The sequence below is a fragment of the Phyllobates terribilis genome, unplaced genomic scaffold (genome assembly GCF_046119375.1).
Source record: "Phyllobates terribilis strain yellow unplaced genomic scaffold, ASM4611937v1 Scaffold_3__8_contigs__length_932513732, whole genome shotgun sequence".
Taxonomy (NCBI): domain Eukaryota; kingdom Metazoa; phylum Chordata; class Amphibia; order Anura; family Dendrobatidae; genus Phyllobates; species Phyllobates terribilis.
The window spans coordinates 460128102-460272280 of NW_027362763.1; the positions used below are offsets into that span (position 1 = coordinate 460128102).

At 45.4% G+C, this 144179-nt stretch overlaps 1 long non-coding RNA gene across 1 annotated transcript; it reads right to left on the minus strand.

The window, feature by feature from the left end:
* Positions 1–14368: 14368 nt before the first annotated feature.
* On the minus strand, positions 14369–99074 carry LOC141258172 (uncharacterized). Its single transcript, XR_012318221.1, has 3 exons — positions 98828–99074; positions 20380–20472; positions 14369–14526 (listed from the first exon to the last, which is right to left on the minus strand). It is a non-coding gene; the product is annotated as an uncharacterized lncRNA (long non-coding RNA).
* Between the last annotated feature and the right edge of the window lie 45105 nt (positions 99075–144179).

A 144179-nucleotide genomic window follows, 5' to 3' on the forward strand; every position in this document is an offset into this window, starting at 1 on the left:
TCCTAATTGCGAGTACAATGTAAGTCAATGGGAAATGTGAGTAATTTTCTGCTGGACCCTACAAAGGAGTCTGGGGGCCTGAAGAAAAGGCTGAAATGGATGGGAAAGTGATGAAACAGAATGGAAAGAGCCTGGAGAATATGCCTGCATGCAATTCTGACTCACGTATGGTTTCAGGGAATAAGTTTGTCGCAGTGTTACCTCATTTTACAGACACACAAGAACAACTACCAAACCTAACCTAAATTGCATTTAACAGGCCAAAAAGGTTAAGAGACAATTTTTCCTGCAAAATCTCTTGTATATAAGACTAAATAAACCAGAGACACCAAAAAAATATTCCTTTTAGCCTTTGTTCACACAAACTGTTGTGGCTTTTTTTTGCCTTTTACAATTGGGAGTGCCCTATCTTATACATTTTGTAGGTCCCTCTGTCATACATCATTTTTAGTTCGCTATTCCCCAGCACTTTACAAGCACAGCTAGAACATAACAGTAGGTATGTTGATCTTTGACCTGAGAGGCCTCAGGTGCCTCTGTAACATGCGTTTTGGAGGGACAGCTGTTACTTAGACATTTGGGTGGTCCCTCCATCATTGATACTCAGAAAGAGGAATACATATTATATAGCAGTTTACAATGTACCCATTGTAGCATTGGGTTTGACCCTCCTCCTCATCCTTCTCCACCTCCTCCACCACCATGTGATACTGCGGCCCTAAATTCAAATGTTCAGAGGCCCTGCAGTAGGCAGGAAAGCTGAGTTTTGTGAGAGCCCTCATGTGGCCCTGTAACATACATTTTGAAGTGCCCTCCTCTAGAAATTTTGTAGGTCCCTCTTGTGTACATTTGAGAGTGCCCTCACTTATTCATATTGTAGGGCCATCACTCTATTGTTTTACTCATTTAAGGGCAGAGACTACAGAAAAAAAGGCCAAGAGGCATGGAGTACTAGAAGGTAGCAGTGAGTATTTTACTTAGAAAAACAGAGTAATTACACATGCAGCAATTTTTGTAAAAAAGTATAAATTCATTTATTTTACATATATGCTGACAAACAATTAAAAACAACAGTTATTTTACAGACAGTGAGACGTAGTAGATGATGAACCGATCAATTGGGGTGGTTTGCAGGTCTACAAGTGTGTATCCTGTGTGGCATTAACATCAGTTACCCTGTGCTGAAATCTCAAACCCGAGTTAGTGTCTAGAGATGAGCGTTGTTCGACTCGAACTGTTCGCCAATCTCAAATTCGAGCTGTTTTGGGTGGTGTTCGAGCCGTTCGGCGAACACGAGCGATTTGAGAAAAATTCGGCTGTTTGAGGTTATGCTCGATAACTGTTCGTGCACCAAAATCATAACTGGATTTTTTCTCAGTAATGATGAAAATTAATGTTAACATGCAGTTTGAGTGTACAGCGGGGCGGGGGGAGGGGCAGGGGATGGATCTCTGCAGGAATAATGAAGATCTCCATTTTTTTTTTTCTTTCCCGCATTTACAGTGGGGAGGTGCAATCTCTCAGCCTATCAGCAGCGCACACACGGAGCGAAGTGCTTTTTTTCACACAAGCAAGGGCATGTGTCATTGGCAGTGTATGTCACATGTCCTTGCCCTATAAGACCCAGCCATTTTCCCAGTCGCCACCATTTTCTCACTGCTGCAGCTGCGTGTTAGATGGCACCGCTGTTGCTGTGTGCGCTATACCTTGTTAATTTCAAGCCAATTTTCGCACAAATCTACAGATAGCTTGGGAGTAGGGAATAGTTGTGATTGCAGTCCTTTTAAGGACTAGGTTACAGCATTTCCTGTGACTTTTATCAGGCTGGTCTGTGCTCTTAAATAGATAGGTTGTGGGAGTAAAGACTAATTGTAATTGCAGTCCTTTTCAGGACTAAGTTACATCAGTTCCTATCAGTTTTTGCCAGGCAGGTCTGTGCCAGTGCTGTGCAAGTTTTTTTCTAGCAAATCTAATCCTTTTTGGCCTATTGCAGAGTGTGTTAGTCAGTGGAGTAGCCTATCTGTGTTGCAAGTTACACCACCTGTGTATAGAATACCAATTTTTTTACTGCACCTAGTGAAGTAAAACCTTTTGGGCATAGCATCATTCTATTAGTCCATCTATACTGACCTCCATAAGGTTGCAAATTAAATATAATTTTTTTCTGCATCTAGCTCTGAAAAAATATTTGTCCTTCTAGCAGTGTGTGGGACTTGTTCTACTAGTCCATCTATACTGACCTCCATCAGGTTGCAAATTCAAAATAATTTTTTGTCTGCATCTAGCTCTGAAAAAATATTTGGGCTTCTAGCAGTGTGTGGGACTTGCTCTATTAGTCCATCTATACTGACCTCCATCAGGTTGCAAATTAAAAATATTTTTTTGTCTTCATCTAGCTCTGAAAAAATATTTGGCCTTCTAGCAGTGTGTGGGACTTGTTCTATTAGTCCATCTATACTGACCTCCATCAGGTTGCAAATTAAAAATAATTTTTATCTGTTTCCAGCTCTGAAAAAATATTTGGGCTTCTAGCAGTGTGTGCGACTTGTTCTAATAGTCCATCTATACTGACCTCCATCAGGTTGCAAATTAAAAATAATTTTTATCTACATCTAGCTCTGAAAAAATATTTGGCCTTCTAGCAGTGTGTGGGACTTGTTCTATTAGTCCATCTATACTGACCTCCATCAGGTTGCAAATTAAAAATAATTTTTTGTCTGCATCTAGCGCTGAAAAAATATTTGGCCTTCTAGCAGTGTGTGGGACTTGTTCTATTAGTCCATCTATACTGACCTCCATCATGTTGCAAATTGAATATAATTTTTTTCTGCATCTAGCTCTGATAAAATATTTGTCCTTCTAGCAGTGTGTGGGACTTGTTCTACTAGTCCATCTATACTGACCTCCATCAGGTTGCAAATTGAATATAATTTTTTTCTGCATCTAACCCAGCCAATAGTTTTGGCCTAATACCACAGCTTGGCCACTCAGCTCTGCTCGGTTCCCATCCATTGTTTTTTTGTGCAAACAACTCCAGAGTTGTGAATTAGATAACCACCAAAATGAGTGGAAAAAGGCCTTCTGCTGGTGGAAAGGGGAATAGGCATGTTGGGAAGGGGAAAAAAGGTTGTGTCCGTGGGGTAGGTGTTAAAGCAACAGTAACATCTGCAGAAGAAAGACCATCTTCCAGCCAAACTAAAATGTCTACTACTTTTAGCGGACAATGTGATAAGATCCCTTTCTTACGGCCACGCCAATCGCTACAAATTCCAGATGAGGCACAAAAACAGCAGGTGCTTCATCGGATATCAAGTGTTCCTTTAAGTGGGCTCTCCTCCACATCAACTTCAACATCACAAATACTCCATTCCTCAAAGGTGTCACCCCAATCGCACTTGCTTCCTCACAGCTCCCAATTCTCCAGCTGCCCGTCTGAGTATGAGGTAGAACAGATGGTTGAGTCTGCAGAGCTGTTTACTCATACTATAGCCTTGGAATCAGAGGTCGGCTCCAGCGCTTCAGTGAATCCAGACGAGGAAATGATCTGCACTGATGCCCAGAATCTTTATGAGTCGGATCCAGGACCAGACGCTGAAGGTTCTGACCATAATGTAGACCCTCATTCCCAAACTGTAACTCCTGTTGGTGGAGACAATGAGGAAGACAATGATCAGACTCAAATACCTGATTGGAGCCACAACTTTAGTTTTTTGTCAGGGCAGGAACAGGTTGGCTCTGAGGACGACGGGTGTGATAACGCACAGGGTGATGATGATGAGGTTGGAGATCCCACTTACTGTCAACCCACAGTCAGCCAAGAGATGAGGTCAGCAGAGGAGGTGGAGGAGAATGCTAGTGACGACGAGGTCAGGTTGCGCCTTCCTGGACAGAGACGTAGTACTGGAAGCACGTCAACAACTGCATCCTCAAACACAACTCTGCCTCTCACCACAAGTCGTGGTGGCTCTTCAGGTCGCATGGGTGCTATGCCTTGCATAGCCTGGGCATTTTTTCAGATCGATGAAGATGACCCAAATCGTGTTATCTGTAACATTTGTCAGCAAAAGCTAAGTAGAGGCCAAAATATACATAGTTTGAGTACTTCATGCATGAACTGGCACATGGACATGAAGCATAAGTTGCAGTGGGAAGCTCACTGTGCTACAATGCGGCCTAGCCGGCCGGGCAAACCACCGTCTGCCATATCTTGTGCATCCGCGGCCTCTTCATCCTCTGTGACTGGGGGGACAGCAGTCACACCTGTTTTGGGGTGCAGACCTGCCACCTCTTTACCCGCAACAGCCAGCGTGATTGGCAGGTCACCATTTTCTTTGGAGGTGGAAACACCAGCTGGTGTTCAGCGCTGTCCGACATCGATAGCACCACCTTTGGATCAAGGCAACCTAACATGTCCGCCTGCATCTTCCTCACAGACCGGCAGTTTGCCGGGGACACCCTTATCAACACCTTCTAAGCACAACAGCCAGCCCTCGGTCCCTCAGATGTGGACAAGTAAAAGACCATTTCCTCCTAGCCATGAGAAAGCTAAGAGGTTGAATTTCACCATCTGCAAGCTCTTGGCTACAGAAATGCTGCCTTTCCGCCTGGTGGACATAGAGGATTTTCTAGACCTTATGTCCGTCGCAGTGCCCCAGTACCAGATGCCCAGTCGTCACTACTTCTCAAAGAAAGGTGTGCCTGCTCTCCACCAGCATGTCGCACACAACATCACCGCTTCTTTGAGAAACTCTGTGTGTGACAGGGTGCATTTCACCACAGACACTTGGACGAGTAGGCATGGACAGGGGCGTTACATGTCGCTGACTGGGCACTGGGTAACTATGGTGACAGCAGGACAAGGGGCTGCTGTCCAAGTCTTGCCATCCCCACGAGTTGTGCGTCAATCCTCTTTATCTCAAAGTTCCTCCACTGCTTCTGCCTCCTTAACCTCCTCTCGGTCCTCCACCTGCACCCAAAGCCAGTCTGGTCATGCCACAAGCTTTCTAACTGCGTAGAAGGGATCCTGCACACCTCCTTACTATGCTGGCAGTAGGGCTCAACGTCATCAGGCGGTTTTTACTTTGAAATGTCTGGGAAATGTGAGTCACACAGCTGAGGAGTTGTGGTCAGCTCTGGAGAACCAATTTCATGAATGGTTGTCTCCACTGGACCTGAAACCAGGGAAGGCCGTGTGCGACAATGCTGCAAACCTGGGTGTGACCCTTCGCCGGGGCAATGTCACACACGTGCCTTGTATGGCTCACGTGTTGAACCTGGTTGTCCAGCAATTTTTAGCCCACTATCCCGGACTAGATGGCCTTCTGCAGAGGGCACGGTCGCTGTGTGCTCACTTCCGCCGTTCGAATCCCGCAGCTCAGCGACATACATCTCTACAGAAGTCGTTGGGCCTGCCACTTCACCAGCTAAAATGCGATGTGCCTACCCGGTGGAATTCAACTCTGCACATGTTGCAGCGACTGTGGCAGCACCGACAAGCCCTGGTGCAATAAGTTCTGACGTATAGCCTGGGCCAACGAGATCCAGAAGTGGGGCAAATCACGCTGGAGGAGTGGTCTCAGATCAGGGACCTATGCACCCTTCTGCACAGTTTTGAAATGGCGACGAAGATGTTTAGTGCTGACGATGCCATTATCAGCATGAATATTCCGGTGATTTACATGCTGGAGCACATGTTAAACAGAATTCGGAGTCAGGTGGTGGCACAAGAGGAGGTGGAGGAAGTAGAGGAGGAGGAGTTGTATGCGGAAGGGCTAACATCTGCAAGGTCCAGACGGTCGGCAGCACCAAGGCGGCAGGCATGTGAGGATGGGGGAGATGGTTTTACCAGGGCGCATGGTAGCAGCCAAACTAGTGAGGAAGGTGCAGGAGCCCAGGAAGAAGTGGAGGACGAACTGATGGAAGACTCATCAGATGAGGGAAACCTTGATCACATTTCTGTTGTGCGAGGTTGGGGGGAGAAGACAGAGGAAGGAAGCATGATTGTTACCTTGCCACCAACACAACAGGGACTTGGTGCTCCTGGATGCGCAACACACATGAGTGCCTTCTTGCTGCACTACCTGCAACATGACCCTCGAATTGTGAGAATTAGAAATAATCCTGACTACTGGGTTGCCACACTGTTAGATCCCCGGTACAAAAGTAAATTTGCAGAAATTATTCCTGCCATAGAAAGGGATGCACGCATGCAGGAGTATCAGCAGAGACTGTTGCAGAATCTTACATGTGCTTTTCCACAAAACACCAGTGGTGCACGTTCTGAATCTCACAGTTCCAACTTGCCAACCGTGGGACCGTCGAGTGTTCAGCACTCAAACCGTAACAGAAACACAGTATCTGCTGGTAACATCAATTTTGCGGAATCATTTCACCACTTTTTTAGCCCATCCTTTGCAAGGCCACAGGAGACAAGAAGTCTGACACATAGTCAACGCCTAGAGACGATGGTACAGGAGTATCTCCAAGTAAACATTGAAGCCATGACTGTGTCACTGGACCCTTGCTCTTTTTGGGCTTCCAATCTGGATAAATGGCCGGAGCTAGCCACTTATGCCTTGGAGATCTTGTCATGCCCCGCAGCCAGCGTTCTGTCTGAACGTGTGTTCAGTGCTGCTGGTGGTGTGCTGACAGATAAGCGCACGCGGCTCTCCACTGATAATGTAGACAGACTCACGTTTATAAAGATGAACAAATGATGGATCCGAAACGACTTTTCTACCCCTGTGTCATCCTGGGGAGAGTAAAAGCTTGATGATTGGTTACAATCACCTCACCAACCATTTTAAGCTTTCAAATTACTAATCATGTTTATCTGTATCTTGGCTGGAAAATAATTTGGGCTTTGTAGCAGTGTGCAGTACTGATTCTATTAGGCCATCTATACTAAGCTCCACCAGATTTAAAATTACTAATCATGTTTATCTGTATCTTGGCTGGAAAATAATTTGGGCTTTGTAGCAGTGGGCAGTACTGATTCTATTATGCCATCTATACTAAGCTCCACCAGATTTAAAATTAATAATAATTTTTAGCTGCATCTAGCCCGAAAATAATTTTGGGGCTCCGAGATGCGCAAGACACATAAGTGCCTTCTTGCTGCACTACCTGCAACATGACCCTCAGATTGTCAGAATTCGAAGTAATCCTGACTACTGGGTTGCCACACTCTTAGATCCCCCACACTCTTCGATCAACCTTTTCATTTTAATAAAGACCAAAAAAATGGTCATTTTTGAAATTATAAGCATTAGCAAGTTATTAGAAACTGAAATCAAACAGTTTTCAACTCAAAACTTTATTCTAGGTGATGTTACATTTTCACATTGGACCCCTTGTTCGAAAGGAGCTTCTGAAGTCTCTCGTCCATTGAATTTGTCAGGTTTTGGATGGTTTCTGCTTCAATTGTTTTGCATGAGGACAGAATACCCTCCCAGAGCTGTTGCTTAGATGTGAACTGCCTCCCGCCATCATAGCCACTCCTTTTGATGATGCTCCAGAGGTTCTGAATGGTGTAGAGGTCAGGGCAGCCTGGGGGTCACACCATAAGTTTGTCCCCTTTTATGCCCATATCAGCCAGAGATGCAGATGTGTTATGTACAGCATGAGACGGTGCATTATCATGCATAAAAATGATCTTGGAATACACGGTTCTTCTTCTTGAACCATGGCAGGAAGTGCTGTTTGAGAAACTCCACATACATTATGGAGTTCATCTTTACCCCTTCAGGGATCCTAAAGGGGCCGACAATCTCTCTCCCCATGATTCCAGCCCAAAACATTACTCCACCTCCTCCTTGTTGGCGCTGTAGCCGTGTTTGCCTGGGGTGTCCATCAACCAGCCATCCTCCACTCCATCCATCTGGACCATCGAGCATTGCACGGCACTCATCCATGAACAAAACAGTTTTGACATCAGTCTTCATGTAATGTTTGGCCCACTGGAGCCGTTTCTGCTTGTGTGAAGTGGATAGAGGAGGTCGACAGGATGGCGTATGCACAGCTGCAAACCTCTGAAGGACCCTGCATCTTGTTGTTCTGGGGACGTTGGAGGTACCAGCAGCTTCAAAAACTTGTCTGCTGCTATGACAAGGCTTTTTTGCCGCTGCTATTTTAACCTGACGTAATTGCCTGTAGGAAAGAGTCCTCAATTTTCCCTTATAAGCACGCACACGTGTGTACTGTGAATCAGCTACATACTTCTTGATTGCCAAGACACTTCATCCTGATCATCGCACAATGTTGATTGTAGTCATGCCTTGACCTAAGCACTCCACAATTTGTTGCTTCTCAGCAGCCGACACATTCTTTTTCTTTCCCATTTTGGCTGCTTAATAATGTGGGACAGCCTTCTTAAGTAGTCTTGCCTTTCATTGGACACACCTGCCAAACTAATTAGCACAGGTGTCTGCAATTGCTTACAGTGATATAAAGAGCCTTGACACACATCACCATCAATGAGTTTAACTGACAAACAAACAAATTCTTCCCTTATCACTCCTAAACACTTTTTGCATAATAATTTCTAACACAGTGTACATGTGCTTTTCCACAAAACACCAGTGGTTCACATAGTGAATCTTACAGTTCTAACTTGCCAACCGTGGTCTGTATGGAGTTGTTCAATAAAGGGCCCAAAATTAAGATAACATAGATGGGAGAGGTCTCTATGAATACGAATTCCTAAGTATTTGATACCCTGTGAGGGCCAGGCAAAGGGAAAGTTGGACTGGATGGAATCCTGTATGGATTTGGGGAGGGAGACATCGAGGGCCTCAGACTTCGCTGCATTGATTTTAAAATTTGACCATGTAACAAAGTGATCTATTTCAGCCATAACAGCAGGGATGGATATATGTGATTGAGTGATATATACTAGGACATCATCAGCAAATAGAGAGCATTTGTACTCGGTGCCTCCCACCTCAATCCACCTAATATTGGGGTTATGACGAATTGATGAGAGCAGGTGCTCCGTCACTAGGATGTATAAGAGAGGGGACAGAGGACATCCCTGCCTTGTCCCATTGGTGATTATGAAAGGTGATGAAAATGTTCTGACGCGCCCCCTGGGCCTTGGGATACCCGGAGCCGGACCCTTTTTGGTGGATGCTGGTGGTTGTAGTCTCCGTGGCGGCGACCAAGTTCCGTGGCTCAGGGCGGTCAAACCAGTGGCGGAACTATTTATGTGGTTTTGATGTTTAAATGTCCGACTATGCCACCCGTGAATTGCGGTCAGAGTGAACCACCGCTGCAGGGCAGACCGCTGAGGCTGGTGTTGTGGGTGCAGCAGAGCATAGCATAACTCCCCACGGGAGGAGTATAGCCTCAGGGAAGTGTATGCAGAGGATGGGAGTGATGGTGCAGGGCAGCAGCAGTAACGACACGGAGTCAGTGATGCAGTCCAGGGCCTTTAATCACAGTTCTTATTATCCAGACCACGTCTGCAGGTAACGGCTGCCCACGTCGTACTGTGCTCACCAGGTGAGGGGCTCATACAACTCCCAGATAACTTCGGAGCGCTTCACAGGACCCCCTTTGTGTGTCCTTTGTCTGGCCTTTCTTACCAACCCTTCTGTCCGGCTGCCTCGGGCCTCCTCTTGGTAAACTTGGCGCCAGTTTCCCTGACCCTATGTGGTGCCTTCCTAGCGGGTGTAGCGAGGGGCTGCGCCACATAAAATGTCTCAGCCTCCGGTTTCTAGCTGAGAGTCGTTTCCCGCCTCCACTTGTTTCGGGGACCGGTCTCCCCCTTTGGCCTGACCCCTCCACGCAGGTGGATTCGGGCGTGCGGTGGCGACTCGCCGGTCCGCACCCCTGGGATCCCTTCGTTCCTCTTTCCTGGAGCCTTCTCCGCTCCTCTTCCTTCCTTCTCCCTCTTCCAGGCCTGGGCCTCTGTTAATAGGCCCGCCTCCGGAGCAGAGCTCATGCAGAGCCCCTGCTCCCTGTCACTTCTGCTCAGACTTCTCTGCACTGAACTAAGATGGTGCCCACCTTTTATACTCCCTTCTCAATGCACCCAGGAACTGCTTCCTCCCTGCTCCTGCACTACAGGGTTCCCCTTCCTCAGTGTTCCCTCCCCCCACTCCAGCCAGGGACAGGGACTGTCGTGCCCATCTCAGGGGCATATTGGTCGCCCTGCCCCATGGCAATGTGGTGTAATGCATGCAGGTGTCGGGTCCTGATCCACACTCCATCCTTACCTGAGAGTGAGATATCACACCTCTGGGTGAGGTGCAATACCTCTGTAGCAACCGAGCCCTCAGGGTGCTACAGTTCCATTTATCTTCAGCCTAGGTGACGTATTGCGATACAGGGCTGTGATTTTGGCTATAAAAGGGTCCCCTATACCCCTACCCCAAGCTTTTTAAGAGAATCATATATGGCGTGCTAGGAGACTCTATGGAATGCTTTCTCAGCATCCAACGAGAGTATCTAATTACAAATTTTTAACTGCATCTAGCCCAGGAAATACTTTGTGCCTAGTAGCCGTGTCTGCTAGTCAGCAGATTATCCCGGCTGTTAAGCAAGCTACACCACCTGTAGTTTGGACACTTAATTTTTTCAAAGGAAATGCTTCGGGACCACGGGATACTCAGTGAAGAGCATCTGGAGGCACCCCAAGGCATAGGGGCTGGGACTGGCAGTAGGATGCCTTGCGGTGGACAGCCGAGCTCGATCCTTATAAAAGCTTTTTAACTGCAGCAGCTTTAGTGGACGCTACTGGAGCTGGAATTACGCGGCTGCTGGCATGAGACTTGCCCTCCAATAGATCCTTGTAAATGGATTTAAAGTGTATTCATTCAAATTAGAGAGACAATTTAAATTAAAAAGCTTAGAGCTGCCTCCACCACAGGGGGGCTCGCTCGACCCACCAGTGGATAGGCACCAGTATTGGGAGAGGGGGGCTGGCCGTCAGGGTTCACCGTGGCTCTGGCACAAACCCGGCGACACGGAGGTGGCACGGGCAGGAGCGGACTGGCCGTGTCGGCTTCTCACTTTTTGGATTTTAGAAGGGCATGATATGCCTATATCTGTGTCTCCCCCTCCTTTTACTCCTCCACCTCTTTTCTTTTCGCATGACTATATGTACTTGTCACTTTTCCATGTGTTAGTTATGTCTTCTGAGCAGTTTGTCAGCTTTTGGACACCTTTGAAGGTGTTTTCTATGTGTTTCTATGTGTTTTTGTTTGCCTGGCATTGGTTTTAATGGTGTTCGAAGGTGTTCGACGAACAGTTCGACGAACAGTTCGGCGAACACACGGGTGTTCGACGAACCGAACCGAACTCGAACCCTACGGGGGGTGGCTCAACACTATTAGTGTCACCTCACTGAATCAAGCAAGAATATCTCATTTTGCTGTGTTAAATCATGTATTACATGCTATTACCAGTCAGGAAGGCTGTTAGGACCCACTTACCACGTGACTCCTGGCCCCAATGTGCATTTCGCACTAGCTTCCTCAAGGGGGCGTGGCTACAGGCTCAGCCAATCACTCTTTTATGTCCGGCTAAGAAATCACGTGCTTCAATCTGTCCAATGCCGATCAGAAGGTGGCGCATGCATTTGGCCCCTCCTACCCTCCTCCCACCGTCCCTCGCTCGTCAACCACGCATGTCTGGACACCAGGATTACATCACCTGGGTCCAGCCTGGATACTGACACCGATGGACTGTGGAGAGGGAGGGGGACGCAAGTCATGGGCACCTAATCAGGAACAGGAGAGATTGAGCACTGTAAACAAAGATTAACCCTATAGGGTCTGTTTTGGGGCCGAGTGCCAGAGAATCAGATCTTAAGGGAGAACACACAGAGAATCTCTACAGAAGACTGGCATGACATAAATCATGCAGAACCCAAAACCTTATAAATTAACCACTTTTTTAGTAAACTTCATTGTTACATTACCTACTGGGCTTCTGTAAAACAATGTCTGCCAGTCCACACTCACATAATTCCTTCAAATAGAAGACATGCAGACTTTATATGAGATTTCAGCTTCTTTAATGTTCTGTCTTTCATATTCAAAATGTGGAATCAATAGAATCAATCGACATTTTGCCTAAAAATAATAAGGGCAATTTGATTAGAGCCCGAATATACATAAAAGGAGAGAATGTGCTCAGAAAAGACAAACAGGTTAAAAAATATATATTTTTTAATAAAATGGTTTTGTTAAAAACCAAGGCAATTTTCATAAGTTTCAATTGACCAAAGGGTGCTGCCGATGCGGAGCGTTTTAGTAGAACATGGGCCCAGGGGAAACTATTATAGAAAAGGGGAGAAGCCGAAAGCTTCATTCAAACCCATGGTGGCTCTAGTTCCCAGAACATAGATCCATTTACATTCCCGTTGTGCCAGGATTTTTCTAATATTGCCCCCTCTAATACCCAACTGGACATGTTCTATACCTCTTACTTTCAAACCTTTGGGGTTACTACTGTGTTCCAGTTTGAAGTGTCGCGGGATAGTTTTTAATTCTTCAATATTATCCTGTGTCTTAGAGGCTATTATATCAAGCACGTGTTCACGGGTTCTGATTTTAAGTTGGCGTGATGTTAAGCCTATGTAAATTTTGTTGCAGTTACAGGTGGCGTAGTATATCACTTGTGACGTATTGTAGGTTATCCTCTGTCTAATAAAAAATTCTCTACTGCCATCAGATGTTGAGAAAGTCTTTGTTCTTACGATATTGCAGCAGGCCACGCAGGCGCCGCATGGGTAACAACCATTACTCGGTGGTCCTAAATTAAACAGACTGCATTTTGCGGGAGTATAGTTACTCTTTACCAGGATATCTCTCAAATTTTTACTCCTCCTGGAGGTCATCTGTGGATTTTTAGACAACACTCCGGAAAAAGATGGTTCAGTCTGTAGAACTGGCCAATGTTTTTCCAGGACAGATCTCATGGTCTGCCATTCGGAGTTATAAATTGAAATAAATCTTATGGTGCCACCCCTACCAGCTCTCACTTGGGTCGGTCGCAACAACGCATCACGTGACACCCCTTTTGCTCTATTATAGCCGTGTTTTATTGATCTTTTACTATACCCACGTTCTGAAAATCTCACCCTCAGATCCTGAGCCTGCCTCTCAAATCTCTCTTTAGTTGAGCAGATCCACTTAATCCTCAGAAATTGACCAACTGGGATGGCTTTTACCGTTGAATATTGATGACCTGACCCCGCATGCAGCAGGGAGTTGACCGCAGTCTCTTTTCTATAGATATCTGTTTGTATTTGTAGTTTCTCATCCACTTCTATCAGAATGTCCAAGAATTCGATCTTCTCCCTGCTGCATTTGTAGGTCAGTTTAATGTTGAATGAATTCATGTTGAGAGAGGTCATGAACTGCCGGAGCACATCCTCATCACCCTGCCAAATAAACAAAATGTCGTCTATATAGCGGAGCCACATGAGGACGGATGACATCATCTGCGTGCCCTCGTCGCCAAAAATTGTTCTTTCCCAATAACCCATAAAAAGGTTTGCGTACGAGGGCGCGCAGGCCGCCCCCATTGCTGTGCCCCGCTTCTGCACATAGAACTGATCTTTAAAAACAAAAAAATTATGTGTGAAGATGTACTCCAGCAGCTCGACCACCAACTCACATGTTCGGCCATCCCTGTTGCTCATTCCGAGGAAGAAGCGGACCACTTCTATACCCTGCCCATGATCTATACAAGTTTAAAGAGCCTCTACATCTGAGGTTACAAGTATCATATCTGTTTCTAGGGTAATGTTATTAATCTGGGTGAGGACCTCAGTTCAGTCCCTCACATATGAGGGTAAGGTCTGAGCTAAAGGTTTTAGATAATAATCTATGAAGATACAAATGGGTTGACAAACACCCTCCAGGCCCGACACAATAGGGCGTCCTGGGGGCTCCAGAGGGTTCTTATGTACTTTTGGAATGAAGTATATTGTAGGGATCTTGGTAGATTTCACCAATAATCCCTCATATACTTTCTTCGGTATTACACCTTGTGAAAAGGCTTCATAGAGGATCATTTCCAGTTCCGCTGAGAAGCTAGGGAGTGGATTATTTTGAACTTTTAAATATGTATCCCAGTCTTTTAGCTGTTTATATGCTTCTCTTTCATACTTTTCTTTCGGCCACAGTACTACATTTCCCCCCTTGTCCGCCGGTTTGATAACAATGTCATCATATGATTTTAAATCATCCAGAGCTTGACGTTCTGCTCTGGACAGGTTGTCTAACCATTTTCTTGTGGTGATCTTTTGGAAATCATTGGTGACCAAGTTCGCAAAGATCTCCACTGCCGGACAGGCAGACAAGGGGGGAAATGCTGCGGATCTAGGCAGAATATTTGTAGGGAACTTACTTGGTCCTGCCTCTGTTTGTTCTTCACTCAGCCTTTCTAAAGACATCAGGTCATCATCTTCTATTTGGTTGGGGGTCCTGTCTTCCAGATCGTTACTATCCATCCCTTGATTATGTACTTTGTGAAGAACCAATTTTCTCGCAAACAAATTTAGATCTTTTACAGCTGAAAATAAATCAAAAGTATTAGTAGGTGAGAACGTCAGCCCCTTCTCCAACACTTGAATTTGTGCTGGGGAGAGAACATGAGTAGACAAGTTTATTACCTCCATCCTACTTATATTTTTGTTGCTCCATTGGGGGGAGGGTTGTTTTTTCCTTTTGGTACTTTTACTGCAGATCTTAGTACCCTTTGACCTGATGTTTCGCCCTCATCTTCTGTTTGGTCTTCCCCTGAGGTCTGTGATATTATAGAATTTGACCTGGGTTTTGGATCAGGGTTTTTCGGTTTTTTGCCCCCTCGAGATCTTCTTCGCCACCTATAGATGTTATTCTGGCTGAAATCCCTGATGTCCCTCTGAAATTTCTTTGTCTTACTCTCATAGATTTCTGTCTCCCATTTTTTGAAGCTAGTTTCCAATTCCTGATTTAGCTTGCTTAAGGCATCCTTATCAAGAGTCTCCTGCAGATTTTTCTGTAGTTCCTCAATTTCCCCATCCATCTCTGTAATACACTCTGAGTTGAGTTGAGATAGTAAGCCTAAGAAGGTCAAGGAGCAAGATGTAGCTGCCTCCTCCCATTTTTGCCTAAAGCATTCATCTCGAATTTCAAAAGATGGGAACACCTGCGATCCTCAGGTATGGCTGAACTCTGCAAACAGGAAAAATAAAGCTCCACTAGTCAAGTGGATGAAGAGCTCAAATATATCACTTGTGCAAGTCAATGGACAAAGGATACTGTATATGGTGCCCCCCCTCTAGGATGGGATGGAGATGCTTCTCAAAATGGCTTAGTGATTTTGATTGTCAATATTTCCCAGATTATATAGCAAGAGAAGACTTATTGATAATGTACTACTTGGTGCAGTGCAGAATGTGCATCGTATTTCCAAAAATTACTTCTGGGGGCTGAGTCATAGGTGCAGGAAGATTCCATAACAAGGGCCTCCCTTGACAAACATTATCTACGATGGAGTACTATAGTAGTTGTGGCCCTCAGTTGAAGTTTTTAGAAGGCCATCAGTCGGTTATCAACAGTCAGTGTAAATTTTTATTGAATATGTATCCCTTATCTCAGTCACAATGTGGCAAATGCCAAGCGTGTTTTTTTTCCAAATATGGTGACTGACAGTACATTTCTATTGAATATGTATCCACTATCTATCCTGTGACAAGGGCCTCCAATGACAAATATTAGTTTGGTAGGACCACTGTTTATTCCAGATTTGTCCACTGCACAATGTGCATAGGGTTTGTAAAAATTAGCCCTATGGGCTGGGTCATGGTGGACGCAGGAAGCCACCATCCAAAGGGCCTCCAATCACAAATAGTAGTTAGGCTGGAGTAGGAATACTGTCCTGGTTTGTCCACTGCACAATGTGATAGGGTTTGTAAAAATAGCCCTATGGGCTGAGTCATGGTTGATGAAGAAGAAAACAGTTTTTTATGGGAAAGGTGTGATGTTAACAACAGTAGCATGAATCTGCATTTTTGGTGAATTTAGGTTGGCTTGCTGTTATCTGGAGGAATTACAAACAGTGGAGATATCCAGTCCTTGTTGAATTTAATCAGAGTAATGATGTGGTGATTGCCCCAGCGGAACTAAAAACACGCTCTGACACCACACTATCTACCGGGCAGGCCAGCACCTCTAAGATATATAAGAAGAGGTCGGGCCAAGAGTTCAGCTTAGACACCCAATAATTAAAGGGAACTGAAGCGCCAAAAAGGACGCATGTATGGTCACTTAAGTACCCCTTGACCATATTCTGGTACTTATCCCTCCTTGGCATTGTTACAGGCACAGATAGCCCTTCCTGTTGTGCTGGTTTATTGAAAATTTCCCAATTTGTGCACATTTTCCCCCCACCTCTGTTGGAGCTGGTGTTCATGTCTCTCCCGATTATCCCTTGGTGTTGAAAAGAGCCGGTACCTCTGCCACCAGCATTGTCTGAGGGTGATGTTTTCAGCAACTGACCTACAACGGCCCTCTTGAATGATTCCATTGTAAACCTCTTTGGTGACTCCAAAAGGAGAGAAGGAAATTTCTCCTTGTACCGTGGATCGAGAAAGGTGGCCAACCAGTATAGGTTGTTGGATAAAATGTTTATCATGTGAGGGTCTTGCCACAGACACTCACACATGAACTGGGCCCTGTGGACCAAGCTGCAAAAAGGCAAATAATCTGTGTCCCCAACAGTAGAAACAGTACCCATCCTCTCCTCATGCTGACTCGCCACCTACTCCTCCTCAATCTCCTTCTCTCCAGCCCATCCAGGCTGGACAGACATGAAACTTGGGTTGGGTGTCCCCTCTGTAGCTTTACGAGTCCTCTCAGTAGCACAGAAAAACAAGTCCTCTCCCTTCTCATCCTGCTCATCTTCCTCCTCATCACCCAATGTTGCCTCAGAATATTGGCTAGGCTGGGTAATATCACCCTTTGAGAAATCTGGCTCTATACCAACTTGCTGGGCACTCAAAGCTTACTCTTTGAGATTATATAGTGATTGTTTTAAAAGACACAGCAGCGGGATGGTTACGCTGATAACAGCCTGATCACCGCTCACGAGGTTGGTGCAGTACTCAAAGTTCTCAAGAACCTCACAAATGTCAGCGATCCACACCCACTAGACAGTTGTTATGTGTGGTGGCTGACTCTCAGTCTGACAGGCATGTTGAAGCTGGTATTCAGCTACTGCCCTCTGCTGTTCACTAATCCTCACCAACATATGATATGTTGAGTTCCACCGCATGGGCAGTACACAAATGAGTCGGTGACTTGGCAAATTCAAGTACTTTTCCAGCGCGTATGAGCAGCAAAAGCGGTAGAGGAATAGCGAAAATTGGCACTAATACTGCGCACCTTCTCAAGTAGGTACAGCAAGTCACGCTTAGTTTTCAGAAATTTCTGAACAGCTAGATTCAGCACATGAGCCATGCATGGCACGTGTACCAGCTTGTCAATCTTTAAAGCCACCACCAGGTTACGCCCATTATTGCAGACGACCAGACCGGGTTGGAGGTGCAGCGGAGAGGGGAGAGCCGCTGCTCGGTCTGTTGTTTTAAAGCTTGCCACAGTTCTGTTGCAGTGTGTGCTTTCTGACCTAAATAGATCAGCTTCAGCAGAGCGTCTTGCCACTTTGCCGATGCGCTGCTGCACAGGTCCCAGCTTGGAAGTGATGGGGAGGGTAATTCAGTAGAGGATAAGGAGAAGGAGAAAGGGAGAGAGGAAGTGGAATATGAAGAGGCGGAAACCCTGACAGAAGTTGGGCTCGCTATTCTGGCAGGGAACAGGAGGAAAATGGGCTGGTGTGTGCTTGGCAAGCAGTAGAAAATGTTTGGACTACTGCTTTGTGTAGGCACTAAATGCTTTTTTAAGTGGACAGAAGGCAGGCCGTCACCTCAAGAACAACGGGAAAAATGGACTGGTGCATGCTTTGTTGCAGGCAGAAAAAAATGTTTAGACTACTGCTTTGTGTAGCGCACTAAAGACTTTTTAAGTGGACTAAAGTGGACAGAAGGCAGGCTGTCACCCCAAAAACAGCGGGGAAAATGATCTGGTGCGTGCTTTGTAGCAGACAGTAGGAAATGTTTGGACTACTGCTTTGCGTTGGGCACTAACCGCCATTTTAAGTGGACTAATGTGGACAGCAGAAGCCAGGCTCTGACCCCTAAAACAGCAGGGAAAATAGACCGGTGCTTTTTAAAAAAAAAAGCAGCACAAAATGCTACTACTCTGTGTGCTTGAAAAATATTGCTTTACCTCTGACAAGAGCAGTTTTAAGATGGACACTGGAAGAACACTTAAACCTCTCACTACCTAATACACAATCTCTCCCTCCCTGTAATCTGACTTTGTTGTGTGGTATTACGGAGCTAGTGAGTGGCTCCTTTACACACTAAACTAGTATACACTGCAGGTAGCCCTTAAAAGGGCTATTGTTTTACCAAGAGGCCTAAACACTCTCCCTAGCAGCTCAGCGATCTCTCCCTATGCTTGTAGAACGCAGGCTCCAGACGCAATGTGCACAAAATCGTGGTGGCAAGGTTTAAATAGACCCTATGACGCTGGGCGGCCAACCAATCAAAGTAATGCCACCACCAATATGTCTGCGGCATTACTGTGATTGGTTAAGAAGCCCAGCATGTTTAGTGGCTGCAAATGAGGCGCCAAAACTGCAGGGCGGAACATCCGAATATAGCGAGGCGAGTACACAAATACTTGCAATATAACGAGTAACCAGAATACCGTTCTATCCATGCGAATAGTAACGAATATACTCATTCATCACTAATATCAACCTAAATTTACAATAATTATAAAGTATCATGTGTCACAAAACAAATGTCTCAAAATCAATGGGATATGTTGAAGCATTCCAGAGTTATTACTACATAAAGTGACACTGGTCAGATTTTAAAAAATTGGTCCGTTCAATAAGGTGTTAAAACATTTTAAAGCAAAATCCACATGTAATACATGCAAAATTTGCTGTGTATTCACCACAGAAAAACAGCAAGTTCCATGACTTAATATTTCAAATGGGTGCAGGGTGCGGACAGAACCTAAGTAGACTTAGTAGTTCTGCATCAGCAATGAAAATAGAAATTATAGATAAATACAAATAATAAAACTTAACACAAAAGCAAAAAAGAATTCTGGATGGAACCTGTTCTATATGGCATTTTTCATTTTTAATTATTTTATAATTTAATCCATAGTGTAAAAGCATTTCTTGTATTTAAAAATGAACCTTAAAATTTAAAATAATGCAGGCTAACAAGTGGACACTGGTCATTTGCATTTAATTTGCATCTAATATTGGAATGTACTTGGACATCTGTTGATGAGTGATATCCTCAAGTGGAAAATGAGCAATTTGTGAAGACAAGAGTTTGCTGCCAATGGAAATAGTGAGTCTGTGATTTGCCATTGGCATTTAACATTTAAGCAGCTACCGCAAAGTATATTTAGGAAAAAAGTGCATTTAATTTGCATTAATCATAAAATACAGTGGACATTAACCAACAATGAGAATTGTTAGAATTCCGATATTCTGCCACAGCACATGTATACATGAAGCATTAGTCATGCGTTATGTTAATTTAACATAATATGGGACATAATTTATCAGGACATCAAAATAATAGCTTTTGCTGCATTTCCCCATCAGAATGAGGATATGCACAATGGACACCACTGCTATGTATGCACTCCATTAAAGCTAATTGAATATAGATGATACAATTAACCTGCTTCTCAGAGTAGAGCTTTAACACTTAATGCAAAATTCTAATAACAATAAAATTGCAAAATTAGGAGTAAATGTGCTGTATAATTTAAATTCACTCTACTTCTTGCTCACAATGCAATTATAAAAGTTACAAATATGCTAATCATGCCATAATAGGTATCATTTAAACAAATATGCTCATGTTTTTTTCTTTAAACTCTTGTATTTTAGGATATCAGAGAACATATCACTTGGTATTTTATTTAATTATACTTGTTTTGCTGTTTGGTAGTTGTAAAGTTTAAAAGGTAGCCTCACAGCATAAAAGTCTTTAGAAGTAAAAATAAACCATATAATTCCATTATATTTATGTAGATTAGAAAAAAGAATTTGTCACATTTTTTCCTGCTCACATAAGCTGACATAATGGGATGCTATTGCCATTATATGAAAGGGAGACAGCTAGAGATGAGTGAATCAGGCAAAATTCTGATTTGCCTGTTCGCGCAAATTTTCCAGGGAAATTTGGTTTGCAGATAAGTTATTCCTCTTGAGTTGAATGTTCCTTATTATACATAATAAATGTAAAAGCAAACTAAAGATATATAAAAAAATACTTATATTTACCTTACCGCTCACCTCTCAAGTCTCTCTGCTCCTCGTTATCCCTGACCAATTGTCTTGATCGAAGGCTGGATTGGGGCGTCTCTGAATGTGAACCTGTGTACACATGCAACAAATATCTCAGGCCTTATCAAAGCCAGAAGTCCCAGCCTAGCACGAAGAAGCACAGGGATTCAGAGCTCAGCGTCAGGGATAAGAAGATGTGCCAAGGACCTGACAAGTGGCAGTGCAAAGCAGTATGTCCAGAGAAGTGAGACATCAGATGAGCATTTTTTGTTTTACCCTTTGATGGCCATTTATAATTTAACACAATGGCTGCCAGTGTGGAATCCGTGCCGAAGCACATTACAAAAAATTAGCATTTTGGCAAATGCAAAAATGTATAATAATTTTGTAGAATTTAATTCCACTCGAATATATCCCTTGCTCTCTAGTTACCACAGATGAGACCTCATGTTCAACATACGTATTTAATAAGCATTAAAGTGTTTTTTATTATTTTATTATGTATCTATTATTGTTTGCTAAGCAGGTGTGGACACATACACTGACGAGCAAAGAGGTTACAATGTTTAAACTTTTGACTTTCATGCTCCATATCTCACCTTCCACTACTGCTTTAAAAATGAGACTACCATCGTTTTATAGACAATCAACTTGGCTATCTCATACATAAATTTGACTTGCAACTACTTAGCATATGATTAGTTATGCAGATTTTTCTCATGTCACTGCATTTTTACTGTTTTGCTCCTTGTGGTGGAAAAAACTTTTGCTTCCTGTATACCATAAATTACAATCTGTTCTCACATTCCTTAACAGCTCAGCGTGTTATTACGTCTATTCATAAAAGAGAAACAGCATCATCCAGCTCTTCAAAAGCAGTCTTTCAGCCAAGAAAATTGCCAAACTGCATCATGTGAGTGCCATGACATTTTGAAGAATACAAAATGAAGTTCGTACATTCAAAAGCCATGAGGTGGACATCCAGGCAAAATATCGGAGTCAACAAGTCGGCTTATCACAAGTTCTATCAGTTCTTGCATGACAAACTCGGCAGTGGAGGTGGCTCATATGCTTCATAATAGTAAGATCACAGACATCCATGCAAGCACTGTGCAAACACTAATGCAAAATACTGACCAAATACTGAAAGTGTGAACATGGCCTCACTCTGAGATCAGTTTATAGATGCTGCATATGGAAGTGTTTGGGGAAGAGGAAGGGAGACGGAGGAAGTACTAGTCGCTCATTACTGCAAGCTGGAACTATTTGAAACCAATGCTACTTTCTCCAGCTCTTTTCAAAAGAATATTTCCCATTTGCATTTCAAAGAGATGAGTGAACCTTTCAAGATTTGGTTTGGACCGGCGAACATCCCGATGTTCGTCGAACAGTTCGCCGAACTATCCGAATCCCACTGAATTCAATGGGAGGAAAAACCAAAAGCTTAGACCTTCAAGGGGGCCCAAAAGCTGCTAAAACAGCTCAAATTAGGGGCAGACACCGGGAAAAGTGGCATAAATTGACCCAGAGTACAAATAGTATAATTGTGCAGCATGGATGCATGGGACAGGGCCTAGGACAAGGCTTGCTCCAGCATTTCTAGCTTAAACATTGATTAGTAACAGGTGGAAGTCCATTTTTCCATTTTAGAGAAATTTACTGTAGAAATTGTATGTTACTGAGTCGCAAGTGCAGTAGAACAATGCGCTTGTTTCTCTCCTTATTGCCCGCCTACCGCTGACTCATGTATCTGACTGACTGGTGACTCATCTCAAGGACCTGCCCTCCCTGACTGAGATCTCTCTCAAGCACCATCAGTGTCTGGGGTGGCACATGCACAGATAAATACACTTGGTCAATCATGAGCCGCCCAAGACACTGATGGCGCTTACGATGTCACTGACACAGCAGTTATTTGTCAGAGACATGCAGTGGGTGAGGAATTTTCCTGTCTTCCTGTGCTTGTGACTAATTAGCATACGATTTCCACAAAATATTTCACTAAAATTGGAAAATGGATTACTACAAGCAAGGTACGTATTTACCGGTAATCAGAATTAAAGTTACATATATGCCTTTAGTTTACAATCCTGGAGACAGATTCCTTTTGTACAGATTATTATCTTGCATTATAATAATTATATGATATCAAAATAAAATTAACCATGAAGTTCAAAAGAATGACAAGGTGCAACAATGTTTACCAATAGAAACAAACACTTATGTACAACGCATAAGTAAAAAATTATTTGCTCCTTAGAAACTGTTCCCCTGAAAGTGTATTGTTTTATTTCCAAAATTGGATTGTATTGATGTAATCACTATCCTACACCCTTTTGTGAGTATGCTGATTGCATTTTAGAATACAAAAAATTATGACTAGTTTCATACTACATCTTGATTACTGTGTTGTATACAAAAACACCTTTTATTTGGAGAGGATCCTGTTAGGAGACTATCATTTTTATGGCATATACTCTATGCCCCATGGAATTTTTGGTCAGCAGATTAGACAAGAGGCAAGAACCGTCCCAGTTTGCCATAGGCATACTGTTTTGTCTACTCTCCAGTGTACCAATAGAGGGGGTTATTTAGTACAGTAGGTGGGTCTGTAATGCCCGAGCAGACCAAATTGTTTACAAACACTGGCATGACAGTCAGACAGTCATATGCCCACCAAAATGAATGAACAAGGAGGAAACTAGGGAGCAAAAAAGCACAAAAGGTTTTTTTTTTCGGTGGTAAACGAATAATAGATGTAGAATACTTGCTCACCTAATGGGGTTGTGAGACACAACACTTTTTAAGCAACTAAACCAGCTGCTGCACGCCTCGGATCCAAAAACCAAAATGATTTTCAAAGAGGAGGTATAAGTGGTTTTTCTGCAGTGCTGGTAAAGCTCCATGGATGAAACCAGGACATACAGGATGAAGAAATCTGTGGTTTTAATATCCACACATTTCAAAGTTTTCCAACTTCTACCTCAGCATACAACCACAGTGAAAATCTACAGACAAAAAAATCTGTTTATATGGGCCGCTAGTATTTGAATAAAAGCCTAAAAAGACACATGATGTGTCAAAGTTCAAATTCAACCTATTTCTACTTGACCAGAAACAATCATACATAGGATTAAAATAAAGACATGTAACACTAAATTAAATGAACTATAAGAAGCATAATTAAAAAGAACATGCAAAAAATGTATAAATAAAGAGAATTCTTTTTAAAACAATGATAATAAAAACAAGAAGAAAGAAAAAAGTTTTTTTTTAAATATATATATGAGAATACATACAAACCCATGGGATTCAAACCAGTTCCCATTCTTCTAATGCCTGTGGGAATGAGCTTCTACACAAGTGAATGTGTGCGTGAATAGAGGAATGAGAGCAGATAGAAGGAATTGTGTATCTGAAAGAATTATTTGATGCAAAAAGGAATAAGTGACACTGCAAACATTTCTTTAATGTAGCTAATGTGTATTCAATTATTCGTATTGCTTTCTGTTATTATGTTTTTATGTGGAATAGAAGGTAACATCATCATGAAGTCAATAGTCGGCAGACAATACCGATCAGTGAATAACTGGATGCGGTGATCTTTAGGTTGTCCCACCAAGATATGTCAGTGAAAAGAAGAGCATTCTAACAGTGTGGTGATGGAAAAATAAGCCATTTAACAAATATTAAATATTGATAAAAAATATATACAATGATTAAAATGAATAAAAGTTGAAAAGTGCTGAAAAATGTGTAGCTGTTTTTATTTATGAAAACTGGAATGAACAAAAACTGATGAATAAATAAATATACAGTACAGTTGAATGAATACATAGTACAGTATTGTGATTGGGTAGCAGTAATTATTTTATTTATAATATTACTATGTAGTGAATAAGATGTAGAAAATAGCACCATTTGAAAAGCGCTGGAGTAGAGCGGTGAAGTAGGTGTAGAACTTTGAAAAGAAAGAGATACAGAGAATAGCATCACTTGAAAGTAGAGCAGTGACATAGGCATGGGAGTTAAGTCAATGGGAAACCAGCTCACAGTAGATACATTTGTTGTATTCGAAAAGTCTCTGCTGCTGCGTGCGATAGTAGATCAACGATGACATGAGTGTGGGAACTGGGTCAATGATAATGTGAGTGTGGGAACTGGGTCAGAAAAACTTGAGCTACAGAAAAAAAGGTAATAAGATTAGGAGCTTCATTACCTCTAACTAGCATTATTAAACTGAATGGATTAAATGTCGCTACATAGTCCTACCATACGATTATCAATGGCATAGAGCACTGATTACAATCTGTTCATTAAGCAATTGTTACCCTAGTATTATCAAGCTTAGTATTTTCATAAAAGGTTAAAAATTACACATAGAAATATAATAAACACACATATTGAAATGTACATGTGGATCTCACTAAATTAAAATATCATCAAAATATTAATTTATTTCAGTCTTTCAATACAAAAAGTGAAACTCCTATATTATATAGAGTCATTACAAACAGAGTGATCTATTTCAAGTGTTTATTTCTGTTAATGTTGATGATTATGGCTTGCAGCCAATGAAAACACAAAAGTCATTATCTCAGTAAATTAGAATACTTTATAACAACAGCTTTAAAAAATGTTTTTAATATCAGAAATGTTGGCCTACTGAAATGTATTTTCAGGAAATGCACTAAATACTTGGTCAGGGCTCCTTTAGCATCAATTACTGCATCAATGTGGTGTGGCATGGAGGCGATCAGCCTGTGGCACTGCTGAGGTCTTATGGAAGCCCAGGTTGCTTTGATAGCAGCCTTCAGCTTGTCTGCATTGTTGGGCCTGGTGTCTCTCCTCCGCCTCATGACAATACCCCATAGATTCTCTATGAGGTTAAGGTCAGGCGAGTTTTCAGGTCAATCAAGCACAGTGAGAGTGTTGTTTTTAAACCAGGTATTGGTACTTTTGGCAGTGTGGACCGGTGCCAAGACCTGCTTGAGAAAGAAATGTCCATCTCCAAAAAGCTTGTCGGCAGAGGGAAGCATGAAATGCTCTAAAATTTCCTGGTTGACGGCTGCGCTGACTTTGGTATTGATAAAACACAGTGGACTTACACCAGAAGATGACATGGCTCCCCAAACCATCACTGATTGTGGAAATTTCACACTAGACCTTAAGCAGCTTGGATTGTGTGCCTCTCCACTCTTCCTCTAGACTCTGGGACCTTGATTTCCAAATAAAAATTGGAAATGAGGGACCTTGTGGAGTGTGTCAATGACTTCCTTCTGGAAATCTGTCAAGTCAGCAACCTTCCCCATGACTGTGGAGCCTACTGAAACAGACTAAGGGACCTTTTTCAAACCTTAGGAATGCTTTGCAGGTGTTTTTTGTTAATTATTTTAATTTACTGAGATAACGACTTTTGTGTTTTCATTGGCTATAAGCCATAATTATCAACATTAACAGAAATAAACACTTGAAATAGATCACTCTGTTTGTAATGATTCTATATAATATATGACTTAAACTTTTTGCATTGAAGAACTGAAATAAATTAACTTTTTGATGATATTCTAATTTAGTGAGATGCACCTGTATATCAAATAAAAGCATTCATGACTTTATTGAGCTCATTGAATCTACGTGTATTAAGTTTATATATCCAGTATATTTATTTTCTATTTAATTGTTCTATGCAATTTTGCGTATCTTGAGATATGCTTTCAATGGGAAAAATATGCAGTTTGTAATCTAGTGACTAGAGATGAGCGGTGTTCGACTCGAACTGTTCGCTAATCTCAAATTCGAGCTGTTTTGAACGGCATTCGAGCCGTTCGGCGAACACGAACGATTTGAAAAAAATCCGGCTGTTCGAGGTTATGTTCGATAACTGTTCGTGCACCAAAATCATAACTGGATTTTTTCACAGTAATGCTGATAATCAATGTTAATACGCAGTTTGAGCGTACAGCGGGGCGGGGGGAGGGGCAGGGGATGGATCTCTGCAGAAATAATGAAGATCTCCATTTTTTTTTCTCTTTCCCGCATTTACAGTGGGGAGGTGCAATTTGTCAGCCTATCAGCAGCGCACACACGGAGCGAACTGCTGTGTAGGTCACATGTCCTTGTCCTCTAAGACCCAGCCATTTTCCCCGTCGCCACCATTTTCTCACTGCTGCAGCTGCATGTTAGACGGCACCGCTGTTGCTGTGTGCGCTATACTTTCAGTGTTAACTACAAGCCAGTTTTCTCTGAAATCTACAGATAGCTTGGGAGTAGGGAATAGTTGTGATTGCAGTCCTTTTGATGACTAGGTTACAGCATTTCCTACGACTTTTAGCAGGCAGGTCTGTGCTCTTAAATAGATAGGTTGGGAGTAGGGACTAATTGTAATTGCAGTCCTTTTGAGGACTATTTTACAGCATTTCCTAGGACTTTTTGCCAGGCAGGTCTGTGCCAGTGCTGTGCAAGTGTTTTTCACAGCATTTGGCTAAATCTAGCTAAGCAAATCCTTTTTGGCCTCTTGCAGTGTGTGTTAGTCAGTGGAGTAGCGTATCTGTGTTGCAAGTTACACCACATGTGTATAGAATACAATTTTTTTTACTGCACCTAGTGAAGTAAAACCTTTGGGCATAGCATCATTCTATTAGGCCATCTAAACTAAGCTCCACCAGCTTGCAAATTAGTAATAATTTTTATCTGCATCTAGCTTGGAAAATAATTTTGGGCTTGTAGCAGTGTGTGGGACTTATTCTTAGTCCATCTATACTAAGCTCCTCCAGCTTGCAAATTACAAATAATTTTTATCTGCATCTAGCTCGGAAAATAATTTTGGGCTTGTAGCAGTGTGTGGGACTTATTCTTAGTCCATCTATACTAAGCTCCTCCAGCTTGAAAATTACAAATAATTTTTATCTGCATCTAGCTCGAAAAATAATTTTGGGTTTGTAGCAGTGTGTGGGACTTATTCTTAGTCCATCTATACTAAGCTCCTCCAGCTTGCAAATTACAAATAATTTTTATCTGCATCTAGCTTGGAAACTAATTTTGGGCTTGTAGCAGTGTGTGGGACTTATTCTTAGTCCATCTATACTAAGCTCCTCCAGCTTGCAAATTACAAATAATTTTTATCTGCATCTAGCTCGAAAAATAATTTTGGGATTGTAGCAGTGTGTGGGACTTATTCTTGGTCCATCTATACTAAGCTTCTCCAGCTTGCAAATTACAAATAATTTTTATCTGCATCTAGTTCGGAAACTAATTTTGGGCTTGTAGCAGTGTGTGGGACTTATTCTTAGTCCATCTATACTAATCTGCTCCAGCTTGCAAATTACAAATAATTTTTATCTGCATCTAGCTCGGAAAATAATTTTGGGCTTGTAGCAGTGTGTGGGACTCATTCTATTAGTCCATCTATACTAAGCTCCACCATCTGTGTTTGTAATAAAATTGTTTACTGCATCTAACCCAGTGTAATGCACACGCCCGGACAGACTGGCGTGTGCGTGTTTAGTAGTGATTCCACTGGACCGTGCCGGAGAGTGAATGCCTGGAGGGGCGTAGCTAAGTATCCACCCGATCCGACCAGGGTCGCATGACGGCATACGACGCCAGTGCACCAAGGAGGAACCGAGCAGAGAGACCAGGTGCTACTCCAGGACAGACCCCGGACACGGCTGTTGACCCACACAGGGGAATACAGGAACAGGCAGGTTAGACTGGCACACAGACTGCTGGGTTTAGGCAGACATGGCTGGTATGCAGACTGGCGGATGCTGGTAAGCACGACTGGTATGCAGGCAGGGAGGTACTGGCAGGTACAACAGGTTGGATCACTGAGTGGATAGTACCCAGTACAGACTGGGACTCAGGAACAGAACCGCAGATGCGGTGGACAAACACAGCAGAGTGAGGCCACCCAGAGCGGCGAGCAAGAGCAGAACAAGACGAGACCGCCTGGAGCGGTGAGCAAGAGAAGAGCAGGACAAAACCACCTGGAGCGGTGAGCAAGACGAGACTGCTGAAGCAGTGAGCAAAGGGTCAGAGCAGAGCGAGACTGCCGGAGCAGCGAGCAAAGGGTCAGAGCAGAGCGAGACTGCCGGAGCAGCGAGCAAAGGGTCAGAGCAGAGCGAGACTGCCGGAGCAGCGAGCAAAGGGTCAGAGCAGAGCGAGACAGCAGGAGCAGCGAGCAAAGGGTCAGAGCAGAGCGAGACTGCCGGAGCAGCGAGCAAAGGGTCAGAGCAGAGTGAGACTGCCGGAGCAGCGAGCAAAGGGTCAGAGCAGAGCGGAAACCGCAGGAGCGGTGAGCAAGGCAGAGCAGAGGGGACAGGGCTCTGTTCAAATGGAACAGACAGGAAGGGAAAGGCAGAACCAGGTACACACAAGATACTTGCAATGAAGTAGCGAGTGGACTCTAAACTCACAAACGGGAGTACAGGGACAACGAGTAGGAGTTAGGTATAGGATCAGATTCTGCAGGAAAAGGGAAGGTACGGACATAGAGAAAAACAGGTAACAGGCAGTATTCAGACAAGAACAGACACAGCAACAATATACAGGAGCGGGTCTAGGTATGCGGCCCCTAGAAGGCGGAAAGAACAGGCTAGGAGCGAGGTCAGACTGGCCTGGAAATACAGCCTCCAGGATAGGCAGAAGACAACAGGCTAGAAGATAGTTCAGACAGGACACAGTTCAGACACGGTAACTGATACCGCAAGGCAGGAAACATAGACAGGACCTGGCACATCAGTGACTAGAAGCCAAGTGACAGAACACAATGCTCAGGCATGGATTCCAGGGAGGAGCTGGGTTAAATACCAGGTGACAGACAGCAATAGGCTGAGGACGCACAAGGGGTGTGCCTGCAGCAGCTACAAGAAGCAGGAAGTGATCGGGCACCGCCCTTAAGCAGCAGAAACAGAGGCAAGCAGACAGCATGGAGGAAAGCCAGAGAGATAGTCTGGACTGGAAATCAAGTACGCGCTCTTGCACAGTGGGAGATGGACCACTATGCAAGGATGCCGCCAGGTATGTTACACCCAGCCAATCCTTTTGGGCTAATACCACAGTTTGGCCACTCAGCTCTGCTCGGTTCCCATCCATCGTTTTTTGTGCAAACAATTCCAGAGTTGTCAATTAGTTATCCACCAAAATGAGAGGAAAAAGGCCTGCTGCTGGTGGAAAGGGTAATAGGCGAGTTGGGAAGGGAAAAAAAGGTTGTGTCCGTGGTGTAGGTGTTAAAGCAACAGTAACATCTGCAGAAGAAAGACCATCTTCCAGCCAAACTAAGATGTCTACTTCTTTTAGCGGACAATGTGATACGATCCCTTTCTTACGGCCACGCCAATCGCTACAAATTCCAGATGAGGCGCAAAAACAGCAGGTGCTTCAACGGATATCAAGTGCTCCTTTAAGTGGGCTCTCCTCCACTTCAACTTCAACATCACAAATACTCCAGTCCTCAGAGGTGTCACACCAATCGCACTTGCTTCCTCAAAGCTCCCAAGTCTCCAGCTGCCCGTCTGAGTATGGGGTAGAACATGTGGTTGAGTCTGCAGAGCTGTTTACTCATTCTACAGCCTAAGAATCAGAGGTCGGCTCCAGAGCTTCTGTGAATCCAGACGAGGAAATGATCTGCACTGATGCTCAGAATCTTTATGAGTCGGATCCAGGACCAGAAGCAGAAGGTTCTGACCATAATGTAGACCCTCGTTCCCAAACTGTAACTCCTGTTGGTGGAGACAATGAGGAAGACGATGATGAGACTCAAATACCTGATTGGAGCGACAACTTGAGTGTTTTGTCAGGGCAGGAAGAGGTTGGCTCTGAGGACGACGGGTGTGAGAACACACAGGGTGATGATGACGAGGTTGCAGATCCCACTTACTGTCAACCCACAGTCAGCCAGTCGATGAGGTCAGCAGAGGAGGTGGAGGAGGATGCTAGTGACGACGAGGTCAGGTTGCGCCTTCCTGGACAGAGACGTAGTACTGTAAGCACATCAACAACTGCATCCTCAAACACAACTCTGCCTCTGACCACAAGTCGTGGTGGCTCTTCAGGTCGCATGGGTGCTAAGCCTTGCATAGCCTGGGCATTTTTTCAGATCGATAAGGATGACCCAACTTGTGTTATCTGTAACATTTGTCACCAAAAGCTAAGTAGAGGCCAAAAAATACATAGTTTGAGTACTTCATGCATGAACCGTCACATGGATATAAAGCATAAGTTGCAGTGGGAAGCTCACCGTGCTACAATGCGGCCTAGCGGGCCGGGCCAACCACTGTCTGCCCCATCTTGTGCATCCGCGGCCTCTTCATCCTCTGTGACTGGGAGGACAGCAGTCACACCTGTTTTGGGACGCAGACCTGCCACCTCTTTACCCGCAACAGCCAGCGTGATTGGCAGGTCATCATTTTCTTTGGAGGTGGAAACACCAGCTGGTGTTGAGCACTCTCCGACATAGAGAGCACCACCTTTGGATCAAGGCAACCTAACATGTCCGCCTGCATCTTCCTCACAGACTGGCAGTTTGCCTGGGACACCCTTCTCAACCCCGTCTAAGCACAACAGCCTGCCCTCGGTCCCTCAGATGTGGACAAGTAAAAGACCATTTCCTCCTGGCCATGAGAAAGCTAAGAGCTTGACTTTCTCCATATGCAAGCTATTGGCTACAGAAATGCTGCCTTTCCGCCTGGTGGACACACAGGATTTTCGAGACCTTATGTCCGTCGCAGTGCCCCACTACCAGATGCCCAGTCGGCACTACTTCTCAAAGAAAGGTGTGCCTGCACTCCACCAGCATGTCACACACAACATCACCGCTTCTTTGAGAAACTCTGTGTGTGACAGGGTGCATTTCACCACAGACACTTGGACGAGTAGGCATGAACAGGGGCGTTACATGTCGCTGACTGGGCACTGGGTAACTATGATGACAGCAGGACAAGGGGCTGCTGTCCAAGTCTTGCCGTCCCCACGAGTTGTGCATCAATCCTCTTTATCTCGAAGTTCCTCCACTGCTTCTGCCTCCTCAACCTCCTCTTGGTCCTCCACCTGCACCCAAAGCCTGTCTGGTCATGCCACACGCTTTCCAACTGCGCAGAAGGGATCCTGCAGACCTCCTTACTATGCTGGCAGCAGGGCTCAACGTCATCAGGCGGTTTTTACTTTGAAATGTCTGGGAAATGTGAGTCACACAGCTGAGGAGTTGTGGTCTGCTCTGGAGAACCAGTTTCATGAATGTCTGTCTCCACTGGACCTGAAACCAGTGAAGGCCGTGTGCGACAATGCTGCAAACCTGCGTGCGGCCCTTCGCCGGGGCAATGTCACACACGTGCCTTGTATGGCTCACGTGTTGAACCTGGTTGTCCAGCAATTTTTAGCCCACTATCCCGGACTAGATGGCCTTCTGCAGAGGGCACGGTCGCTGTGTGCTCACTTCCGCCGTTCGCATGCCGCAGCTCAGCGACTTACATCTCTACAGAAGTCGTTGGGCCTGCCACTTCACCGGCTAAAATGTGATGTGCCTACCCGGTGGAATTCAACTCTGCACATGTTTCAGCGACTGTGGCAGCACTGACAAGCCCTGGTGCAATACGTTCTGACATATAGCCTGGGCCAACGGGATCCAGAGGTGGGGCAAATCACGCTGGAGGAGTGGTCTCTGATCAGGGACCTATGCACCCTTCTGCACAGTTTTGAAATGGCGACGAAGATGTTTAGTAATGACAATGCCATTATCAGCATGACTATTCCGGTGATTTACATGCTGGAGCACATGTTAAACAGAATTCGGAGTCAGGTGGTGCGACAAGAGGAGGTGGAGGAGGTAGAGGAGGAGGAGTTGTATGCGGAAGGGCTAACATCTGCAAGGTCCAGACGGTCGGCAGCACCAAGGCGGCAGGCATGTGAGGGTGGGGGAGATGGATTTACCGGGGCGCATGGCAGCAGCCAAACTAGTGAGGAAGGTGCAGGAGCCCAGGAAGGAGTGGAGGACGAACTGATGGAAGACTCATCAGATGAGGGAGACCTTGATCACATTTCTGTTGTGCGAGGTTGGGGGGAGAGGGCAGAGGAAGGAAGCATGGTTGTTACCTCGCCACCAACACAACAGGGACTTCGTGCTCCTGGATGCGCCAGACACATGAGTGCCTTCTTGCTACACTACCTGCAACCTGACCCTCGAATTGTCAGAATTCGAAATAATCCTGACTACTGGGTTGCCACACTCTTAGATCCCCGGTACAAAAGTAAATTTGCCGAAATAATTCCTGCCATAGAAAGGGATTCTCGCATGCAGGAGTATCAGCAGAGACTGTTGCAGAATCTTACATGTGCTTTTCCACAAAACACCAGTGGTGCATGTAGTGAATTTCATAGTTCTAACTTGCCAACCGTGGGACTGTCGAGTGTTCAGCACTCAAACCGTAACAGAAACACAGTATCTGCTGGTAACAGCAATTTGGCGGAATCATTTCACAGCTTTTTTAGCCCATCCTTTGCAAGGCCACAGGAGACAAGAAGTCTGACACATAGTCAATGCCTAGAGACGATGGTACAGGAGTATCTCCAAGTAAACATCGAAGCCATGACTGTGTCACTGGACCCTTGTTCTTTTTGGGCTTCCAATCTGGATAAATGGCCGGAGCTCACCACTTACGCCTTGGAGATCTTGTCATGCCCCGCAGCCAGCATTCTCTCTGAACGTGTGTTCAGCGCTGCTGGTGGTGTGCTGACAGATAAGCGCACGCAGCTGTCCACTGAGAATGTAGACAGACTCACGTTCATAAAGATGAACAAATCATGGATCCGCAAGGACTTTTCTACCTCTGTGTCATCCTGGGGAGAGTAAAAGCTTGAGGATTTCGTAAAATCACCTCACCAACCGTTTTAAGCTTTCAAATTACTCATAATTTTTAGCTGCATCTTGTCTGGAAAATAATTTTGGGCCTGTAGCAGTGTGCCGTACTCATTCTATTATGCCATCTATACTACGCTCCACCAGCTTGCAAATTACTAATAATTTTTAGCTGCATCTTGTCTGGAAAATAATTTTGGGCATAGTAGCAGTGCGTGGTACTCATTCTAACCAACCGTTTTAAGCAACTCTGGGGCAATTGATGCCACTTAAGTTGTGTCTGTGCTACAAATTTTTGGAAAAAATGGAGACTCTTTTAGGAGTCCCCTTGCTTTGTTTTACGTGACGTTGCCATCGTCAATTCGAGGTGGGTTGGGTCTCCCAACCCCCATATTAACTGTAAGAAAATACATACCATACACTATGGCTTGGGGTAACACAGATGGTTGAGTCTGAAGAGCTGTTTACTCAGAGGTCTGCTCCAAAGCTTCAGTGTCTGCTAGTCAGCGTAGTAACCCAGCTGCGAAGCAAGCTGCACCGCCTGTGTATCTAATAATGATTTTTAAATGCATCTATCCTAGGCAGACTGTGGGGACCCCTAACCAAACCCAGACGCTCAGCTCCCTAACACCCCCTTTCATTGACAATACAATAATGTTCTCTTACAACTGGATGGGTGAGGATTGGTCACAGCTTTATTAACTGTTTATACTCATTCCATTAGAAATGCATTTTATTTCTAAAATAATTCAGCTTGTTGCAGCATGCTGTAACATTTGTCACCAAAAGCTAAGTAGAGGCCAAAAAATCCATAGTTTGAGCACTTCATGCATGAACTGTCGCATGGATATGAAGCATAAGTTGCAGTGCGAAGCTCACTGTGCTACAATGCGGCCTAGCGGGCCTGGACAACCACCATCTGCCCCACCTGTGTCATCCAGGGGAGACTAAATGCTGCTGCGTATTCTTTTCCAAAAATTTGAGGGAATTACCACGGGAATGGTTTGGAAGAGGTATAAGAGTTTAGGTAGGACGTTCATTTTTAGTATACTTATTCTGCCGAACCAGGAAAAATCCTTCACTGTCCAAGAAGTAAGATCTTTATGGAGTTGTTCAATAAAGAGCCCAAAATTAAGATAAAATAGACGGGAGAGGTCTCTATGAATACGAATTCCTAAGTATTTGATACCCTGTGAGGGCCCGGCAAAGGGAAAGTTGGACTGGATGGAATCCTGTATGGATTTGGGGAGGGAGACATCGAGGGCCTCAGACTTTGCTGCATTGATTTTAAAATTTGACCATGTAACAAAGTGATCTATTTCAGCCACAAGAGCAGGGGTGGATATATGTGATTGAGTGATATATACTAGGACATCATCAGCAAATGCAGAGCACTTGTACTCGGTGCCTCCCCCCTCAATCCACCTAATATTGGGGTTATCACGAATTGATGAGAGCAGGTGCTCCATCACTAGGATGTATAAGAGAGGGTACAGAGGACATCCCTGCCTTGTCCCATTGGTGATTATGAAAGGTGATGAAAATGTTTCATTTATCTTCAGCTTAGCTGACGGATTGCGATACAGGGCCATGATTTTGGCTATAAAAGGGTCCCCTAGACCCCTACCCCAAGCTTTTTAAGAGAATAATATATGGCGTGCCAGGAGACTCTATGGAATGCTTTCTCAGCATCCAACGAGAGTATCTAATTACAAATTTTTAACTGCATCTTGCCCAGGCAATACTTTGGGCCTAGAAGCAGTGTCTGCTAGTCAGCGGATTATCCCACCTGTTAAGCAAGCTACACCACCTGTAGTTTGGACACTTAATTTTTTCAAAGGAAATGCTTCGGGCCCCCGAGACACTCAGTGAAGAGCATCGGGGAGGCACCCCAAGGCACAGGGGCTGGGACTGGCTGTAGGACGCCTTGCGGTGGACCGCCAAGCTCGATCCTTACAAAAGCTTTTTAACTGCAGCAGCTTTAGTGGACGCTACTGGAGCTGGAATTCCCATGGCTGCTGGCATCAGACTTGCCCTCCAATTACAGAGACAATTTAAATTAAAAAGCTTAGACCTGCCTCCACCGCAGGGGGGCTCGCTCGACCCACCAGCGGACAGGCACCAGTATTGGGAGAGGGGGGCTGGCCGTCAGGGTCCACCGCAGCTCTGGCACAAACCGGGCGACACGGAGGTTGCACGGGCAGGAACGGATTGGCCGTGTCAGCTTCGCACCTTTTTGGTTTTAGAAGGGCATGACATGCCTATATCTGTGTCTCCCCCTCCTTTTACTCCTCCACCTCTTTTCTTTTCACATGACTATATGTACTTGTCACTTTTCCATGTGTTAGTTGTGTCTTCTGAGCAGTTTGTCAGCTTTTGGACACCTTTGAAGGTGTTTTCTATGTGTTTCTATGTGTTTTTGTTTGCCTGCCATTGGTTTTAACGGTGTTCAAAGGTGTTCAACGAACAGGTCGATGAACAGTTTGACGAACATACGGGTGTTCGACGAACCAAACCGAACTCGAACACCACGGGGGTGGCTCAACTTTACTAGTGACATGATAGTTAGTAGTACAGTGACGTGATCATTCATGTTTAAGGAATCCTTAAATCCTTGAAACTTTTAACCAATATTCAAAAATAATTCCTTAAACATTCATGTTCACTTGTGTGGCTCATTTCCAATAAGCATTAGGAGAAAGGGAATTGGTTTAAATCCCATGAGTTTGTATGTATACTCATATACAGGGTTGTCCAAAAGTAGGTGGACAGAAAGTGTAATAAGGTTATGAAGGGGGAGATTTATCAAACATGGTGTAAAGTGAAACTGGCTCAGTTGCCCTTAGCAACAAATCAGATTCCATTTTTCATTCCTTACAGACTCTTTGGAAAATGAATGGTGGAAGCTGATTGGTTGCTAAGGGCAGCTGAGCCAGTTTCACAGATCTAGTTTTCACAGATAGATCTCCCCCAAATCTGTTTTTTTTTCAGATAATTCAGATAACACATAATGGCAAATAATTTAAATACAGATCAAAGAAAATGGATTTTAACAGAGTATTGGAAATCTCAAAATGCTGAAACCGTTAGAGCAAATTGGGTTGAAACATTTGGTACTCAAGCCCCAAAGAGACAAACCATTTACCGCATTCATGACAAATGCAATGCCACTGGCTCAATCCTTAATGCTCCAAAAAATGGTCGACCAAAAACTGTCTGTACAGAAGATAATAAACAACTTGTTGCAGAAACATTTGTTCAAAGTCCAAAAAAGTCCACCAGAAGAGCCTCTTTGGAATTGGGAATTTCACAAGCTTCTATCATGCGAATCCGGAAATCTATTGGGTGGAAAGCTTATCGTCCATGTCTAATTCATGGTTTATTGGAGGATGATTCAGACAGGCGGCTGCAATTTAGTGAGATTATGCTTAACGAAATTGAAGAAAATCCAGTAATTTTAGATAACATTATGTGGAGTGATGAAGCTTCTTTCAAATTATCCGGCCATATTAATAGACATAATTGTATTTACTGGTATAATGAGAACATGCATTTAACATTAGAGCAACAACTAAATGAGCCTGGTGTCAATGTTTGGGGTGGTATTTCAAGTTTTGGTGTTTTAGGACCAATATTTTTTGATGGAACAGTCACAGGAAATAAGTATCTCGAAATTCTAATGAATCAAATTGTTCCCCAGTTACAGCAACAGCCTAATTCAAATGACCTTCATTTCCAACAAGATGGGGCCTCTCCACATTATTAAAGAGTAGTCCGCGAGTATCTTGATGAAACATTTGCTAATAAATGGATTGGCCGAAGAGGCCCACTTGATTGGCCGGCACGTTCACCAGACTTGACCCCAATGGATTTTTTCTTTTGGGGAGTACTCAAGGACAAAGTTTATAGTCGAAAACCAAAAAGTGTCAGTGATTTGAAAAATGACATAAGAGATGCATTTCAAGAAATTAATACCCAAAGAGACTTGTGCAAAAAAGTATGTCGAAGCTTAAGAGGCAGACTTCAAAGCTGTGCAAATGGTAATGGAAAACAGTTTGAGCACCTGCGTTGATAAAATTTAAGGGCTTTTGTATTATTGTTCAAGATAAAATTTAATTGTCAATGTTATGCTTGTGTTAGTAAATATAATTTTATATATAAATCAAAATAAACGTTATTATTTTCTGGACACCTACTTTTGGACCACCCTGTATACAGTATATTAAACCTTTTCTTTTTTTCATGTTTTTATTATTATTGTTTTTAAAATAATTCTCTTTATTTATACAAATTTTTACATGTTGTTTTTAATTATGCTTCTTATAGTTCCTTTATTTTGTGTTGCATGCTGTGATGAGCGAGCAGAAAAATGCTTGGGTACTCATTGCTCGGGTCGAGCACATTGGAATACTCGGGTGCTCGACCCGAGCAACGAGCCCAATGTAAGTCTCTGGGAAACTCAAGCATTTTTCAGGCGGCTCCCCCCGGCGGTCTGCAGAGGGCCTAAAAATTGCCCAAATCGATGGGAACAGTGCTCAACTGACATGGGAACAGCATGAGGAAGACCCCTGGATGCATCTCTGACTCCCAGATCACTGCTGTCAACAACGTTGTCAGAGTATTACGCCACTTTTACGGAATTACAATAAAACATACAAAAACGAAACCAAAATGGATTTTCCTGGGAAATATGTTAAGGAACATCCTCTCCAGGGTAATGAATATAAGGCAAAATAAATAACCAAAAGAAAAATACTCCTCCACACATTGGGATATGTTCACACGTAGCGTTTTTGATGCGTTTTTGCACTTTTCCATTGCTTTCAACCAAGACAAATGAATTAAACAAGAAATGTCATTTTAACATTTTACAACCTTATCTGGCCATGTGGTGTGTGACACATCATTAGACACATGCATACACTGCTGAAAAGACATGAGAACAGCATTGGGAAGACCTCAGGAAGCATCTCTGGCTCCCAGGTCACTGCCTAAAAGTGTGCCCATCATAAGTGATCCTTGGCGCATGCAAAGATGCCTCCCGCCATGCATCTGTCGTTGCAGACTTGCAACAATCACCGTCCACGTCCTTGTTCCAGTGCAGCGTTCAGTTGTTCCTACCCCATTCCTTGGAATGCAAGCGCAAGTATGCAGCCAGCCACCCACGAACCCACAGGCTGCAATACTATACTGCCAAATTTTTGACAGCTGCTTGCTCTTGAAATGTGGCCTTTTAGGCTCGTGGAGGCGGAAGCTTTTCATAACCTCATGCCGGCGGTGGCTGGGTGTCCATACTCGGTCCCCAGCCGCTACTGTTTCTCCCGCTGTCGTCTCTGCATTCCACAAGCATGGGTCCCACAACATTACCCATGCCCTCCCCAGTGCACTTACTGGGAAGAACCGCCTAACCACAAACACATGGACAGGTGAATGTGGCCAGGGATGGTACGGAGCCAGTCCACAGCTTTTTTTGCTGAGAGTTGTATTTCACCACAGCCATATTCTTTAGCTCGGTGAAAGGACTGGCATAGAGGGAAACCGTGTCTACTCTGGGTGTCATTTCTACCAGGAAGTCCTCTAAAGCAGCTTTTGCAGAAGCAATAGCAGCCTGTCCAACATCAACTTGCACTTCTCGGTGGTTTGAGACACAAACATCTTTCTTTGCACATTTAATTTCATGACTACAGAGTTGGGCAATGGCCTGATCTGCAATCCGGTTTGAGAACTAACATGCATAAGCACGTCTGATCCACATAAAAAAACAGCCATAGAGTGTTCCGGAACCTTCCCCCACACTTTTCTTAGCCAGGGCTTCTTTTCGGCAGGGTTGGACGGGCCCACCAGAGAAACGGAGACACCTCCGGAGGGCCCTGGCTTCTCCTTCAGGAGAGTTCATAGTGCCTAGTGTTACGGGTCAGGGTGGTGGAACCTCTGTGCCTTGGAACAAGGAGGGACCCCGAGGGGCAGGTGTTTGTCTGGGGACGACCTTGTAATTGAGCAGGTAGCTCCCACGGGTCAAATAGCGGGGACTGACCAGTGTAGCGGGTGGACACAACAGAAGGGTAGCAGTCTCTGGGTGAGCAGGCGGGTGGTCACGGCAAGTGACGGCAGAACGGGTAAAAGTCTCTGGGCAGGCAGGCAGATGGTCACGGCAAGTGATGGCAGAATGGGTAAGAGTCTCTTGGCAGGCAGGCAGGTGGTCATGGAAAGTGACGGCAGAGAAGGTAAGAGTCTCTTGGCAGGCAGGCAGGTGGTCACGGCAAGTGACGGCTGAACGGGTAAGAATCTCTTGGCAGGCAGGCAGGTGGTCACGGAAAGTGACAGCAGAGCCTCCAGGTAGGCTAGCAGGTGGGTATCAGGTGAGCGCTCCCAGGTGAGTGGGCTAGCAAGTACGGCAGGTAGCAGGCAGGTAACTGGCAGGTGCTTCCTGGTCCGTAGGTGAACTTGCCCATAGACAAACTGGTGGATGCTTGATACCGACTGTCGGGCTGAAGAGCAGACAAGCAGGCAGACTGGACTGGGAGTCAGGCTGGCAATGGGACCTGAGGGCTGAAGCAGAGGTGAGTATTCTTTGCAACAACTTTGCTCAGGCACCTCCATTTTGGAGGAGGTGCCTTATATATGGGAGGTCCTCCGGCTATTGGCCGGGGACTCCTTAGAACGCCGCGCGCGGTCCCTTTAAGACCAGCAGCAGTGAGGGAAGGAGAGCTGGAGGACGCCGCGCCCGGAACGTCACTGCCTAGCAGGGGGGAGAGACGCCGATGCTACACCGAGGTGAGGCCATGATGATGATAGAGGCCACCATCTGCTTAGTTTTCTGTTCCTTAAAATGCAAGCGCAAGTATGCAGCCAGCCACCCACCCACAGGCTGCAATACTAAACGGACAGATTTCTGGGCAGCTGCTTGCACTAGAAATGTGACCTTTTAGGCTCGTGGAGGCGGAAGCATTTCACAACCTCATGCCTCATGCCTCGTATCTATACTCGGTCCCCAGCCATCACTATTTCTCCCGGTGTTGTCTCCGCCTTCTACAAGCGCGGGTCCCTGAACATTACTGCTGGTACTTTACTGTGGGAATTTGCTTGCCTCCTAGCAGCCTGGAATGTTTCCAGTAAACTATGGTTTGACACCATGGTATTAGCACTGCCCCCAGTAACAGTAGCGAAGCCATCCCCAATTTCCTTCTCACAAATTTTGTTTGGTAGACTGAGTGGCTGCCCAAATACATTAGTTTCTCACAAAGGAGCTGAAGATAGAGTGGAAGTAGGTGCAAGTTTCTCCAGCATGTTAGATATTAGCGGGTGAACGGCAGCACATTGGATCAGTGGTTAGCACTGAAGCCGTGCAGCGCTGGGATCCTGGGTACAAATCCCAGCAAGGAAAACATTTGCAAGGACTTTGTATGTTCTCCCCATGTTTGCATGGGTTTCCACCTCAGGTAAAAAGCAGCCATAGAGTGTCGGTTGGACGGTCCCACCAGAGAATCCTCTGGTGTGCCCTGGTTTGTACGTCAGGAGAGTTCATGATAGTGCAGCTAACTTTGCAGCTGCTATGGGGCTCTTGAGTGGGGGAGAAAGGTGAGCCCTCAGAATCAAATCCTCTGGTGGGCACAATGTTTTTCAATCTGAAACAGCATCTCAGTGGGAGTTGTATTTCACCACAGCCATATTTTTTAGCTAGGTGAAAGGACTGGCATAGAGGGAAACTGGATCTACTCTGGCTGTCATATTTCCGTCATCAGGTTCCGCCCATTGTCACACACGACCATGCCTGGCTGTATGTTCAGCGGTGAGAGCCACAGATCAAGCTGCTGTGCTATAGCTTTCAAAAACTCGGCAGCGCTGGGTGGTTTGTCACCTAAGCACTAAGCATGTTATCTTCTGCACAGCCTGTTGCCGCTTAGCCAAGGCAGTGCTGCAGTGCTTTCAGCTTGTGACTGATGTGGTCATTTCGGAGATGGAGGAGGAGGTGCATAAGCAGAGCAATGTGAATGCATTGAGGTTACATTGGTGACACTGTTTTTATACTAAAGAAAGATCCTACTTTTTTGTTTTTTTTACATTATTTTTTAAGACAAATGCAATCACCAAGAAATGTCATTTAAACATTTTACAACCTTATCTGGCAATGTGGTGTGTGACACATCATAAGACACATCCTGTTTCATTGAAGATGGAGGGACTATGAAAGACACATAGCGCAGGGCTACAGCAATGAGTATGACATGTTCCCATTAGAAAGGAGAGAGTCTGCTATGCAGTTATAGGGCATGCAGTGAGTCCAACGGCTGACCAAATTTAGGAAAAACCCCACTAAGAATTTAAAGACACATAGAGCAGGGCCACAGTAACAACAAATTCCTATTAGAAAGGAGAGAGTCTGCTATACAGTTATAGGGTATGCAGTGAGTCCAACGGCTGACCAAATTTAGGAAAAACCCACTAAGAATTTAAAAACACATAGAGCAGGGCCACAAAAATGACAAATTCCCATTAGAAAGGAGAGAGTCTGCTATACAATTTTAGGGTATGCAGTGAGTCCAATGGCTGAACAAATTTAGGAAAAACCCCACTAAGAATTTAAAGACACATAGAGCAGGGCCACAGTAATGACAAATTCCCATTAGAAAGGAGAGAGTCTGCTTTACAGTTATAGCGTGTGCAGTTAGTCTAACGGCTGGCCAAATTTAGGAAAAACCCCACTAAGAATTTAAAGACACATAGAGCAGGGCCACAGTAACAAGTACGACATGTTCCCATTAGAAAGGAGAGGGTCTGCTATACAGATACAGGGTATGCAGTGAGTCCAACGGTTGACCAAATTTATTAAATACCCCACTAAGAATTTAAAGACATATGGAGCAGGGCCACAATACCAAGTGCGACATGTTCCCATTAGAAAGGAGAGGGTCTGCTATACAGTTACAGGGTATGCAGTGAGTCCAACGGTTGACCAAATTTATTAAATACCCCACTAAGAATTTAAAGACACATGGAGCAGGGCCACAATATCAAGTAGGACATGTTCCCATTAGAAAGGAGAGGGTCTGCTATACAGTTATAGGGTATGAAGTGAGTCTAATGGCTTACCAAATTTAAGAAAAACCCAACTAAAAATTTAAAGACACATAGAGCAGGGCCACAGTAACAAGTATGACATGTTCCCATTAGAAAGGAGAGTGTCTGCTATACAGTTATAGGACATGCAGTGAGTCCAACGGCTGACCAAATTTAGGATAAACCCCACTAAGAAGTTAAAGACACATAGAGCAGGGCCCCAGGAATAACAAATTTGCATTAGAAAGGAGAGAGTCTACTATACAGTTATAGGATATGCAGTGAGTCTAGCAGCTGACCAAATTTATGAAAAACCCCACTAAGAATTTAAAGACACATAGAGCAGGGCCGCAGTAACAAGTACGACATGTTCCAATTATAAAGGAGAGGGTCTGCTATACAGTTATAGAGTATGCAGTAAGTCCAACGGCTAACCAAATTTAGGAAAAACCCCACTAAGAATTTAAAGACACATAGAGCAGGGCCACAGTAACAACAAATTCCCATTAGAAAGGAGAGAGTCTGCTGTACAGTTATAGGGTATGCAGTGAGTCTAACGGCTGACCAAATTTAGGAAAAACACCACTAAGAATTTAAAGACATATAGATCAGGGCGACAGTAACAAGTACGACATGTTTCCATTAGAAAGGAGAGGGTCTGCTATACAGTTATAGGGTATGCAGTGAGTCCAAAGTCTAACCAAATTTAGGAAAAACCCCACTAAGAATTTAATGACACATAGAGGAGGGCCACAGTAACAAGTACGACATGATCCCATTAGAAAGGAGAGGGTCTGCTCTACAGTTAGAGGGTATGCAGTGAGTTCAACGGCTGACCAAATTTAGGAAAAAGCCCACTAAGTAATTAAAGACACATGGAGCAGGGTCACAGTAACAACAAATTACCATTAGAAAGGAGAGAGTCTGCTATACAGTTATATGGTATGCAGTGAGTCTAACGGCTGACCAAATTTAGGAAAACCTCACTAAGAATTTTAAGACAAATAGAGCAGGGCCACAGTAACAAGTTCGACATATTCCCATTAGAAAGGAAAGGGTCTGCTATACATTTATAGGGTATGCAGTGAGTCCAACGGCTGACCAAATTTAGGAAAAACCCCACTAAGAATTTAAAGACACAAAGAGCAGGGCCACAGTAGCAAGTACAACATGTTCCCATTAGAAAGAAGAGGGTCTGCTATACACTTATAGGGTATGCAGGTAGTCTAACGGCTGACCAAATTTAGGAAAGCGTCACTAAGAATTTTAAGACAAATATAGCAGGGCCACAGTAACAAGTACGACATATTCCCATTAGAAAGGATAGGGTCTACTATACACTTATAGGGTATGCAGTGAGTCCAACGGCTGACCAAATTTAGGAAAAACCCCAGTAAGAATTTAAAGACACATAGAGCAGAGCCACAGTAGCAAGTACAACATGTTCCCATTAGAAAGGAGAGGGTCTGCTATACAGTTCTAGAGTATGCAGTGAGTCAAACGGCTGACCAAATTTAGGAAAAACCACAGTAAGAATTTAAAGACACATAGAGCAGGGCCACAATAACCAGTGCGTAAAGAGAGGAGAGAACAAGGCGCAATGGGTGACTCAGTATTGCAATTGTTAGAAGGGTGTGGGGATGGCTACTAACCTTATGAAGTTGTGCACCTCTGCACAACCCCAGTGTAAAGCTCCACAAGCTCCGCTCTGTTGGTGGCTGTCATCTATTTCCAGCGGCGTTCACAGATCCTGATCTCTCGGTGATGGATCACGTGGTCAGGTAAGTAGCAGGTAACGCCGAGATGGAGGCCCAGCTTCACCAACACCCCCGGCAGCGTTCCGGAGGGGTTAGGGCAGCGCAGCTTGGAAAACCAGGGTAGTAATTCTAATTAAATTGCTCCCACATGTGAAAGAACAATAGATTAAAGGCAGCTCTACCGCACCCCAACAGGTGGAAAGGGACAATCAGTGAATATAAATAGCGGTACCAGAGCGCCAATAACAGGGCAAAAATATTAAAAGGACTGGTTTATTAATACACACAACGCGTTTCGGTGGACACAGCCACCTTCATCAGGTGTGACAAGCAGCAAACAATTGATCCTTATATACATTTGACTAGGTATACAATTACTTAAAAGGGGCGGGGCCAGATACAGAGTAATACCTCTATATTAACCACTTCAGTTAATATATGCTCAATAGAGTAAAAAGGATTGTTATAAATTAATACCTAATGAAGCATATAGGGTTCTTATAAAAAGGATTCGCTGTATAAAAACTTGTGAATCCTATAATCATAATACTTAATAGGATATATTGTTATCTACCACCCAATATTTTATATTATAAAAAAAATAATAATTTTTACATACAACATAAAACAATGTATAAATATAAAGTTATAAAATTACAATCAGTTTCTATCATTATAATTAGGGAAAAGTAGACGAAGAAAGGAAAGAGAAAAAAAAAAAAAATTCCCCCAAAAAAATCCCCCAAAAATTCCAAAAAAAAAATTTTTTTTTTTTATTTTTTCTCTTTTCTTTCTCTCCTCCCCTCCCTCTCTCATTTCCCCTCTTCCCTCCTTCTCTCTCTCCTCCCCCATATAAAAGATATATATAATAAATTTGCTAGAATATAAAAACAATTATTTAAAAAGTTGTCTTCTCTATATTAAGGTTCAAACCTTCAGGAGACAAGGTTCCCATTTTGAAAATCCAATAATTTTCACGTGTAATGAGACGATTTAGTCTATCATGGTGTGTATCAACTATATGATCAATGATAGTTAGTTTTAGGTTATTAGGATTTTTTTGATGTTCTTTTAAGAAATGATTAGAAACACTATGTAGGGGAAAGCCGTTTCTAATATTTTGGCGATGTTTATTTAATCTGGAGTGCATTTCCTGGATAGTGCGGCCAATGTATTGCAGGCCGTAGGTGCACTGGAGCAGATATATCACATATGAGGACTGACATGTAAGTCTAAAGCGAATGGGATATATCTCTCCAGTGACCGCAGAGACGAATGTTTTAGCTCCGTTATCAATGGATTGACAGCATAAGCATTTAGGGACATTACATTTATAACATCCATTATTGCTAATTGGAGCTGAATTTAAATGGTTCGGTCTTCTACCAATTGTTGTATTGTTAGGGGCTATATAGTTTCCTAGATTTTTACTCCTCCGATATACGACATGAGGAAATTCCGGTAAATGACCAGTTAATATTGGATCATTACTTAAAATGAACCAGTATTTTTTTAATAAACTGGATAACACTTGCATAGGTTTACCATAAGTAGTAATCAGATTTAAACTGAAATCGTTGTATGGCTCTTGGCTGGTATTCTTGGATTTGTTGATACACAAGTTCTGTGATAGGGATCTAGTTTTGAAGAAAGCATCCTTTAATAATTTCCGGGGGTATCCCTTAGATCTAAAACTTTTTTGTAAAACCTTAGATTCCAGGAAAAAATCCGAATCATGTGTACAATTTTTTCTGACACGCCAATATTAACCGTATGGAATATTTCTAATCCAGCAGGGTAGATGGCCACTGTCAAATTCAAGATAGCTATTTACATCCACTTCCTTAAAGTGGGTAGATTTGGATATTTTACCCAAATTGTCTATATTTATCTGAAGGTCAAGATATTGAATATTACTCTCAGATATGGTAGAGGTAAAGGAAAGACCCCAGTCGTTAGAGTTTAATTCATCAATAAATTTGGCAGCCTCCACAGTATTTCCCCTCCATATGATAAACAGATCATCTATAAAGCGGCGGTACATAACGATGGATTTATCGGCGCCGAGGAATTGCGCGATGTGGATAGACTCGAATGCCCCCATATATAGATTTGCATAACTGGGGGCAAACCTCGTCCCCATCGCGCAGCCCCTCAGCTGCCGATACATCACCCCCTCAAAAGAAAATACATTGTTCTCAAGAATGAAAGTTATACCCCTCAATAAAAAGTTTTTTTGAGGATCTTGTAAGTTAGGGTCCTCATCTAGGAATTTTTTAATTGCCTGTAAACCCAATACATGTGTGATATTGGAATAAAGAGAGCTTATATCGAGTGTAATAAGAAGACAGCCTGGAAGAGGGGGTAATTCTCTCAATAGTCTAATTAAATGTGTGGAATCCTTTAAATGAGAATCTAGGGATAAAACGTACTTCTGTAAAAAAAGATCAATATAGTGGGATAAGTTGGATGTGATAGAATTAATACCAGAAATATTAGGACGTCCAGGGGGATTAAATTTATCTTTATGAATTTTGGGTAAAAAATAAAAATAAGGGACTTTGAATTTTTTAATGTCTTAAAAGGATGATGTACCAGCCTCTGTTCATTATCACAGTCCCCCATCCCTTATCTGCTCTCTTTATAATTATTTCTTTATTATCCTGAAAGGTTTTTAATGCACATTTCTCCTGGTAGCTCAAGTTATTAACTTTTTTAGAAATTGGGGGGAATGTCCTAAGGTCCCTCAAAATTAATTGTTGGAAAGTTTCAAGGTGTGAACCTTTATGATGTAATGGATAAAAAATATTTTTCCCATTCACATTTACATGAGTGAAATGGTCCACTAATGGGGGGCCTGGTATATTAGATTCTTGAATGGAGGGGGATACTGTTGAGCATGAACTAATAGGATGTGATTTTCTCTTATCTTCCAATAGAAAATGTATTTTTAGTGTCAATTTCCTTATAAATTCATTTAAATCACAGAACAAAGTGAAATTATTAAATGGGACAGCTGGACAGAAAGATAATCCTCGACCTAACAAGGATCGTTCAGCTTCAGATAGCACATAGCTAGAAATATTAAAAATAGCACCACAACCGAAAGGGTTTCTCTATCTGCAGGGAATTTGTATTCTGCTTCATTGGCAAGATTTCATTTTCTTTATATTTGGATTGTGTCTCAATTTCGGCATTTGGACTATTTTTGTTGTTGAGGCCTCGGGTTTTTCCACTCCCTCTACATCCCCTAAATTTCTTTTTCGTTTTGGACAACGTCCGGGGACCACGTGAAAATGCAACTGCATTCTGTGTTTGAGGATTTATCAAGATACTATTTTCATTCAAAATCGGAGATAATTCCAAGGATGTCATTCTGTTTATAGGGGGTTTTATGTGTTTTATACCACTTATTTTATCAGAAGGTCTCCCTTGATTTAAAATATTCAGTGTATCCGCTATCGGGATCTGTCCAGATGACTCCCCAGCAATAGGAATCTGTATTGCACTAGAAAGCTCTGAGATATTAGATCCACTATGGGATATCTCCTGTGTATTAATATGTAATGTGAAGTTCAGTTCATCAATATCTGCTACTTGTGTGGAAATAGTAGGCGGATTAGCAATAAATTCTACATCTGCTGCTTGTGTGGATAAAATAGGTGGATCAGTAATCAATATGGAGGGAGGAGTAATTTCCATACACATTCCCTCTATTATAAGGTCATTATTTTTTTCCAAATTAGAATTAAATGCAGTATTTTTCTTGTAATTATTGTTAATGGATAACTTCTTTTTATGAGTCTCATATATTGCTTGTTGTTTTTTATTAATAAAAAACTGTTTTTGAAAACTATTCACTTGTTTTGTATGGTTATCAGTATCATTGCTTAGAATAGGGGATGATGGATTATCCCTAGTTGTTCTCTGCATAGAGATGATGGGAACAGGTGAAATGGTGATTGGATTTTTTCTTTTTTAGAGTCTTTTATATCTCTTTCCAATTTTTTTGCTTTTTTATTTATTAAATCATTTTTAAACTTAGCCAGTCTTAGTTTTACCTCATTATCTGTGGCAAAATATTCCGCAGATGAAGAAAAGAACTCCAAATCCCTTTAATTTTAGCTAATGTTTCTAAAGCATGCATAGTGTAGCGTCGGCGTCCCTGCCTCCTGCTAGGCAGGGACGCCGTTTCCCTCACCTCTCCGCTCCGTGCCCGGCGGCTTCCTCCTGCTCTGCTGGCAGCGCGCGCTGCTTCTCGGCCTCTGTGCTTAGGGCGCACGCGCGCGCGCGCTCCCCCTCTCTTAAAGGGGCCGCGCGCGCCGTCCTAAGGAGTCCCCGTCCAATGGCCGGAGGACCTCGCCATATATAAGGCACCTCCTCCAAAATGGAGGTGCCTGAGCAATGTTGTTGCAAAGCCTTTCAACTCTGCTTCAGCCCTCAGGTCCCGTTACCAGATACCTGCCAGTTACCTGCCAGATCTCTGCTTGATACCTGCCTGACTCCTGTCTATCTGCTTGCATTCCTGCGGTCCAACAGTCTGCCTACCAACACCTGTCAGTCTGTCTATGGACCTGCCTGCCCGCTCACCTGGGAGCGCTCACCTGCTACCTGCCTGCTAGCCTACCTGGAGGCTCAGCCATCACTTGCCGTGACCACCTGCCTGTCCAGAGACTCTTGCCCGCTCACCTGGGAGCGCTCACCTGCTACCTGCCTGCTAGCCTACCTGGAGGCTCAGCCGTCACTTGCCGTGACCACCTGCCTGTCCAGAGACTCTTGCCCGCTCACCTGGGAGCGCTCACCTGCTACCTGCCTGCTAGCCTACCTGGAGGCTCTGCCGTCACTTGCCGTGACCACCTGCCTGTCCAGAGACTCTTGCCCGCTCAACTTGGAGTGCTCACCTGCTACCTGCCTGCAAGCCTACCTGGAGGCTCAGCCGTCACTTGCCGTGACCACCTGCCTGTCCAGAGACTCTTACCCTGCTGTCACTTGCCGTGACCATCCACCTGTCAAGAGACTGTCCCCGTCACTTGCCGTGACCTCCTTCCCTTCTACCCAGAGACTGTCCCTGTCGCTTGCTGTGACTACCTGCCCGCCTTCCCTGGGAGCCACCCACTTCCTTACAACGACTTCCCCTTTGTATAGTTGCTCAGAGGTTCCACCTCCCAGACCCGTTACAGTTTGCTCGGGCCATGGAACCCGGTGGCACCCAAGCTCCCTCGCTCTCGGACCTATGTCATGAACTTTCCCGTCAGAGGTCCCAACAGGACTCCATCCTGAGTCACCTTCTTAGTGTTAACTCCCGCCTGGACACATTGACTGCCTCATCGGGAGCGGCCTCCACTCGCACACTTACTATCCCGGCGCCGCCGCTGCCCATCAATACCATGGCATCTCTTCCCGGTCCCCGCCTCTCCGCCCTACCTCGTTTTGGCGGAGATCCCGGCCAGGCGCGGGGCTTTATTAACCAGTGCACTCTGCACTTCGAACTGTTGGCACCCCAGTTTTCCACCGACCGAGCCAAAGTAGCCTTCATCATGTCCCATCTCACCGGGGAGGCGCTGGCTTGGCTAAATCCTCTATGGGAGAGAGGAGACCCCCTGGTGTCCAACCTGCCATACTTTCTCACGGCTTTCCGGAAAGTCTTCGAAGAACCGGGATGGAAGACCTCATCCGCCTCATCCCTGCTTTGCCTCCGTCAAGGAAGTCTCACCGTGGGCCAATATGCCATACGGTTCCGTACCCTTGCCTCGGAGCTTGCCTGGGATAACGACGCCCTGGTGTCCGTCTTCTGGGAAGGTCTGTCCGGCCGTATTAAAGATGAACTCGCCGGTCGGGACATTCCTACAACTCTCGACGACTTAATAACACTTGCTACCCAGATTGACATCCGGTTCCAGGAGTGCACCAAAGAGGTCACCCGTGAGAGGAGGTTTCCACGCCTTGCCCCTACCTTCCAGAAACCCGTCACTTCCTCCTTTACTCCCCAGGCGCACTCACCCGAGCCTATGCAGGTCGACCAGACCAAGATGGTCAAAGCCCGTCAAGAATTACGCCGTGCCGAGGGGAGCTACTTCTACTGTGGCAGTAAGGAACACCGGATCCGTTCCTGCCCGGAGAGGTCGGGAAACGCTAGTGTCTAGGATCGCTCAGAGAGGTCGTCCTAGACAAGAGTAAACCCTCTCCATCTCTGATGCTGTCGGTCTCTATCATCTGCGGGGAGAACCGTTATTTTGAACTGGCTCAACTTGACTCTGGAGCTGCCGGAAATCTCATTTCTCAGTCCCTGGTAGAGAAATACCGCATTCCCACCAAACCTCTGGCTGTACCCTTATCTGTCGCCGCCGTGGATGGGGGCCTCTTACCAAATCCCATCCAACTCATCACCGAATCCATAACTCTGCAGGTGGGAATGCTGCACTCTGAGAGCATCTTCTTTCATGTTCTGCCTGGACTCTCTCACGCCCTCTTGCTAGGCCTACCTTGGCTTCAGAAACATGCACCCATGCTTGATTGGCAGACCGGAGAAGTCCTTCGCTGGTGACAGGACTGCCATAAGACTTGTTTAGTTCCCGTTCATCCTGCCCGTCCTTCTCCTACCCCAGCCAATCTACCCGGCCTACCGGTTCCCTATAGGTCTTATGCGGATGTCTTTAATAAAAAAGAAGCAGAAACATTACCCCCTCATAGACCATACGACTGCCCAATCGACCTGATACCCGGCGCTACTCCTCCCCGTGGGCGTATTTACCCTTTGTCCGCTGCTGAGACCCGGTCCATGTCTGAATATATTGAGGAGAATCTGGCCCGGGGATTTATCCGGAAATCTACCTCCCCGGCGGGAGCAGGCTTCTTCTTCGTCAAAAAGAAGGACGGCTCACTCCGTCCCTATATAGACTATAGAGGCCTTAACCAGATCACGGTGAAAAATAAATACCCCCTTCCGCTCATTCCTGAATTATTTGACCGTCTAAGGGGGGCTAGAATCTTCACCAAGCTGGACCTCCGTGGGGCATATAACCTGGTCCGTATCCGTCAGGGGGATGAATGGAAGACGACATTCAACACCCGGGATGGCGCCTATGAATACCTTGTAATGCCCTTCAGTCTCTGTAACGCTCCCGCCGTCTTTCAAGAGTTGGTCAATAACATCTTCCGTGACCTTCTCTACTCCTGCGTGGTGGTGTACCTGGACAACATCTCGGTCTTCTCTCCGGATCTCCTCACTCACTGGAAGGACGTTCGTCAGGTCCTACTCAGGCTCAGGCAGAACCACCTCTACGCTAAATATGAGAAGTGCCTCTTTGAGCAGACCTCGCTTCCGTTTCTGGGCTACATAATCTCTCAGACCGGCCTACGAATGGATCCTGAGAAACTGTCTGCCATCCAGAAATGGCCCCGACCAGAGGGGTTGAAAGCTATTCAGCGGTTCCTGGGCTTCGCCAACTACTACCGCCTCCTCATTCTGCTCTTCTCTTCCCGGACTGCCCCTATCTCGGCGCTCACCCGTAAGGGCGCTAATTCCAGAGAATGGCCGCCTGAAGCAGAGGAAGCCTTCCTTTCCTTAAAACAAGCTTTTTCCTCCGCCCCTGTGCTGCATCGTCCGGACTGCAACAAACAATTCTTCCTTGAAGTCGACGCTTCCTCCTCCGGAGCCGGAGCGGTACTTACCCAAAAGTTGTCTTCCGGAAGAATGGTAACCTGCGGCTTCTTCTCCAAACTCTTCTCCTCTTCTGAGCGCAATTATTCTATAGGAGACCGAGAATTGTTGGCCATTAAGCTGGCACTGGAGGAGTGGCGTTACCTGCTCGAGGGGGCTCTTCACCCGGTAATAATTTACACGGACCACAAGAACTTGGCTTGCCTCCAGAGTGCCCAGAGACTTAACCTGCGCCAAGCCCGGTGGTCCTTGCTCTTCGCCCGCTTTAATTTCATTCTTCATTTTCGCCCGGCTGACAAAAACATCAAAGCTGATGCCTTGTCCCGATCCTTTTTGGTCTCTGATCTTGAGGAGGAGGCTAAACACATCATCGACCCCGCCAAAGTAATGCAGGTGGCCCCCGTGAATCTAAATCGTCTTTCACCCGGTAGGATGTTCGTAACTGTACCTGATCGTGAGAAGGTTCTACACTGGGGACACTCGTCCAAGCTAGCTGGCCACGCTGGTCAGAAAAAGACCCTCCAGCTTATTACCCGGCATTACTGGTGGCCTACCCTGCACAAGGACGTAATAGACTTTGTTTCAGCCTGTGTGTCCTGCGCCCGCAACAAGGTTCCGAGACATCTGCCAGCCGGTCAACTCCTTCCTCTTCCTGTACCTGCTGCCCAGTGGCAGCATACAGCTATGGACTTTAGAACGGACCTCCCTGTATCTGCCGGTTGTACGGTCATTTGGGTGGTCGCTGACCGCTTTTCCAAAATGGCTCACTTTTTTCCCCTGCCGGGTCTCCCGTCTGCATAAGAGTTAACTAAAGACTTTATCCATCATGTCTTCAGTCTTCATGGTCTTCCTCTCCACATCGTATCCGACCGAGGGGTTCAGTTCACCTCTCGCTTTTGGCGAGCCATGTGTAAACTGCAGGGGGTCACCTTGGACTTTTCTTCTGCTTATCACCCACACTCCAATGGCCAAGTAGAACGGATCAACCAAATTTTAAACAGTTTCCTCCGGCACTGTTAATGCTCACCATTCCAACTGGGTGGATCTTTTACCCTGGGTCGAATTTTCCTACAATAATCACGAGAGCGAATCTTCCTCCAAATCCCCGTTTTTTGTCGTCTTCGGTCAGCATCCTCGGATCCCGTTTCCCGTCTCCACCTCGGTGGACAATCTGGCTGCGTAATCTCTCGTTAACTAATTTTCCTCCATTTGGGAAAGTACCAGATCCGCACTTCTTCAGTCTTCCGAGCGGATGAAAAAACAGGCTGACAAAAGACGTCTGGATCCACCACAATTCCGTCCTGGAGATAAGGTCTGGCTCACGTCCAAATATGTCCGCCTCAAGATTCCTTCCTACAATTTAGGGCCTCGGTTCATCGGTCCACTGGAAGTTATCAAACAAATCAACCCGGTGGCCTATAAATTGAAACTCCCGGCCAATTTGCGGATTCCTAACTCCTTCCATGTATCTCTACTCAAACCCGTGGTACTTAACTCTTTTTCCAAGTCTACAGGTACGCCTCCTGCTCCGGTTTCCACGAAAATGAGTTTGCGGTAGAGAACATTCTGGCCACCAAAAGGGTAAGAGGAAAGTCCTTTTTTCTAGTGGATTGGAAGGGGTTTGGTCCTGAGGAGAGAACATGGGAGCCCCGGGAGAACATCCATGCCCCTCTCATCCTTGATAAATTTCTCTCTGGCCTAAAAAAGGGGGGGCCTAAAGGGGGGGTACTGTAGCGTCGGCGTCCCTGCCTCCTGCTAGGCAGGGACGCCGTTTCCCTCACCTCTCCGCTCCGTGCCCGGCGGCTTCCTCCCGCTCTGCTGGCAGCGCGCGCTGCTTCCCGGCCTCTGTGCTTAGGGCGCACGCGCGCGCGTGCTCCCCCTATCTCAAAGGGGCCGCGTGCGCCGTCCTAAGGAGTCCCCGGCCAATGGCCGGAGGACCTCACCATATATAAGGCACCTCCTTCAAAATGGAGGTGCCCGAGCAATGTTGATGCAAAGCCTTTCAACTCTGCTTCAGCCCTCAGGTCCCGTTAACAGATACCTGCCAGTTACCTGCCAGATCTCTGCTTGATACCTACCTGATTCCTGTCTATCTGCTTGCATTCCTGCGGTCCGACAGTCTGCCTACCAGTCTGTCTATGGATCTGCCTGCCCGTTCACCTGGGAGCGCTCACCTGCTACCTGTCTGCTAGCCTACCTGGAGGCTCAGCCGTCACTTGCCGTGACCACCTGCCTGTCCAGAGACTCTTGCCCGCTCACCTGGGAGCGCTCACCTGCTACCTGCCTGCTATCCTACCTGGAGGCTCAGCCGTCACTTGCCGTGACCACCTGCCAGTCCAGAGACTCTTGCCCGCTCACCTGGGAGCGCTCACCTGCTACCTGCCTGCTAGCCTACCTGGAGGCTCTGCCGTCACTTGCCGTGACCACCTGCCTGTCCAGAGACTCTTGCCCGCTCACCTGGGAGCGCTCACCTGCTACCTGTTAGAACCTTGCTGTTAGGTTTTTTTTCCTTTGCTGGTCACATGACCTTGTTGGCCTATTTAATCCTGCTCCGCCCTTCTGGCTTTGCTGGACTTCATTGTATATCTACTTTCTAGCTAGCCTGTGCTCTGTATCTAACTCTGTTAGTTTGCTTGGTCTACGGACCTCTATGTTCTATCTATTTTGTTTGTTCGTCTGTCTGCTACTATTTCTGTTAGGAGGTGTCCCATATTCCTCCCAGTCCTTAGTACTTGTAGGGATTCCCTCCCCAAATCTATAGGTCTCCGTACAGACTAGATTAGGACTTTAGCAGGTCTGATCGCAGGATCAGGTTCCCTGTTACATCGTAGGGATTCAGCTGAGTCTTATAGTAGGGACAGATCTCCTCTCTTTCCTTAGCTTTGGTAGCAGAACATAACAGTAAGTCCAGCCTGTAAATTCTCTAAGGAAAGATTTTTTTTGTTCCATCATGGTGTCGGTTCAGGATTTGGCTAAACACCTGCAGGGACTCTCTCTGGAAGTGGCCGAGCTCCGTCAGCACGTGAGTAACTGTCCTGGAGCATATTTCTTGGAGCCTAAGGTATGTTTGCCGGATTTATTTTTTGGTGAACATCGAGAATTTTTTTCATTTAAAAATGCTTGCTTATTGTATTTTCGTTTGAGACCCAAGTCCTCTGGGGATGAATCCCAGCGCGTAGGGTTCATAATGTCACTTTTGCGCAAAGAGCCTCAGGAGTGGGCCTTTTCTTTGCAACCTAGTGATGCATGCTTCAGATCAGTGGATAGTTTTTTTTCTGCTTTAGGACTATTATATGATGATCCTGACCGTGTGGCATCAGCTGAGACTGAGTTGAGACGTTTAAAACAAGGATCAGGTAATATGGAAAAATATTGTACACATTTTCGTCGTTGGTCCACTCAAACAGGGTGGAACGATTCTGCTCTGAAAAGTCTATTTCTTGCTGGGCTCAGTGAAAAGGTTAAAGACCTGCTAATTGCTTATCCTACACCTGAGGATTTGCAACAGGCTATGCAATTAGCTATACGGGTGGATAGAAGACTGCGTGCTAGGGTTAATGAGAGCAAATCCTCTGCTATGTCAGTTTCTGGTTATGATAATGTGTGTACTAACAGTGGTGAACCGATGGAGATTGGATCGGTGGCACCTCGCTCTCAAGAAAAACACCGTCGTTTTTCAGAAGGCTTGTGTTTCTATTGCAGGAAATCTGGTCATTTGATTAAAGGCTGTGAGCTTCGTATGAAGAAAGAAAAAAAAATGGTCAGTCACGCCCGTATTGCCTGTTTAAATTCCAAGGGTATATTTTTAGCTGCTTCCACGATTGCTCAGGAAAAATTAATGGAATTTCGGGTGTTTGTTGATTGCGGGTCTACACTGAATGTTATTGATGGGGGATTCGTGGAAAAACTCAATTTAAAACCTGAACCTTTATCATCCCCCATTGCTGTGGTTTCTGTGGATGGCTCCCCTTTGAAGAATATTACTCTCAAGGTCAGTGAATTTCCTCTCACTATTAATGGTGTTCACCATGAGAAATTGGATTTGGTAGTGTTGAATAACTTGCCTTCTCCAGTAATATTGGGTTTGCCCTGGTTAAAATTTCACAATCCTGTACTGGATTGGTCTACCAGTGAAATTAAATCCTGGAGCCATAAATGTTATGACAAGTGTTGTAACGGGCGTATTGCAGCTTTGGATAGGGGAGAATTGCCTGTTCCTATTCAGGATTTTTGGAGAGTTTTTTCTGAGAAAGAATCGCAGGTTTTGCCTCCCCATAGAGACTATGATTGTTCTATTGAATTTGTCCCTGGAGCGACTCTTCCTAAAAGTCGTTTATTTAACCTTACTATTCCTGAGAGGAAGGCTTTGGAGGAATACATACAGACAAGTTTGGCCGCCGGTCACATTAGGCCCTCTAAGTCTCCTGTGGCGGTTGGATTTTTTTTTGTAAAAAAAAAAGGACGGCGGTTTACGTCCTTGTCTGGATTTTCGTGAGATTAACAAAATTACGGTACGCAATCCTTACCCACTGCCATTGATTCCTGATCTGTTTAACCAGTTATTGGGGGCCAAGTGGTTCTCTAAAATTGACCTTAAGGGGGCATACAATCTGTTGCGCATGAAGGAGGGTGATGAATGGAAGACTGCTTTTAACACTCCTGTGGGTCATTTTGAGAATCTGGTTATGCCTTTTGGTCTTACTAATGCTCCTGCATTTTTTCAGAATCTGATTAATGACATCCTTAGACCTTTGATCGGTAAAAATGTGGTTGTGTATTTGGATGACATTTTGATTTATTCGCCAGATCTGGAGTCTCATTGGCGGAGCGTGCGTGAGGTATTACAGTTATTAATGGACAATTCGCTTTTTGCTAAGCTGGAGAAATGTGAGTTCGCTGTACAGAGAATTAGTTTTTTGGGCTACATTATCTCCAGCAAAGGTTTTGAGATGGATCCGGTTAAGGTTCAGGCTGTGCAGGAATGGCCTAGGCCTATTGGTTTGAAATCGATACAGAGGTTTTTGGGTTTCGCCAATTACTATAGAAAATTCATAAAAAATTTTTCTAGTATTGTCAAACCTCTGACTGATCTCACCAGGAAAGGTGCTGATGCGGTTCAGTGGTCTTCTGAGGCCATTGAAGCTTTTGTGTATCTCAAGGAGAGGTTCACCTCTGCTCCCATCCTTATGCAGCCTGATGTTACTAGGCCGTTTTTGGTTGAGGTTGATGCTTCCTCTGTGGGGGTTGGCGCAGTATTGTCTCAGGATAACGGGGATGGATTACATCCCTGTGCATTTTTTTCAAAAAAATTTTCGGAGACTGAATTGAATTACGATATTGGTAATCGGGAATTATTGGCTATTAAACTCGCATTTGAACACTGGCGCCACTTCTTGGAAGGTGCGGAATTTCCCGTTCAGGTTCTTACGGATCATAAAAATCTGATATATCTTGACGCTGCCAAGCGCCTGAATGCCCGTCAGGCTAGGTGGGCACTGTTTTTCTCGCGGTTTAATTTCTCCGTTACTTACATCCCTGGTACTAAGAATGTTAAGGCGGATGCCTTGTCTCGCAGTTTTTCTCCCATAGTCGGTGCTGAGAAAGAGGAAAACATTTTACAAGAAGGTGTTGTGATAGCTGCTTTAGACTCCGTTTTGGAAGATGAGATTCTTAAAGCTCAGGAGAATGCCCCATCTAACACTCCTCATGGGAGGTTGTTTGTGCCTGGGACCTTTAGGAGAGATTTGTTTGTTGAGTGTCACGAATCTCGGTTGGCAGGTCATCCCGGAATCTCTGAGACCAAGAGACTGGTGGGTCGCAGTTTTTGGTGGCCTGGATGGCAGAAGGAAGTCATTAAGTGGGTGCGCCAATGTACTATATGTGCTAGATCTAAGTCCTCACATACTCCTGCTGCGGGGTTGCTTTGTCCTTTGGAGGTCCCCAGTGCTCCTTGGACACATTTGGCTATGGACTTTATAACTGACCTTCCCCCCTCTGAGGGTTTTACTGTCATCTGGGTGGTCGTGGACCGTTTTAGCAAGATGTGTCACTTGGTTCCCTTCGTCAAACTGCCCTGCGCTAAAACTCTCGCTAAGGCCTTTGTCAAGGAAATTGTCAGACTTCATGGCGTTCCTACTGACATTGTTTCTGATAGGGGTCCTCAGTTCGTGGCTCGTTTTTGGCGTGCCTTTTGTGACAGGTTGGGAATTCATTTGTCGTTTTCGTCCGGATATCATCCTGAATCTAATGGCCAGACAGAAAGGAAAAACCAGGATGTTGAGCAGTTCTTGCGTTGTTTTGTGGCAGACAATAAAGAGGGGTGGTCTGAGTTTCTGCCACTTGCCGAATTTGCTCTGAACAATCATACATCTTCTTCTGCTGGTTGTTCGCCTTTTTTTTGTTGTTCTGGGAGACATCCGTCGTTTGGGTCGTTCTCCAAGTTGGGATCTGCCGTGCCTGAGGAGGAGAATTTTTCCGGTGATTTGGAAAGAGTTTGGACGGATGTGCGTGGTAATCTTCAGGAGGCCAACAGAAAATCTAAAGACTACTTTGATAGGAAACGACAGGAGGTTTTGTTCGCTGTTGGTGACATGGTTTGGTTGTCCTCTAGGAATCTGCGGTTGAGGATTCCTTCTAAGAAATTGGGTCCCAAGTTTGTAGGGCCCTTTAAGGTGCTTCAGGTTGTCAACCAATCTGCTGTTAGGTTGGAGGTTCCTACCTCCTGGAGAATTAATCCGGTCTTTCATGTCTCTCTGTTAAAAAAAGCTGTTGTGTCGGATGGTGACACCTCTGCCTCTGTTCCTCCGGTGGTGGAGGACGGGGAATATGAAATTTCTCGCATCCTTGACTCTAGACGGTATAGAGGTAGTTTGCAGTATCTTGTGGCCTGGAAAGGTTTCGGACCCGAGGATAACTCTTGGGTGAGGTCAGATGATGTTTCCGCGTCCAGACTTATCAGAGCGTTTCACAGGAGATTTCCTGATAAGCCTGGTCCTAGGGGATCCGGAGGATCCTCTTAGAAGGGGGGGTACTGTTAGAACCTTGCTGTTAGGTTTTTTTTCCTTTGCTGGTCACATGACCTTGTTGGCCTATTTAATCCTGCTCCGCCCTTCTGGCTTTGCTGGACTTCATTGTATATCTACTTTCTAGCTAGCCTGTGCTCTGTATCTAACTCTGTTAGTTTGCTTGGTCTACGGACCTCTATGTTCTATCTATTTTGTTTGTTCGTCTGTCTGCTACTATTTCTGTTAGGAGGTGTCCCATATTCCTCCCAGTCCTTAGTACTTGTAGGGATTCCCTCCCCAAATCTATAGGTCTCCGTACAGACTAGATTAGGACTTTAGCAGGTCTGATCGCAGGATCAGGTTCCCTGTTACATCGTAGGGATTCAGCTGAGTCTTATAGTAGGGACAGATCTCCTCTCTTTCCTTAGCTTTGGTAGCAGAACATAACACTACCTGCCTGCTAGCCTACCTGGAGGCTCAGCCGTCACTTGCCGTGACCACCTGCCTGTCCAGAGACTCTTACCCTGCTGTCACTTGCCGTGACCATCCGCCTGTCAAGAGACTGTCCCCGTCACTTGCCGTGACCTCCTGCCCTTCTACCCAGAGACTGTCCCTGTCGCTTGCTGTGACTACCTGCCCGCCTTCCCTGGGAGCCACCCGCTTCCTTACAAGGACTTCCCCTTTGTATAGTTGCTCAGAGGTTCCACCTCCCAGACCCGTTACACATAGCCAGAGTATTCCTTTTATCAATCAACAATCTGATAAGTGTTGTTGAGCAATCAGAAATACACCTGTCCCATCTTTCAGTAAAAACAATATCCTGAGGAAAGGATGAGTGGAGATTCATTCTCAATCCCTTGGGTATTATGTTATCCTTAATGTAATGTTCTAAAAACATCGTGTCTACATGATTAGTTATTTCTATTTTGCTATTATTTTCTAAGTTCAAAAACAGTCCACGTAACCTTTTTTGATCTATATCATTCAGCATAGTTGGATTATTATATATGCATCTGTCGCCATCTTTAGAGTCTTTACTAAGGGCTGTATTGATCAGAGATAATCAAAATTTCTCTCTATTGGTCACATAAAAGTCCATAATGATCCAGCAATTTAGACTTTAAAGTCTTAAACACAGTTCTTATCTGTTGACGATTCTGCAAGGTTTTTCCATCTCTCAATGTGTAGAATAATCTGGGTCGCCCAATTTGCAGCTCCTGGTCTTGAGGCTAAGCCCCCAGCAATAGCAGACTCAATATGTAAAGAGAGGAGAAAGCAAGGCGCAGTGGGTGACTCAGTATTGCAATTGTTATAAGGGTGTGGGGATGGCTACTAACCTTATGAAGTTGTGCACCTCTGCACAACCCCAGTGTAAAGCTCCACAAGCTCCGCCCTGTTGGTGGCTGTGATCTATTTCCAGCGGCGTTCACAGATCCTGATCTCTCGGTGGTGGATCACGTGGTCAGGTTAGTAGCATGTAACGCCGAGATGGATGCCCAGCTTCACCAACACCCCCGGCAGCGTTCCGGAGGGGTTAGGGCAGCGCAGCTTGGAAAACCAGGGTAGTAATTCTAATTAAATTGCTCCCACAGGTGAAAGAACAATAGATTAAAGGCAGCTCTACCGCACCCCAACAGGGGGAAAGGGACAATCAGTGAATATGAATAGCGGTACCAGAGCGCAAATAACAGGGCAAAAATATTAAAAGGACTGGTTTATTAATACACACAACGCGTTTCGGTGGACACAGCCACCTTCATCAGGTGTGACAAGCAGCAAACAATTGATCCTTACATACATTTGACTAGGTATACAATTACTTAAAATGGGCGGGGCCAGATACAGAGTAATACCTCTATATTAACCCCTTTAGTTCATATATGCTCAATGGAGTAAAAAGGATTGTTATAAATTAATACCTAATGAAGCTTATAGGGTTCTTAGAAAAAGGATTCGCTGTATCCTTGTGAATCCTATAATCATAATACTTAATAGGATATATTGTTATCTACCACCCTATATTTTATATTATCAACAAATCCAAGAATACCAGCCAAGAGCCATACAACGATTTCAGTTTAAATCTGATTACTACTTATGGTAAACCTACGCAAGTGTTATCCAGTTTTTTAAAAAAATACTGGTTCATTTTAAGTAATGATTAGTGTTGAGCGAGCACTAAAGTGCTCGGGTGCTCGAAGCTCGGGCCCAGCTCACTGTGATACTTCGGTGCTCGACCCGAGCAAAGAGCCCAATGTTAGTCTATGGGAGACCCAAACATTTTTGCGGCGGCTCCCCCGGCAGTCTGTAGAAAGCCTAAAAAGTGCCCAAAACGATAGTGACAGTGCTCAAATGACATGGGAACAGCATGGGGATCGCCCCTGGAAGCATTTCTGACCCCCAGGTCACTGCTGTCAACAACGTGGTCAGAGGTATTAAGCCACTTTTACAGGCTCACAATAAAACGTTCAAAAACGAAAGTGAAAGTGCTTTCCTGTGAAATATGTTAACCCCTTAACGACCATGGGTCTTTCTGTTTTTGTGTTTTCCTTTTTTGCTCCCCTTCTTCCCAGAGCCAGAACTTTTTTAATTTTTGTTCAATATGGCCATGTGAGGGCTTATTTTTTGCGGGACGAGTTGTACTTTTAAACACCATCACTGGTTTTACCATATCGAGTGCTGGAAAATGGGAAAAAATTCCAAGTGCAGTGAAACTGCAAATAAAATGCAATTCCACAGTTGTTTTTTGGGTCCTTTTTTTACCACGTTCACAGATTGCTAAAACTGACCTGCCATCATTATTTTCCAGGTCGATACGAGTTCATAGACACCAAACATGTATAGGTTCTTTTTTATTTAAGTGGTGAAAAAAAAATCCAAAGCTTGCTAAAAATAACAAAAAAAATGACGCCATTTTCCGAGACCCTTAGCTTTTCCATTTTTCGGTATCTGGGGCCAGGTGAGGGCTTATTTTTTGCGTGCCGGGCTGACGTTTTTATTGATACCATTTTGGAGTAGATCCGATGTTTTGATCGCCCGTTATTGCATTTTATTGCAAAGTTGTAGCGACCAAAAAAACTTAATTCTGGCGTTTAAAATTTTTTTCTCGTTACGCCGTTTACTGATTGTATTAAATCTTCTTTTATATTGATAGATCGGGCGATTCTGAACGCGGCGATACCAAATATGTGTATGTGGTTTTTTTTTTATATATATATATATTTTATTTTGAATGGGGCGAAAGGGGGGTGACTTAAACTTATATATTTTTTATTTTTTTAAAAACTTTTTTTTTACACTTTCTGCTTGCTTCTATAGTCTCCAGAGGAGACTAGAAGCAGCAGTTGTCTGATTGCTTCTACTGCATACAAGCGATGAGCAGATCGCTTGTATGCAGGAGAAATGCTCACTTGCTATGAGCGCTGACCACTAGGTGGCGCTCATAGCAATTGAGACATGACAACCACAGGCGTCTGCTGCAGACCCTGAGTTGTCATGCCCACCCATTGGTGACCCGCGATCACGTGACGGGGTCACTGATGGGCGGGGCTTAGGACTCCCGGAAGTGCGAGTTAAATGCCACTGTCAGAGATTTAACATGTTAACAGCCGCGGGTGGATTGCGATTCCAATAATCAGCTGACATGTGCTCGCTTCAGTGCGGGCTCACCGCCGGAGCCCCCGCTGAACCGGCCTTCCCGACCTGGTGCGTACTATTACTGACCAGGTCGGAAAGGGGTTAAGGAACATCCTTTCCAGGGTAAAGACTTGTGTATAAGGTAAAATAAATAACCAAAAACAAAAATACTCCTCCACACCTTGGGCTATGTTCACAAGTAGCATTTTTTATGCGTTTTTGCACGTTTGTATTGCTTTCAACCGTGACAAATGCATTCACCGGGAAATGTCATTTTAACATTTTACAATCTTATCTGGCCATGTGCTGTGTGACACATGCATACAGTGCTAAAAAGACATGGGAACAGCATGGGGAAGACCCCTGGAAGCATCTCTGACATCCAGGTCACTGCCTAAAAGTGTGCCCATCAGAAGTGATCCTTGCCGCATCAGAAGATGCAGACTTGCAACTATCCCCGTGCAAGTCCTTGTCCCAGGGCAGTGTTCAATTGTACCTCCCCCATAACTTGCAATACAAGCGCAAGTATGCAGCCTGCCACCCACCCACCACCAGGCTGCAATACCATACTGCTAGCTTGCTTGCACTTGAAATTGGGCCTTTTAGGCATGTGGAGGTGGAATCTGGCCACCACGTCATGGCTGCGTCGGTAGCCTGGTATTCATACTCAGTCCCCAGCCGCTCTGCGGCCGGGTGTCCACGCTTGGTCCCCAGCCGCCAGGGGGCGGCCGGGTGTCCATACTCAGTCCCCAGCCGCCTCGCGGCCGGGTGCCCACACACAGTCCCCAGCCATGTGGGGGTGGCTGGGTGTCCATAAACGGTCCCCAGCCGCCCCTATTTGTCCCAGTGCGCCTTATACACAAGCGCGCATACCAAAACATTACCTGTGCCCTCCCCAGTGCATTTAGTGGGAAGGACAGCCTAACCACAAACACGTGGACAAGTGAATGTGGCCAGGAATGGACCATCTCCCTGATGCCTTCACACTGGGTTAATATTGTGGAAGCCGGGACACAGTTGGACACTGGGATGCAACACGTCCTCCAGACATAGAGGATTGCGGGTCCTGGGTCAATCAGGCTTCAACACAAAGTTCAGAAGGTAGACAGCAGCAGTGGTCGGCCTCCTACACAACGAGTAAATTATTCATGATCATGAGGCCATCCACCTCCTTAGCCTTCTGCTCCTTGGAATGCAAGCGCATGTATGTAGTAGCAGCTAGGCCTGAGGTGGTCAGCGTTTTGGCGCATATTCTACCTCCTTCGAGGATTGCTGGATGTTTTCCTGCTACTATCCCAGTTCTAGGACTCCCATTAAAAAAAGCTTCAGGTGATGAATGATGGATGAGGTGGTGGCAAAGGAGAAAGAGCAGGAGGAACAGGGACCATTCACATCAATATCAGGCCAGCCAACCACACATGTCTTGTAGGATATGTTTCTGTACCAAAAGGAGTGGTTCAGCTACACAGTTATAAGGCATACAGTGAATGCAATGCCTACCAAAAATTTCGAGGCACTCCAATGCCCCTTGGAAGTGACATGGAGGTCAGAGGGCCTTAACTAAACCGTTTTTTCCAATTATAGCAACTTGATCTCCTGTACACTGTTCGCCTAAGCAGGGAATGGAAGGCTTTCCAAAAATTATTAGGCACTGCAATGCCCCTTGAAACAGACGTGGATTACAGCGTATTAAAAACCTTCTACCCATTATTGGGGAGTGGGTCTCCCTTAGTGTTCGCCTATGCATTGAAAAGCAAAAGCTGACAAAAATTAGGAGGAAATGCAATGCCCGTTGCAAGAGTCATGGAGGTTAGAGGTAATTAAAAACAACATGTCAATGCCCCTTGGAAGAGCTGTGGAGTTCAGAGTGGTTTAACAAGACGGTTTTAATGCCCCTTAGAAGAGACGTGGAGTTCAGAGTGGTTTAATAAGACAGTTTTAATGACCCTTGGAAGAGATGTGGAGGTCACAGTAGCTTAACAAGATGGTTTTAATGCCCCTTGCAAGAGACGTGGAGTTCAGAGTGGTTTAACAAGACAGTTTTAATGCCCCTTGGAAGAGTGGTGGAGGTTACAGTGGAATAAAAAGACAATATCAATGCCCCGTGGAAGAGACGTGGAGGTCACAGTAGCTTAACAAAGACGGTTTAAATGCCCCTTGGAAGAGTGGTGGAGGTCGCAGTGGAATAAAAAGACAATATCAATGCCCCTTGGAACAGTGGTGGAGGTTACAATGGAATAAAAAGACAATATCAACGCCCTGTGGAAGAGACGTGGAGGTCACAGTAGCTTAACAAGACGCTTTTAATGCCCCTTGGAAGAGTGGTGGAGGTCGCAGTGGAATAAAAAGACAATATTAACGACCCTTGGAAGAGACGTGGAGGTCACAGTAGCTTAACAAGACGATTTTAATGCCCCTTACAAGAGCCATGCAGTACAGCATATTAAAAACATTATTCCCATTATTGGGGAGTGGGTCTCCCATAGTCTTTGCCTATGCCTTCCAAGCAAAAGCTGACAAAAATAAGGACGGAGGAACTTTCAATAATGGCAACACGGACCACGGTCACCCTGGTGGTATAGTGGTGGTGGAGGCTGAGGATAAGGAGAAGAACATAAAACAGCCGAAATGAGGAAGCGTCTACCCATGTGTGGGTGTGAAGCGGTGCATGTGAATACACCTCCCGAAATAACACAGTGGATTTGACTTTATGTTACTCTGCTGTCATTTGGTGGTGATGAGAAGTCTGGCCCAATCCAGCCCTTGTTCATTTTGATAAGGGTCAGCTTGTCAGCATTGTCAGTTGACAGGCGAGTGCGCTTATCAGTTATAATTCCCCCAGCGGCACTAAAAACACGCTCCGATAACACGCTAGCGGCAGGGCAGGCCAGGACCTCCAAGGCATACAGAGTGAGTTCATTCCAAGTGTCCAGCTTGGATACCCAATAATTAAAAGGCACAAAGGAATCACGGAGGACGCTGGTACTCCCTCACCATCTTTTGAAACTTTCCACTCCTTGTGAGAGTACCCTGCGCCTCAGGGCCTGTAAGCTGGGCAGGTCTCAGAAAACTGTCCTAGAACATTGACAGTGTTCCCCTGCCTCTGCTGGATTGGAGTTGCGTCTCTCTCGCCTGTATGCCTTAGTTGGGCAGAGAACTGTGACCTCTGCGCTACCGTGTTCAGATGGGAATTTTTTTAATAGTTCTGCAGCAAGGGCCTTCTGGTACTGACCCATTTTTGTAGACCTCTCCAACTCAGGAATAAGAGAGTGAAAGTTCTCCTTGTAGAGGGGGTCTAAAAGTGTCATCAACCCGTAATGACTGTCACCCAACATTTTGACAATGCGAGGGTCACGGTTAAGGCAGCGTAAGATAAAGTCAGCCATGGGTGCCAGACTGGTAACGGGCAAGACTTCCGTGTCCTCACCAAGATGACGACTGATAGTGTTGAGCGATCACTAAAATGCTCGGGTGCTCGAAGCTCGGGCCGAGCTTACCGTGATACTCGGGTGCTCGACCCGAGCAACGAGCCCAATGTTAGTCTATGAGAGACCCGAGCATTTTTGCGGCAGCACCCCCGGCAGTCTGTAGAAAGCCTAAAAAGTGCCTAAAACGATAGTGACAGTGCTCAAAAGACATGGGGGCAGCATGGGGATCGCCCCTGGAAGCATTTCTGACCCCCAGGTCACTGCTGTCAACAACGTGGTCAGAGGTATTAAGCCACTTTTGCGGGCTCACAATAAAACGTTCAAAAACGAAACTGAAACGGTTTTCCTGTGAAATATGTTAAGGAATTTCCTTTCCAGGGTAAAAACTTGTGTATAAGGTAAAATAAATAACCAAAAACAAAAATAATCCTCCACACCTTGGGCTATGTTCACAAGTAGCATTTTCCATGCGTTTTTGCACTTTTGTATTGCTTTCAACCGTGACAAATGCGTTCACCGGGAAATGTCATTTTAACATTTTACAACCTTATCTGGCCATGTGCTGTGTGACACATGCATACAGTGCTGAAAAAACAAGGGATCAGCATGGGGAAGACCCCTGGAAGCATCTCTGACACCCAGGTCACTGCCTAAAAGTGTGCCCATCAGAAGTGATCCTTGCCGCATCAGAAGATGCAGACTTGCAACTATCCCCGTGCAAGTCCTTGTCCCAGGGCAGTGTTCAATTGTACCTCCCCCATTCCTTGCAATGCAAGCGAAAATATGCAGCCAACCACCCACCCACCCGCAGGCTGCAATATCATACTACTAGCTTTCACGTGCAATGCCTACCTAAAATTTCGAGCCACTCCAATGCCCCTTGGAAATGACATGGAGGTCAGAGGGCGTTAACTAAACCTTTTTTTCGATTTATAGCAACTGGGTCTCCCGTGCACTGTTGGCCTAAGCAGTGAATGGAAGGCTTTCCAAAAATTATGAGGAACTGCAATGCCCCTTACAAGAGCCATGTGTGGCACCCCAGGGGTCTGGTCACCACAGTAATAGAGATATTACGTCGGAGAGCAAGTGGGAGGTTTCCTGGTGAGGATCCCTTAAACATGCAACATCCTCCTGCCCCAGTCCTGGGAGGGGAGAATTCTGCCCTTATAAACTGGATCTGGGGCGGGGTTGAGTGAGTCAGAGAACAGTCAGAGTCAGAGTGAGAGCAAGGGAAAATAACAGCAAGGAGCTCTGTAGGAGCTAGGAGCTAAAGACCAGGGGCTGGAAGCTGAGCAGAGCTCACCCTGGCAGAAGACAATAGGAACCGGACACAGGAGTCCGAAGCTGTGAGGACTTATAAATCCAGCAGCAGAAACCAGCCGGCAGGGAATTTCAGGTCCTCTGGCCATAGAAGCCCGGAGGCTCAGTCACAAGCAAGGGACCAGCACCGCCGTCGTGGAGCGGAGGCTAACAGAAGGCCCCAAGTCACCAGCCATACTGGTGAGCACTACACGGTACACTCAGGGACGTGGGCTACTTCTACCCGCTTACAGCAAGGTAGCCAGGAAGAGTGCAGACAGTCGGGGAGGCCTACAACTCCACCTGGCCAGGGGAACTCCTGCTTGCTCACAGACTGACCAGGCCTCTTATGCTAGCCAGTACTCCCGGGAGGGTCTACCTTATAATCATCAGTAAAGACACTGAACTGCACTGCAAAGACTCTGAGTAGTTCCTGCTGCGCTCGTGCACCATCACCCCCATCATCCACACTCACTGCCCTGAGGCTATATTCCTCCCGAGGAGAGTTATCCCATTCTATGCTGCGCACACAACACCAGCCTCAGCGGTCTGCCTCGCAGCGGTGGTACTCCCTGACCGCAATCCACTGGTGGCGCAGTCGGACAATTAACCTCAAAACCTAAGAAAGACTGCCACTGGTTTGACCAGCCTGAGCCACGGGACCGGGTCACCGCCACGGAGACTACAGACCCCAGAGACCCGGCACCGGGTATCCCACACACGTGTACACACGGCCCAGGGGGCGCGTCACATGCAGTACAGCATATTACAAACATAAGTCCCATTATTGGGGAGTGGGTGTCCCATAGTATTTGCTTATGCCTTGCAAGCAAAAGCTGCCAAAACTTAGGACGGAGCAACTTGCAATGCCCCTTACAAGAGCCATGCAGTACAGCATATTACAAACATAAGTCCCATTATTGGGGAGTGGGTCTCCCATAGTATTTGCTTATGCTTTCCCAGCAAAAGCTGCCAAAAATTAGGACGGAGCAACTTGCAATGCCCCTTACAAGAGCCATGCAGTACAGCATATTACAAACATAAGTCCCATTATTGGGGAGTGGGTGTCCCATAGTATTTGCTTATGCCTTGCAAGCAAAAGCTGCCAAAAATTAGGACGGAGCAACTTGCAATGCCCCTTATAAGAGCCATGCAGTAGAGCATATTACAAACATAAGTCCCATTATTGGCGAGTGGGTCTCCCATAGTATTTGCTTATGCTTTCCCAGCAAAGCTGCCAAAAATTAGGATGGAGCAACTTGCAATGCCCCTTACAAGAGCCATGCAGTACAGCATATTACAAACATAAGTCCCATTATTGGGGAGTGGGTGTCCCATAGTATTTGCTTATGCCTTGCAAGCAAAAGCTGCCAAAAATTAGGATGGAGCAACTTGCAATGCCCCTTACAAGAGCCATGCAGTACAGCATATTACAAACTTAAGTCCCATTATTGGGGAGTGGGTCTCCCATAGTATTTGCTTATGCCTTGCTAGCAAAAGCTGCCAAAAATTAGGATGGAGCAACTTGCAATGCCCCTTACAAGAGCCATGCAGTACAGCATATTACAAACATAAGTCCCATTATTGGGGAGTGGGTCTCCCATAGTATTTGCTTATGCTTTCTCAGCAAAAGCTGCCAAAAATTAGGACGGAGGAACTTGCAATGCTGGCACCCTGGTGGTATAGTGGTGGTGGAGGCTGAGGATAAGGAGAAGAAGATTAAACAGCCGAAACGAGGAAGCGTATACCCATGTGTGGGTGTGAAGCGGTGCATGTGAATACACCTCCCGAAATAACACAGTGGATTTGACTTTATGTTACTCTGCTGTCATTTGGTGGTGATGAGAAGTCTTGCCCAATCCAGCCCTTGTTCATTTTGATAAGGGTCAGCTTGTCAGCATTGTCAGTTGACAGGCGAGTGCGCTTATCAGTTTTAATTCCCCCAGCGGCACTAAAAACACGCTCCGATAACACGCTAGCGGCAGGGCAGGCCAGGACCTCCAAGGCGTACAGAGCGAGTTCATTCCAAGTGTCCAGCTTGGATACCCAATAATTAAAAGGCACAGAGGAATCACGGAGGACACTGGTACGATCGGCAAGGTACTCCCTCACCATCTTTTGAAACTTTCCACTCCTTGTGAGAGTACCCCGCACCTCAGGGCCTGTAAGCTGGGTTGGTGTCAGAAAACTGTCCCAGAACGTTGACAGTGTTCCCCTGCCTCTGCTGGATTGGAGTTGCATCTCTCTCGCCTGTACGCCTTGGTTGGGCAACGAACTGTGACCTCTGCCGCTAGCGTGTTCAGATGGGAATTTTTTTAAGAGTTCTTCAGCAAGGGCCTTCTGGTATTGCCCCAATTTTGTAGACCTCTCCACCTCAGGAATAAGAGAGTGAAAGTTCTCCTTGTAGCGGGGGTCTACAAGTGTCACCAACCAGTAATGACTGTCACCCAACATTTTGACAATGCGAGGGTCACGGTTAAGGCAGCGTAACATAAAGTCAGCCATGCGTGCCAGACTGGTAACGGGCAAGATTTCCGTGTCCTCACCAAGATGACGACTGACCATGCTCTCCTCCTCCTCCTCCTCTTCCTCCTCCCCCCTGTCCTCAGGCCACCCACGCTGAACCGACGGTATGACACTTGTACAGGTACTACCGTCTACAACGCATGATAGCAGCTCCTGTTCTTCCTCCTCCTCCTCCTCCTCCTCTCCCTCATTGTCCCCCAATGCACGTTGGGATGAGATGAGGCTGGGCTGTGTGTAATCGCCCGCTACGGCTTCATGATCCATCTCATCATACTCTGGCTGCAATGCCTCCTCTTTAATTCTCTGCAGAGAGCGTTGCAAAAGACAGACTAGTGGGATGCTGACACTAATGATGGCCACTCACCATCTTGGTGGCCTCCTCAATGTTTGTCAGGATGGTACATATGTCAGACATCCAGGTCCACTCCTGAGGTCTTATGTGTGGAGTCTGACCTGAATATCGACGGCCTTGTTGCAGCTGGTACTCCACAACTGCTCTCTTCTGCTCACAAATCCTTTGCAACATGTGGAGGGTAGAGTTCCAACGTGTGGGGACATCACACACCAGTCGGTGTGCCGGAAGCTGCAAACGCTGCTGCAACACAGCAAGGGCGGCGGAAGCTGTAGCCGACTTGCGAAAATGAGCTGACAAGCGGCGTACTTTCACGAGCAGATCTGGCAACTCGGGGTACGATTTAAGAAACCGCTGAACCACGAGGTTAAGCACATGAGCCAGGCATCGTACGTGTGTGATCTCACCTTGCCTCAGAGCCGCCACCAGGTTACGGCCATTGTCACACATGACCATGCCGGGATGTAGGTTCAGCGGTCTCAGCCACAGATCTGCCTGCTCTTTCACAGCTGTCCACAACTCACAAGCAGTGTGAGGTTTATCACCTAAGCTTATGAGTTTCAGAACAGCCTGTTGCCGCTTTGGCGGAGGCAGTACTGCAGTGCTTCCAGCTTGTAACTGATGTGGTGATATCTGAGATGGAGGCTGAACATGAGGAGGAGGAGGAGGATGCGCAGGAGCTGTACACTGTGCGGGCAACTCTGACTGACATAGGGCCCGCAATCCTCGGTGTGGGGAGGATGTGTTCCGTCCCAAGGTCCGACTGGGTCCCGGCTTCCACTATGTTTACCCAGTGTGCCGTCAGAGAGATGTACCGTCCCTGGCCACAAGCACTTGTCCACGTATCCGTTGTCAGGTGGACTCTCCCAGTAACTGCGTTGTTGAGGGCACGGTAGATGCTTTGGGACACGTGCTTGTGTAGTGCGGGGATGGCACACCGGGCAAAACAGTGTCGGCTGGGGATCGAGTACCGAGGGACGGCCACCGCCATAAGATTGTGGAAGGATTCCGTCTCCACCAGCCTAAAAGGCAGCATTTCCAATGCAAGCAGTCATGAAATGTGCGAATTTAGGACTGTGGCCTGTGGGGCGTTAGCTGCGAATTTCCGCTTTCGTTCAAAGGTCTGGGATATGGACAATTGAACGCTGCGGTGGGACGTGGACGTGGACGTTGATGCTTTTTCTTGAGAAACTGCCATAACAAGTGAAGACTGAGAGGAGGGGGCATCTTTACATGCAGTATGGACAGGGGATTGCCTTGCACAACACAACAGGGGGTTCTATTGCACGCACAACAGTGGATGAAGCAGTGGTGACACCCGCTGACACTGGTCGTGGACCCTGGGTTTCGCCCCACAAAGTCGGGTGCTTTGCTGCCATGTGCCTGATCATGCTGGTGGTGGTCAGGCTGGTAGTTTTGCCACCCCTGCTGATGCTGGCATGGCAGGTGGAACATATGGCCTTTTTGGGGTTATCAGCAGAGTCTTTAAAAAAATTCCAGACTCTGGAAGACCTACCACTTGTACTGGCAACATCCCTCGTGTTGGTGTTACGGGTAACGGTTGCCTGCCTTCTGTCTGCGGCCACCACACTATTTCTTCCTGCCTGTTGGGGTACTCTGTCTCCCTCCCCCTGTGTGCTGCTGGCCTTATTCTGCATGTCCTCCTTCCACGTTGGGTCAGTTACTAGATCATCCACCACCTCCTCCTCTTCCACTTGCGCACCATGATCCTCCTCCTCACTTCCTGGCAATTGTGTCTCGTCATCATCCACCTCTTGTGACAGATTGCCAATGTCGACTTCCTGTGGCCGTGGCTGTTCAAATATTTGGGCATCGCAACATGGGATCTCCTCTTCCACCACTTCAAGCGTATCAGGCGAGGGGCCCAAATATGGAAATGGGCCAGTGAACAGCTCTTCAGAGTGTCCAAGTGTGGGATCACTTGCTGTCTGACGACACTCGGCATGGTGGGACGAAGGAGCATCATGGTGAGGAGGAGTATGCGGTCGAGACTCACGGCTACTAAGAGTTGACCGTGTGGAAGACAGACCGGAGGTGGTGGTGCCCAGGTAACTGTAAGTATTGTCTGCTATCCAATTAATAACCTGTTCACACTGATCAGTTCTCAATACTGGTGTTGTTCTGCGCTTCCCTAGTAATTCGGTCAAAAAGTGGGAGCAAGAAGATGTGGCTGTTGGTTGTGGCACATTTTCACCTTGGCCACGGCCCCGTCCTCTGCACGAACCATCACCAGAACGTCCACTTCCACGTCCCTTGCCACGCGCCTTGCCCATTGTAAATGAAGTAAAATAGCTTACACTTGCACTATCAATGGAAAAAGGGTAATAAAGAGTAGATTAGAACAGTGGAAGAGGAAAACCACAGTTATTGTTTACTAGGGTATACCACACTTTTTTAAATAGAGATATTTGCGGCTAAACAGTGAGCGACACACTCAAACTGCTTTTTTTTTAGATACCAAAGGCCCAAAACTGGATAGTACAGCGATTTGACACGTGGAACTGCGAAACCACACTGGGATGTTGGGCCTACACAAGACTATTTTCAACAGATATATTTTTGTGTCACAACAGTCAGGAGACACTACTGTTTTTCTTTACGGAAAAAACTACCAAAACCTGAATAATAGAGATTTTTTACCGTGGGATGGCAAAACCACAGTTATTGTTTATTGAGGTATACCACACTTTTTTAAATAGAGATATTTGCGTCTGAACAGTGAGCGACACACTCAAACTGTTTTTTTTAGATACAAATGGCCCAAAAGTGGATAATACAGAGGTTTGAACCGTGAAACTGCAAAGCCACACTTGTATTTCTCGGGCCTACACCAGACTATTTTCAACAGATATATTTGTGTCTGAACAATCAGGAGACACTATTTATTTTTGACGGCAAAAAATGACAAAAGCAGGATAATAGAGATGTTTTACCATGGAACAGCAAAACCACAGTTATAATTTACTGGTGTATACCAGACTTTTTTGAATATATATATATTTGCGGCTGAACAGTGAGTGACACACTCAAACTGTTTTTTTTAGATACAAATGGCCCAAAAGTGGATAATACAGAGGTTTGTACCGTGGAACTGCAAAACCACACTTGTATTTCTCGGGCCTACACCAGACTATTTTCAACAGATATATTTGTGTCTGAACAATCAGAAGACACTATTTATTTTTGACGGCAAAAAATGCCAAAAGCAGGATAATAGAGATTTTTTACTGTGGAACAGAAAAACCACAGTTATAATTTACTGGTGTATACCAGGCTTTTTAAAATATATATATATTTGTGGCTGAACAGTGAGCGACACACTCAAACTGTTTTTTTTAGATACAAATGGCCCAAAAGTGGATAATACAGAGGTTTGTACCGTGGAACTGCAAAACCACACTTGTATTTCTCGGGCCTACACTAGACTATTTTCAACAGATATATTTGTGTCTGAAAAATCAGGTAGACACTATTATTTTTTTTTTTTACAGCAAAAAATGCAAAAAGCAGGATAATAGAGATTTTTTACCATGGAACAGCAAAAGCACACTTCTGTCTCTCTGGCCTACACCAGACTATTTTCAACAGATATATTTGTGTCTGAAAAATCAGGGAGACACTATTATTATTTTTATACAGCAAAAAATGCCAAAAACAGGATAATAGAGATGTTTTACCGTGGAACAGCAAAACCACAGTAATAATTTACTGGTGTATACCAGACTTTTTTAAATATATATATTTGCGGCTGAACAGTGAGTGACACACTCAAACTGTTTTTTTTTAGATACAAATGGCCCATAGAACTGCAAAACCACACTTCTATTTCTCTGGCCTACACCAGACTATTTTCAACAGATATATTTGTGTCTGAAAAATCAGAGGCACACTTTTTTTTTTGGGGGGGGGGGGACACCAAAAGGTTAATAAGATGGGTATTTGTACATTGTGAAGGAGGAAAAAAAAAAGAGGATTTAGATAAAAAAAAAAGGATTTTTCCTGCCCCCCGGGACCTGGAGCTAAGTCCAGCAATTTCAGCAACAGGAGCAGCACACAGGACTGTAATGCAGCGTTTGCTGGTATAACCCCTGCGTCTCCTATACAATCTGCCTGATATATCTGGGATGGATATTAGTCCTGAGAAGGACTGTTTGTTTGTTCTGGCAGCCTTTACAGACCCTACACTAACTATTTTGCAGGATATATCTCTCCCTAAATCAGCAGCGCTGTCCCTACACTGTCTGATCCAGAGCGACTGTGTCCAAGATGGCGGCGCCCGGTTTTAAATACTCGAGGTAACGCTGTGCGGCCAGCCAATCACTGTAATGCCCACAAACAACATGGCTGCGGCATTACAGTGACTGGCTGGCAATTCCTGCATGTTCATTGGCTCTGTAAAGAGCGCCAAACATGCAGGGCGGAGACCCGAGCTCCCGCCCGAGTAACCCGGAAATGCTCGGTGCTCGCCGAACATCCCGAGTAGCGTGATGCTCGGGCGAGTACCGAGCAGTGTCGAGCATGTTCGCTCAACACTAGTAATGATCCAATATTAACTGGTCATTTACCGGAATTTCCTCATGTCGTATATCGGAGGAGTAAAAATCTAGGAAACTATATAGCCCCTAGCAATACAACAATTGGTAGAAGACCGAACCATTTAAATTCAGCTCCTATTAGCAATAATGGATGTTATCAATGTAACGTCCCGAAAATGCTTATGCTGTCAATCCATTGATAACGGAGCTAAAACATTCGTCTCTGCGGTCACTGGAGAGATATATCCCATTCGCTTTAGACTTACATGTCAGTCCTCATATGTGATATATCTGCTCCAGTGCTCCTGCGGCCTGCAATACATTGGCCGCACTATCCAGGAAATGCACTCCAGATTAAATAAACATCGCCAAAATATTAGAAACGGCTTTCCCCTACATAGTGTTTCTAATCATTTCTTAAAAGAACATCAAAAAAATCCTAATAACCTAAAACTAACTATCATTGATCATATAGTTGATACACACCATGATAGACTAAATCGTCTAATTACACGTGAAAATTATTGAATTTTCAAAATGGGAACCTTGTCTCCTGAAGGTTTGAACCTTAATATAGAGAAGACAACTTTTTAAATAATTGTTTTTATATTCTAGCAAATTTATTATATATATCTTTTATATGGGGGAGGAGGGGGGAGGAGAGAGAGAAGGAGGGAAGAAGGGAAAGGAGAGAGGGAGGAGAGGAGGGAGGAGAGAAAGAAATGAGAAAAAATGTAAAAAAAAAATATTTTTTTTTTCATTTTTTTGGAATTTTTGGGGGGAATTTTTTGGGTGATTTTTTTTTTTTTTCTCTTTCCTTTCTTCGTCTACTTTTCCCTAATTATAATGATAGAAACTGATTGTAATTTTATAACTTTATATTTATACATTGTTTTATGTTGTATGTAAAAATTATTATTTTTTTTTTATAATATAAAATATAGGGTGGTAGATAACAATATATCCTATTAAGTATTATGATTATAGGATTCACAAGTTTTTATACAGCGAATCCTTTTTATAAGAACCCTATATGCTTCATTAGGTATTAATTTATAACAATCCTTTTTACTCTATTGAGCATATATGAACTCAATGGGTTAATATAGAGGTATTACTCTGTATCTGGCCCCGCCCCTTTTAAGTAATTGTATACCTAGTCAAATGTATATAAGGATCAATTGTTTGCTGCTTGTCACACCTGATGAAGGTGGCTGTGTCCATCGAAACGCGTTGTGTGTATTAATAAACCAGTCCTTTTAATATTTTTGCCCTGTTATTGGCGCTCTGGTACCGCTATTCATATTCACAATAACCAGTACAACATGTTCCCATTAGAAAGGAGAGGGTCTGCTATACAGTTTTAGGGTATACAGTGAGTCCAACCGCTGACCAAATTTATGAAAAACCCCACTAAGAATTTAAAGACATATAGAGCAGGGCCACAGTAACAACTACGACATATTCCCATTAGAAAAGAGAGGGTCTGCTATACAGTTATAGGGTATGCAGTGAGTCCAACGGCTGACCAAATTTAGGAAAAACCCCACTAAGAATTTAAAGACATATAAAGCAGGGCCACAGTAACAAGTATGACATGTTCCCATTAGAAAGGAGAGGGTCTGCTATACAGTTATAGGTTATGCAGTGAGTCCAACCGCTGACCAAATTTAGGAAAAACCCCACTTAGAAATTAAAGACACATAGAGCAGGGCCACAGTAACAACAAATTCCCATTAGAAAGGAGAGAGTCTGCTATACAGTTATAGGGTATGCAGTGAGTCTAACGGCTGAGCAAATTTAGGAAAAACTGCACTAAGAATTTAAAGACATATAGAGCAGGGCCTCAGTAACAAGTACGACATGTTCCCATTAGAAAGGAGAGGGTCTGCTATACAGTTATAGAGTATGCAGTGAGTCAAACGGCTGACCAAATTTAGGAAAAACTCCACTAAGAAATTAAAGACACATGGAGCAGGGCCACAGTAATGACAAATTCCCATTAGAAAGGAGAGAGTCTGCTATGCAGTTATAGGGTATGCAGTGAGTGTAACGGCTGACCAAGTTTTTGAAAAACCCCACTAAGAATTTAAAGACATATAGAGCATGGCCACAGTAACAAGTATGCAGTGAGTCTAACTGCTGCCCAAATTTAGGAAAAACCGCACAAAGAAATTAAAGACACATAGAGCAGGGCCACAGTAATGACAAATTCCCATTAGAAAGGAGAGGGTCTGCTATACAATTATAGGGTATGCAGTGAGTCTAACGGCTGACCAAAATTAGGAAAAACCTCACTAAGAATTTAAAGACAAATAGAGCAGGGCCGCAGTTGCAAGTACGACATATTCCCATTAGAAAGTAGAGGGTCTGCTATACAGTTATAGGGTATGCAGTGAGTCCAACGGCTGACCAAATTTAGGAAAAAAACCCAGTAAGAATTTAAAGACACATAGTGCAGGGCCACAGTAACAAGTACGACATGTTCCCATTACAAAGGAGAGGGTCTGCTTTACAGTTATGGGGTATGCAGTGAGTCCAACGGCTGACCAAATTTAGGAAAAACCCCACTAAGAAATTAAAGACTCTTGGAGCAGGGCCACAGTAATGACAACTTCTCATTAGAAAGGAAAGAGTCTCCCATAGTGTTGGCCTATGCAGTGAATGCAAGGGCTGCCAAAAATTTGGAGGAACTTCAATGCTACTTCGAAGAGATATGGAGGTTAGAGGGCCTCCTCAAAACAATGTTCCCATTATTAGGAAGTGGGTCTCCCATAGTGTTGGCCTATGCAGTGAATGCAAGGGTTGCCAAAAATTTGGAGGCACTCAAATGCCATCTTGGAAGAGACGTGGAGGAGGGCCTCATAAAAAAGTGTTCCCATTAGAAAGGAGCGGGCCTCCTATACTTGTAATGCCCATGCACTAAGTGTATGGGCTGACAAACATTTACTCCTGGGGGGGTATACATCAACATACTGTATTAAAAAAAATTTTTTACAGGCATCATAAAAACCCTTTAAAAAAATGATGTGGGTGTTGCATCATGGACCACGGTCACCCTGGTGATATGCTGGTGGAGAATGAGGAGAAGGAGGAGGACAAGAGCAAATAGCCAAAATCAGGAAGCAAATACCCATGTCTGGGTGTGAAAAGGTGCATGGGAATACACCTCCCAAGAAAAGACACTGGATTTGAGTTTATGTTATGCTGATATCATTCGGTGGTGTTGAGAAGTCTGGCCCAATCCAGCCCTTGTTCATTTTTATAAGAGTCAGCCTGACAGCATTTTCAGTCGACAGGCGGATGCGCTTATCAGTTATAATTCCACCAGCGGCACTAAAAATCCGCTCTGATAAAACGCTGGCGGCATGGCAGGCCATGAACTCCAAGGGATAGAGAGCCAGTTCACTCCAAGTATCCATCTTGGATACCCAATAATTATAAGTCACATAGGAATCACGGAAGATGTTGGTACGTTCTGCAAGGTACTCCCTCAGCATCTTCCCAAACTTTGCACTCCTTGTGAGAGTACTCCGCGCCTCAGGGCCTGTGCGATGGGAGGGGCTGAGAAAACTCTCCCGAACACTGCAGTGTTCCCCTGCCTCTGCTGGATTGAAGTTGTGTCTCTCTCGCCTGTATACTTGGTTGTCCAATGAAGAGTGCCATCTGCCGCCAGCGTTTTCAGATGGGAATATTTTTAATAGTTCCGCAACAAGGGCCTTCTTTTACAGCCCCATTTTTGTAGACCTGTCCACCTCAGGAATAAGAGATATAAAGTTCTCCTTGTAGCATGGGTCTAGAAGTATCACCAACCAGTAATGACTGTCACTCAAAATTTTGAGAACGCGAGGGTCATGGGAAAGGCAGCGTAACATAAACTCAGCCATGCTGCGTGCTAGACTACTAACAGGCAAGACTTCCGTGTCCTCACCAAGAGGATGACTGACCATGCTCTCCTCCTCCTCCTCTCTGTCCTCTGGCCATCCACGCTGAACAGACGGTATGACAGCTGTGAAGATAGTACAGTCTATAGCGCATGAAACTAGCTCCTGTCCTTTCTCCTCCTCCTCTTCCTCATTGTCACCGAATCCAGGTTGGGATGAGATGAGGCTGGGCTGTGTGGAATCACCCTATATGGTTCCTTGTTCCATCTCATCGTGCTCCGCCTGCAATGCATCCTCTTTGATTGTGAGCAGAGAGAGTTTCAGAAAAGAGAGAAGCGGGATGGTGACGCTAATTATGGCATCATCGCCGCTCACCATCTTGGTGGAGTCCTCAACGTTTTGGAGGATGGTACATATGTCTGACATCCATGTCCACTCCTGAGGTCTTATGTGTGGAGTCTAAATTGAATACCGACGGCCTTGTTAATGCTGGCACTCAACAACTGCCCTCTTCTGCTCACAAATCCTTCCCAACATCTGCAGTGTAGAGTTCCAACATGTGGGGACATCACACACACTTGTCTGTGAACCGGAGGCTGCAAACGCTGCTGAAACACGTCAAGGGCGGCGGAAGCTGTAACTGATTTTCTAAGATGGGCACACAGGCGGCATACTTTAACAAGCAGATCCGGCAGAATTTGAGAAACCCCTGAACCACAAGGTTAAGCACATGGGCCAAGCATGGTACATGTGTGAGTTTGCCTTGCCTCAGAGCCGCCACCAGGTTCCGGACATTTTCACACATGACCATGCCTGGCTGTAGGTTCAGCGGTTTGAGCCACATATCTGCCTGCTCTTTCAGAGCTGTCCACAACTCTTCAGCATTGTGCGGTTTGTCACCTAAGCATATTAGCTTCAGCACAACCTGTTGCCGCTTGGCAGAGGCAGTGCTGCAGTGCTTCCAGCTTGTATCTGATGTGGTCATTTCGGAGATGGAGGCTGAAGAGGAGGAGGAGGCTGAGGAGTTTGAGGTGCAGGAGCTGTAGACCGTTGGGGCAACCCTAATTGACCTAGGGCCCGCAATCCTTGGCATCGGGAGGACGTGTTCCATCCCAAGGTACGACTGGGTCCCGGCTTACACTTTGTTAATGCAGTGTGCCGTCAGCGACATGTACCGTCCCTGCCCACAAGCACTTGTCCACGTGTCCGTGGTTAGGTGGACTGTCTTGTTGAGGGCACGGCTAATATTTTGGGACACGTGCTTGTGTAATGCGGAGACGGCACACCTGGAGAAATAGTGGCGGCTGAGGACCGAGTACCGAGGAACAGCCGCCGCCATCAGATTGCGGAATGTTTCCGTCTCCACGAGCCTAAAAGACAACATTTCGAGCACAAGCAGTCGAAATGTGAGAATTTAGTAGTGTGACCTGTGGGGAGTTGGCTGCATATTTGCGCTTACGTTCCAAGGACTGGGGTATGGACAACTGAATGCTGCGCTTGGACAAGGACATGGACGTGCTTCCTGATGCTGCTACTTGAGAGTGCGCAATGACAGGTGCAGGGCAGGAGGCATCTTCGCATGCACCATGGACAGGGGATTGGCTTGCATGCACAACAGCGGAAGAAGCAATAGTGCCACCTGCAGACACTGTTCCTGGACCCTGGGGTTCGGCCCACAAAGTCGGGTGCTTTGCTGCCATGTGCCTGATGATGCTGGTGGTGGTCAGGCTGGTTGTTTTGCCACCCCTGCTGAAGCTGGCCTGGCAGGTGGTGCAAATGTCCTTTTTGTGGTTATCGGCAGGGTCTTTAAAAAACAACCAGACTCGGGAAGACCTAACAGTTGTACTGGAAACTTCCGTCATGTTGGTGTTGCGAGGAACAGTTGCCTGCCTTCTTTCTGCAGCCACCACACTGCTTCTTCCTGCTTGTCGGGGTGCTCTGCCTCCCTCCCCCTGTGTGCTGCTGTCCTCACTCTGCATGTCCTCCCGCCAGTTTGGGTCAGTTACTATATCGTCCACAGTATTCCACTTCCGCACCCTGGTCCTCCTCCTGACTTTCTGGCAATTGTGTCTCATCATCATCCACCTCTTGTGACACTTTCCCACTGTCGCCTTCGTGTGACCGTGGCTGCTCAAATATTTGGGCATCGCTACACGCGATCTCCTATTGCCCCGCTTCAAGTGGACTGGGCGAGAGGCCCGAATCTATAAAAGGAAAAGTGAACAGCTCTTCAGAGTGTCCAAGTGTGGGATCAGTTGTCTCCGGGCACTCGGCATGGTGGGAGGAAGGAGGAAAAGGGTGAGTAATATGTGGTCCAGACTCACGGCTACTGAGACTTGACCATGTGGAAGACAGGGTGGTGGTGCTGGCTAAGTGACTGGAAGCATTATCCGCTATCCAGCCAGCAACCATTTGACACTGCTCTGGGTTCAATAGTGGTGTGCTGCGGTCCCCTAGGAATTTAGCCAGGAAGGTTGGGAGAGAAGATGTGGGTGTTTCTTGTGGCACAATTTCAGCTTGCCCACGGCCTTGTCCTCGGCCTCTGCATGCACCATCACCATCACGTCCAGTTCCCCATTCCTTGCCATGTGCCTTGCCCATTTTAAATGGAGGACAGTGTCTTCCACGCTCACTACAAATGACTGAGTTTGGAGCGAACTTACATGTGATCCATGTGACGGAGAAAACAGAGTTTTAAATACCTGGCCTGTAGGTAACTAGTTTGAAAAGCAAACCGGTGTCAAAAACTTCGCTGACATAGTGAAAAAAATTGGAATGGAGGCCAAAAATGGCAGTATTTTTTGAAAAAGTATATGTGATCCATGTGACGGAGAAAACAGTTTTAAATAGCTGGATTTCTAGCGTTGTAATATTGAAAGGACCTGTCTGTATTCTGCAGTGCCAACAAGCAAAAAGCGCAGAAAAACGGTGTTCTCTTTATTGCTTTTTAAGCAAATAATGAGGATTAAGATGCAAAAACAAGTATTCTCGGCCCCTGAGTCCTGGGCCTTTGTATAGAAATATCTAACAGCAGCAGAAGGCAGAATTGGAATGGAGCCTCTTGTGCTATATGCACTGCATTCTGCTATGTACTCTGCCTGCCTATATACACTGCCTGCCTGATATCTCTGCAGATGGATTAGTTAGTCCTCAAAAGGACTGTTTGTTAAGATGGATATGTGTAATGTACGGTTTTTCTCCCTACACTACCTAATACACAAGCAAATCTCTCCCTGACGAAGCAGCGCCTCTCCCTACTCTGCCTGATTCTGGAGTGACTGTGATGAGCACAGCGGCGCCAGGTCTGATATAGACCTGATGACGCTGTGTGGCCATCCAATCACTGTAATGCCACAAACACCATGGCTGAGGCATTACAATGAGTGGCAGGCAATCCCTGCATGTTGATTGGTGCTCTAAAGAGCGCCAAACATGCAGGGAGGGGACCCGAGCTCCTGCCGAGCAACCCCAGAAATACTCAGCGAGCACCGAGCAGCTCGAGCAGTGAGATGCTCGGGCGAGCACCAAGCAGTAGCGAGCATGTTCACTCATCACTAGTTGCATGTACTTAATTTAATCCTATGTATGATTTTTTCTGGTCCCATAGTAACTGGTTGAACTTTGACTCATTATGTGCCTTTTGGCGCTTTTATACAAATAGTAGAGGACCATATAAACTGGTTGTTTGTTTGTGAATTTGCACTGTGGTTGTATACTAAGGAAGAAGTTGGATAACTTCAAAATGAAGAGATATCAAAACCTCAGATTCCTTCATCTTGTGCATCCTGGTTTCATCTGTGGAACCTTACAAGCAGAGCAGAAAAACACCTATACATCCTTTTTGAACACCAAAATGAATAACATTTGAACAAACCTTTGATTTTGTGGCATGATGTAAATCCATGTGACGGATTAAGACTATGTTTACATTTATGTTTATCTTTTCTGTTTGACTCTTCCATTTGAAACAGACAAATGGAATAGATAAGAAGAGTTAGCATCCTGTGTAGTCCTGTTTCAAACAGATGTGGGGGGTCCCATTGGCTTTTTTGGGAACCATATTCTTTCCGTTAGTTGTTTACTTTTTGAAAGTATAAAAAGGCTCAAAAGCAGAAATTGTTCTTTCATTCTAAAAATATACAAGTGGAAAGTAGACCTCATAAAAATCAGTCTGCTTCTGTCTGAAAAAGGAAAGCACAGGATGCTAATTCCATTTATCTGTTCCATTTGTCTGTTCCAAACAGTAAAGTGAAAAGGAAAACGTAAACGAATTTGTGAACTGTGCCTAAGACCTGTGTTAAAATGGACAAACACTGTCATAAATTTATTTTGGCTGACCCTTAGACCTCTTAGTGATTTGAAACTGTCATATACTATGATAACTTCCATATGGTTCATTTTGTGACGTGGACTGCAGAAAATGGTTACGCACAGGTTATTAGGACTTTTTGAACCCGATTCATCAATGCTGTCAAGCCAGAATCTTGGCTTAGAAGCTTCGAAAAGTCATAAAATTTAGGCGCAACTCAGAGTTGGCAAGTCAAGGTGTAATGCCACAGCTCATCTCACTCATGATGATCTCTGGTGTTCCATACCCAAGAAATCTCACTCCAGTTCCTTTACTTAAGTGAGCTGTCTGATGTAGCGCATGGAGGCGCATGCCACATTTCAGATGTTCCAGATTCATAAAGAGGCATGCACCTCTTCATGAATCAGGAGCATCTGACTCCAGCATATCCCCTCATCAAGACCGGCATAAGCAATGCTGGCCTTCATGAATCAGGCTCTTTGTGATTACTTAGAGATGAGATTTCATCAGTGCTCTAAGTATCTGTCCTCTTTCTCAAAAATAGAGATCGCTTATCGGACATTCAGGGTATAACAGAATAAGGGCTTCCACATTTGAGGTAAAACATTTGAATGTCCCTTCTTTTGATTAGCTAACACCAAACCTTTTTTTTTTTATTTTAGCTAAATATATATGTAAATATACTTATCAAAAAAATAAAGGGAACACTTAAACAACGGAATATAACTCCAAGTAAATCAAACTTCTGTGAAATCAAACTGTCCACTTAGGAAGCAACAGTGATTGACAATCAATTTCACATGCTGTTGTGCAAATGGAACAGACAATAGATGAAAATTATTGGCAATTATCAAGACACACTCAATAAAGGAGTGGTTCTGCAGGTGGGGACCACAGACCACATCTCAGTACCAATGCTTTCTGACTGATGCATTGGTCACTTTTGAATGTTGGTTGTGCATTCACACTCGTGGTAGCATGAGACGGACTCTACAACCCACAGAAGTTGCTCAGGTAGTGCAGCTCATCCAGGATGGCACATCAATACGAGCTGTGGCAAAAAGGTTTGCTGTGTCTGTCAGCGTTGTGTCCAGAGGCTGGAGGCGTTACCAGGAGACAGGCCAGTACACCAGGAGACGTGGAGGGGGCCGTAGGAGGGCAACAACCGAGCAGAAGGACCGCTACCTCCGCCTTTGTGCAAGGAGGAACAGGAAGAGCACTGCCAGAGCCCTGCAAAATAACCTCCAGCAGGCCACAAATGTGCATGTGTCTTATGCTAGAAATAAGAAGAAACCACTATGGCTAAATAGAGCTGTAAGGGTCGCAATAAGTGACAAAAAGAAAGCATTTAGAGAATTAAAGCAAGTAGGTAGTGATGAGGCATTAAATAAACATAGAAAATTAAATAAATTCTGTAAAAACCAAATCAAGGCAGCAAAGATTGAAGCAGAGAGAATCATTGCCAGAGAAAGTAAAAATAATCCCAAAATATTATTTAACTACATAAATAGTAAAAAACTAAAAAATGATAGTGTTGGTCGCCTTAAAAATAGTCTGGGTGAAATGGTGGATGAGGATGAGGAAAAAGCCAATATGCTAAATGATTTTTTTTCAACCGTATTTACACAAGAAAATCGCATTACAGAAAACATGATTAGTGATAACAATAATTCTCCATTAAATGTCACTTGCTTAACCCAGCAGGAAGTAAGGCGGTGTGTAAAAATCACTAAAGTTGACAAATCCCCGGGCCCGGATGGGATACACCCGCGAGTACTGCAGGAATTAAGTAACGTCATAGATAGACCATTATTTTTAATTTTTAAAGATTCCATAATAACAGGGTCTGTACCACAGGACTGGCGTATAGCAAATGTGGTGCCAATATTCAAAAAGGGGACAAAAACTGAACTTGGAAATTATAGGCCAGTAAGCTTAACCTCTACTGTGGGTAAAATCCTGGAGGGTTTTCTAAGAGATGCTATACTAGAGTATCTGAAGAAGAATAACCTCATGACCCAATATCAACATAGGTTTACGAGGGACCGTTCCTGTCAAACTAATCTGATCAGTTTTTATGAGGAGGCAAGTTCTGGACTGGACCAAGGAAATGCAGTGGATGTTGTGTATATGGACTTTTCAAAAGCTTTTGATACGGTTCTACACAAAAGGTTGATACATAAATTGAGATCAATGGGGATAGGGGAAAATATATGTATGTGGGTTCAGAATTGGCTCAGTGATAGGAAACAAAGGGTGGTTATTAGTGTTGAGCCACCCCCGTAGTGTTCGGGTTCGGTTCGGTTCGTCGAACACCGGGATGTTCGAGGAACTGTTCGTCGAACTGTTCGTCGAACACCTTAGAACACCGTCGAACACCGTTAAAACCAATGGCAGGCAAACAAAAACACATAGAAACACATAGAAAACACCTGCAAAGGTGTCCAAAAGCTGACAAACTGCTCAGAAGACACTCTCTTTAAAAAAGCCGGCCGGCAAATTCAGCAGCGGCATACACCGGTACCCGACAATTTAGACAAGAAGGAATAGAGCATCACACATAGATTAGATAGATAGAAACATGTCAGTCACACATATAAGAAGCACAGTGACAGTGTTGGTTACTGCACTTGTCATTTAGTGTAAAGGATTTATTAAAAAAAATATTAGTGTTTTCATGCACCGTCTCTTTAAAAAAGCCGGCCGGCAATTCAGCATCTGTACCCGACAATTTAGAACAGAAAGAATAGAGCTTCACACATAGATTAGATAGATAGAAACATGTCAGTCACATATATAATAAGTACAGTGATAGTGTTGCTTACTGTACTTGTCATTTAGTGTAAAGGATTTATTTAAAAAAATAATAGTGTTTTCATGCACTGTCTCTTTAAAAAAGCCGGCCGGCAATTCAGCAGCGGTACCCGACAATTTAGAACAGAAAGATAGAGCATCACACATAGATTAGATAGATAGAAACATGTCAGTCACATATATATGAAGTACAGTGATAGTGTTGGTTACTGTACTTGTCATTTAGTATTAAAATAAAGGATTTATTATTAAAAAAATTGGCGTGGGGTTCCCCTTAATTTTAGGCTCTAGCGGAGGTTAAGCAGGCGGCTGGGGCAGATGTTTGAAGCCTGGGAAGGGGGTGATACCCACGGAGCTTCCCAGGCTACTAATATCAGCCCCCAGCTGAATACATAGCCTTTACTAGCTATTAAAATGGGGGACCCCCCAAAAAAAATGACGTGGGGTCCCCCCTAATTTAATAGCTAGCAAAGGCTAGGCAGACAGCTGGGGGCTGATATTAATAGCCCAGGAAGGGAGCCATGAATATTGGCCCCCTCCCAGGCTAGAAACACCAGCCGTCAGCCGCCCCAGAAATGGCGCATTCATAGGATGCGCCAATTCTGGCACTTAGCCTCGCTCTTCCACGCTGCCCTGGTGCGGTGGCAGGGGGTAATAGGGTTGGGGTTGATGTCAGCTTATAATGCCAGCTGACATCAAGCCCAGGTTAGTAATGGAGAGGCGTCTATAAGACACCCCCATTACTAACCCCATAGTCAAAGTTAAAAAAAACACAAACACCCAGAATAAAGTCCTTTAATTGAAATAAAGACACAATCCTTTATTGTTCTAAATTAAACCATACTTACCATCACACCCATTCCAGCTGAAGCCAACGATCTCCTGCAATAAAAGAAAAATAATAAAGCAACCTCATCCTTACCTTTCCATGGTTCCCACGACAGCTTCAGCTCTGCTACATCGAGATGACAGGCTGGACCGCAGCAGAACGCTGCCATCCAGCCTGTCATCCCGCAGACACTGAGAAGCGCAGGCTTGCTTGCGCTGCTCAGCGTCTCTCTGTGACGACATCCAGATGAGCCGAGTTCATGTCCAATGAACTCGGCTCACCTCATGCACGTCACTGACAGCGTGGGAAAATTCTCACGCTGAAGCGCTGATTACAGGAGAATTTTCCCACGCTGTCAGTGACGTGCAGGAGGTGAGCTGAGTTCATTGGACATGAGCTCACCTCATGCACATCACTGACAGCGTGGGAGAATTCTCCTGCACTCAGCACTTCAGCGTGAGAATTTTCCCACGCTGTCAGTGACGTGCATGAGGTGAGCCGAGTTCATTGGACATGACCTCGGCTCATCTGGATGCCGTCACAGCGAGACAGTGAGGAGCGCAAGCATGCCTGCGCTTCTCAGTGTCTGCGGGATGACAGACTGGATGGCAGCGTTCTGCTGCGGTCCAGCCAGTCATCTCGATGTAGCAGAGCTGAAGCTGTCGTGGGAACCATGGAAAGGTAAGGATGAGGTTGGTTTATTATTTTTCTTTTATTGCAGGAGATCGTTGGCTTCAGCTGGAATGGGTGTGATGGTAAGTATGGTTTAATTTAAAACAATAAAGAATTGTGTCTTTATTTCAATTAAAGGACTTTATTCTGGGTGTTGTGTTTTTTTTAAATACTTTACTAGAAATTCATGGCGGTCATGTCTAATACTGGCGTGACCCCATGAATTTTGGGCTTGGGGCCAGCTGATAATACCAAGCTGGCCCTAACCCCTTTATTACCCAGTGAGCCACCGCACCAGGGCCCTGGATGAGTTGGGTACAGCGCCAGAAGATGGCGCTTCTATGAACGCGCCATTTTCCGGGGTGGCTGCGGACTGCAATTTGTAGCGGGGGGGGGCCCAGAAAGCTTGGGCCTCCCTGCGCTGCAGATTCCAGCCCCCAGCTGCCTAGTTGTACCTGGCTGGACACAAAAATAGGGCGAAGCCCCACGTACTTTTTTTTTAATTATTTCATGAAATTCATGAAATAATTAAGAAAAAAAGGCCTTCCCTATATTGTTGTGTCCGGCCAGGTACAAATAGGCAGCTGGTGGTTGGGGGCAGCCCGTTCCTGCCTGCTGTACCTGGCTGGACACAAATATAGTGCGAAGCCCCACTTCAATTTTTTTTAATTATTTCATGAAATTCATGAAATAATTAAGAAAAAAAGGGCTTCCCTATATTGTTGTGTCCGGCCAGGTACAAATAGGCAGCTGGTGGTTGGGGGCAGCCCGTTCCTGCCTGCTGTACCTGGCTGGACACAAATATAGTGCGAAGCCCCACTTCAATTTTTTTTAATTATTTCATGAAATTCATGAAATAATTAAGAAAAAAAGGGCTTCCCTATATTGTTGTGTCCGGCCAGGTACAAATAGGCAGCTGGTGGATGGGGGCAGCCCGTTCCTGCCTGCTGTACCTGGCTGGACACAAATATAGTGCGAAGCCCCACTTCAATTTTTTTAAATTATTTCAGGAAATTCATGAAATAATTTAAAAAAAATTGACGTGGGGCGTCGCACTATATTTGTGTCCAGCCAGGTACAGCAGGCAGGAACGGGCTGCCCCCAACCACCAGCTGCCTATTTGTACCTGGCCGGACACAACAATATAGGGAAGCCCTTTTTTTCTTAATTATTTCATGAAATAATTTAAAGAAAATTGACGTGGGGCTTCGCCCTGTTTTTGTGTCCAGCCAGGTACAACTAGGCAGCTGGGGGCTGGAATCCGCAGCACAGGGAGGCCCAAGCTTTCTGGGCCACCCCCGCTGCAAATTGCAGTCCGCAGCCACCCCGGAAAATGGCGCGTTCATAGAAGCGCCATCTTCTGGCGCTGTACCCAACTCATCCAGGGCCCTGATGCGGTGGCTCACTGGGTAATAAAGGGGTTAGGGCCAGCTTGGCATTATCAGCTGGCCCTAAGCCCGAAATTCATGGGGTCACGCCAATATTAGACATGACCACCATGAATTTCTAGTAAAGTATTTAAAAAAAACACAACACCCAGAAAAAAGTCCTTTAATTGAAATAAACACACAATTCTTTATTGTTCTAAATTAAACCATACTTACCATCACGCCCATTCCAGCTGAAGCCAACGATCTCCTGAAATAAAAGAAAAATAATAAAGCAACATCATCCTTACCTTTCCATGGTTCCCATGACAGCTTCAGCTCTGCTACATCGAGATGACAGGCTGGACCGCAGCAGAACGCTGCCATCCAGCCTGTCATCCCGCAGACACTGAGAAGCGCAGGCTTGCTTGCGCTCCACAGTGTCTCTCTGTGAGGGCATCCAGATGAGCCGAGTTAATGTCCAATGAACTCGGCTCACCTCATGCACGTCACTGACAGCGTGGGAAAATTCTCCTGCACTCAGCGCTTCAGCGTGGGAGAATTCTCACGCTGAAGCGCTGAGTGCAGGAGAATTCTCCCACGCTGTCAGTGACGTGCAGGAGGTGAGCTGAGTTCATTGGACATGAGCTCACCTTATGCACGTCACTGACAGCGTGGGAAAATTCTCCTGCACTCAGCGCTTCAGCGTGGGAGAATTCTCACGCTGAAGCGCTGAGTGCAGGAGAATTCTCCCACGCTGTCAGTGACGTGCAGGAGGTGAGCTGAGTTCATTGGACATGAGCTCACCTTATGCACGTCACTGACAGCGTGGGAGAATTCTCCTGCACTCACCGCTTCAGCGTGAGAATTTTCCCACGCTGTCAGTGACGTGCATGAGGTGAGCCGAGTTCATTGGACATGAACTCGGCTCATCTGGATGTCGTCACAGAGAGACGCTGAGCAGCGCAAGCAAGCCTGCGCTTCTCAGTGTCTGCGGGATGAGAGGCTGGATGGCAGCGTTCTGCTGCGGTCCAGCCTGTCATCTCGATGTAGCAGAGCTGAAGCTGTCGTGGGAACCATGGAAAGGTAAGGATGAGGTTGCTTTATTATTTTTCTTTTATTGCAGGAGATCGTTGGCTTCAGCTGGAATGGGCGTGACGGTAAGTATGGTTTAATTTAGAACAATAAAGGATTGTGTCTTTATTTCAATTAAAGGACTTTATTCTGGGTGTTTGTGTTTTTTTTAACTTTGACTATGGGGTTAGTAATGGGGGTGTCTTATAGACGCCTCTCCATTACTAACCTGGGCTTGATGTCAGCTGGCATTATAAGCTGACATCAACCCCAACCCTATTACCCCCTGCTACCGCACCAGGGCAGCGTGGAAGAGCGAGGCTAAGTGCCAGAATTGGCGCATCCTATGAATGCGCCCTTTCTGGGGCGGCTGACGGCTGGTGTTTCTAGCCTGGGAGGGGGCCAATATTCATGGCTCCCTTCCTGGGCTACTAATATCAGCCCCCAGCTGTCTGCCTAGCCTTTGCTAGCTATTAAATTAGGGGGGACCCCACGTCATTTTTTTTGGGGGGTCCCCCATTTTAATAGCTAGTAAAGGCTATGTATTCAGCTGGGGGCTGATATTAGTAGCCTGGGAAGCTCCGTGGGTATTACCCCCTTCCCAGGCTTCAAACATCTGCCCCAGCCGTCTGCTTAACCTCCGCTAGAGCCTAAAATTAAGGGGAACCCCACGCCAATTTTTTTAATAATAAATCCTTTATTTTAATACTAAATGACAAGTACAGTAACCAACACTATCACTGTACTTCATATATATGTGACTGACATGTTTCTATCTATCTAATCTATGTGTGAAGCTCTATTCTGTCTGTTATAAATTGTCGGGTACCGCTGCTGAATTGCCGGCCGGCTTTTTTAAAGAGACGGTGCATGAAAACACTATTATTTTTTTTGATAAATCCTTTACGCTAAATGACAAGTACAGTAAGCAACACTGTCACTGTACTTCGTATATATGTGGCTGACATGTTTCTATCTATCTAATCTATGTGTGAAGCTCTATTCTGTCTGTTATAAATTGTCGGGTACCGCTGCTGAATTGCCGGCCGGCTTTTTTAAAGAGACGGTGCATGAAAACATTATTATTTTTTTTGATAAATCCTTTACGCTAAATGACAAGTACAGTAAGCAGCACTTTCACTGTACTTCGTATATATGTGGCTGACATGTTTCTATCTATCTAATCTATGTGTGAAGCTCTATTCTGTCTGTTATAAATTGTCGGGTACCGCTGCTGAATTGCCGGCCGGCTTTTTTAAAGAGACGGTGCATGAAAACATTATTATTTTTTTTGATAAATCCTTTACGCTAAATGACAAGTACAGTAAGCAGCACTTTCACTGTACTTCGTATATATGTGGCTGACATGTTTATATCTATCTAATCTATGTGTGAAGCTCTATTCTTTCGGTTCTAAATTGTCGGGTACAGGTGTATGCCGCTGCTGAATTGCCGGCTTTTCATGTTTCACTGTTGGCACTTTTCCCATCGATTTGGGCAATCACTGTAATGCCACAACCACCATGGCTGTGGCATTACAGTGAGTGGCAGACAATCCCTGCATGATTGGTGCTCTAAATAGCGCCAGACATGCAGGACACGCTTTTGGTGCACGAACAGTTATCGAACATAACCTCGAACAGCCGAATTTTTTGCAAATCGTTCGGGTTCGTCGAACAACTCGAACACCGCCCAAAACAGCTCGAATTTGAGATTGGCGAACAGTTCTAGTCGAACACCGCTCATCTCTAGTGGTTATTAATGGAAAACACTCAGACTGGGTCTCGGTTAACAGTGGGATACCACAGGGGTCAGTATTGGGCCCCCTTCTTTTTAACATATTTATTAATGACCTTGTAGGGGGCATACAGAGTAATATTTCAATATTTGCAGATGACACTAAACTCTGCAGGGTAATCAATACAAAGGAGGAAAATTTTATATTACAGGAGGATCTATGTAAACTAGAAGCTTGGGCTAATAAATGGCAAATGAGCTTTAATGGAGATAAATGTAAGGTAATGCACTTGGGCAGAGGAAATAAAATGTATAATTGTATGTTTAATTGTAAAACACTGGACAAAATTGTAGCTGAAAAAGACCTGGGTGTATTGGTGGACGATAAGCTCACATTTAGTGGCCAGTGTCAGGCAGCTGCTGCAAAGGCAAATAAAATAATGGGATGCATTAAAAGAGGCATAGATGCTCATGAGGAGAAGATAATTTTACCTCTATTCAAGTCACTAGTGGGACCACACTTAGAATACTGTGTACAGTTCTGGTCTCCGGTGTATAAGAAAGACATAGCTGAACAAGAGAGGGTGCAGAGAGAAGCGACCAAGGTTATTAGAGGACTGGGGGTCTGCAATACCATGACAGGTTATTACACCTGGGGTTATTTACTGTGGAAAAATGAAGGCTTAGGGGTGATCTTATTACTATGTACAAGTATATGAGGGGACAGTACAATGACCTGTCTACTGATCTTTTTACTCTGAGGCCAGAGACGGGGACAAGGGGGCATCTTCTACGTCTGGAGAAAAGAAGGTTTAATCATAATCACAGACGGGGATTCTTTACTGTAAGAGCAGTGAGACTATAGAACTCTCTGCCGCATGATGTTGTAATGAGTGATTCACTATTAAAATTTAAGGAGGGCATGGATGCCTTTCTTGAAAAGTATAATATTACAGGTTATATATACTAGATTCCTTGATAGGGCGTTGATCCAGGGAACTAGTCTGATTGTCGTATGGAGTTGGGAAGGTATTTTTTTCCCCAATGTGGAGCTTAGTGTTTCCCACATGTTTTTTTTTTGCCTTCCTCTGGATCAACATGTTAGGCTATGGGTTGAACTAGATGGACTTAGTTTTTAAGGTTGACTTATGTTTTTAAGGTTAACTATGTTACTAGAAACCAACTCCATGAGGGTGGTATGAGAGCCCAACGTCAACAGATAGGGGTTGTGCTCACAGCCCAACACCGTGCAGGATGCTTGGCATTTGCCACAGAACACCAGGATTGGCAAAGTCGCCACTGGCACCCTGTGCTCTTCACAGATAAAAGCAGGTTCACATTGAGCACATGTGACAGACGTGACAGAGTCTGGAGACGCTGTGGAGAGCGATCTGCTGCCTGCAGCATCCTTCAGCATGACTGGTTTGGCAGTGGGTCAGCAATTGTGTGGGGTGGCATTTCTTTGGAGGGCTGCACAGCCCTCCATGTGCTTGCCAGAGGTAGCCTGACTGCCATTAGTTACCGAGATGAGATCCTCAGACCCCTTGTGAGACCATATGCTGGTGCGGTTGGCCCTGGGTTCCTCCTAATGCAGGACATTGCCAGACCTCATGTGGCTGGAGTGTGCCAGCAGTTACTGCAAGATGAAGGCATTGAAGCTATGGACTGGCCTGCCCATTCCCCATACCTGAATCCGATTGAACACATCTGAGACATCATGTCTCGCTCCATCCACCAACGTCACGTTGCACCACAGACTGTCCAGGAGTTGGTGGATGCTTTAGTCCTGGTCTGGGATGAGATCCTACAGGAGACCATCCGCAACCTCATCAGAAGCATGCCCAGGCATTGTAGGGAGGTCATACAGGCACGTGGACGCCACACACAATACTGAGCCTCATTTTGACTTTTTTTAAGGACAATACATCAAAGTTGGATCAGCTTGTAGTGTGTTTTTCCACTTTAATTTTGGGGGTGACTCCAAATCCCGGCCTCCATTGGTTAATAAATTTGATTTCCATTGATGATTTTTGTGTGATTTTGTTGTCAGCACATTCAACTTTGTACAGAACAAAGTATTCAATGAGACTATTTCATTCATTCAGATCTAGGATGTGCTATTTGAGTGTTCCCTTTATTTTTTGAGCAGTGTACTTTCATGCCCAAAATGACAAACGTATTATCAGAGTGATACTTTTGTTGGCTAACCAGAAAAAATATATATATTTGCAAGCTTTCAGAAAAGCTTCTTCTTCAGACAGGATTACAAATGAGGACAAACTGGACCTCACAACCAATGCACAACCAAACTCTGAATCTCGACTGTTTCCTTAAAAAAGTTAAATCTGACATATTGGACAGACACCACAAAGTGCCACACAATATCAGTATATGGAGGCAAGAAAAGCCTTACAATTTTTAAAAGCTAACAACAATATCATCATTAAACCAGCAGACAAAGGAGGAGCTGTAGTTATCATGAGCATGTCAGATTACATCCAAGAAGCACATAGAAAACTCTTGGATATAAAATACTACACTCCATTTCAGGAAGATCCCACCAAGAAATACACAGAGGAACTAACACATATTATGAATGAGTTTGATTCTACTTTATCCTCACTACTGGAACTAATATCAGACAATGCCCAAACAGGTACCTTCTACATGTTAACCAAAATACAAAAAGAAGGTAATTCTGGGAGGCCAATCATCTCTGGTATTGGGCATTAAATGAGAATATCTCAGGCTGGAGAGCATTCTGAAACCCTTGGTGAGGCGCACACCCAGCTATATCCAGGACTAGAGATAAGTGAACTTGTTCAGAAAACATTTGCCAATCTCAAAGTCAGCACAAACATTGCACATTCGGATTCGTGTTCAGACCCCCCAAGCATTTTCCTCAAAATCAGCAAACTTAGGCAAAATTTCGGTAAATGATTTCCATTAATGCTTTTGATAGGAATTTTAGCTAGGATAGTGGTGCTGTATGATTAGCGGGGAAGACATGTTTAATGAGGCTAATAGGTGGGGAGCTGCGGCCTGTTATTCTTTATTTTTTTAACTTACGGTGCGGAGATTCCAGCAGCCAATCAGGGTGCAGAAACCATCCACAATGTCCAGACACAAGGGCTTGTGTCATTGGCTGCCGAAGTCACATGTCCCTCTCCATATAAATATGTGGCTTTGGCGCCATTTTTTAGTGTAACAGCATAGTGAGGCTGCTTCTGCTGCTGCTACTGGATAGGCAGATAGTTATCTAGGTGATTGTCAGTCAGCTAGCTCAGATAGATAGGATCCTGTGTGACTGTGAAATCAATCTTACAACAGATCAATCCTTTTTGATAATTGTGTGGTCCAGAGACATCTGGACACATTTCAGCATATAACTCTGTTGTGCTGCTAATATTGTGTTCCAGACAGGAGTCCACATTTGAAAATCTAAATTCTAAATTCTAAAGTGCTAATAGTGTGGTCCTGAAACAAGGCCACATTTCTACATATAAATATTTTGTGCTGGTAATATTTTTGTCCAGCCAAAAGTCCACATTTGAAAATATAAATTCTATGTGCTAATAGTGTGGTCCTGAAAGAAGGCTACATTTCTGCATAAAAATATTTTGTTCTGGTAATATTTTTGTCCAGTCAGAAGTCCACATTTAAAAATCTAAATTGTTTGTGCTAATAATGTGGTCCTGAAGCAAGGCCACATTTCTGCATATAAATATTTTGTGCTGTTAATATTTTTGTACAGCCAGAAGTCCACATTTGAAAATCTAAATTCTTTCTGCTAACAGTATGGTCCTGAAACAAGGCCACATTTCTGCATATAAATATGTTGTGCTGGTAATATTTTTGTCCAGCCAGGAGTCCACATTTAAAAATCTAAATTCTTTCTGCTAATAGTATGGTCCTGAAAGAAGGCCACATTTCTTCATATAAATATTTTGTGCTGGTAATATTTTTGTCCAGCCAGGAGTCGACATTTGAAAATCTAAATTCTTTGTGCTAATAGCATACTCCAGAAAGCATGCCACATTTCAGTATATAAATATTTTGTGCTACTAGTTTTGCTCCAGCCAGGAGTCCACATGTCAGAATCTAAATTTTTTTGCTAATAGCGTGGTCCAGAAAGCATGCAACATTTCAGCTTTTAATTCTTTTGTTCTAATATTGTGCTCCATCCAGGAGTCGACATTTCAGAATCTAAATTCTTTGTGTTAATAGAGTGCTCCATAAAGCAGGCCACATGTCAATATATAATATTTTGTTCTCATATTTTTGTTACATCCAGGAGTCCACATTTGAGAATCTATACTTTTTGCTCTTATAACGTGCTCCAGCAAGCAGGCCACATATCAGTATATAAATATTTTGTGCTACTAGTTTTGCTCTAGCAAGGAGTCCACATTTGAGAATCTAAATTCTTTTTGCTAATAGAGTAGTCCAGAAACCAGGCCACATTTCAGCTATTAATTATTTTGCGCTAATATTGTGCTCCATCCAGGAGTCCACATTTCAGAATCAAAATTCTTTGTGCTAATAGAGTACTCCAGAAAGCAGGCCACATTAAATTATATAAATATTTTGTGCTACTAGTTTTGCTCCAGCCAGGAGTCCACATTTCTGAATCTAAATTGTTTGTGCTTCTAGCATGCTCCAGAAAGCAGACCACATTTCAGTATATAAATATTTTGTGCTACTAATTTTGCTCCAGCCAGGAGTCTACATTTCAGAATTTAAATTATTTTTGCTAATAGCAAGGTCCATAAACCAGGCCACATTATAGCTTTTAATTCTTTTGTTCTAATATTGTACTCTATCCAGGAGTCCACATTTCAGAATCTAAATTTTTGTGCTAATAGCGAGCTCCAGATAGTAGGCCACATTTCAGTGTATAAATATTTTGTGCTACTAGTTTTGCTACAGCCAGGAGTCCACATTTGAGAATCTACATTGTTCTAATAGCGGGTTCCAGAAAACAGGCCACATTTCAGGATATAAATATTTTGCACTACTAGTTTTGCTCCAGCCAGGAGTCCACATTTCTGAATCAAATTTTTTTGTGCTAATAGCATTCTAAATAAAGCAGGCCACATTTCAGTTTATAAATATTTTGTGCTACTATTTTTGCTCCAACGAGGAGTCCACATTTCTGAATCTAAATTGTTTGTGCTAATAATGTGCTCCTGCTCCATAAAGCAGGCCAAATTTCAGTATATAAATATTCTGTGCTACTAGTTTTTCTCCAGCCAGGAATCCAAATTTCCGAATCAAAATTGTTCACGCTAAGTGAAAAAGGATCTAAACCCTACTCCCCACCCCGATGGCATTGATATTGAGCTCGAGATACTCCTGCTCCATCCTCTCCAGTCGTTCACTGCGTGTCAAACTTGTATTCTGTTCTGCTGGTGCACGGGCTGGTCTAAAAAATGTGTGAAACGACTAAATGACTCACAGAAATTGCTTATTTTTTACATATATTTTACGCAATGATATAGTGCCATTTATTCCACAGCTCTTTAATCTAAATTTTCTATCAGTTTGCCTTTGGAGTGTGGGAGGAAACCGGAGAACTGAAAGACTTTGCTTCATTCTTTAAGCAGAAGATTGACAACAAAAGGCAAAACTTTTGTCTAAAGTCCCCACATCCCCTCCTCATAAGTACTCAACTCTCCCCCTCCAAAACCAGCTTCTCCTCCATCGCGGAAGATCAACTTTTCCCTTTATTCTCCAAATCACACCTCATCAGCTGTGAACTTGACCCAATCTCATCCCACCTCATTCCAAACCTTACAACACTCTTCATCCCAACAATAACTCACCTCTTCAACCTGTCACTAAAAACTGGCATCTTCCCCTCATGCTTAAAACATACGTTGATCACACCCATCCTCAAAAAGCCCTCCCTTGACCCATCCTCTCTGTCTAGCTATCGTCCATTATCACTGCTTCCCTTTGCTGGAAAAAACCTCCATTTTGAACTGGTAATAATCTGGACAGGCTTAAAAAATGATCTGCTCACCTTCCACAACAACTTCAACAAGTTCCACCCAACTATCAAGCTCACTATCAACTTCTCAAAGTCCCAGATACATTTTCTGGGCACCATCATATGCATCAAAGAAAACACCATGCAAACATCAATTTACCATAAACCCACAGGATGTCCGACATATATTAGATGGAACAGCTTTCATCCAAGACACGCAAAAAAATCCATCAACTACAGTCAAGCTCTAAGGTACATTCAAATCTGTTCAGACAGTAAGCACAGAAAACTACAGCTGCTAACACTGAGGAATTCATTCCTACAACAAGGATACCATTCACTGGTAATAGATGAACAGATTCACAAAGCTACAAAGAAGCAGGCTCCTGGATTACTAACAGAGGTAGATCAACAACAGGGTACACCTGTGACAGCAACTGGTCACATACAACCCCCACATGGATACACTAAGGAAAGTTGGTGCTGATCTCCAACCCATATTCTTCAGAGACAACAAACTGAAAGGAATATTCCAAGCACTACTACTTCTCTCCTATTAACAGCCCCCTAACCTAAGGAATTTACTTTTCAAAAGTGCCCTCTCATCCCCATCAGAGACAGGCAGATTCCCATGTAACAATAAAAAATGCAACTTGTACCCACATGCTACCATCAAATACAGTCCGCATACCAAACTCAAATCAGGATTATAAAATCATGGATTTATTTTCATGTACATCCTCCACTGTGGTGTACATGATGCAATGTACAAGGTGCCCTGAATGTGTCTATATTGGGGAAACCATGCAAAAACTGCAAGCAAGAATGAATTTACACAGACACACAATTAAAAATGAACTGGACACGCCTGTGGTAAAACATTTCTCTGGCCCGGGACACTAATGTATGACAGATCTAAAAGTCTTAATACTAAAAGGTTATTTTGAGGACAACAGAGAGAAAAAATTGGGATTTCAAACTGATAAGAATGTTCAATTCATTGACAATAGAACTCAATTTAACACCTGGATTTATGACTCACTACATGGATATAATTCACATCTCCACCAGATGGATTCAAGATAATTAAACATTCCCACAGCCTCTCCATTTGTAAGGAAAAACCCTAAATTGATTCCCTTGGCTTATCATAAGGAGACATCACCCCTTATGCCTCATGAACAAATGTCTTGCTGTAATATCTCTTAAATGTTTGTGCTTTTGTCTTATCAATTCATTTGTAATCCTGCCTGAAGAAGGAGCCCCTGTGCTCTGAAAGCTCTGAAAGCTTGCAAATATATATATTTTTCTGGTTAGCCAATAAAGGTATCACTCCGAGAATACTTCTGTCATTTTTGGGCATAAAGGTATTTACATCGATTTTTCTGGTACCACTGTACCACGATATAATTTTGTATTGTACATCAACTAAATATATAAAATCAATAGTCTTTTCACATTCCATATTACATCATAATATTCCAGATTGCATCTCCTAACATATTTATAATGTCATCAGGGGGACAGATAGATACAGTAGATGACAGCATAATTTTATGTTTATTTTAGACATTCTAGGTGTTGATGGCAATGAAGTAGATACATCAGAAAACTTCTTTAAATGCACATATTTTTTTACCTTAATACCTTGCTGCTATCTCAAAAAAAGAGATATAAAGAATATACTGGGGCAAGACGACTCACTCGGCTCCAGTCGAAAGTAGACACAGGAACGGTTTTGGCTGCAGGTCTATGTTAACAGCATAAAGCACTGCAGACTTCAGCAAAATAAAACTTAGCCTTGCTGGCATAAAGTTAAAACAAAAAGACAAAGGATAACACAGTCCATGTGTGTACAGGTTTGCCTGTACCACATTGCAGCAAACTTGTCTCTCCAGACTCATCAATCACAGAAAAAAAACAGGACTGAGCAGTTAAACTTTCTCAGCCACACCCTGAGCTTCCCACCCTCTTTACCATTCACAAAAAAAACCCACACCCTTTAAGTGAGTTAACCCCCAGCGTATAACATGCTGGCTAAAACTTTGTAGGTTTCATTTCACATAGGCTAGCAGCCAGAGTGACACATACCTCTCCTGATATATAATACCAGTGACTTTGTCACAATACATATATGTAAAATTCACCATGTGTTTTATTGTATAAAGAAAGATCTGAAATAGATTAGATGGAATAAACTGAAATAGAAAAAAGATATATATACTTTTTTTCCTTTTCAAATCCATTCCCAGTTTTTGATTAAAGAAAAATAACATACAAAAACTCCACTAAACTTGTTCTGTGTGAACACAGGATAAAACTGTTGCTTGTACTTCTTTGTTAGAAACTATTTATTATAAATGCTGTCATAGTGTTCTGGTTATACTGATAAAGACTTGACAATCATTAAAATACTTGGAAATGATGTATCCTCTCCATGCTAGTACCAAATGACACATCGAAACAATAAAACAGGACATAACTGTCTTTCTGCTGCAACTGAAAAACATTGAAAGTAAATAAGCATTTCCACTGATGACAGATAGAACATTTCATGACTATGACATATAGCTGAGCTCAGATTTTGCTTTTTATTCACAGCACAAATTCTATTTCATCAGTATGATAAGAGAAAAGTGATAGTTGATAGAAATCTGTGTCAACACAAACTAAATTAAAAAAATGCTCCTTTGATCTGATAGTATCGTTTTCTATAACGCGATTCCTTTAGCTAATGTTCTCAGTTTTACTTCATAAGGTTATAGAAAAGTGTTCTTGATGGATGAAAAAGAAAATCGTGCTGGAAAAAAATATTATAAATGAGGCCTTCTAATATAGAAATCCATATCTACTTTTTAATCATGCCTAGCTGTTTTTACTTTTTAGCAAATACATTGAGTAACCTACATATCCAGTGATGAAAGATATTTTCACAAATACAGGGTGGTCCAAACGTAGGTGGACAGATAGTGTAATAAGGTTATGAAGGGGGAGATTTATCAAACAAAATCCAGTAATTTTACATAACATTATGTGGAGTGATGAAGCTTCTTTCAAATTATCCGGTCATATTAACAGACATAATTGTATTTACTGGTATAATGAGAATATGCATTTAACATTAGAGCAACAACTAAATGAGCCTGATGTCACTGTTTGGGGTGGTATTTCAAGTTTTGGTGTTTTAGGACCAATATTTTTTGATGGAACAGTCACAGGAGATAATTATCTCGAAATTCTAATGAATTAAGTTGTTCCCCAGTTACAGCAACAGCCTAATTCAAATGACCTTTATTTCCAACAATATGGGGCCCCTCCACATTATTCAAGAGTAGTCTGCGAGTATCTTGATGAAACATTTCCTAATAAATGGATTGGCCGAAGAGGCCCACTTGATTGGCCGGCATGTTCATCAGACTTGACCCCAATGGATTTTTTCTCTTGGGGAGTACTCAAGGACAAAGTTTATAGTCGAAAACCAAAAAGTGTCAGTGATTTGAAAAATTACATAAGAGATGCATTTCAAGAAATTAATACCCAAAGAGACTTGTGCAAAAAAGTTTGTCGAAGTGTAAGAGGCAGACTTCAAAGCTATGCAAATTGTAATGGAAAACAGTTTGAGCACCTGCGTTGATAAAATTTAAGGGCTTTTGCACTATTGTTCAGAATAACATTTAATTGTCAATGTTATGCTTGTGTTAGTAAATATAATTTTATATATAAATCAAAATAAATGTTATTTTCTGTCCACGTACTTTTGGACCACCCTGTATATTGAAAAAGCATTTAACCACATAAAGGAGTTGTGACTAGCGTTGAGCCACCCCCGTAGTGTTCGGGTTCGGTTCAGTTCGTCGAACACCGGGATGTTCGTGGAACTGTTCGTCGAACACCTTAGAACACCGTCGAACACCCTCGAACACCGTTAAAACCAATGGCAGACAAACAAAAACACATAGAAACACATAGAAAACACCTTCAAAGGTGCCCAAAAGCTGACAAACTGCTCAGAAGACACTCTCTTTAAAAAATCCGGCCGGCAATTCAGCAGCGGCATACACCGGTACTCGACAATTTAGACAAGAAGGAATGGAGCATCACACATAGATTAGATAGATAGAAACATGTCAGTCACATATATAAGAAATACAGTGACAGTGTTGCTTACTGTACTTGTTATTTAGTGTTAAAGGATTTATTAAAAAAAATAATAGTGTTTTCATGCACCGTCTCTTTAAAAAAGCCGGCCGGCAATTCAGCATCAGTACCCGACAATTTATAACAGAATGAATGTCCACGGCCAGGACAGCCTTTGAAAGTGTCCTCCCGTGCCGAGGCCAGGCTTGTCCGAAGAGTCAAGGCTAACCCAAGGACAACAAGGAAGGAGCTCCGGGAAGATCTCATGGCAGTGGGGACATTGGTTTCAGTCAATACCATAAGTAACGTACTCCACCGCAATGGTCTCCGTTCCAGACGAGCCCGTAAGGTACCTTTACTTTCAAAGCGTCATGTCAAGGCTCGTCTACAGTTTGCTCATGATCACTTGGAGGACTCTGAGACAGACTGGTTCAAGGTTCTATGGTCTGATGAGACCAAGATCGAGATCTTTGGTGCCAACCACACACGTGACGTTTGGAGACTGGATGGCACTGCATACGACCCCAAGAATACCATCCCTACAGTCAAGCATGGTGGTGGCAGCATTATGCTGTGGGGCTGTTTCTCTGCCAAGGGGCCTGGCCATCTGGTCCGCATCCATGGGAAGATGGATAGCACGGCCTACCTGGAGATTTTGGCCAAGAACCTCCGCTCCTCCATCAAGGATCTTAAGATGGGTCGTAATTTCATCTTCCAACAAGACAACGACCCAAAGCACACAGCCAAGAAAACCAAGGTCTGGTTCAAGAGGTAAAAAGTCAAGGTGTTGTAGTGGCCTAGTCAGTCTCCTGACCTTAACCCAATTGTAAACTTGTGGAAGGAGCTCAAGAATAAAGTCCACATGAGACACCCAAAGAACCTAGATAACTTGGAGAAGATCTGCATGGAGGAGTGGGCCAAGATAACTCCACAGACCTGTGCCGGCCTGATCAGGTCTTATAAAAGACGATTATTAGCTGTAATTGCAAACAAGGGTTATTCCACAAAATATTAAACATAGGGGTTGTATAATAATTGACCCACACTTTTATGTTTAAAATTTAATAAAATTCAACTGAGCAACATAACTTTTTGGTTTGAAAGATTTATGCTTCTGTTCATAAAACCTACTCTCGTTTGCAGTTTGAAGGCTCTAACTTATTTGCATCTTATCAAACCAGCTAAATCTGCAGGGGGTTGAATACTACGTGTAGGCACTGTATAAGAAGTACAGTGATAGTGTTGATTACTGTACTTGTCATTTAGTGTTAAAATAAAGGAATTATTAAAAAAAAAATTGGCGTGGGGTTCCCAGTAATTTTAGTCTCTAGCGGAGGTTAAGCAGACGGCTGGGGCAGATGTTTGAAGCCTGGGAAGGGGGTAATACCCACGGAACTTCCCAGGCTACTAATATCAGCCCCCAGCTGAATACCTAGCCTTAACTAGCTATTAAAATGGGGGACCCCCCAAAAAATTACATGGAGTCCCCCCTATTATAATAGCTAGCAAAGGCTAGGCCGACAGCTGGGGGCTGATATTAATAGCCCAGGAAGGGTTCCATGAATATTGGCCCCCTCCCAGGCTGGAAACACCAGCCGTCAGCCGCCCCAGAAATGGCGCATCCACAGGATGCGCCAATTCTGGCACTTAGCCTCGCTCTTCCCACTGCCCTGTAGCGGTGGCAGTGGGGTAATAGGGCTGGGGTTGATGTCAGCTTATAATGCCAGCTGACATAAAGCCCAGGTTAGCTATGGAGAGGCGTCTATAAGACACCCCCATTACTAACCCCATAGTCAAAGTTAAAAAAAAACACAAACACACAGAATAAAGTCCTTTAATTGAAATAAACACACAATTCTCTATTGTTCTAAATGAAACCATACTTACAGTCACGCCCATTCCAGCTGAAGCCAACGATCTCCTGCAATAAAAGTAAAATAATAAAGCAACATCATCCTTACCTTTCCATGGTTCCCACGACAGCTTCAGCTCTGCTACATTCACATGACAGGCTGGAGCGCAGCAGAACGCTGCCATCCAGCTTGCCATGCGGCAGACACTGAGAAGCGCAGGCATGCTTGCGCTCCTCCGTGTCTGGCTGTGACGGCATAAAGATGAGCCGAGGTCATGTCCAATGAACTCCGCTCACCTCATGCACGTCACTGACAGCGTGGAAAAATTCTCCTGCACATGCGGTGAGCGCAGGAGAATTTTCCCACGCTGTCAGTGACGTGCATGAGGTGAGCTCATGTCCAATGAACTCGGCTCACCTCATGCACGTCACTGACAGCGTGGGAAAATTCTCAGCGCTCAGCGCTTCAGCAGGAGAATTCTCCCACGCTGAGATGGCAATGAGAGGACAGGCTGGATCACAGCTGAGCGCTGCCATCCAGCTTGTCATCCTTCAGAGACACTGCAGAGCGCAAGCAAGCAAGAAAAGACGCAGGGCAAAGAACACGGGTCGTGCACTCCGAATAGAATAGAAAAATATATAATAAATCTTTATTACAATATTAGCAAACAAAACATGTGCAAAAAACATTAAAAACATTTAAAACAAGCAATGTACAGATACAATTCATTGAGTAAAGAGTTCAGTTACAATAACCCACGGAATCTTATACTCATGCAGGAATGGTAGGTAAATCTATATGGTATAGTAGTCACATAATCATAGGTCTAAAGGTGATACAATATTAGACCCTCTCCCTACCAGAAATGCCAATTAAACCCTAGGCTAATAGAAACCATAAGTACTGCAATGCAGAGAATGTAGTTTAGTAATTTAATATAGTCTCATAGAGCCCTACAGGGTATGTAAGTGGGGGAGACTTACTTTACCTGCAAGTAGATAGACCTAACGCGTGTTGCTGCACCCACGCAGCTTCATCAGGGGTAAATTAGCAAATGGTATCAATCGCAGGCAGGAGTAAAAAGAAAGGCAGCACTCACCTTTGGACCCGTTGAAGCGCTGGAAGGCAGCGAAACGGCCGTCGTCCTTTTTTTCCTCTCCCCTGCACACCCCTCGGAGTCTCAGTCCAATGCTGCATGCTGATATGCTCCACACATACAAATAAAGGTACGTTTTAAGAAGACTGGATGAGTGCTGCCTTTCTTTTTACTCCTGCCTGCGATTGATATATTTCTTGGATATGCACCACCGTTTCAGTCTTGAAGCACGCAGTCTGAAGTAAGCCCTGGTGATTGATTGTTTGAAAAAACAGCGTGGTGCCGGAATGTTTCTCTTGCACTTAGCAAATGGTATGTTTGCTTTTTATACATAACCTAATTAGCACATGTGACTATCCAAAGTGGTAGTAGCTCAAGCCTCAAGCAGCGTGCATCTCAATGTGTGGAACGCACTGAACCGGACACAAGCCGTTAGTCATATCCGATTGACGTCACATCCGGTGTGGTGTGCGCTCCAACCAGCAATCATGGTGGAACGCAACTGGATGTGACGTCCCGCGGTCAGGATATGCGTGATCGCTACAGGGAGATAGGTTTGCATTCCACTCTCTGAATGTAGTGGAACGCAAACCGGAAATAGTGCGTCCACTATAAAGAAGAACCGGTATGATGCATCAGGATAAATGTAAGATGGTGGTAAAGAAAAAATAAGAAAAAAATGGAAGAAAAAAAATATATATGTGACATATAAGCAAAAATAAATAAGTAAACATACAATGACAAATCACAAACAATAACCAAACAATACATAATAATCGACATATAAGACTCACAACAATGACCACAATAAAATGAATACATAAGAAAACAAATATACATATAACATATAAATACCCACCATCCACCAGCCTAAAGTTATCCATTTAAAAGTAGATCAGAATGAAACAGCGTAAAAAGCAGAAAAATAGCAACAGATCAACCAAGCCAAAAGACCAGCATACAGGGGACAAGTCGAAATCCGCATCAACTGCACATGTGGCCCCTCACAGAACCTTAATTCAAGTACCCCATAAAGGAGAGATCCTCGTTGATTCCCTTGGGGGCAACCGAGTCAAGTAAAAATATCCATCTAGATTCTGATCTCAAAACTAGTGTAATCCATTTTGAGCAAATTTGATTATATTTTTTGGAGGCCCATCACCGATAAACATCTCGGGTTACCAGAGTGGAATTGGAGAAAGTGGGCAGCTACAGTCGAAATGGACAGTCCCTTTTTTAGGTCTTGTTCCGCAAGGTTTATATTAGAGGCGTGCTGCTGCACTCTACTGCGAATACCTCTAACAACATCGACAGAAGTGACCTGGGAGTCAGAGATGCTTCCAGTGGTCTTCCCCATGCTTTTCCCATGTAATTTGAGCACTTCTCCCATCGATTTGGGCAATTTTTAGGCCCTCTGCAGACCGCCGGGGGGGCTGCCGGAAAAATGCTCGAGTTTCCCATAGACTTACCTTGGGATCGTTGCTTGGACCAAGCACTCGAGCATTCCAATTTGCTTGACCCGAGCAATGTGTACCCCAGCATTTTAGTGCTCGCTCATCACTAATAGGAGTGTATCTTTTCTATGCAACCTTTTCTGTACAATTTGTGGGTGAGAATGCTAAGGGAGTTCAATGGGTGAAAAATGACACTAGGTGAAAAATGACTTAGTCTTTAAAAGTTGGGAGATACACCATTCTGTGACTGCACCTATGCCCCATCACCCCTTTGAGAATTTTTGGTTTTGAAAGGGGGAGCCAGAATAAGGACTTCTTCTATGTATGCCCCTAGTTGAAGGAGGACCTAAGGTCAGTGCATATTCTAATAATTATAATATATACACTCAGCCCACCCTACCTCCTAGTTATAGGGGTTTTTCATTCAGTGCACATTTTTTGTCAGAAGAGCAGCTCACTGACTACTAACAGAGTGTAATGTTGGGATTTGGCTTTACCAGGCGGTTCAGGCAGTTGTCACGTAATCATAAGTAGGTGATTTGCCAAACACATTCTCATTACTTTTCATCCAATTCTCTTTCTTTTCTATTGAGGGAAGCAGATGAGAATGTGTTTGGCACAGTGAGGCCTCGTTACCTCTGGACTATAACATGGTTGAGTGCTATCCGATGTTTTATCAGATAGATCTCGGCCCAATGTTTATAACTATGGGCAGTGCAGATCTGCGTTTTTCTCTATAGACCAAATCGGTCTGAAATTTGCAGCAAGCATCGAGTGGCTCTGCAATTCGGATCACCCATACAAGTCTGAAACATCGGACTACACTCGGACGTCATTCAAGTACAGTCTAATGCAAGTGGACACAGACAATGGAGAAGATGGAGAAATTCAGCTCTTCGTCTTCTCCGCACCTGCGATACGACTCTTATGTGAAAGAATCAGATCACAGTAAACTGACACTGATCAAACTCTAATCGGAGTGTGATCAATGTCATTACCATAATCGATCTGATTATCTGGCAATCATCTATCGTGTGAAAGAGCCCTTAATGTTATCACCACATAAAGAAAAAAACTAAAGGGGTTGTACCCCTACTAAAAACGGCCAGTTCTATAGACAGTTTTGCACCAGGAGCTTATTTGGCCAAGAAGATAAGATTCATATAGGGACTGATTGTCCAGCACTTATAAAAATCATATATTCTTGGACAAATAAGTTCCTGGTGCAAAACTGGCTGGAGGACTGGCCGTTTTTAATAGGGAGAAAATGTAACCATTATCAGCCCCAAAAGTCAGTCACCAGCCAGTTCTGGACCAGAGGAGAGAGATAATAATATTTAAAGGGGTTGTGCACTAATTTAACACTGATGACCTATCCTTGGGATAGGTCATCAATGTCTGATCAGTGTTGGTGTGACACCTGGCAGCCCCGCAGATCAGCTGTTCTCTGTGCAGACAGGAACTGCTCAGTTACAGAACTGCACAGATCCGTCTACTGGGTAGTAGCCACAAGCGGGTAATGCATATCCGACCCTTATTGATTTAAATAGGTGATGAATGTGCAGTACCCGGCTGCTGCCACTATACAGTAGGCGGCGCTGTGCTGTGCCATAACTGAGATGTGAGAACAGCTGATCTGTGGGGGTGCCAGGTGTTACAGCCACACAGATAAGACATTGATGCCCTATCCTAAGGATGAGTCTTCAATGTTAAGAGTGGACAACCCCTTTCAATTTACTAAATGTGTCTCTAGGCTGGAAAAGAACATGAACTCACCTGGTGATCCAGATTGCTGCTGATTGGAGCAGGAACGGCAACACACTGCGGTTGACTGCAGGTCTGGAGCCAATTAGGCGGCAGCCAGGGGCGTACATAGAAATCATGGGGCCCCATAACAAAAGTCCTAATAGCCCTGCATGTAGTATTATGGTCCCCACATAGTATGATGGCCCCCACATATAATGGCCGACATAGTATGATGGCCCCCACATTGAAATGGCCCATATAGTATGATAGCCCCACATATAATGGCCCATATAGTATGATGGCCCCCACATATAATTGCCCATATAGTATGATGACCCCCACATATGATGGCCCATATAGTATGATAGCCCCCACATATAATGGCCCCCACATATGATGGCCCATATGGTATGATGGTCTCCACATATAATGGCCCCCATAGTATGATGGTCCCCACATATAATGGCCCACATAGTATGATGGCCCCCACATATAATGGCCCACATAGTATGATGGCCCTCACATATAATGGTCCACATAGTATGATGGCCCTCACATATAATGGCCCACATAGTATGATGGCCCCCACATATAATGGCCCACATAGTATGATGGCCCCACATATAATGGGCCATATAGTATGATGGTCCCCACATATGATGGCCCATATGGTATGATCGCCTCCACATAAAATGACCCCCATATATAATGGCCCACATAGTATCATGGCCCTCACATATAATGGCCCACATAGTATGATGGCCCCCACATATAATGGCCTACATAATATGATGACCCCCACATATAATGGCCCACATAGTATGATGGCCCCGACAAATAATGGCCCATATAGTATGATGCCCCCACATATAAAGGCACACATAGTATGATGGCCCCCACCTATAACAGCCCATATAGTATGATGGCCCCCAGACATATTGGCCCCCACATATGATGGCCCACACATATAATGGCCCATATAGTATGATGGCCATCACATATAATGGACCATATAATATGATTGCCTCCACATATAATGGCCCACATAGTATGATGGCCCCCACATATAATGGCCCCACATATATTGGCCCATATAGTATGATGGCCCCCACATATAGTGCCCCCACATATAATGGCCCACATAGTATGATGGCCCCCACATATAATGGCCCACAAATCATGATGGCCTCCATATATAATGGCCCACATAGTATGACGGCCTGACATATAATGGCCCATATAGTATGATGGCCCCCACATATAATGCCCCCCACAAAGTACTGTTTGATGCTAAAAAAAAAATACTCACATTGTTCCCTGCTGCTAAGGCGGGGTTGGTCTGCAGCATTGCTAGGGCCACATGTCTGAGAGCAGAGCGTGTGTCCCTGTTCACAGAATATACCGATACATAGCAGCATCAGTACATAACCGGCTCCAGCCACATGTGCGTCGCAGTGTTCAAATAATGAATGATGCGTGCGCGAGCCCTGCCCCCAGTGATGCTGAACCACCAGGGCAGGCACCCAAAAAATAAAGGGGTCGGCAGCCATAAAAATGGGCTGGCAGCCCCTCAAGCAGTGCCACACCGCGTTCCACCAGGAAAGTGCCCCGAAGGGCAGATTAGCAATCCGGGCCTGGTAGTGAATGACTGGGGAGGATGGTGCAGGAATATCTTGAGCTCAATATCAATACCATCAGGGAGGGTTTGGACCCTTTTACATTTTGGTCTTCAGAAATGGAAGAGTGGCCTGAGCTCGTCTGTCATGCCTTGGAGTGCCCGTCAGCCAGTGTTCTCTCAGAACGTGTCTTCAGCACTGATGGTGGTGTCTTCAGCATATTCGGTTGTCCCCTAAAAATGTAGACCACCTAACTTTCATAAAGATGAACAAGTCATGGATCTCCAAGGACTTTTGCAAGCCAATCACAGACTGTGCAGACTAGGCAACAGTGTAGTTTTTAGTGTGCTGCATTGATCTCGCATTATTGCAATCTGTGACATCTCTGTCATTGCTTCTGTGCTGTAGTGCCGGCGTCCCTGCCCTCTGCTAGGCAGGGACGCTGCTCCCCTCACCGCTCTGCTCCGTGCCCGGCTTCCTCCCCCCGCTCTGCTGTCAGCGCGCGCTCCGTCCCGGCGTCCTCCTCCTGCTCTGCTCTCAGCGCGCGCTCCCTCCCGGCCCCTGTGCTTAGGGCGCGCGCGCGCGCGCTCCCCTCCTCTTAAAGGGGCCGCGCGCGCCGCCCTAAAGAGTCCCCGGCCAATGGCCGGAGGACTTCATCATATTTAAGGCACCTCCTCCAAAATGGAGGTGCCCGAGCAATGTTGTTTGCACCTGTGTCTCACCTGTGCTTCAGCCCTCAGGTCCCGTTGCCAGTTACCTGCCAGTTTCCTGCCAGTTACCTGCCAGTTACCTGCCTGATTCCTGCCTGAATACTTGTTACCTGTCTGCCAGTCTGAGGTCCGACGGTCTGCCTTACTACTCCTGTCAGTCTGTCTAAAGGACCAGCCTGCCCGCTCACCTGGGAGCGCATATCAGCTACCTGCCTGCTTGCCTGAGGTCCGACGGTCTGCCTTACTACTCCGGTCAGTCTGTCTATGGACCAGCTTGCCCGCTCACCTGGGAGCGCATCTCCGTTACCTGCCTGCTTGCCAGCCCGGAGGCTCCGTTGTCACGTGCTGTGACCACCAGCTATCTCAGAGACTCTTGCCCGCTCACCTGGGAGCGCATCTCCGTTACCTGCCTGCTTGCCAGCCCGGAGGTCCCGTTGTCACGTGCGGTGACCACCAGCTATTCCAGAGACTCTTGCCCGCTCACCTGGGAGCGCTTCTCCGTTACCTACCTGCCTGCCAGCCCGGAGGTTCCGCCGTCACGTGCCGTGACCACCTGCTATTCCAGAGACTCTCGCTTGCTCACCTGGGAGCACACATCTACCATCTGCCTGCTAGCCTACCCGGAGGCTCTGCCATCACAGGTCGTACCTACCCCTTACCCAGAGACTGCCCTGATCACTTGCCGTAACTCCCTGTCCGTTCACCCAGAGACTGCCACCCGCTCCCTTACAAGGGCCGCCCCCTTGTATAGTAGCTCAGAGGTTCCGCCTCCCGGACCCGTTACAGTTTGCTCGGGCAATGGAACCCGGTGGCACCCAAACTCCCTCGCTCTCGGACCTCTGTCTTGAACTGTCCCGTCAGAGGTCCCAACAGGAGGCCATCCTGGGTCACCTGCGGAATGTTAATACTCGCCTGAACACTCTGTCTGATCCACCATCAACCTCCGCCAGTGCCATATCTTGCAATCCGGCAGCTCCGCTGCCCACTAATACTATGGTATCCTACCCCGGACCCCGGCTTTCTGCACCTCCTCGCTTCGGAGGCGACCCCGTCCAGGCTCGGGGCTTCTTAAATCAGTGCACCCTGCATTTTGAACTTTTGTCCTACCAGTTTAACTCCGACCGGGCCAAAATTGCCTTCATCATGTCCCATCTCACCGGGGAGGCCCTGGCCTGGCTGAATCCTCTATGGGAGAGAGGAGACCCCCTGGTGTCCAACTTGCCTGCTTTTCTCACGGCTTTCCGGAAAGTCTTCGACGAACCCGGACGGAAGACCTCATCTGCATCATCGTTGCTACGCCTCCGTCAGGGGAGTCTCACCGTGGGCCAATATGCCATACGGTTCCGTACCCTTGCCTCGGAGCTGGCCTGGGATAACGACGCTCTGGTTTCCGTCTTCTGGGAGGGTCTGTCCGGCCGTATTAAAGATGAACTTGCCGGTCGGGACATTCCTACCACTCTCGATGACTTAATAACTCTTGCCACCCGGATTGACCTACGGTTCCAGGAGCGTGCCAAAGAGGTCACCCGTGAGAGAAGGATTCCACGTTTAGCTCCTACTTTCCAGAAACCCGTCATTCCCTCCATCTCTCCCCAGGTACACTCTCCTGAGCCTATGCAGGTCGACCAGACCAAGATGGTCAAAACCCGTCAGGACTCACGCCGTGCCGAGGGGAGCTGCTTCTACTGTGGCAGTAAGGAGCACCGGATCCGTGCCTGCCCGGAGAGGTCGGGAAACGCCTGTGTCTAGGTTCGCTCAGAGAGGTCCACCTAGACAAGAATAAATCCTCTCCATCCCTGCTGTTGTCAGTTTCGATCATCTACGGGGAGAACCGTTATTTCGAACTAGCCCAACTTGACTCTGGAAAAGCCGGGAGCCTTATTTCACAGTCCCTGGTTGAGAAATACCGCATCCCCACCAAACCTCTGGCTGTACCCCTGTCTGTCGCTGCCGTGGATGGGGGCCTCTTACCTCGCCCCATTCAACTCATCACCGAATCCATTACCCTGCAGGTGGGAATGCTGCATTCTGAAAGTATCTCCTTTCATGTTCTGCCTGGACTCTCTCACGCCCTCTTGCTAGGTTTGCCCTGGCTCCAGAGACATGCACCCGTGCTAGACTGGCAAACCGGAGAGGTCCTTCGCTGGGGACAAGACTGTCATAAAACCTGCCTGGTTCCCGTCCATCCCGTCCGTCCCTCTCCTACCCCAGCTAATCTACCTGGACTTCCGATTCCTTATTGGTCTTATGCAGATGTCTTTAATAAAAAGGAGGCAGAGACATTACCACCACATAGACCATACGACTGTCCCATCGATCTGCTACCCGGTACTACTCCTCCCCGTGGGCGTATCTATCCTTTATCCGCTGCTGAGACCCGGTCAATGTCCGAATATATTGAGGAGAATCTGGCCAGAGGATTCATCCGGAAATCTACCTCCCCGGCGGGAGCAGGCTTCTTTTTCGTCAAAAAGAAGGACGGCTCTCTCCGTCCCTGTATAGACTATAGAGGCCTAAACCTGATCACGGTGAAGAATAAGTACCCCCTTCCGCTCATTCCAGAATTATTTGATCGTCTGAGGGGGGCTAGGATCTTCACCAAACTGGACCTTCGTGGGGCGTACAACCTGGTTCGTATTCGTCAGGGGGATGAATGGAAGACGGCATTCAACACCCGGGACGGCCACTATGAATACCTGGTAATGCCCTTTGGTCTCTGTAACGCTCCTGCCGTCTTTCAAGAGTTGGTCAATGACATCTTCCGGGACCTTCTCTACTCCTGCGTAGTGGTGTACCTGGACGACATCTTGGTCTTCTCTCCGGATCTCCAGACTCACCGGAGGGACGTTCGTCAGGTCCTGCTCAGGCTAAGGCAGAACCATCTCTACGCTAAATTTGAGAAGTGCCTCTTTGAGCAGACCTCGCTTCCGTTTCTGGGCTACATTATCTCTCAGACCGGCCTACAAATGGATCCTGAGAAACTGTCTGCCATCGAGAAATGGCCCCGACCGGAGGGGTTGAAGGCCATTCAGCGATTCCTGGGCTTCGCCAACTACTACCGCCTCTTCATACCACACTTCTCTTCCCGGACGGCCCCAATTTCTGCGCTCACCCGTAAAGGTACTAATCCCAAAGAGTGGCCACCCGAAGCAGAGGAGGCCTTTCTTTCCCTTAAACAGGCCTTCTCTTCCGCCCCGGTGCTGCATCGCCCAGATGGCAACAAGCAGTTCTTCCTGGAAGTTGACGCCTCCTCCTCTGGAGCCGGAGCGGTACTTACTCAAAAATCATCTTCCGGGAGGATGGTAACTTGTGGCTTCTTCTCTAAACTCTTCTCCTCCTCTGAGCGCAACTATTCCATAGGAGACCGAGAGTTATTGGCCATCAAACTGGCATTGGAGGAGTGGCGTTACCTGCTCGAGGGGGCTCTTCACCCGGTAATAATTTACACTGACCACAAGAACTTGGCTTACCTCCAGCATGCCCAGAGACTTAACCCGCGCCAAGCCCGGTGGTCCTTGTTTTTTGCTCGTTTTGATTTTGTCCTTCATTTTCGCCCGGCTGACAAAAACGTCAAGGCGGACGCCTTGTCTCGATCCTTTCTGGTGTCTGATCTCGAGGAGGATCCGAAACATATCATCGATCCCGCCAGAGTAATGCAGGTGGCTCCCGTGAGTCTAAATCGTCTTCCTCCTGGTAAGACGTTCGTACCAGTACCTGATCGGGAGAAGATCCTACACTGGGGTCATTCGTCTAAACTAGCTGGCCACGCCGGTCAGAAAAAGACCCTCCAGCTTATTACCCGGCACTACTGGTGGCCTAACCTGCACAAGGATGTAATAGACTTTGTTTCTGCCTGTGTGTCCTGCGCCCGCAACAAAGTTCCGAGACACCTGCCGGCCGGCCGCCTCCTACCTCTGCCAGTACCTGCTGCCCCCTGGCAGCATATAGCGATGGACTTCATTACTGATCTGCCCGTCTCTGCCGGTTGTACGGTCATTTGGGTGGTCGCTGACCGCTTCTCCAAGATGGCTCACTTCACTCCACTGCCAGGTCTTCCGTCTGCACCCGAGCTGGCTAAAGACTTTATCCGCCACATCTTCCGTCTTCATGGCCTGCCCCGTCACATCGTGTCGGATCGTGGGGTACAGTTCACTTCCCGTTTCTGGAGAGCCACTTGTAAATTGCTGGACGTCACCCTGGACTTCTCCTCCGCTTACCACCCACAGTCTAATGGTCAAGTGGAGCGGATCAATCAGAACCTGACCAGTTACCTTCGGCACTTCGTTAATGCCCACCATTCTGACTGGGTGGATCTCCTGCCATGGGCCGAATTCTCGTACAACAATCACGAGAGCGAGTCTTCCTCCAAATCCCCGTTTTTTGTAGTCTACGGTCAGCATCCTCGGATCCCGTTTCCCGTCTCCACCTCGGCGGACAATCCGGCTGCGGAATCTCTTGTTAACAAATTTTCCTCCATATGGGAGAGTACCCGGTCCGCACTCCTTCTGTCATCCGAGCGTATGAAAAGACACGCTGACAAAAAACGTCTGGACCCTCCTCAATTCCGCCCTGGGGATAAAGTCTGGCTCTCGTCCAAATATGTCCGGCTCAAGATCCCTTCCTATAAGTTAGGGCCTCGGTTCATCGGCCCACTGGAGGTCATCAGTCAGATCAACCCGGTGGCCTATAAATTGAAACTCCCGGCCAACTTACGGATCCCTAACTCCTTCCATGTGTCTCTCCTCAAACCTGTGGTGCTTAACTCTTTTTCCAAGTCTACAGGTACGCCTCCTGCTCCGGTTTCTGCTGAGGACGAGTTTGAGGTAGAGAACATTCTTGCCACCAAAAGGGTAAGAGGAAAGACCTTTTTCCTGGTAGATTGGAAGGGGTTTGGTCCTGAGGAGAGAACGTGGGAGCCCCGGGAGAACATCCATGCCCCTCTCATCCTAGCTAAATTTCTGTCTGGCCTAAAAAACGGGGGGCCTAAAGGGGGGGGTACTGTAGTGCCGGCGTCCCTGCCCTCTGCTAGGCAGGGACGCTGCTCCCCTCACCGCTCTGCTCCGTGCCCGGCTTCCTCCCCCCGCTCTGCTGTCAGCGCGCGCTCCGTCCCGGCGTCCTCCTCCTGCTCTGCTCTCAGCGCGCGCTCCCTCCTGGCCCCTGTGCTTAGGGCGCGCGCGCGCGCGCTCCCCTCCTCTTAAAGGGGCCGCGCGCGCCGCCCTAAAGAGTCCCCGGCCAATGGCCGGAGGACTTCATCATATTTAAGGCACCTCCTCCAAAATGGAGGTGCCCGAGCAATGTTGTTTGCACCTGTGTCTCACCTGTGCTTCAGCCCTCAGGTCCCGTTGCCAGTTACCTGCCAGTTTCCTGCCAGTTACCTGCCAGTTACCTGCCTGATTCCTGCCTGAATACTTGTTACCTGTCTGCCAGTCTGAGGTCCGACGGTCTGCCTTACTACTCCTGTCAGTCTGTCTAAAGGACCAGCCTGCCCGCTCACCTGGGAGCGCATATCAGCTACCTGCCTGCTTGCCTGAGGTCCGACGGTCTGCCTTACTACTCCGGTCAGTCTGTCTATGGACCAGCTTGCCCGCTCACCTGGGAGCGCATCTCCGTTACCTGCCTGCTTGCCAGCCCGGAGGCTCCGTTGTCACGTGCTGTGACCACCAGCTATCTCAGAGACTCTTGCCCGCTCACCTGGGAGCGCATCTCCGTTACCTGCCTGCTTGCCAGCCCGGAGGTCCCGTTGTCACGTGCGGTGACCACCAGCTATTCCAGAGACTCTTGCCCGCTCACCTGGGAGCGCTTCTCCGTTACCTACCTGCCTGCCAGCCCGGAGGTTCCGCCGTCACGTGCCGTGACCACCTGCTATTCCAGAGATTCTCGCTTGCTCACCTGGGAGCACACATATACCATCTGCCTGCTAGCCTACCCGGAGGCTCTGCCATCACAGGTCGTACCTACCCCTTGCCCAGAGACTGCCCTGATCACTTGCCGTAACTCCCTGTCCGTTCACCCAGAGACTGCCACCCGCTCCCTTACAAGGGCCGCCCCCTTGTATAGTAGCTCAGAGGTTCCGCCTCCCGGACCCGTTACATGTGCCTGCTGTTGCTGCTGCTGATGATGCTATCAATAATTTTTTGAAATGTGGAGACTCCTGGTTGGGTCTCCATCTGGTGAGTTTCCTGTAGTGGAAGGTGTGTCAGTCCACATCATACCACAGTATTTCTACTCTCGTGAAATTGATGCCACTTTGATGGTGTCTGCCACTAATTTTTTCTAAATATGAAGACTCCTGGTTGGGTCTCCATCTGGAGTGTTTCTTGTGGTGAAAGGGGTGTTGGTCCCCATTATACTATTTCTACTCTGCTGAAAATGATGCCACTTTGTTGGTGTCTGCCCCTAATTTTTTGAAGTGTGGAGACTCCTGATTGGGTCTCCATCTGTCGTATTTCCTGTAGTGGAAGTGGTGTCGGTCCCAATTATACTATTTCTACTCTGGTGAAATTGATGCCACTTTGTTGATGTCTGCACCTAATTTTTTGAAATATGGAGAATCCTGTTTGGGTCTCCATCTGGTTTGTTTCTTATAGTGGAAGTAGTATCAGTCCCCATTATACTATTTCTACTCTAGTGAAATTGCCGCCACTTTGTTGATATCTGCCCCTAATTTTTTGAAATATGGAGACTCCTGGTTGGGTCTCCATATAGTATGTTTCCTGTAGTAGAAGAGGTGTCAGGATCATGTTGCAGATAGTGCAGCAAGAAGGTGCTCATGTGTGAGATTCTTTCATGAGGTCCAAGCCCATGGTGTGTTGGTGACTGGGTAACACTGATGCTTGTTTCCTCTGTCCCATCCCACCAACCACGTTGAACAAAGAGGTGATCATTATCCTCTTCATCTCCTGACTGTTGCTCACCCATCACCTTTCCTCCTCATTTTCCTCCATTTGTTTCTCGGCTCCTGCATTTTCACTAACAGTTTGTCTGGTAACATCAGTCCCTTTCGATCACAGTAAAACACCATGTCTTGGCACCCTCCTATGTGACAACAGTATGGAACTTAGAGATATTATTATCCCTTCCGCATCCTCCTCTGCTTCTTCCTCTTCCTCTGGGACCACCACCTCCTCCTGCAGACTATTCAAAGTGTGCTCCAGCATGTAGTTGACAGGAATAGTGATGCTAATGATGGCATTGTCAGCATTAACCATCTTAGTGGCCATTTCAAAACTGTGCAGAAGGCTGCTGAGTAGTGATGAGCGAGCATTAAAATGCTCGGGTACTCGTTGCTCGGGTCGAGCAAATTGGAATGCTCGAGTGCTCGGTCCGAGTAACGAGCCCAATGTAAGTCTATGGGAAACTTGAGCATTTTTACGGCGGCTCCCCCCGGCGGTCTGCAGAGGGCCTAAAAATTGCCCAAATCGACGGGAAAAGTGCTCAAATGACAGCATGAAGAAGACCCCTGGAAGCATCTCTGACTTCTAGGTCACTGCTGTGAACAATATTGTCAGTGTATTGCGCCACTTTTACGGACTCACAATAAAACATGCAAAAACAAAACTAAAATGGATTTTCCAGGGAAATATGTTAAAGAACATTCTTTCCAGGGTAATGACTTGTATATAAGGCAAAATAAATAACCAAAAACAAAAATGCTCCTCCGCACCTTGGGCTATGTTCGCAAGTAGAGTTTTTGATGCATTTTTGCACTTTTCCATTGCTTTCAATCAAGACAAATGCATTCACCGGGAAATGTCATTTTAACATTTTACAACCTTATCTGACCATGTGGTATGTGACACATCATCAGACACATCCTGTTTCATTTATGATGGAGGGATGGAAAGTCACAAAGCATATTTTTATAGGGCCATCAGGTGATGCTTATTATTCTTAAAGGGCCAGCAGTCGGTTATGCTTTGTTGTTCCCATTATTAACGAGTGGGTCTCCTATACTGTTATTGCATATGCAGTGACTGCAAGGGCTGCAAAAAATTTGGAGGCACTCCAATGCCCCTTGCAAGAGATGTAGAGGTCAGAGAACCTCCTAAAAACAATGTTCCCATTATTAGGAAGTGGGTCTCCCATAGTGTTTGCTTATGCAGTGAAGCAACAGCTGCCAAAAATTTAGAGGAACTCCAAAGCCCCTTGCCAGAGAGGTAGAGGTAATAGAGCCTCCTAAAAACAAAGTTCCCATTATTAGGAAGTGGGTCTCCCATAGTGTTTGCCTATGCAATGAAGCAATGGCTGCCAGGGCCTGTGCGATGGGAGGGTCTGAGAAAACTGTCCCAGAACTTTAACAGTGTTCCCCTGCCTCTGCTAGATTGCACTTGTGGCTTTCTCGCCTGTACTCCTTGGTTGTCCAATGAACTGTGACCTCTGCCGCCAGAATTTTCAGATGGGAATTTTTTCACTAATTCCGCAACAAGGGCCTTCTCGTACTGTCCCATTTTATTAGGTCTGTCCTGCAAAGGAATAAGAGACATAAAGTTCTCCCTGTAGCGTGGGTCTAGAAACGTCACCAACCAGTAATGACAATCACCCAAAATTTGGACAGCGAGAGGGTCACAGGAAAGGCAGCATAACATAAACTCAGCCATGTGTGCCAGACTGCAAAGAGGCAAGACTTCCGTGTCCTCACCAACAGAACGACTGACCATGCTCTCCTCCTCATTCTCCTCCTCTTCCTCCTCCTCCCTGTCCTCAGGCCATCTATGCTCAACAGACGTTATGGCAGTTGCGCAGGAAACTAGCTCCTGTCCTTTCTCCTCCCCCTCCTCTTTCTCACTGTCACTCAATCCACGTTGGGATGAGATGAGGTTTGGCTGTGTGGAATTACCCTGTATTGTTCCTTGCTCCATCTCATCGTGCTCCGCCTGCAATGCATCCTCTTTAATTGCGAGCAGAGAGCATTTCAGAAGACAGATAAGCAGGATGGTGACGCTAATTATGGCGTCATCGCCGCTCACCATCTTGGTGGAATCCTCAAAGTTTTGGAGGATGGTACATATGTCTGACATCCATGTCCACTCCTGAGGTTTTATGTGTGGAGTCTGACCTAAATACCGACGGCCTTGTTGATGCAGGTAGTCAACAACTGTTGACTCTGCTCATAAATCCTTCCCAACATCTGCAATGTAGAGTCCCAATGCATGGGGACAAGGCATGAGCGAACATTTCAATGCTCAGTTCGGAAAAGTTCGCCGAACAAATTGATATTCGCTTAATTTATTTGCTGAATGTTCGTTGAACATTTCCAAATCCCATAGGAGTCAATGGGGGTCACGAAAGAAATGCATATACAACACCTAGAAACAGGACCAAAACCAGCCAAAACACATCACATTAGGTGTAGACACCAGGGAAGTGCCATCAATTGATCCAGAGTACAAGTTCTATAATTATTATTACTTTGACAGCGACATTTATTCAGTTGCGCTTTACATGTCGAAAGGGGTCACCAACTGGTACAACAGGAGAGAGGACCCTGCCTGTGAGAGCGCACTGTCACGGATGTGGTTTGTGAAACCACTGTGCCGCGGACCCCGGAGAGCCTGGAGGGGCATGACTAAGTGAGCACTGGACTGTTCACTAGAGCCTCTGATCGTGAGGTTAGACTCGGCTCCCGATGAATGCCAGGTGCCACTCCAGGACAGACCAATGGTCGCGCAGCAGCTGGACCCAGTAGGACAAACTAGATGGTGCAGCAGGCTGAGTCTGTATCAGAGTGCAGCAGGCAGAGTCTGTATCAGAGTCCAGCAGGCAGAGTTTGTATCAGATGCAGCAGGCAGAGTCTTTATCAGGAGTGCAGCAGGTAGAGTATGTATCAGGAGTGCAGCAGGCAGAGTCTGTATCAGAGTGCTGTAGGCAGAGTCTGTATCAGAGTGCAACAGGCAGAGTCTGTATCAGAGTACAGCAGGCAGAGTCTATATCAGGAGTGCAGCAGGCAGAGTCTATATCAGGAGTGCAGCAGGCAGAGTCTGTATCAGAGTGCAGCAGGCTGAGTCTGTATCAGAGTGCAACAGACAGATTTTTTATCAGAGTGCAGCAGGCAGAGTCTGTATCAGGAGTGCAGCAGGCAGAGTCTATATCAGAGTGCAGCAGGCAGAGTCTGTATCAGGAGTGCAGCATGCAGAGTCTGTTTCAGGAGTGCAGCAGGCAGAGTCTGTATCAGAGTGCAGCAGGCAGAGTCTATATCAGAGTGCAGCAGGCAGAGTCTGTATCAGAGTGCAGCAGGCAGAGTCTGTATCAAAGTGCAGCAGGCAGAGTCTTTATCAGGAATGCAGCAGGCAGAGTCTGTACCAGGAGTGCAGCAGGCAGAGTCTGTATCAGAGTGCAGCAGGAATATTCTGTATCAGGAGTGAAGTAGGCACAGTCTGTATCAGAGTGCAGCAGGCAGAGTCTGTATCAGGAGTGCAGCAGGCAGAGTCTGTATCAGGATTGCAGCAATGACTGGTACGCAACCTTACACAACTTAGCAGAACAAGAAGGTTCCACTACAGCCAACCCAGTAGATGGAGACCCAATCAGAAATCCCCACATTTAAAAAAATTAGTGGCAGACGCTAGCAAAGTGGCATCAATTTCACTACTGTAGAAATGGTGTAAATAAGACCCACACCTATTCCAGTACAGCTTACCCAGGAGATGGAGACCTAACCAGGAGTGTTCACATTGCCCTAAATGAGGACCTAACACCACCGAAGTGGCATCAATATCATTAGACCACAAGTAGTTTAACGCAGACCCATAGCTGTCTCATTACAGCCAACCCAGGAGATGCAGACTCAATCGGAGGTGTTTACATTTTATAAAATAGGGCCTAAGACCACCATTTCCATGGCCAACATATTGTAGATGGTGGAGTTCAACCTCTTAGCTTTGTCATGTGTAGGATGAATCAATCTTTTATGTTACCAGAACAGCGGGATTAAGGGCTGGCTGCAGTGCTGAGAGAGGGCAGAGTACGGTGAAACGGACAAACCGATAGACCGTCAGTGAGGTGCAGGCGGAGATGTTACGGTGGATTGAGAAACGTGTGGTATGCTCAGTCCACTTCACTTATAGCTTACGGGCTGTCACTCAGCTTAACTGCAGCAGGTATACAGTTGGTTCTAACGTGAACATAGAATTCCTCTAAAACAATATTTTTTATTTCATATTCTTAAAAAAATACACCTAGATTATGTATTAATCCCCATGTATTAAAAAGATGTGCTACCTATATAAACGACAACATAGCTCCCTAAGGAGTATATAAGCCTCTATTAGCCCTAATAAGCCACTATTCTGATCCTGCCTGACGCGGGGGTTGGCACCCTAAAAATGTGTGATAGGCGCCCCCACTCAGTGGTGGCTGTCCATATCTATCCCTGTTGTGCCCTAACAAGGTGATCTAAGCACATAGATAAAGGTGACTGCCTAGTCTAATACAAAATTGCTCCTATCATAAGAATACATAGGAATTATAGATAAGCATTTTAACAAAAATAAATTGATAGACTTATCTTGTATCATAATAACTCCTCAGACTGCAAGTAGTTTAACGCAGAGCCATACCTGTCCCACTATAGCCAACCCAATGGATGGAGACACAATCAGAATTCTCCACATTTCAGAAAATTAGGGCCTAAAACCTGCAGCAGCAGTGAGAGCAGGCACAGAAGCCATATAACAGACTGTGATTTCAAGAGATCAATGCAGCACACTCAAAACGACAACATCGCCTACTCTGTACAGTCTGCAATTGGGGTGCAAAAGTCCTTGGAGATCCATGACTTGTTCATCTTGATGAAAGTTAGGTGGTCTACACTTTCAGGAGACAGCCGGGTGCGCTTATTCGTCAAGACACTACCAGCAGCACTGAAGACACGTTCAGAGAGAACGCTGGCTGCCGGGCATCATAAAACCTCTAAGGCATGAGAGGCGAGATCAGGCCATCCATCCATGTTTGAAGACCAAAATGTAAAATGGTCTTCAATGTTTTGGTGTTGATGAACTGACGTGCCGGAGGTTGAAAGACTACAGCTGCGATGCACACTCTGTGCTTCACTGTTACCTTGGGGAAAACCTCTATTAAGGTTGCTTAAAAGCTTGTTTCGATACTCCAACACAATCTGGTCCCTTTCCAGGGCGGGAAGCATCTGGCAAAATTAACTCTTATAACATGGATCTAACAGAGTGGCAACCCAGTAGTCAGCATTATTTCGAATCCTAACTATACGGGGATCATGTTGCAGATGCAACAAGAAGGCACTCATATGTCGGGCTCTTCCAGGAGGTCCAAAGCCAGGCTGTTTTGTGGGCTGCATAACACTGATGCTTGTTTCTGACGTCCCTTCCTGCCAACCACATTCATCCTCTGACAGCTGCTCGCCCATCACCTCTTCCTCCTCCATTAGTTTTTTGGCTCTTGCACCTTCACTAATAGTTTGCCTGGTATCACCAAGCCCCCTCAATCGCTGTAATCCACCATCACTTGGCATCCGCCTGTGTGACGACAGTCTGGAAATTTGAGACATTGGTATCCCTTCCGCATCCACCTCTTCTTCTGGGGCCACCACCTCCTGCCACAGGTTATTCAAAGTTTGCTCCAGCATGTATATGATCGGAATAGTGATGCTGATGATGGCATTGTCAGCACTTACCAGTTTAGTAGCCATTTCAAAACCATGCAGGAGGGTGCAGAGGTCCTTAGTCTGTTCCCACTCCGCAAACGTGATATGCCCCAAGTCCGTACTGCATTGCCCCAAGCTATACGTCATGACATACTGTGTCAGAGCTTGTTGCTGTTGGCACAGTCGCTGCAACATGTGCAGAGTGGAATTCACCGGGTCGGCACATCACAGATCAACCTGTCAACTGGCACGGACAAACACCTCTGTATCGATACAAGTCGATGACATGAGCAGTGCGAAAGGCAGAAATGAGCACACAGCTTCCGTACTTTGTGAAGCAGCCCATCCAGGCCAGGAAAGTGGCGGAGAAATCGCTGTACCACCAGGTTGAGGACGTGAGCCATGCAATGCATGTGTGCGAGCTTGCCTCAGCCTAGGGCCGCTAACAGGTTTTCACTGTTATCGCACATGGCCTTCCCTGGCTCTAGGTTCAGCAGAGTCAGCCATTGCTCAAGCTGAGCCTGGAGAGTTGCCCACAACTCTTCACCTGTATGACTGCGATCTCCAAGGCATATTAATTTGAAGACTGACTGAGTACGGTGAGCCCTGACTGCGCAGTATGGAGGTGGTGTGTATTCGCTCTGCACCCTTGAAACGCGTGTCTCGTTAAGGTAGGGGTTGAGTGCCAGGTGGAGGCCCTAGAGTAGGTGGAGGACGCAGAAGCAGCAGAGGAAGTAGGAAATACAGAGGTTTCTTCTGCAAGCCTTGGGGATTCCAAGGTTTGTGGAGCAGCCGGACTCCCACCTGCCCTCACAGCCACCAGAGTCACCCAGTGCCCAGTCAGTGAGATGTAACGCCCTTGGCTATGTCTACTCATCCAGGTGTCTGTGGTGAAATGCACCCTGGTACATGTAGATTTAGACAAGGAACGGGTGATGTTGTCTGTGACATGCTGGTGTAGCGCAGGCACAGCTTTCTTAGAGAAGTAATGGCAACTGGACAACTGGTACTGTGGGACTGTGACGGCCATCAGTTTTCAAAAACTGTCTGTATCTACCAGGCAGAAAGGCAGCATTTCTATGGCCAGCAGATTGGAGTTGGTGGAGTTCAACCTCTTAACTTTGTCATGCATAGGATGAAACAATCTTTTACGTGACCACAACTGCGGGACCGAGGGCTGGCTAAGGTGCTGAGAGATGGCGGAGTATGGTGAACCAGAAAAACTGGTGGTGCATGAGTGAGGTGCAGATGTTACGGTGGATTGAGAAACATGCAGTGTGCTCGGTGAAACAAACACAGCAGGCGTGTCCACTTCCGTTACTTCTCACGGGCTATCACTCAGCCTGACTGGAGCGGGTAAAGAACCGGAGTTTCTGCGATGGGAGACCTGCGTGACAATACTTGGCATGGTAACAGAGGAGGAGGAGGGAAAAGCAGTGGATGCGTTTGATGGGGCAGCTGATGGTTGTTGAGGTGCGCTGGTCTGCATTTCAGCGCGGTAAGATTCCCAGCGTAAAGAATGTTGTTTGAGCATGTGAACGTTCATGCATGTAGTAGTCAAATTATTGCAGTTTTTCCCTCTACTGAGTTCTTTATCACAAAGTTTGCTGATAGCATGAGTTGGCTCATCCTTTCCAGTGACAAAAAAGGCCCATGCTAGGCAACCCTTTCTGCTCCTGCGAGCTGCAGACCCGTGACCACTGCTGGCCACAGCCACAGTTGTGGCTAAGGATGCAGTGCTCCTCGGGCATGCATCACTATGTGTCTGCGCCGTAGGGTGAAATGTAACCTCCTCATCTTCCTCCTCCACCTCCTCAGATGAACTACTCGGCTGCGTGACTCTGGGTTCACACCAAGTAGGATCTTTAACCTTCTCATCATACAATGTGTTATCCCATTCCTCACCCTCAGAGTGACCCCTCTCCCATTGTTGCCTTGACAGCACAGTACAGTCCACATGAGCCTCAGGTATCTGAGTCTCATCGGGATGACCTCCCTCCCCTGCGGTTAACATCTGGTGACAAGGGTTAGGAACCTACTCGGACCCTACTTCGTCCTGCCCCGAATCCAAGCTAAAAAAATTTGGGCATCGGTGCAGATGCTTTCCTCCCTTTTACTCTGTCACTGTTTGGAGTACACTTCTGATGCCCATGGTGTAGAATAGGTGAAGAGTTCTACAGACTCGCCCATCTGTGGTTTGCTACAGTCATTTGGGCAGTTGGCCAGTTGTGGCACAGGGGGAAGCATGGGTAATTTGAGTGCCACCTCTGTGGACTGTAGTGCGTGTGATGTTGAGGTGGAGGAAAAAGAGCAGAGGGCACTGAAAGCAGAGCTTGCCATCCACTGGAGCACCTGCTGTTTCTGGGCCTTATCAACAAAGCGTATCGCTGTGTGGCTGCCAAAGGAAGGGAGTGCAGTAGGCTGTATTACTTTAGGAACTGAAGACATTTTTATTTGAATGTGGATGAGGCCAAAATATTTCAAACTCAGATCTAGCCAGCTGTATCACTTTACTAAGAGCAAAAAATATTTTGGGGTTACTCTGCATAAGCTCTGCGTCCAGCTGACTTTGACCGCCACTGACATAGCAGCTGGCTTATAGTACTGTATGACCTTTGGCACAGGAAATAATATTTTTTAGACTAGGCCTAGTAAGAGAAGTTTTTTTTTTTTTTTACTGTGAAACCAGGACAAGTTCAACACCACTAAAATAGGATCAACTTTGCCACAGTAAAAAACCTTTGGTGGACTCTGCCTGCCAACCAAAAATATATATAGGTTTGACTGTGCGTACAAGCTGAATTTGACCGCCACTGACGTAGTAGCTGGCTTATAGCACTGTATGACTTTTGGCACAGGAAAAAATATTTTTTGGACAGGGTGAAGCAAGAGAAAAAAATTATTTTTTTACTCTGAAACCACCTGAAGTTCAACTCCACTAAAATAGTATCTAACACTAAAAACAACTTTATTGCACACAGATTTCAATATTACAATAGCAACAGAAAAAAAAACAGATTTTGTGCTCTGCAATAAGAAGCTCTGCAGACTGTGCAGAGCACAATTTCAACCTCACTAAATGAAAAAGATGCACTGCACTTGCTTGATCACATTAGCAAGTGCAAAAATAGATTCAAGGTATACTGAGACATGGAGCTCTATACCAGCGGTGCACAGCACTATTGTATGGCATGGGCCCTCTGTTTCTGTCAGAATCTCAGTACTTGCACAAGAACACCAAAAATGTGCTGCACCAGCGGTTGCAGAGGTACACAGGCCAGGAATTATCTACACTATCTGACTGCTTCACAAGCGCCCATCTATCTAGCTAATATCTCTCATTACACAGGAAAACACTGAGCTGCGTCTGTCTCCAGCAGTGACATGGATATAATGGCGGTGAGGGAATTGGCTGCTTTTCATATTGAGAGGACAAGTGATTTCTGCAGCCAATTGCAGAAACCCTTATGTCTGGACAGTGTAGATGATTCCTGCGCTATGATTGGCTGGCTGCGTTTTCCTCAGTTAAAGTTACTGCCCACAGGAAAAAAAAAATAGTGCGCCGCTGATCTGACCTGTTCTAAGCTCTCCACATGCCCCACACTCACCTGGCACATGTCACCGCTCATCATACACTTGCACTATGCTCACAAAACTGTTCAAAATGCCGTGGTTGCCCGGTATTCGTGGTCCCATGCAAATTCGTTGAATTTTTCCGATTTTAAGAAAATTTGCTTGCTTTTGTGATCACGAATACGAAAGTGCCATATTTATGCCGAATTTGAAACTTTCGAACATTTGCCGAACAAATTTGCTCAACACTAGTGGTAAAATCACACACCAGTCAGAGAGCTGAAAGCTGCAAATGCTGCTGAAAAACGGCAAGAGCAGCGAAAGCTGTAGCTGACTTTCTTAAATGGGCACACAAGCGGCGTACTTTGACAAGCAGATCCAGCAGATCTGGGTAGGTTTTGAGAAACCACTGAACCACGAGGTTAAGCACATGGTTCAGGTATGGTACGTGTATGAGCTCGCCTCAGAGTTGCCACCAGGTTCCGGCCATTTTCACACACGACCATGCCTGGATGTAGGTTCAGCGGTGTGAGCCACAGATCTGCCTGCTCTTTCAGAGCTGTCCACAACTCTTCAGCGTTGTGTGGTTTGTCACCTAAGCATATTAGCTTCAGCACAGCCTGTTGCCGCTTGGCCAAGGCAGTGCTGCAGTGCTTCCAGCTTGCGACTGAAGTGGTCATTTCGGAGATGGATGCTGAAGAGGAGGAGGAGGTTCGGAAGCTGTAGAATGTGGCGGCAATCCTGATTGACCCAGGGCCGCAATCCTCAGCGTCGGGAGGACGTGTTCCATCCAAAGGTCTGACTGGGTCCCTGCTCCCACTTTGTTAACCCAGTGTGCCGTCAGCGAGATGTACCGTCTCTGCACACAAGCACTTGTACACGCGTCCGTGGCTAGGTGGACTTTCCCAGTAGCTGCATTGTTGAGGGCACGGCTAATGTTGTGGGACACGTGCTTGTGTAATGCGGGGACGGCACACAGGGAGAAGTAGTGGTACAGAGGGACGGCTGCCACCATCAGGTTGCAGAAAGCTTCCATCTCCACGAGCCTAAAAGGCAACATTTCGAGCTTGCTGATGGTGCTAGTCGTAAGTGTTCAACAACAGGTGCAGGGCGGAAGGCATCTTGGCATGCGCCTAGGATAGGGGATTGGCGTGTACGCACAACAGTGGCACAAGCAGTGGTGTCACCCGCAGACACTGTTGCAGACACTGTTGCTGGACCCTAGGGTTCGGCCCACTTAGTCTGGGGCTTTGCTGCCATGTGCCTGATCATGCTGGTGGTGGCCAGGCTGCTAGTTTTGCTACCCCTGCTGATGTTGGCCTGGCAGGTGGTGCAAATGACCTGATAGAGTCTTTAAAAAACTACCAGACTTGGAAAGACATAACAGTTGTACCGGCAGCTTCTGTCATGTTGATGTTACGGGAATGGTTGCCCACCTTCTGTCTGCCGCCACCACACTGCTTGTTCTTACCTTTTGTGGTGCTATGCCTCCTTCCCCTGTGTGCTGCTGTCCTCGCTCTGCATGTCACATTGCCAGGTTGGGTCAATGACTTCATCGTCCACCACCTCATCTTCCACTTCTGCACCCTGGTACTCCTCCTGACTTTCTGGCAATTGTGTCTCATCATCATCCACCTCTTGTGACAGTTTCCCACCATCAACTTCATGTGACCGTGGCTGCTCAAATATTTGGGTATTGTTACATGCAATCTCCTCTTGCACCGCTTGAAGTGAACCGGATGAGAGGCCTGAATCTATAAATGGAAAAGTGAACAGCTCTTCGAAGTGTACAAGTGTGGGATCAGTTGTCTCCGGGCACTCAGCATGGTGGCAGGAAGGAGGATCAGGGTGAGGAGCATGCAGTCCAAACTCACGGCTACTCAGACTTGATGGTGTGGAAGACAGGGTGGTGGTGGCTAAGTGACAAAGCATTATCTGCTATTCAACCAATAAACTTTTCACACTGCTCTGTGTTCAGTAGTGGTGTTCTGCGGTCCCCTATTAATTGGGACAGGAAGGTCGAGCGTCAAGATGTGGGTGTTTGTTATGGCACAATTTCAGCTTGCACACAGCCTCAACCTTATCCTCTGCATGCACCATCATCACCATCACGTCCACTTCCCGTCCCTTGCCACCCGACTTGCCCATTTTAAATGGAGGATAATATTTTCCACGTTCACTGCAAATGGCTGGATTTGAACCACAGTGATATGTGATACGTATGAGGGAAAACCACAGTTTTAAATAGCTGGCCTGTCGGTTACTATTTTTCACAGCGACCTGGTGTCAATAACTTCACTGACACACTGCAACAAAATTTACATGCAGTCCAGAAATGGCTGAATTTGGAGCGAACTTGTATGTCATACGTGTGACGGAAAAACACAGTTTTAAATAGCTGGCCTGTCGGTTACTATTTTTCACAGCGACCTGGTGTCAATAACTTCACTGACACACTGCAACAAAATTTACATGCAGTCCAGAAATGGCTGAATTTGGAGCGAACTTGTATGTCATACGTGTGACGGAAAAACACAGTTTTAAATAGCTGGCCTGTAGGTTACTATTTTTCACAGCGACCTGGTGTCAATAATTTCACTTACACACTGCAACAAAAATTTAAATGGAGGCCAATATTTTCCACGTTCACTACAAATTTCTTGATTTTTATCGCTGTAATATGGAAAGAATCTGGCCGTATTCTGCTGTGGCAACAAGCAAATGGAGCAGAAAAACGGTGTTCTCTGGATTGCTTTTAACCAAATAATCAGGATTAAGATAAAAAAAAATAATTATCCCTGGCCCCTGATACTTGGGGTTATTTGTAGAAAGATCTGTAACAGAAGTAGCAGACAGAACTGGAATGGAGCCTCTTGAACTGTATTATACACTACAGTTTGCTACATACACTGCCTGCCTGTCTAGCTCTGATATATATATGTATATTTATATACATATATATATATATATATGTTGTGGAATACCTAGACTAACAGGACGTTCAATGGACCCTCTTGCTATATGCACTGCAGACTGCCACATACACTGCCTGCCTGCCTAATTCCTGCTATCACCACTGATTATATGCAGCTGGATTAGTCCTGAGAAGGACTGTTAGTTCAGATGGATATTGTAGATATATGTTGTGGAATACCTATAGTAACTCAAAACAAGCAAATCTCTCACCGACGCAGCAGCACCTCTCCCTACTCTGCCTGATTATGGCGTGGGCTGTGATGAGCATGGCGGCGCCCAGTCTTAAATATATCTGATGATGCTGTGCGGCCAGCCAATCACTGTAATACCACAACCAACATGGCTACATAATTACAGTGTGTGGCAAGCAATCCCTGCATGCTCATTGGCTCTTTAAAGAGCGCCAAACATGCAGGGAGGCGACCCAAGCTCCCAAAAGCGCATCCAGGAAATACTCGGCGAGCGCCGAGCATCTCGAGCAGTGAGATGCTCAGGCGAGTACCGAGTAGTGGCGAACGTGTTCGTTCATCCATAGTGCAGAGGTCTTTAATCTGTACTCACTCAGCAAACGTGATATGTAGCACCGTAGGAACAGAAAAAATTAAAGTTTCAATGTTGTACTCCTGCATGAAACATAATATCAGCTGTGGACAACAGAGTTCTATGCTGAAATGTTGCATGCTGTCTCGGTCAGGACTAGAGATGAGCGTTGTTCTACTCGAACTGTTCGCCAATCTCAAATTCGAGCTGTTTTGGGCGGTGTTCGAGCCGTTCGGCGAACACGAACAATTTGAGAAAAATTCGGCTGTTCGAGGTTATGTTCGATAACTGTTCGTGCACCAAAATCATAACTGGATTTTTTCTCAGTAATGATGAAAATTAATGTTAATACGCAGTTTGAGTGTACAGCGGGGTGGGGGGAGGGGCAGGGGATGGATCTCTGCAGGAACAATGAAGATCTCCATTTTTTTTTCTCTTTCCCGCATTTGCAGTGGGGAGGTGCAATCTGTCAGCCTATCAGCAGCGCACACACGGAGCGAAGTGCTTTTTTTCACACAAGCAAGGGCATGTGTCATTGGCAGTGTATGTCACATGTCCTTGCCCTATAAGACCAAGCCATTTTCCCCGTCGCCACCATTTTCTCACTGCTGCAGTGTGCGCTATACCTTGTTAATTTCAAGCCAATTTTCGCCAAATATACAGATAGCTTGGGAGTAGGGAATAGTTGTGATTGCAGTCCTTTTAAGGACTAGGTTACAGCATTTCCTACGACTTTTATCAGGGAGGTCTGTGCTCTTAAATAGATAGGTTGTGGGAGTAAAGACTAATTGTAATTGGAGTCCTTTTCAGGACTAGGTTACATCAGTTCCTATCAGTTTTTGCCAGGCAGGTCTGTGCCAGTGCTGTGCAAGTTTTTTTCACAGCATTTGGCTGAATCTAGCAAAGCTAATCCTTTTTGGCCTATTGCAGAGTGTGTTAGTCAGTGGAGTAGCCTATCTGTGTTGCAAGATATACCACCTGTGTATAGAATACCAATTTTTTTACTGCACCTAGTGAAGTAAAATCTTTTGGGCATAGCATCATTCTATTAGTCCATCTATACTGACCTCCATCAGGTTGCAAATTAAAACTAATTTTTATCTGCATCTACAGTACCTCTGAAAAAATATTTGGGCTTCTACCTGTGTGTGGGACTTGTTGTATTAGTCCATCTATACTGACCTCCATCAGGTTGCAAACTGAATATATTTTTTTCTGCATCTACCTCTGAAAAAATATTGGGCTTCTAGCTGTGTGTGGGACTTGTTGTATTAGTCCATCTATACTGACCTCCATCAGGTTGCAAACTGAATATATTTTTTTCTGCATCTATCTCTGAAAAAATATTGGGCTTCTAGCTGTGTGTGGGTCTTGTTCTATTAATCCATCTATACTGACCTCCATCAGGTTGCAAACTTAATATAATTTTTTTCTGCATCTAGCTCTGAAAAAATATTTGGCCTTCTAGTAGTGTGTCGGACTTTCTCTATTAGTCCATCTATACTGACCTCCATCAGGTTGCAAACTGAATATAATTTTTATCTGCATCTAGCTCTGAAAAAATATTTGGCCTTCTAGTAGTGTGTCGGACTTTCTCTATTAGTCCATCTATACTGACCTCCATCAGGTTGCAAATTAAAACTAATTTTTATCTGCATCTACAGTACCTCTGAAAAAATATTTGGGCTTCTAGCTGTGTGTGGGACTTGTTGTATTAGTCCATCTATACTGACCTCCATCAGGTTGCAAACTGAATATATTTTTTTCCTGCATCTAACCCAGCCAATAGTTTTGGCGTAATACCACAGTTTGGCCACTCAGCTCTGCTCGGTTAACATCCATTGTTTTTTTGTGCAAACAACTCCAGAGTTGTGAATTAGTTAACCACCAAAATGAGTGGAAAAAGGCCTGCTGCTGGTGGAAAGGGGAATAGGCGTTTTGGGAAGGGGAAAAAAGGTTGTGTCCGTGGGGTAGGTGTTAAAGCAACAGTAACATCTGCAGAAGAAAGACCATCTTCCAGCCAAACTAAAATGTCTACTTCTTTTAGCGGACAATGTGATAAGATCCCTTTCTTACGGCCACGCCAATCGCTACAAATTCCAGATGAGGCACAAAAACAGCAGGTGCTTCAACGGATATCAAGTGCTCCTTTAAGTGGGCTCTCCTCCACATCAACTTCAACATCACAAATACTCAAGTCGTCAAAGGTGTCACCCAAATCGCACTTGCTTCCTCACAGCTCCCAAATCTCCAGCTGCCCGTCTGAGTATGAGGTAGAACAGATGGTTGAGTCTGCAGAGCTGTTTACTCATACTATAGCCTGGGAATCAGAGGTCGACTCCAGCGCTTCTGTGAATCCAGACGAGGAAATGATCTGCACTGATGCCCAGAATCTTTATGAGTCGGATCCAGGACCAGACGCAGAAGGTTCTGACCATAATGTAGACCCTCATTCCCAAACTGTAACTCCTGTTGGTGGAGACAATGAGGAAGACGATGATAAGACTCAAATACCTGATTGGAGCGACAACTTTAGTTTTTTGTCAGGGCAGAAACAGGTTGGCTCTGAGGACGACGGGTGTGATAACGCACAGGGTGATGATGATGAGGTCGGAGATCCCACTTACTGTCAACCCACAGTCAGCCAAGAGATGAGGTCAGCAGAGGAGGTGGAGGAAGATGCTAGTGACGACGAGGTCAGGTTGCGCCTTCCTGGACAGAGACGTAGTACTGGAAGCACGTCAACAACTGCATCCTCAAACACAACTCTGCCTCTCACCACAAGTCGTGGTGGCTCTTCAGGTCACATGGGTGCTAAGCCTTGCATAGCCTGGGCATTTTTTCAGATCGATAAAGATGACCCAACTCGTGTTATCTGTAACATTTGTCAGCAAAAGCTAAGTAGAGGCCAAAAAATACATAGTTTGAGTACTTCATGCATGAACCGGCACATGGACATGAAGCATAAGTTGCAGTGGGAAGCTCAGTGTGCTACAATGCGGCCTAGCCGGCCGGGCCAACCACCGTCTGCCATATCTTGTGCATCCGCGGCCTCTTCATCCTCTGTGACTGGGGGGACAGCAGTCACACCTGTTTTGGGGCGCAGACCTGCCACCTCTTTACCCGCAACAGCCAGCGTGATTGGCAGGTCATCATTTTCTTTGGAGGTGGTAACACCAGCTGGTGTTGAGCGCTGTCCGACATCGATAGCACCACCTTTGGATCAAGGCAACCTAACATGTCCGCCTGCATCTTCCTCACAGACCGGCAGTTTGCCGGGGACACCCTTATCAACCCCGTCTAAGCACAATAGCCAGCCCTCGGTCCCTCAGATGTGGACAAGTAAAAGACCATTTCCTCCTAGCCATGAGAAAGCTAAGAGGTTGAATTTCACCATCTGCAAGCTCTTGGCTACAGAAATGCTGCCTTTCCGCCTGGTGGACACAGAGGATTTTCGAGACCTTATGTCCGTCGCAGTGCCCCAGTACCAGATGCCCAGTCGGCACTACTTCTCAAAGAAAGGTGTGCCTGCGCTCCACCAGCATGTCGCACATAACATCACCGCTTCTTTGAGAAACTCTGTGTGTGACAGGGTGCATTTCACCACAGACACTTGGACGAGTAGGCATGGACAGGGGCGATACATGTCGCTGACTGGGCACTGGGTAACTATGGTGACAGCAGGACAAGGGGCTGCTGTCCAAGTCTTGCCGTCCCCACGAGTTGTGCGTCAATCCTCTTTATGTCAAAGTTCCTCCACTGCTTCTGCCTCCTCAACCTCCTCTCAGTCTTCCACCTGCACCCAAAGCCTGTCTGGTCATGCCACAAGCTTTCTAACTGCGCAGAAGGGATCCTGCACACCTCCTTACTATGCTGGCAGTAGGGCTCAACGTCATCAGGCGGTTTTTACATTGAAATGTCTGGGAAATGTGAGTCACACAGCTGAGGAGTTGTGGTCAGCTCTGGAGAACCAATTTCATGAATGGTTGTCTCCACTGGACCTGAAACCAGGGAAGGCCGTGTGCGACAATGCTGCAAACCTGGGTGCGGCCCTTCGCCGGGGCAATGTCACACACGTGCCTTGTATGGCTCACGTGTTGAACCTGGTTGTCCAGCAATTTTTAGCCCACTATCCCAGACTAGATGGCCTTCTGCAGAGGGCACGGTCGCTGTGTGCTCACTTCCGCCGTTCGCATCCCGCAGCTCAGCGACTTACATCTCTACAGAAGTCGTTGGGCCTGCCACTTCACCGGCTAAAATGCGATGTGCCTACCCGGTGGAATTCAACTCTGCACATGTTGCAGCGACTGTGGCAGCACCGACAAGCCCTGGTGCAATACGTTCTGACGTATAGCCTGGGCCAACGAGATTCAGAGGTGGGGCAAATCACGCTGGAGGAGTCGTCTCAGATCAGGGACCTATGCACCCTTCTGCACAGTTTTGAAATGGCGACGAAGATGTTTAGTGCTGACGATGCCATTATCAGCATGACTATTCCGGTGATTTACATGCTGGAGCACATGTTAAACAGAATTCGGAGTCAGGTGGTGGCACAAGAGGAGGTGGAGGAAGTAGAGGAGGAGGAGTTGTATGCGGAAGGGCTAACATCTGCAAGGTCCAGACGGTCGGCAGCACCAAGGCGGCAGGCATGTGAGGGTGGGGGAGATGGTTTTACCAGGGCGCATGGTAGCAGCCAAACTAGTGAGGAAGGTGCAGGAGCCCAGGAAGAAGTGGAGGACGAACTGATGGAAGACTCATCAGATGAGGGAGACCTTGATCACATTTCTGTTGTGCGAGGTTGGGGGGAGAGGACAGAGGAAGGAAGCATGATTGTTACCTCGCCACCAACACAACAGGGACTTGGTGCTCCTGGAAGCGCAACACACATGAGTGCCTTCTTGCTGCACTACCTGCAACATGACCCTCGAATTGTGAGAATTAGAAATAATCCTGACTACTGGGTTGCCACACTGTTAGATCCCCGGTACAAAAGTAAATTTGCAGAAATTATTCCTGCCATAGAAAGGGATGCACGCATGCAGGAGTATCAGCAGAGACTGTTGCAGAATCTTACATGTGCTTTTCCACAAAATACCAGTGGTGCACGTAGTGAATCTCACAGTTCCAACTTGCCAACCGTGGGACCGTCAAGTGTTCAGCACTCAAACCGTAACAGAACCACAGTATCTGCTGGTAACATCAATTTTGCGGAATCATTTCACCACTTTTTTAGCCCATCCTTTGCAAGGCCACAGGAGACAAGAAGTCTGACATATAGTCAACGCCTAGAGACGATGGTACAGGAGTATCTCCAAGTAAACATTGAAGCCACGACTGTGTCACTGGACCCTTGCTCTTTTTGGGCTTCCAATCTGGATAAATGGCCGGAGCTAGCCACTTACGCCTTGGAGATCTTGTCATGCCCCGCAGCCAGCGTTCTGTCTGAACGTGTGTTCAGCGCTGCTGGTGGTGTGCTGACAGATAAGCGCACGCGGCTCTCCACTGATAATGTAGACAGACTCACGTTCATAAAGATGAACAAATCATGGATCCGAAATGACTTTTCTACCCCTGTGTCACCCTGGGGAGAGTAAAAGCTTGATGATTGGTTAAAATCACCCTACCAACCGTTTTAAGCTTTCAAATTACTAATCATGTTTATCTGTATCTTGACTGGAAAATAATTTGGGCTTTGTAGCAGTGTGCAGCACTGATCCTATTAGGCCATCTATACTAAAGCTTCACCAGATTTAAAATTAAAAATAATTTTTAGCTGTGTCTAGCCCGGAAAATAATTTTGGGGCTCCGAGATGCGCAAGGCACATAAGTGCCTTCTTGCTGCACTACCTGCAGCATGACCCTCATATTGTCAGAATTCGAAGTAATCATGACTACTGGGTTGCCACACTCTTAGATCCCCCAAACTTTTCGATCAACCTTTTCATTTTAATAAAGACCAAAAAAATGGTCATTTTTGAAATTATAAGCATTAGCAGGTTGTTAGAAACTGAAATCAAACAGTTTTCAACTCAAAACTTTATTCTAGGTGATGTTACATTTTCACATAGGACCCCTTGTTCGAAAGGAGCTTCTGAACTCTCTCGTCCATTGAATTTGTCAGGTTTTGGATGGTTTCTGCTTCAATTGTTTTGCATGAGGACAGAATACCCTCCCAGAGCTGTTGCTTAGATGTGAACTGCCTCCCGCCATCATAGACACTCCTTTTAATAATGCTCCAAAGGTTCTGAATGGGGTAGAGGTCAGGGGAGCATGGGGGTCACACCATAAGTTTGTCCCCTTTTATGCCCATATCAGCCAGAGATGCAGATGTTTTATGTGCAGCATGAGATGGTGCATTATCATGCAGAAAAATGATCTTGCTGTGAAATACACGGTTCTTCTTCTTGAACCATGGCAGGAAGTGCTGTTTGAGAAAATTCACATACATTATGGAGTTCATCTTTAGCGCCTTCAGGGATCCTAAAGGGGCCGACAATCTCTCTCCCCATGATTCCAGCCGAAAACATTACTCCACCTCCTCCTTGTTGGCGCTGTAGCCGTGTTTGCGTGGGGTGTCCATCAACCAGCCATCCTCCACTCCATCCATCTGGACCATCGAGCGCTGCACGGCACTCATCCGTGAACAAAACAGTTTTGAAATCAGTCTTCATGTAATGTTTGGCCCACTGGAGCCGTTTCTGCTTGTGTGAAGTGGATAGAGGAGGTCGACAGGATGGCGCATGCACAGCTGCAAACCTCTGAAGGACCCTGCATCTTGTTGTTCGGGGGACGTTGGAGGCACAAGCAGCTTCAAAAACTTGTCTGCTGCTATGACAAGGCTTTTTTGCCGCTGCTCTTTCAACCTGACGTAATTGCCTGTAGGAAAGAGTCCTCAATTTGCCCTTATCAGCACGCACACGTGTGTACTGTGAATCAGCTACATACTTCTTGATTGCCAAGACACTTCATCCTGATCATCGCACAATGTTGATTGTAGTCATGCCTTGACCTAAACACTCCACAATTTGTTGCTTCTCAGCAGCCGACACATCCTTTTTCTTTCCCATTTTGGCAGAAAATGTAGGCTGCTTAATAATGTGAGAGAGCCTTCTTAAGTAGTCTTGCCTTTCATTGGACACACCTGCCAAACTAATTAGCACAGGTGTCTGCAATTGCTTACAGTGATATAAAGAGCCCTGACACACATCACCATCAATGAGTTTAACTGACAAACAAACAAATTCTTCCCTTATCACTCCTAAACACTTTTTGCATAATAATTTGGAACGCAGTGTACATGTGCTTTTCCACAAAACACCAGTGGTTCACGTAGTGAATCTTACAGTTCTAACTTGCCAACCGTGGTCTGTATGGAGTTGTTCAATAAAGGGCCCAAAATTAAGATAACATAGATGGGAGAGGTCTCTATGAATAGGAATTCCTAAGTATTTGATACCCTGTGAGGGCCAGGCAAAGGGAAAGTTGGACTGGATGGAATCCTATATGGATTTGGGGAGGGAGACATCGAGGGCCTCAGACTTCGCTGCATTGATTTTAAAATTTTACCATGTAACAAAGTGATCTATTTCAGCCATAACAGCATGGATGGATATATGTGATTGAGTGATATATACTAGGACATCATCAGCAAATAGAGAGCACTTGTACTCGGTGCCTCCCACCTCAATCCACCTAATATTGGGGTTATGGCGAATTGATGAGAGCAGGTGCTCCGTCACTAGGATGTATAAGAGAGGGGACAGAGGACATCACTGCCTTGTCCCATTGGTGATTGTGAAAGGTGATGAAAATGTTCTGACGCACCCCCTGGGCCTTGGGACACCTGGAGCCGGACCCTTTTTGGTGGATGCTGGTGGTTGTAGTCTTCGTGGCGGCCACCCGGTTCCGTGGCTCAGGGCGGTCAAACCAGTGGCGGAACTATTTATGTGGTTTTGATGTTTAAATGTCCGACTACGCCACCCGTGGATTGCGGTCAGAGTGAACCGCCGCTCCAGGGCAGACCACTGAGGCTGGTGTTGTGGTTGCAGCAGAGCGTAGCATAACTCCCCACGGGAGGAGTATAGCCTCAGGGCAGTGTATGCGGAGGATGGGGGTGATGGTGCAGGGCAGCAGCAGTAACGACACGGAGTCAGTGATGCAGTTCAGGGCCTTTACTCACAGTTCTTATTATCCAGACCACGTCTGCAGGTAACGGCTGCCCACGTCGTACTGTGCTCACCAGGTGAGGGGCTCAGACAACTCCCAGATAACTTTGGAGCACTTCACAGGACCCCCTTTGTGTGTCCTTTGTCTGGCCTTTCTTACCAACACTTCTGTCCGGCTGCCTCGGGCCTCCTCTTGGTAAACTTGGCGCGAGTTTCCCTGACCCTATGTGGTGCCTTCCTAGCGGGTGTAGCGAGGGGCTGCGCCACATAAAATGTCAGAGCCTCCGGTTTCTAGCTGAGGGTCGTTTCCTGCCTCCACTAGTTCGGGGACCGGTCTCCCCCTTTGGCCTGACCCCTCCACGCAGGTGGATTCGGGCGTGCGGTGGCGACTCGCCCATCTGCACCCCTGGGATCCCTTCATTCCTCATTCCTGGAGCCTTCTCCGCTCCTCTTCCTTTCTTCTCCCTCTTCCAGGCCTGGGCCTCTGTTACTAGGCCCGCCTCCGGAGCAGAGCTCATGCAGAGCCCCTGCTCCCTGCCACTTCTGCTCAGACTTCTCTGCACTGAACTAAGATGGTGCCCACCTTTTATACTCCCTTCTCAATGCACCCAGGAACTGCTTCCTCCCTGCTCCTGCACTACAGGGTTCCCCTTCCTCAGTGTTCCCTCCCCCCACCCCAGCCAGGGACAGGGACTGTCGTGCCCATCTCAGGGGCATATTGGTCGCCCTGCCCCACGGCAATGTGGTGTAATGCATGCAGGTGTCGGGTCCTGATCCACACTCCATCCTTACCTGAGAGTGAGATATCACACCTCTGGGTGAGGTGCAATACGTCTGTAGCAACCGAGCCCTCAGGGTGCTACAGTTCCATTTATCTTCAGCCTAGGTGACGTATTGCGATACAGGGCCGTGATTTTGGCTATAAAAGGGTCCCCTAGACCCCTACCCCAAGCTTTTTAAGAGAATCATATATGGCGTGCCAGGAGACTCTATGGAATGCTTTCTCAGCATCCAACGAGAGTATCTAATTACAAATTTTTAACTGCATCTAGCCCAGGAAATACTTTGTGCCTAGTAGCAGTGTCTGCTAGTCAGCGGATTATCCCGGCTGTTAAGCAAGCTGCACCACCTGTAGTTTAGACACTTAATTTTTTCAAAGGAAATGCTTCGGGACCATGGGATACTTAGTGAAGAGCATCACGAGGCACCCCAAGGCATAGGGGCTGGGACTGGCAGTAGGATGCCTTGCGGTGGACAGCCGAGCTCGATCCTTATAAAAGCTTTTTAACTGCAGCAGCTTTAGTGGACGCTACTGGAGCTGGAATTACCGCGGCTGCTGGCATGAGACTTGCCCTCCAATAGATCCTTGTAAATGGATTTAAAGTGTATTCATTCAAATTAGAGAGACAATTTAAATTAAAAAGCTTAGAGCTGCCTCCACCACAGGGGGGCTCGCTCGACCCACCAGCGGACAGGCACCAGTATTGGGAGAGGGGGGCTGGCCGTCAGGGTTCACCGCGGCTCTGGCACAAACCCGGCGACACGGAGGTGGCACGGGCAGGAGCGGACTGGCCGTGTCGGCTTCTCACTTTTTGGATTTTAGAAGGGCATGACATGCCTATATCTGTGTCTCCCCCTCCTTTTACTCCTCCACCTCTTTTATTTTCGCATGACTATATGTACTTGTCACTTTTCCATGTGTTAGTTATGTCTTCTGAGCAGTTTGTCAGCTTTTGGACACCTTTGAATGTGTTTTCTATGTGTTTTTGTTTGCCTGCCATTGGTTTTAACGGTGTTCGAAGGTGTTCGACGAACAGTTCGACGAACAGTTCGGCGAACACACGGGTGTTCGACGAACCGAACCGAACTCGAACACTACGGGGGTGGCTCAACACTAGTCAGGACCACACTAATAGCAAAAACGATTGATCTGCTGGAAGGTCGATTTCACAGGCACACAGGATCCTATCTATCTAATCAATCTGACTTAGAAGCAACTGCCTAGCTAACTATCTCAATCCATCAGTATCCAGGGACAGTAACAGGAGCAGCCTCTCTGCGCTGTTACACTGACAAAGTGACGCTAAAGCAACATGTCCACTCTTTATATGGAGAGGGACATGTGACTTCAGCAGACAGTCACACGAGCCCTTGTGTCTGGATGTTCTGGATGGTTCCTACGCCCTGATTGACTTGCCGGAATCTGCACACATAAAGTTAAAAAAAAAAAAATTAAGATTAACAGCCCGCCGCTACTCTGACCTATCCCCACCCCATCCCCTTATCAAACACGTCCCCCCCCGCTCATCATACAGCACCGCTATCCTAGCCAAAATAAAAAAAATACAGTAGTGGAAGCACGATAATTTACCGCACTTTTGCCGAATTGGGACGATTTTCAGTAAAAACGCTTGGGTGTCCGATCACTAATCCAAGTGTGCAATGTTCGTGCCGAATTTGAAAAAAAAAAAAAATGTTTTCCGAACATGTTCGCTCATCTCTATTCTTAATTTGAAGTGAAATTCAAAGCTGTAAATGCTGGCCCAGACTCTGATACCTCATGCATGGCCCATGGCTGACTGCTGTTTTGCCATTATAAAATTTGCACTGTGGGTCAATTGATGCCACTTTTCCTGGTGTCTGCCCTAATTTGAGCTTTTTGGCTTTTGGACCCCTTTGAAGGAGTTGTGTGTGCATTTGGTTTTGCCTTCCATTAAATGAAATGGTATTTGGATATGTTCATCTAACCATTCGTTTAACCATTCAGCGAACATCGGGAAGTTCGCTGACCAGAGCCAAACCAAACCTTGAAAGGTTCGCTCAACTCTAGCTGTGACACAAATGCCTAACTCCAAGAAGTAGTAATGGTAGACACTGTAACAGGTATTAAAAAATGGCTGGATGATTTCTTGATACCCATAACATTGTGGGTTATGGTTAAATTAGTGACAAAATGTACAATTGGGTGAGGAAGATTGAACTTGGTCTTTATTTAACCTATGTAACTATGTAACTTTGCTGGAAAAAGCTTTAAAATAGTTGTAGATGTTGAAAATATTTACAGTGGATAAATTGAGTAAAAAATACCTTTTTATACGTTTTTATGTTTACTTGCTCCCCCCTTACTCCCATGCCATGCTGAACAGGAGAGATTGTGGGAGGGATTAAAGGGAATCTGTCACCAAGTTATTGGTACCTCACCTGAAAGCAGAATGATGCAGGAAAAGAGACCCTGATTCCAGCGATGTATCACTTAGTTTACTGGGTGCAGTGGTTCTGACACAATCAGAGTTTTTAGGTTTAGCAATGCAGCAGAACTGAGGAAGCTAACCCCACCCACACCAGGCTCTGCATGCACATCGTCTATAGACAGTGAGCTGCTTAACACAGGAGAAGGGGAGTCAGGCCAGGAGGCATGCAGGTAGGTAGTCACAGGAATGATAGTGTCCTAGTGATAAAACCTTTATTGTAAGTAAACAACAGCACAGCACAGCACACAGTCTGATAAGTGGCACATTGCTGAATTCTGTGTTTTAACCTCTACATCATGCTGTCCTCAGATTACATGTGAAAAATCTGCTGACAGATTCCCTTTAAAAATTCTCGCAAGAGTAAGTTTTTAACCAATATCTCACTAAACACAATTTCTAACATTTTGACAAGACTGTGTTTCATAGAACATTTTTTAACCCACAGACCCATTTTTCTAAATTTATTTTCATACATGCATGATGATTACAGTGAATCATGGTGGTGGCAATGTTCTTATGTGAGGCTGAATAAGTGCTGCTTGTTTCAGGAAGCTACATTTCATTGATGGTATCATGAATTCACAGATGCTTTATATTAAAAGAGAAGATGCTACCATGACTCTGTGCTCTTGGGACACCTTCACTTTTCCAACATGATCCAGAACACACATCTGTTGCATTTCTGAGGAAGAACGAGGTGAAAGTGATTCAGTGGTCAAGTATGACTCCTGATCTGAACCCAATAGAAACACCTGTGGGTCAAGTTGATCATCACTTTCCAGCCAACATCCAGGCTCTATAAGAGGTCGTTCTTAAAGAATGGAAAATAATTTGCAATATATCACCATCTTGTCCAATCCTTGTCTAGAAGACTTGGTGCTGTCCTTAATAATCATGGAGGTCGTACAAAATGCTAGATGTAGTTGTTTTTGATGTGGGGTGTATTCATTTTTGCATCAATTAATTTGAGAAAAACTGAAGATTTTGTAATGAAAGTTAAGCTTTCATGTTATAGGTTAAGAAATGTTTTATGGAACTCAGTCTTATCAAAATTTTTGGAAATAGTTTTTTGTGTTTAGTGAGATATAGTTTAAATTTTACTCTTCAAAGGAGATGTACTCATTTATGCTGAGCACTATATCTATACATATTAGTGTTTACTTTATGAGAGACAAATTGACATATACACAAACTAAACCAAAGAGAAAACCAAATATATATACTCTATACACCATATTTTTCAGATTATCAAATTCATTTTTTCCCTAAAATTTTTGGGGAAAATGGAGGTGCACCTTATAATCCAAATGTAATTTACCAGCTGTGGTGGAGTGGGGTCCCAGGGTTGCTGTTGCAGGAAGCTTCTGACAGTGGTGGTGTCAGGAGCGGGCCGATGCTGTGAGTCCCAGGCTGGTAAGAGGTGGTGTTCTGTGGTGCGGGGGTTCCGCCGACATTTTGTGAAAGCCGGAGCCCCTGCACTTTCCATGCTCTTCAATGCAATAGACTGGCAAAATGGCCGCTGGAGGCAGCACATGCGCAGATTAAGATCTCAGCATCGAGATCTCGTCTCCCAAGATCTCAATTGCGCATGTGTGGGGGCTCTGGGCTTTCACAAAATGTCAGCGGAGCCCCTCACCAGCAAACACCACCTCCTACCAGCATGGGACCCGCAGCATCGTTCCACTTCTACTTTCACCGAACACCACCTCCTACCAGCCTTGGAAACAAAGCATCTCCTGCCTCCACCGCTGCCAGCTTCCTGCAGCAGCGACCTTGCCACCTGAGACCCCGCCCCCCAGGTAATCTGAAAACTTATTATAAGACACATTACCATTTTATTAAAAAATATATTTTTGTTTTCCTCCCCAAAATTTGGGGTGCGTCTTATAATCCACAAAATACAGTATATACTTAATATACTCTCATATACTGCATATACAGTTGTGCTCAAAAGTTTACATACCCCGGTAGAATTTTTCCTTTCATTGCCTTGTTTCAGACAATATGAATGATAACAAAAAAACTTTTTCTTCACTCATGGTTATTGGTTGGGTGAAGCCATTTATTGTCAAACTACTGTGTTTTCTCTTTTTAAATCTTAATGACAACCAAAAACATCCAAATGACCCTGATCAAAAGTTCACATACCCTGGTGATTTTGGCCTGATAACTTGCACAGAATTTGACACAAATGGGTTTGAGTGGCTACTAAAGGTAACATCCTCACCTGTGACCTGTTTGCTTGTAATCAGTGTGTGTACATAAAAGCTGAGTGAGTTTCTGGGATCCAGACAGACTCTTGCATCTTTCATCCAGCCACTGACATTTCTGGATTGTGAGTCAAGGGGAAAGCAAAAGAATTGTCAACGGATCTACGGGAAAAGGTAGTTGAACTGTACAACACAGGAAAGGGATACAAAAAAATATCCAAGGAATTGATAATGCCAGTCAGCAGCGTTCAAACTGTGATTAACAAATGGAAAATCAGGGGCTCTGTAAAAAACAAACCACGGTCAGGTAGACCAACAAAAATTTCAGACACAACTGCCAGGAAAATTGTTCGTGATGCAAAGAAAAACCCACAAATAACATCAGCTGAAATTCAGGACTCTCTGAAAAGTAGCGGTGTGGCTGTTTCAAAATACACAATAAGGAGGCACTTGAAGAAAAATGGGCTGCATGGTCGAGTCACCAGAAGAAAGCCATGGCTGCGCAAATGCCACAAAGTATCTCGCCTACAATACGCCAAACAGCACAGAGACAAGCCTTAAAACTTCTGGAACAAGGTAATTTGGAATGATGTGACCAAAATTTAACTTTTTGGCCTCAACCATAAACGTTACATTTGGAGAGAGGTCAACAAGGCCTATGATGAAAGGAACACCATTTCTATTGTACAGCATGGAGGTGGATCGCTGATATTTTGGGGATGTGTGAACTACAAAGGCACAGGAAACTTGGTGAAAGCTGAAGGAAAGATGAATGCAGCTCATTATTCACAAATACTGGAGGCAAACTTGCACTCATCAGCCTGGAAGCTGTGCATGGGACGTACTTGGACGTTCCAACATGACAACGATCCAAAACACAAGGCCAAGTCGATTTATAATTGGCTACAGCAGAACAAAGTGAAGGCTCTGGAGTGGCCATCTTAGTCTCCAGACCTCAATATCATTGAGCCACTCTGGGGAGATCTCAAGAGCGCAATTCATGCTAGACAGCCCTGGAATTTACAGGAACTGGAGTCTTTTAGCCATAAAG